Here is a 144179-nt window from a genome sequence, read left to right as displayed (position 1 = left end):
TTCAACTCCTACCCTCAAAACGACGCTATAGAGCACTGCACACCAGAACAACTAGACACAAGAACAGTTTTTTCCCGAAGGCCATCACTCTGCTAAACAAATAATTCCCTCAACACTGTCAAACTATTTACGAAATCTGCACTACTATTAATCTTCTCATCGTTCCCATCACCCATCTCTTTCCACTTATGACTGTATGATTGTAACTTTGTTGCTGGTAATCCTTACGATTTATATTGATATTGATTGTTCCTGATTGCTTATTTGTACCCTATGCTTATCATTAAGTGTTGCATCATTAAGTGTTAAATTGTACCCTATGACCATCATTTGTGTTGTAAATGTTGTACCTTGATGAAGGCATCTTTTCTTTTATGTACACTGAGAGCATATGCACCAAGACAAATTCCTTGTGTGTCCAATCACACTAGGCCAATAAAAATTCTATTCTTTTCTATTCTATTCTATTCAGAGGCTCCTAAATTTTCAGTATGTGACTTTTCTGTCTATTTTGAGTAACTAGCAGTGCTTCTAGGCAGTTCTCCAAGCATGTAAAAATAAAGACAAATCACTCTCACAAAGGCTATTAAAAAGATAGTTGTTTTTCTACTATTATTCTATTAAAATCACTATTAAGAAATAATCTGTTGAAACCAAGGTAAGATCTGAAAGACTTCATCATAACTTTCCAAAAACTGATGATATCTGTGAAAAAGAACCAACTGTCATTACTACTAGAAGTTTAGATGATAACTGGTCCATAGAAAAGAATTGCTTATATAAGAGTGATCTGTATGGGAGACTTGTCAAAAGCAATTTTCTCCCATTGTCTTCCCAAAAGACTTTATCTAAAATATGGAAAATAACACTTTGATATGACTTGAAATGTTTTTGAAGAAATTGCTTTGGACTACAGTGCAATACCATTTATTATGACACTTAGACCAGAACCAATAAAAACACTCAGTATATATACACTTAAAACTTCTAGTATAAAGTAATAAATAACAACTAAAATCTATAATAAAATCCAGTGTCATTTATACATGGTCTGACTATATGATAGTTGCAATCCCTAAACTGTGTGGGCAGATGAAACGTGAGTTGAGTTGTTGGGACAGCCAAATAGATTTGAAAAAGTGCCAACTGACAAGCACAATGGTGGCTGTATTATGTCTTGGGGTTGTGTGGCAGCCAATATCATAGGAACTATTAAGCAGGTAAAAGGAATAATGAATCCAACTAAATATTTAAAGATCATAGAAATTACATACAGAACCTCAAAATCACAAACTAAATTCATGTCAGAACAGATTTTGTGGTCAACACCTAACCAATGTTTGGAGTTTGAATTAAGTAGGGTCAGACTTGCTAAATATGGATCAGAGACAACTAAGAACTACTAGGTTTGTAGAAAAGGTGTTTAGGTAGATTCACATTTTGAATGAAGACAATGGCAAACCATTTTAATTGTTTCCATGACTGTGTCTATGAAATCATTAGCACTCTAACTTGGCTTGCTGAGTGCCATTATTATTATTATTTTTCTCAGCTTCCCAATTTCTAGATACATGACCTAAATTCTTGCCTAGCACCTCTTTTTAGCATATGCATAGCTGATAAACCTCACCCAGACTTGTTTGGGTCAAAACGTTATCAGATGCACTGAATTAGCCTCTGTGTGATGTGTAGCTTTTCTTAGACGTTTACATTCTCTTGATTTTTCAGATCTAACTTTCTGTGCTGCTATCAAATGAGCCCACAGTAATACAGTATGTATAAAATTATTATTTTGTATTTGGCCGCAAATGATAAGTTGGGATGGTGTATGGAGATAATATGCACTGGTATATACACACACAGTAAAACAGATGATTAACTTCAAATATTCTGGAAATTTTCATTTAAATCACAAAGATTTTTTTTAAAAAAAACTGAAAACATTAACGAGTCATTTTTGATCTAAATGAATGGTGGCTGCAGTGGTTTGGAGCCCTCCTTTACAATTATTGAATTTGACAGGTAAAGATCTCTGTAGACTACCTTGACTTGTTCCACTATCTACTTTCTTTCGAGTATATATCAGCAATTGAATTAGACATAATTTTCCCAAACTTGTATGTTGATTGGAACAACAGTGTTCAAACAAGATAAAAAAAAAACCTTTTAAAAATGATGCTGACCTCATTTCCCATTTCTTAGTTCTCAGGCTAGAAATTATTCGGGCAGGAAATGGTGATTTATCATTTCTAACATAGTAACTACTAAGCCAAAAAATAAAAATAATAAAAATAACAGCAATAAAGTGTGGCAACTTTTGCTTGTCAAGATTAGGATTATCAGCAAATTATAAATCTGTTGGTTAGTGAACCAAGACATTGCTTAAGTATAGTCAGCATGGTTTGTCAAGAGTTTACTGATCAGCCAATAGCAATAATCTGAATAACAACCTCAGGGATTCATCGTCTACATGCATCCAGGAAAAGCAGGCACAAGAGACACCTGGTTAAAGGACCTCTAAGGTCCAAAAGCAGAGTCAGTCAGGCATGAAATATGAGTAATGCCAGAGACAGACATGGACTATAACAGATGTTCCCTTCTGATTGGGAATGCTCTGTGAATCTTCCAAGCATCAAGCTCCATATTGTCCCATTTGTCCCATTCAGAAATAACTGGGTGAGTTAGATCATGAAGTACAATTGCCAAATACTACTCAGTGTGACTTTAGATAGGCCACAAGCAAGATCATCCTTCCTATTCCCAGCCTTCTTTCTAGTTATCTCAGTGTCATTGGATGCTCAAAGGTATTTTAGAATCTTCTTTAGAGCAGTGCTTAAGAAACCACACTTTTCACACTTACATCCTTCCATGATTGAAGGGAGATAGGAGAGAATAAAATTTCATCAGCTACTTGTCAAAGGACAAACTGAAGGCACTTCATTTGTCTACCTTTATATTCAAGGCAGCTAGAATATAGAGCAGCAATTTGCCCCATGGACAAACGATTGGTTTCTTGAACTATCTCCAGTAGCAAGCTTTAGCTTTTCCATTCTTATTCTTATAACCTTTCCAAATTTGTAATTCAAAATATATGCCTTCTTTCTCTCACTTTTTTCCAGGGGGCAGCTTTACCATCTGTTTCTTACCATTGAAAAGGCCATCGATCCTTGCTGTCATTTTTAACTCATTCATCACAAAGCGACAGGTTTCAGTTGAAAGAAGTGGTGTATTATTGATAAGCTGCCACCAATGAAGACAGCTTTGTCAGAAGTAAGTTTGGCACTAACGGGCAACTTACTGAACTGTTTTGGCTTAGCCTGACCGCTAATGTAAATGCGCATTTGGAACTTAATTTGTTTCATTTGCATAACCCTTTTGATTATAACCTTGTTATATCACCAGAATATTTCATTATATTTTAGCTGTTGGTTTACTTATTGCATACTTTATTATAAGCTATAGACCAGACTAAAATAAAATTGATGTAGGCCAATACTTCTTTTAACGCAATGGAGTGGAATCTTACAAACGTGAATATGCTTCCATCATCCATTCTTTTATCTTTGTGTGAACTAGAGATGGTGTCATTCCCTCTTCCCTTTATTCTTGCAATTCTTTCATTGCCAAGCTAGTTTTGACATAAGGGAGTAGACTTGCTCTTGTTATTTAAAAAACAACAACAACTGTGGCAGCTTGTCCTGTCTGTCTTCAGCAGGATTGTTGTAATTTGTATGCCTGGCTTGCTTGGCTGTATTGTTGTGACTTAGACTGTTCCCTTCTTTTTGTGTTGTTCTCAGTTATCTACTTGTTGATTACAGGATATGTGATAAGGAAGGATTGTTTGTTTCCTTTTGGGCTCTTGCTTTCTGAATATTTTGTAGATCAGGTTTATCAGCTCTATCAGATGCTCTAGAGACCGACCTAAAATATCCCAACTGAATACAGTTACCATGTGGCCTAGTGACTGAAGAATTATTGAACAACATTTTAAATGTTCATGCAATATTTTAAAATGTTTGCTTTGTATTCTTGGTATAAAAAGGAAGTCTATATATGACTTTAACTTCTGTGGAAAGGAAGCATAGATCAGGGGTCTCCAACCTTGGCAACTTTAAGTCTGGAGGACTTCAACTCTCATAATTCCCCAGCCAGCAAAGCTGGGAGTTGAAGTCCTCCAGGCTTACAGTTGCTAGAGGTTGGAGACCCCTGGCATACACGTTGGCTAATTATTCTAGGAGCTAATGTAATTAGCCATTTTTCTTTATACTTACTTTCATTCAATTAAACACTATCTATTAGTAGAAGGTTTTCTTCAGGAATCCACATGCCTCACATAACTATCTTTATGCAATTGCTTAAAGGTTTTCAGAATAATTTTACAAAGTATACAATACATATATTCAACAATGTTTGTTTGTTTGTTTATTTTGTTAAACATGTACGAGATAACACATATAAGTATAAGCATGGATATGAACACAGGAAATGGATACAAATAAATGGGGACAGTAGGACAGGGACAGTAGGCATGCTGGTGCACTTATGCAAGCCCCTTACAGACCTCTTAAGAGTGGGTTGAGGTCCATGGTAGACAGTTTAAAGTTATGGGAGTTTGAGGACGTAACAACAGAATCAGATAGTACATTCCAGGCATTGACAACTCTGTTGCTGAAATCCTATTTTCTGCAATCAAGTTTGGAGCAGTTTATCTTGAGTTTGTATCTATTATTTGCTTGTGTATTGTTGTGGTTGAAGCTGAAATAGTCATTGACAGGTAGGACGTTGTAGCAGATAATTTTGTGTACTATGCTTAGGTCATACCATAGCCAGCGTCGTTCTAGGTTGTCCAAGCCCAAAATTTCAAGCCTGGTGGCATAAGTTATTCTATTGTGAGCAGAGGAGTGAAGTATTTTTCTCATAAAATACCTCTGGACTCGCTCAATTGTATTAATGTCCAATTAATTAATGTATTAATTAATGTGAATAATTCTAAAGCACATTTAGCATGATTGGTAAAAAGTAACAGTAAGTTTGAGATTTATATTTTAATTTGGATTTATTTATACTGTATTTGCCTTAACTCAATAAACGAGGTGCTTATTTCATGTGGAATGTCTTTTCAAAAATACATTTCTAACAGTTACAACAAGAGAAAAAAACTTCTTTTTTTGTTCTCTAAGAGAACTTAGCTAATAAACAAAATGGGCCTATTTTTATAAATTTAGTCAATTTTAAGGTCATTTCCTTCATAATTTCTATTGCCTACAGCCTTTTCAAACTAATCATAGAGAAATGTGCAAAAACTATTCACCATATTTCTCATTGGAAGGAAAAAAAATTCCATTCTCTGCAGAGGTGTCTGAAACAGATAATGTAATTTCTTTTTTTTAAAAAAGATTTCTTTTCCTTATATGCATAGCAGAGACATCTATAGACTTAGCATTGTGGATCTTTTTTTCCCCAGTTTTCCATAACTGCACATTCAATTCACTGTAGGATGGTTGGCAGGAGCATAGTGCAAATTGTGATGATGCCAAAATAAGAATATGCATATAATTGCATCATCCCACAAATGTCTCCCTCATGAATTTGTATGTCAATTCCCACACAGTTTGCGTCATCTGGATGATGACGTTATATGTAGGTCACCATTTGTCCTCCTGCATAGTCCCACAAAAGTAATAGTTGGTAATATGACAGTACTCATATCCTTAACACTACACTTTATGCTCTTTACAGGGATTGCCTTGTAAGACTCCCAGATATTTCAGTTAGTATAAAATACCTTGCTCTACATGCTAACTGGGAGTTATCACTATAAAAGTATTTCAAATTGAAATTAAAAGGGTGGTTTACTCCCTTAATTGTTTTGATGACTAGATTCCGTCTGTACAGGTAATTTGGCGTTGAATGAGGATTGATTTGTTATATAAGATCTCTTTGCTTTCTTGGCTATCTAGTGTGTTCTCAGAACCTCCAGCAACAACAATTAAAAGCATTAATCGCCTCCCTATCCTGCTTTCATAGAGTGTTAAAGAGTAAACTATTGGATGCAGGATTTTGAACTTTGTACAGTAGATATGGACACATCTTGGTATCTGGATATCTTTTCCAACGCTTTCACTGCATCCTAACCAAGTTCTAATATGCAGCATATTTCCTAATGACAAATTACTGTTTTGTTTTGTTTTTAAATGTATTTATTTATCAAAAGTTTAAAGCCAACCAGTAGCCAAAGCTACTCTAAGTGGCATAAAACAAAACACAAAACACATCAGAGAATGAAACATACAGTGTAACATCAAGTAAAATACAAAATAAAAACACCGTATAAGCTAGGCAGCAGAGCAGTTAGTCAACATCTAAAATGGTATGAATTAAAATACACTTAAAAGCCAATTTAAAAGTATGGGAAAATAGAAAAATTTTAATCTGGCATCAAAATGATGCTAATATGTTTGCCAGTCAAGTCTCATTAGGGAAAGGATTTTGTATATGGGGCGTTATCAAGGAAAAAACAACAACACCTCTTTCTCTTTTTGTAGCCAGGCTGCTTCACCAAAAGAAGGTGAAGGTCATCATTAAATAACCTTAAGGTCCAGGTAAATTCATATGAAAGAAGTACCTGTATATATAGTTCCTTTCTGTTAAGTGCCGATCCTAAATGGCGAAAGTTGTTCACTACTGAGTACCTGTCATTAAGGTATTAATGTCAATACAATTGTGATTAAGGCTTGTTGCTGTGCCTGCTGTCATTACTTTTATATTTAATTTTAGTCTCATTTTTCACTGTATTTCATTGTGTTCCTCGATTTTCATTACTACAGCCTGTAAAGGAGCGTCGTCAGCATAATACATTTATTGATGTTTCTTTCTCTAATTTTAAAACCATATTCATCTTCTTTCACTCCATCTACCCTTACTATAGTATATATTCAGAATATAACTTGCATAAATAAAAGAAACTATAGAGCCTTGACACTCTTTCATCTTTGGTCTCCTTTGAATCTATTATCTTTGGTCTCCTTTGAATCTATTTTCTGTCCACTGATTTATTTTAGCATACCAATTTGAGGCTAACATTTATTTCTGAGTTCAGAGATTTTTTTTTGGAAAAATTTCTCTCCCTGCCTTTGTATTTGGGTCTGTCTGTTTCCATCTTCCATATTTTTACAAATGTTGTTGTCATACAGCTTCTTTGTCTTTTCTAAGTGCTCTCTGAAATGGTTAAGTTTCTTCCTGATATTTTTGTCTTTCTTGGCTTTGTTTTCTACAGGCCATGACTTATGCAGAGAAGAAGAATATGAAGTCTTCCAGATGTTACTGAATTACTTTTTGCAGCTTTCTCAACTGGCATAGCTAATCCTGAAGGATTACAAGAGTCAACATCATCTGGAGAGTAATGAGTTTGATACCTTGGCATAATGGAATAGTGCTTGATTTATTAGGGGATTTGTGGGAATTTATTGTTGTAAGATCCCCCTGATAAATGCAGACATTCATATAGCTATCACCTTATTCCACTTCTTTTTAGTAGGCAAGGATTGTTACTGATGTCCTTGAAAAAGAGAAGGCATTTTAAGAACCACTTTCATTGGAAAGATACTGAAAGCAATTTCATAGTTCAGATGATTCAGAAACTCTTCTGATTCTTCTTCTCCTAAGGGCGAATTACATGAGAGCTAAAATTAAAGAGATAAAAATGCATGCATAAAACTTGACCCCCAATGATACCATCCTTTCAAAGTTCAACCTTCCCACATTCAAGAAGGAGGTCAGATACCAATTCTACTTGCATTCATTTGAGCAGAACCCTCCAAATAATCAAGAAATCTGATAAGATCAGAGGAAGCACAAATAATCTATCTGAGTTTCCCGCAGTTGAAATTAAAATAAAAGTATTTAAATAAAGTGTTTAAAAGATGAACTGAAAAACTATAAGGGCTAGAGTTAAATTTCAGAAATGGTTCAGTGCTCTCAATGTTAAATTCGGAATCCTAAATGCAGTATCAGTAAAACATTAAGGAGGAACTGAATCTCTAAATGCTAACCTTATGCAGCTCATCCATTTGTAAATGTCAGGTAAGAAAACTGCATATTTATTAAACTGATAACAATCCTTACTGGAAGTCCTTTAGTGATATTCGTTTCTTTTTCTGCAAAAGGACAATGTATCTAATGTACACCATTATTCAATTGCTTGTTTACTGAAAATTACATTGCCATGTGTCTTGATTTACTCTTTGATACCATAATCACAAGCAAAGCTAGGTATTTGTCTAATTAAGTCAGTATTTGACTGCTGTTGTGGCAGTCAGATTAAATACAAAAGGAAATTATTTTCAAGTATATATGACATTTATTTGAAGATACTTTTTGCATTTTAGGATAAAAGCTAGGATACAAATGAGAATCTCCTTTGGTAGATTTATCAACTTGTTCATCCTTAAGGGCATTCAGACAAGCATTTTACTGCCTCCTGTTCCTTGTACTGTGGTTTATTTTTTATGACAAATGTATGTGCTAAAAGTGGGGTATGTGCATGCTGTGTGCCTGCAGGAAGAAACAAGGCTAGGAATTTAAAAAACAACAATAATGTTATACCTAGAAGTTAAGGGAAGCATAGACACATCCCTAATCAGACCACCAAAAAAAGTTGAACATTTTGTATGCAATTTGGAATATTTATACCAAATTTTAAACTGGGAATCTGAAAATGCTAAGCAGAATCAGATCTAGTTAGTACCTGAATTGAAGACTATCAGGAAATCCTAGGACAAAATCGGTTAGATTAGGAAGTCAAAAGAACATCTGGAAGAAGGTAGTGGCAAAGTACTTCTATGTAATTATCAAACTACATGGATGGATTTATTAAGTAACTAGGAGTTGAGTTTTATTTATTTTATTTATTTATTTTGTCACACAGTATATATAAGCATAAGCATGAAATAATTATACAATATATAAGCTTATATATGAGTATGAGTATGTAATAACTATATTAATTGGATATAACGAAAGGAAACAATAGGGCAGGAATGGCAGGCACGTTGGTGCTCTTATGCACGCCCCTTACAGACCTCTTAGGAATGGGGTGAGGTCAATAGTAGACAGTTTTTGGTTAAAGCTTTGGGGATTTTGGGAAGAGACCACAGAGTCAGGTAGTGTATTCCAAGCATTAACAACTCTGTTACTGAAGTCTGCAATCAATATTGGAGCGGTTAACACTAAGCTTAAATCTATTGTGTGCTCGTGTATTGTTGCAATTGAAGCTGAAGTAGTCTTTGACAGGAAGGACATTGTAATAGATGATTCTATGAGTTAAACTCAGGTCATGTCGAAGGTGGCGTAGTTCTAAATTTTTTAAACCAGGATTTCAAGTCTGGTGGCATAAGGAATTTTGTTGTATTCAGAGGAGTGGAGTACTCTTCTTGTAAAATATTTCTGAACACGTTCAATTGTATTGATGTCAGAAATGTGGTATGGGTTCCAAACAGTCGAGCTGTATTCAAGAATTGGTCTAGCAATTGTTTTATATGCTCTGGTTAGTACAGTAGTGTTTTTGGAAAAGAAGTTACGCTCTGGAATGAGCTTCCTCCTGGACTTTGTCAACTTCCGGACCTCCGGACCTTTTGCCGCGAGCTGAAGACATATTTATTCTTCCGAGCAGGACTGGCATAAAACGGGTTTTTAAATTGGATTTTAAATGGGTTTTTATATTATGTATTTTATAATTTAAATTATTGGCCATATAGAATAAGTTTTTAAATTGGTTTTATTGTATTGTATTGTATCATGTTTTATCTGGCTGTTAACCGCCCTGAGTCCTTCGGGAGAAGGGCGGTATAAAAATTAAAATATGATGATGATGGTGATGATGATGATGGTGATTAGGTTTACAACTCTTAAGGCCTTTTTTGCGATGTAGTTACAGTGGGCTTTGGCACTTAGATAATTTGATATGAAAACTTCAAGATCTTTAACAGGGTGGGGGTCATCAGTAAGGTAATGTCCATCAAGCTTGTACTTAGTGTTTAGGTTCTTTTTTCCAATATGTAAGACTGAGCATTTGCTGTTTGAGATTTGGAGTTGCCAAGTTTTAGACCATTCAGATAAAAAGTCAAGGTCTTTTTGGAGGATAGCTGTATTGTTGGTAGTGTTAAATAGTTTGACATCGTCAGCAAAGAGAATGCAATTACTTGTAATATGGTCACAGAGATCATTAATGTATAATATGAAGAGTGTTGGTCCAAGAACGCAGCCTTGGGGAACGCCACTTTTAACAGGAGCAGGATTTGATAGAGCATTGCCAATTTTGATCACTTGTTGTCTATTTAATAGAAAAGTTGTTATCCAATTGTGGAGGGGTCCTGAGATGCCATAGGATTTTAGTTTTAGGAGAAGTTTATCATGTACTACTGAGTCGAAAGCTTTACAGAAGTCTATGTAGATTGCATCTATTGCTTTGCCATCAAGATTTGTAGTCCATATGTTTTTGCAGTGAAGAAGTTGTAAATTACATGATAATTTTTTTCTGAAACCAAATTGTTTATTAGAGCGTAGGTTGTTTGTTTCTAGGTGGAAGGTAATGGAATGGTTGATGATAGATTCCATTACTTTGCAGGTGACGCAGCATAGAGAGATTGGTCTGTAATTTTCAACTAGGCTGGGGTCTCCTTTTTTGAAGATAGGGATGATTGTGGCTAGAGACAAAGTTTGGGAAGGGAACTGGTCATGAAAGCTTTTTCAAAAATTATGCTTATGGGTTCTTCTATATTAGTGGAAATCTTTTTTAAGAAGTATGCACATAGTCCATCAGGTCCAATAGATAGGGATGGTTTCAGTTTGCGAAGAGCTTTTTCAACATTATCTTCTGTGAAATCTATGTGTTATGTCGTTGTACTCATTGTTGGTACGATTGGGGAATGTCGGGTATAAGTCATTACTGTTAACAAAGACTGTGGCAAAGAATGTGTTGAAGAGGTTTGCTTTAACTGTTTCATCATTATATTCTTTGCCATTAGAATCTTTCAGTGGTGGAATGGATATCGAGTCTTTAATTTTGTTGTTCACAAAATTATAAAAAGCACGATTGGAATTGTGCGCAAGAGGTCTTCTTCTTGCTTGGTGTTGTAATTGGTGCATTCAGTTTATATTTGATTGCATATATTTCTGTAGCGGTTTTTGAAATTTGCTACATAGCCCTTTTTGTTTCTTCTCCAGAAGGATTTTTTTTTTGGATTTTTTATTGCTTTTTTATTGATATGGGTAATTTGTTTTTTCTGGTTTTGGTGGTGGTTTGTGGTATGTAAAGATTAATGACTCTATTGACTTCAAGTAGGAAAACCTTATAGTGGTCTTCTGCAGTGATGCAGGTTGAGAACAGATTTTGTCAGTCAAGAAATGAGAGGTCGTAGTTTATAAGGTCACAGTTGGCTTTTTTGAAATTGTAGTTTGGAATACCATTATTATGACGATTTATGTAAGGGCTGTGGTCACTGTTTGGCTCACTGGAAATATGGTCTCCAGTGAGTTCGGCTCACTGGAGACCATATTTTATTACCTTTTAAAATCTTAAGCAAATGAAGCCAAGGATCTAAGGGACTGCTTCTCTTATTCTGATCCTGTCTTTTCAAGGGTTTCCCACCCTTATGTAACTGCTACACTGTTCCCAAGCTTGGGGAAAAACACTGTGATGGCTATTGGCTCAACCTTTACATTTAGAAAATCTGAAAAGATCTCTCTCGTTCTCTTTAAATTAATGTTTAAATAAATTTCATATCACATTTCAGTGCTATTTTAATCCATGTTTCTAACTTCATATATTCATTTTTTGTTTTGTTTTTTTTAAATTTTAGCTGCCTTGAATCCTCACTGAGGGGTGGGGAGGCTGGGTACAAATCAACTCAAGAAAAAGGAATGAAAAATAAATGTATATACTGTCCAACTGTTCAATGTTTGATAAGGACGTTATTCCAGTTAGGATAAAGCTTATTGAGTGACAACATCTATTACATTGTTTACATTGGATCGCTCAAAATCGGAATCCATCTATAAATCTGCTGTTCAAAACTAAAGTAATGTTAACATTCATAGTACTTATTCTGTGTTTACTTCTTTCTATATGTAATTGTCAAAATACTCTTGAAAGTTATTTTTTGTTTATAATTCCAGATTTTGCTTTATTGTTTTGAAAACTCTGTTCTGTTATATATTTGTATTTCTTGTTAAAACACAATTTGTATGAAAAAATGTTGCCAAGGAAATTATTTTTTTAAAAAAAACCCAAGAATCTATACTTAAATACATAATGTCAGTTTTTATAAAATGGACCTCCCTGAAAAGTTTGTCAAATATTCTGGCTCTTTGTCAGTTAAAATCATAACTGAATTTTACATTTTTCAGTTTACGTCTGTTAAAAGTGCAATGTGTTTCCTGTCAACTTCTGAGATCGCTTTTTCCCTTATCTTTGGTTGCAATCATAGAAATGTTAGAAATTTTGTTTTAAGCCATTCCATTAAAAAATGACTTTTTTTTTGCTGTCTTTGAGAAGCACAAATAATTCATGTCTTTGCTTTCATGTTCCATGAAGAGAACTGGAAAAATCTCTTTGATAAGGAAAAATTGAAATAGTCTCTAATTCCATGAAAGATCTGGAAATGACATTTCATCTAATTTGGGAACATAGAATTATTTTAAAGTTTTATAGAGGTTATCATGGTGTTAAATGGGAAAGCAAATACCAATGGCTGGAAAAAAAGGAGAAAAAAAAATAACTGATTTTGACTGATATCTTAATGCTGTGATTTACCTCTTTTCAAAACAAGCAAAAAAAAACCCTTCAGTGTAAGTCATGTGAACCAGCTAAGTATGGTGCTCTGCTGGCTATTTAGGAGCTCCCTCATCCTACAATTTTAAGTAGCTGTAAACAATGAAGTGTCTCAAGCATTTGATGTTCTGGCTATTTTTAAAAATACAAATGGAAGTGATATATTATGGGAGAAAATAAAGAAGACATGGATCTTCTTGCATAATGCAGTTTTTTTTTTTTTTTTTTTTTTTTTTTTTTTTTTTTGGGAGACGACTTCCGGTATCCAGTGGCAACGGACGTCTGGAAGGCTTCTCCTGCCTCCAGCGCCCGAATCCGGCCGCCGCCGAGGCCCTCAGGGGCCAGGTGTTCCGAAAAGGACACCTGCCGCACGGACGGCTCGCCAGGGGTCTCCCAGCCGACATACAGGACTGTGGGGACCGATGCTGGCGCGTCCTAGGCTCGGCGGGGTTCGGAGGCCTCAGGCCGCGGCCATTATTTTGGTCGTCGCCTGGGCGCTGTGCCCGTGACACCGGGCATTGGATTTATAACTGCAGCAGCCTGGTGGTGAACAGGGCACGGAGAAGAATTGAGGAGGAGAAGGAAGGGAATATCGGTAAACGTGAGTGGAGTGCTCCGGTGCGGGGGTTTTCTCCCCTGCGGTTGGAAGGAGCACGAGTTATTCTGGAGAGAGGAGAACTTAAAATAAGAAGATTACCGGTTTTGTGGAGCTCTGGAGAGAAGAGGTGATGGAGAAATTTAGGAGGGAAGGTTTGAGGCCCCCCCTCCTTCTGGGGAACAGTGGTGGCGTCCAGCTTCCGCCTTCACTATGAGAATTTTGATGACATCACTTCCCTTGACTTCCTGGTTGACTAACTGTACTCTGGACTCGTTGCTCCTGTGAGTGCCCGCTGGTGGATCCGGAGGAAATTACAAGGATACTGTGCGTGCCTGAGGATTTGGTCAGAGACCAACTGCTGGAGAGATGGAGAGAATTTTGGAAAAGTTATCTAATATGGACAAGAAATTGGATGAAATAAGAGCAGAAATTGTGACTATCCAAAAGGATTTAAAGGATACTCAACAAGTTTCAGCAGAAAACAAGCAGAAAGTGGAAGGTTTGGAGGGTGAGATGCGGGCAGTGCAGAAAAGAGAGGAGACGACAGGCAATGCTGTGCTTGGACTACAGATGGATAAAATGTCTTATTTCCTTAGGTTTCAAAATTTGGAAGAAGTGGACCAAGAAGACTTGAGAGATGTTGTGACTAAATTGTTGGGAGAATTTCTTGGGAGAGGTGTTGATTTCATGAATTGGGATGTGGATCGAGTTTATAGAGTTAATTCGCAATATGCACGCACGCATGCAGTTCCCAGAGAGGTTCATGTCAAATTTGTGAGAAGAGAGACGAGAGATGAAATTCTTAGAAAACATAGGAGTGGGGCACTGATTTACAGGGGCAGGGAGATAGCCATTCTGAGGCAGATTCCCAGACAGGTACGTGAAAAAAGAAAGAAATATTATTTTTTGTCAAGCAAATTGTACCAGAAGGAGTGGGCTTCAGATGGCTGATGCCAGAGGGATTGATGATTTTCCGGGAGGGCATTACGAAAAAATCAGTACAATTGCGGAGGCTACGGCCTATGTGGAGGAACACAAAGCCTTCCTGGAATCAGATGACCCAGGAATTGAAGAAGGGAGGTTATAGATCATGGGGCTGAGCGGCTGCCGCTGTTGCGGCCCTGGAGTTGGGTCAGGCTGAACCCAGAGTTCTGAGATCCAAAACTAGGAAGTGATAAAGATATTTGGGATTGTGTTGGTTTTCCTTATTCTCTTTTGTACGATATTCTGTTTATTCTTGACTCTTCTTTATTACGTATTTAAAATTTGCAAACTTAGCTACTTCGTGTCACCTGCTTGCCTTATGGCTGTTGTATGTGTTAAAAAATTTGAGTAAAATTCTTATTTTAGATAAGAAAAATGAAAATTTACCATACCTGATATGTATTTGTATAAACCTTTTTTGACTAATAAAAACTTTTTGAATAAAAAAAAAAAAAAAAAAAATGACTTTTTTTTTGCTGTCTTTGAGAAGCACAAATAATTCATGTCTTTGCTTTCATGTTCCATGAAGAGAACTGGAAAAATCTCTTTGATAAGGAAAAATTGAAATAGTCTCTAATTCCATGAAAGATCTGGAAATGACATTTCATCTAATTTGGGAACATAGAATTATTTTAAAGTTTTATAGAGGTTATCATGGTGTTAAATGGGAAAGCAAATACCAATGGCTGGAAAAAAAGGAGAAAAAAAAATAACTGATTTTGACTGATATCTTAATGCTGTGATTTACCTCTTTTCAAAACAAGCAAAAAAAAACCCTTCAGTGTAAGTCATGTGAACCAGCTAAGTATGGTGCTCTGCTGGCTATTTAGGAGCTCCCTCATCCTACAATTTTAAGTAGCTGTAAACAATGAAGTGTCTCAAGCATTTGATGTTCTGGCTATTTTTAAAAATACAAATGGAAGTGATATATTATGGGAGAAAATAAAGAAGACATGGATCTTCTTGCATAATGCAGTTGATAAATATGGATTATCTAAGATCTGATTCAAAGAGATTAATAGATGCATCACAACAGATCTTGACATCAAGAATCCTTGGAGATAATATAACCATTGGGTTATCAAATGAATATGCCCAAATCAGGTTTTTAATAATAAGAAAAAGTTCTTAAAGATTTCTTCAAAGCTACAATTACAGATTTTTCTACCAGGCAACATCCACAGTTGTATTCTTCTCCTTGCAGATTTTTCAGAAAATGTTATAAATATTATAAGACAATTTCAGTGTCTAACTTCAACGTTAGCGTGTAAGTTACAATTTATCTAACTCAATCCACAAACAGTGAAAGGTCACATAGAAACAAGTTATTAACAAACAGATAGGGTAAAAAGCAAAAAAGGATTTGGAAGGCAAGACTTTACCCATGCAAAAGTTTCTCTTGCTTTTTAAAAAAGGCTTCACTAAACATGAATCCTACCATGAAAAGCTTCAGCCTGCTGATTTAGTTTAAGCTTCCTGCTGAGCACCCAGGCTCAGAAATGAAATGTGCATGAACATTACTAGTTTGTACCGTGATTCATTTGCAATGCATTATTTTAGAACAGTTCTTAAAAAGTATAAACAAACTGGAGCTATACATCAGAATAAAGAATATGGGCAGAATGGGATAATTCCAAAATAGGAAGTTTTTTCCCCTTAAGACTCAAATTGTCCAAAGGTTGATTTAGGCCTTTTATGCATGATTTAGCAGAGAGATGTTCACCTGATGCCTACATAAAGCAAAAACTTAAACAAAACCTTATCACATTTCATTGGAATAATTTGCACGCAAAATGTATTCCAAAGATTAGTAGCACTGAACTTAAACCTTCTTATTGAATTGACTATCAGTGAATAAATATACATTTAAAGGAAAGAGAGAGGATGGGATTGCAGTGGGAAAAAATCATTTATAATCTACTAGCATTTTCTTCAGATGCTAATTAAATTTATCTGAAACACCTGAGATATAATTAAGAAGGGGAAAAAAACTAACACTGCAGCCTTGCATATAGTATTTGGGAAGTAAGTTACACAACCAATGCACATTGCTTAAGAATGGGAACGTGTAAACCAACGAAAAGTTATAGAAAGTTATTAGCTCGCGTGGAAAAAAAAATACCCGAGGCAGTTTATGTAGATTAATGGTTTACATTGGACTAAAAGTGCCCTACATTTCATTTTATAACTAATTAATTGATAAATATGTTGGATGTATGCTGATAGTTTTCTCATTAAATACAGTTATACTTACGGTTAGGTGACTTTTTAATTTAATTTTATAGCCACCCATCTCAACCCAGTGACTCTCAGTGGTGGAAAATTCTAAAACAATTTACAACAATGCAAAAATAGATAGTTACCCCTTGACTTATAGCCAGTCACTTAGGAACTGTTCAAAGTTACAGTCACATTATCACATTTTCTGTGTTCTGTGGCTGCAATTTACAATGTTTTATGTTTTTTTTTCCCTGGAAATTGTAGTTTACTTTCAATTTCCAGCAAAAATGCCCATTGTAATGCTGGGCAACATCATTGTTAAGAAGCAGCAATTGGAGAAAATCCCCATCTTGAATCTTGTGGATTCTCAAGAAGTATTTGATAGCCATTTTGGACACAAAAGGTCTTGTTTAACCAGCAACTTTCCTACATTCCTATAATCTTAGTTTGATAATTCTAATCCTTATTTAGCTGGAACATTTTAATGAACAGCCACCAACTAACTTTTATCATTTGTGCTTATCAACCTGGAATACTGGGGTTTCAATTAATACGGTGTCAAAAAGTAGTCTCCTAGGAACATTTTTCCCCCAGGGCAAAAAATTGTGCTATTTTGTGCTATTTTATTCATGAAATGTTTTTAAAATTATTTAGTTTCTTATAGCAACTTTTTTAAACCTTTCTTTTCACCTTTCTCTGCCCCTCTGAAATTTCCATGGCCATCACATTTCTCAGTCTGAAAAAGTTCAGAAGGAAAGTTCCTTTAAGGTTTTTTTTTCCCTTAGAAAGTGTGGAAAGCCAAAAAGACTCCACTAACTAAATAAATAATTATATGCTATTCAACCATGCTCTCAGCTATTTTATAATTAAAGTGGAAAAAACCTTTAGAACACACACAAGTATTTTATCAAAGCTTGTTTCTCCTTCAAAAAATTGCCAAAATGTATTTCCATCAAACTGAATGAAAATTGTAGGGTATCTCTGTGTGCAGAATTTTTTTTCCAGGAAAACATAAACATATACTTATTAAGCTAAATACAACTTACATTTTTCCTTACTTTTATGCTGCTTCGTGAACTCTGTACAAAAAAAAGGGAAACCATGAAAATTTCATTCCCTTATCATTAAGTGTTCAGGCTGTTCCCATCATTAAGTGTTCATCATTTGAAAAATTATGGATTTTCCCTTACTCTTAATACTTCATGAGGATGTTTGATAGAAGTAATTAAAATGACAACTGAAAGTAAAAATGTCCTAGATTTCCCTATTTAAGTGAAAAGATTTGATTTAACCTCATATATAATAAATATATGAAAGTAATTACTTACTTACTTACGGGACCGCCTGCTGTTACCACATGCCTCCCACCGACCCATACGCTCTCACAGAGAGGGACTTCTCAGGGTGCCGTCCGCCAAGCAATGTCGGCTGGCGGCCCCCAGGGGAAGGTCCTTCTCTGTGGGGGCTCCCACCCTCTGGAACGAACTTCCCCCGGGTTTACGCCAAATACCTGACCTTCGGACATTCCGTCGCGAACTGAAGACACATCTTTTTATTCGCGCGGGGCTGGCTTAAATTGATTTTAACAAATTTTTAAATTCTTAGAAATTAATTTTAAATGGGGTTTTTTAGCTTATATATATTATAAATTATATATTTTACTTCTCAGGCCAATTTTAAAATAAGTTTTTTAACTGCATTTTAAATTTGTATATTGTACCGTCTGTTTTATTCTTGCCTGTACACCGCCCTGAGTCCTTCGGGAGAAGGGCGGTATAGAAATCAAATAAATAAATAAATAAATAAATAAATTTGTCTGTCTGTCTATCATCTCTCTCTCTCTCTCTCTCTCTCTCTCTGTGTGTGTGTGTGTGTGTGTGTATGTTAAAAATGTGGATGCAATTTGTATAGGAGGTAGGTAATATTTGTAATACCCCTTTAATCTCATATGAAAATAAACAGTAATCAAGAGAGTCACTTCAGTGCAGTAATTAAAGTACTAAGCTAGAAACTGGAAGAGTTCTAGTGCCACCTTAGGCATAATGGTAATATAAGAGACCTGGACCAGTCATTCTCCCTCAGCTCTAAGAGGAAGGCAATGGCAAATCATTTCTGAAGAACATTGACAAAAAAAAACTGCAGGGACTTGTACAGGCAGTCGCCAAAAGTCAAAACTGATGGCAAAAAGAAAAAAAAAGTATAGCTTGTTTTCCTCATTATAATCGGTTCTAAGTAAATTTCAGTGGTACGATAAATTAGTTAATTTCAGTTTCCCTTAGCTTTTCTTCCTTTTTTTCCCCTATGTCTGCACTGATCTGAAAATTTTGGGGGAAAATGAAATATTTTATCAAATTTTGTATGAATTTTTTTATTGTGAATAGGAAATCTGATTAAAATATTTTTTAAAAAATTTTCGAACAATGTTTTGTATATATTCTTCATTTCATTCTTCTATCAATTTTTATGTCCACCATTTCTTGAAAAGACTATATCAGAACATTTGTAAAATGTACATTTTTAAGATTTGTGGAATTTGGGTTTGTTATTAGTTCAAATTAAAAAATTAAAAAAAGTTAATATTTAGGATATATAGGCAAAGAAACAGTGTGGATAGAGAGAGAAAACCCCCAATATTTCTATGGAAAAGGCTGTTTTAACTTCCATGAATTAACTGTAAAAAAAAAAAAATCCCCTTAAATACTTACTTGCATTCCCTCATAGTGTCCTTGTGATATTATTTGATTGGTTTCATTTTATTTTGTGCATCATTAAAATATAGAAGAATTTTAATTGCCACATGGAGCCAGACTGGGCAGCTACATGAGCTCTTGCCAACATTTCTAATTAGTTTTTACGTGAGTAAACTATATATTATTTTCAAGGGCAAGTGCATAAATTTAAATTATGTTGTTGTGTGGCCTATGAATGTAAGTGTTTTGAGGGAGTTGTACATGAGAGGCTATTTTTGTTGATATACTCCACTGTTCCCTGAAAGCATTTATGCCAGAATGCCAGTTTTTAAACTTATGGCAAAAGTAAGACCAATTGGCCCCCATCTTCACCCATATTTTCAATAAATCACTAGAGATGTGCTATGTTCCTTCTTGCTTCAAACGCTCTACCATCATCCCAGTGCCGAAGAAGCCCACCATCAAGGAACTGAATGACTACAGACCAGTTGCTCTAACATCTGTAGTCATGAAAACCTTTGAAAGGCTAGTGCTTTCCTACCTGAAAACCATCACGAATCCGCTCTTAGACCCCTTGCAATTTGCATACCGAGCAAATAGATCAACAGATGATGCTGTTAATATGGCTCTGCACTACATCCTACAACATCTTGAGTCTCCAAAGACCTATGCAAGGGTCCTTTTTGTAGACTTTAGTTCAGCATTCAATACCATCATTCCAGACATTCTTCTAACTAAGCTAAACCAGCTACAGGTACCGGAACAGACTTGTAAGTGGATCACAAGCTTCCTAACAAACAGGAAGCAGCAGGTGAAGCTAAGCAAGATCACATCAAATACCTGTACAATTAGCACAGGGGCGCCCCAAGGCTGTGTGCTCTCCCCACTTCTCTTCTCTCTGTATACCAATGACTGCATCTCCAATGATCCATTTGTTAAGCTACTGAAGTTCGCAGATGACACAACAGTGATTGGTCTCATTCGAGACAATGACGAATCCGCATATAGGCGAGAGGTCGAACGACTAGCCTTGTGGTGCAACCAAAACAATCTGGAACTGAACACACTCAAAACCGTAGAAATGGTGGTAGACTTTAGGAAAAACCCTTCCATACTTCCACCTCTCACAATACTTGACAACACAGTATCAACAGTAGAAACCTTCAAATTTCTGGGTTCTATCATATCGCAAGATCTCAAATGGACAGCTAACATCAAAACATCATTAAAAAAGGACAACAAAGAATGTTCTTTCTGCGCCAACTCAGTAAGCTCAAACTGCCCAAGGAGCTGCTGATCCAATTCTACAGAGGAATTATTGAGTCTGTCATTTGCACCTCTATAACTGTCTGGTTCGGTTCTGCAACCCAACAAGAAAACACAGACTTCAGAGGATAATTAGAACTGCAGAAAAAATAATTGCTACCAACCTGCCTTCCATTGAGGACCTGTATACTGCACGAATCAAGAAGAGGGCCGTGAAAATATTTGCAGATCCCTCGCATCCTGGACATAAACTGTTTCAACTCCTACCCTCAAAACGACGCTATAGAGCACTGCACACCAGAACAACTAGACACAAGAACAGTTTTTTCCCGAAGGCCATCACTCTGCTAAACAAATAATTCCCTCAACACTGTCAGACTATTTACTGAATCTGCACTACTATTAATCGTTTCATAGTTCCCATCACCAATCTCTTTCCACTTATGACTGTATGACTATAACTTGTTGCTGGCAATCCTTATGATTTATATTGATATATTGATCATCAATTGTGTTGTAAATGTTGTACCTTGATGAACGTATCTTTTCTTTTATGTACACTGAGAGCATATGCACCAAGACAAATTCCTTGTGTGTCCAATCACACTTGGCCAATAAAATTCTATTCTATTCTATTCTATTCTATTCTATTCTATATGTGTGTGTGTGTGTGTGTGTGTGTGTGTGTGTCTGTGTGTGTGTGTCTGTGTGTAGGTTTTCTCCCGTGTAAAATTGGAAGTGTCTTGGCAACGTTTCGACAAAGTCTCATTCATCATCTTCAGGCTTCAGCTTCGTGCTTCGTGCTTCTGGGAGCAATGTGTGATCGCAGCTGTTTCTAGACCCACACTCACTGTTTCCAGACGCACACTCACGAGGTCCACACAGGATGTCACCACCGCACATCCACCCAGAAAGCAGACCCAAACCCACACTGATCATGAAGCACGACCAAGGACCAGAAGCCAGACTGCAGCTGCAACATTAGCCATGTCAAACCCCTCCAATCCATACATGCAGCAGACTGACACCGACTATGAAGATGTAGCACGACCACAAAGCCAAACAACAGCTATGCAGCTCACCAGCTCAAATCCCTCTGCAATACAGACTAAACTGAGCACAACCAAGCCCCCACCCAAACAGGACACCCCCCCCAGCCAATCAGAGCACAAAAAAACCCCCATCCAATCAGAGCACAGCCAAGCTCCCACCCAATCAGTTCAAACCCCCACTAGCAGTTAAAAGGAAGAAACAGCTGCGATCACACATTGGTCCCAGAAGCACGAAGCTGAAGCCTGAAGATGACAAATGAGACTTCGTCGAAACGTCGCCAAGACACTTCCAATTTTAGATGGGAGAAAACCCAAACAACCAAAGACCTATATATATATATATATATATATATATATATATATATATATATATATATATATATATATATATATATATATATATATATATATATATATATATAAATAAATGAAGGCTAGACTGTATCTCTCTAAAGCAGCTGAGAATGAAAGCAGCTGTCTTTCCTCTCCGATTTTCTCCCTGACAATGGGATGTTCCAGATGTGTTGGCGTTATTGCGTTCCCTCACACAGCTGTTGTCAGAAATGGTGGCATTTTGACAAATACCAACTTCATAGCGGTACAGGACACAACAAGCTGTTCAGTAGCTGTCTCTGTGAGACAGGAAGAGAGAGAGAGAAATATGCAACATGGCAGTGTCATCTTTATGATCTTAAGTGTAACACAGTGTCAGTAAATATGAAATAAATTAATTGAAAAGGAACCACTGTTGCTAAAGGCAGAAAATACATGCTGGATTCTGTGCACCCAGTTAGCACACAGCTAAAAGCAGGAGAGATTTCTGTATAAAGACAGCCAACTGCATTTGTCGCTGGGACAACTCACTGAGGACCCTCATTGACGAAGCCTGTTGAACAATTGACTTCATGTCAGGTAAATGCTGCAGAATGCTGGAAGCCAATGGTGAGCCAGACTCTACCATCAGCAATGTCAAATACTAACAGTTTTTGGTGGTGAAGCTTTGCATGAGATAATTATTTATTTATTTATTAGCAGGGATGCTTTAGGCATAAAAATGGAAAGGTGTATTAATTCACACGAGGGAAGAATAGTTGGAGAAACTGATGGAATTAGCGGAGATAGCCAAATTAACTGCTTTAATTAAAGAGAAGACTGCATCTAATTTTCTTTCGATCTGGAAAGAAGCTTCTGGAGTTTGTTCTAGAGACAGAAAAAAAATGAAACTTTGATTTTGGGATTTACTGATTAGATGAGGGAGGTTGTTGTTGTTGTTATAGAAATGATCAGTATACGTTGAGTATTTAAAGTTAAAAGCTGTGGCTCTAATGTTATTATGTTGATTCTACTGCACCAAAAAAGAGTTGGAAGTTAAATGGTTTTTTTCTCTTTTTATTTTTCTCTTTATTACTTCTCTTTCCCCTTTTCCCCTTTCCCCTTTTGCTCCTATTTTCAATTTAATTTGTATATTATATTCTAATGAGTTCAATAAAATTATAGTGTAGAGAGAATTATTTATTTATTCAATTTATATTTATGAATCTGGGACGTCATACCATTTATAAACCATTTATATATTTATAAACTGTACTTTCCCCCAAATAAATGAGCCATACAAATAATACAAACATTAAACAATTACAGATGTATAGTACAATCCACAGATTGCACAGCCATTTAAGAACAATGCAGCCATTTTATGAACTCCACACCACTCCCTGATCCGCAGGCTAGGTGATAGAAAACTAGCATTTTAGAGAGAAGAATAAAGCTGGGCTTCCCCTGCATACAGGTTGTATTGCATTAAAAAAAAATCCTCTTTTTTCATTCTTTCTCATTCAACTGCTCCAATAGAGCAATTAGTCTAAACCTGTTCATGGCTGCAGTTCACTCATTTCCTCACTATTAGGATTTCCCATACATTTTCATAAGGTCTATCAGAAGACTCTGTCCAAGCCTGTATTACAATATATGAAGTTATAGATGATCTATTGCAGGGGTGTCAAGCTGGCGGTCTGTGGGCTGGATCCGTCATGTGTAGGCCATGCCTACTCCAACTCCACAAATGGGGAAAACATAATGGAACATCACATGATGGCAAAGTGATGCCGTGAGTTTGACACCCATGATCTATTGTATAAAACAACAACCACAAAAACCAAACAGTATTCAGATATTAGTATTTCTGTGTTTCCCCAAAAATAAGACCCTGTGTTATATTTTTTTGAACCCTGAAATAAGTGCTTGGCCTTACTGCCATGTGCTCAAAAGCCTAATTGGGCTTATTATCAGGGGATGTCTTATTTTGGGGGAAACAGGATATGCCACTGTGTTTGGCCTGGCTGAGGTTTCCCCACTTTATTTTTACGAGAATTTTTTTGTCTCCTAATTATCATTGACATCATCATCATCATCATTGTCATCACCATCACCATCATTATCATCAAATAATGCTTTTCACTTCTATAAAACACTTCAAAATTGGCATTAAGTTATGCCTAACTATGAAACCAAGAGCAGTATTATGGGAGCAATAAATTGTAGCTCTGGTTGGGTGGCTGAAGAGCGAGCAAATAACATTGCACAACAGAGGTCCTTCTATTTGGGCCAGCTATGTCCTGTGATAATTTCCTGTGACCAAAGTTCAATCAAGTCAAATTGAACATTGTATTTGATTCATGTTTTAAAAATCAGAACATACACAAAACCTTTTATATTTCTTTTCATTCACAGAACAAATGATTTTCACTTGAAAAAAAGATGAAAATAGGGAGAATGCAAAATAGAAATTTTAATTCAGAAAGAGGAAAGTTTGGCATGTATTACTGCATTTTCAGCCATATTTGTAATGTTAAATTATGCTTGTAACTAACAATGAGAAAGCTTGTAAAAATGGGCTTTTATGTATCTTTCCTAGGGCAATATTTTGATATGGTGTGGGAGGACTTTTTTTTTTTTACATAAAATTCATGAAAATTTGGGGGATTGGGCTACTTGATGGCATTTAAAAGGTGACCAAAGGATTTTGAATCTTTGTTTATGTGTAAAGGGCACAGCATTTTTTCTTTAAGAAATTTCTTCAGTCTCAGTGTTTTCTCTGATCCTCAGGTGATCATATACATTCAGGCTGAATGGACTAAAGCATGTGAGATGTAAATTAAAATGTTATTTACATGTAAAAAGTGCAGCGTCTTGGACCTTGGCAGATTTTTAATTGAGAAAGAAGAAATTGAATTGGACTTCACATGGTGTTTTTGTGAAGGCAATAAACCAGAAACGTACTCCCCTCAGAGTTGGCAGTCAAATTCTTTCACATTCTTGCTTGCCAATTATTTCTCTCTAAAGTTCCACTTCCTTAGCAGCCATGTGCCAAACAGATTGGTGTCATACAGAAGAGTTGCACAGGTTTAATTTGGTTGACAAATTTGGTTGACAAAAATGGATAACAATTTTATTGATGAATGTATTTCAGTAATTGCTGATTACAATATATTTGTGGGACTGCCTACTCCCATGAACAACTGCCACTTCATAGGCTCCCCTAGGAAGCGTATACTACATGTTTTCTCTTTTAAATCTTGTAATGTTAGGAAATCTAGGAAATATATCTTTCCAGTGGTTGCCTCTGTGCTTTGTAACACTCTCCCCCCTACCCTTGCCTTGATATACAACAGGTTTCAACTTGGTTAATCTTTAAGAAAGCCATTAAAACCTATGTTCCCTCCCTCCAGCATTTGGGGCCTGCTGAATGGAGTTCCTTTTTTTATTTGTATCATTGTGTTTGGTTGTCATGATATATTTTGCACTTGTTTTTGTTGTTGTCCGTTGCATACCATATTTTGGAGGGAACTTTTGGAGGGAAAAAACACGTTGCTGATTGGCTGGTGCCTCAGCCTGACTGGTATATAAGGAGGACTGTTCCCCTATTTCAGTTGCTGGGTTCACACAATAAAGTAAAGAGCTGTTGTCACCAATGACTTGTCTCCTGCCGCCTCATTTCGCAAACTCAGAGTCACATCATTTGAGTCAGATGGTCTTAGAAATCTAGCTAATAAATAAATAACCTTTCATAAACAAATGTGTGTGGATGTGGGGAAATTTAAAAATAAAATGTTAAAACATGAATGTGGGAAGCAATTTACTGACAGACCCCTTCTGGTGTCTGTCCTGTCAGTGGCTAATCAGGGGGTTATGCTAATGGATTCTGTAAAATTCCACCAGGAATTCATAGTAGAGGAATGAAATGAAAGCCTCTTACACATTGTACCAAAATTCACACAGGAAAACCTATTCTCTGTATATGGGTTTCTGTGCCAGACATTGAACAATGCACACTTTTTATCAAATGCAGACTTGAGGATAATAAATAGGTTTTGAATGATACCGCATTATGTAGGTCATTTTAAAATTTAAAATATGTCTACAACTGGTAACCAGATTTTGATCTAATGGCATAGTTAAATGAATAGATCTTTGAGCTTAGTTCCTTTGTGTTGACCCACATGTAATCACTTATTTTAATATAAAGGAACTTGTGTGTCCTAGAGATTTTCAGTAGAAGAGAGATGTTAAAGAATTCCATGACGTGCTTTGAAATGGCATTAATGTTTGTATTAAATTCCAGTAAGATTGTATTAAATTCGTAACGTGCTCACAAATGTGCTTCTGAAATGAGAGATATCTTATTGGAATATATTAATTATATTTTAGAAGACTTTACACAGGAGAATTTACATCTAAAAATGTTTGTTATACATTTTTTTAAAAAACAAAACAAAATGCTCACTAAATAGCATGTAAATTAAAGGAAGCAATTAGAGGCTCTTCTAATAAATTCTATATTAGAAGAGCCTCTAAATATAAACAATTTTGCTTCCTTAAAAATGGACTAGAATTCTACCCTTATAATATGAATAGTAAAATGAATTAAATTCTTACTGATGCATATTACAACATAAGAGTTGAGGTGATCAGAATGGCTCTTTTCTGGTGCTACTTTAAGTGACAAATCAGATAAAATGATCAGTGCCATCCCTTCTATTGAAATCTTTAAACTGAAATGCTGAATTGTGTTGTATTGAAGCAATGGTTCAAAGTGGTTTCATTCCATGATGAAATCAATCATTCATTGTCACTCATGCCATAATTTGGAGGATTAAAGTTCCCTACATTTTCCTAAGTAAATCTTAAGGAGGATCATATTATTGTTATTATTATTTATTATATTTGTATACCGCCCATTTCCCGAAGGACTCAGGGCGGTTCACAGCCAATAAAACAACAGAAAACATATAATACATATAAAACAGCAAAAAGAATAGACAATTAAATTCAGTTGATGCCTTAAAACTTTTAAATACAAATTTAAAACCCATTTAAACCCCTGATTTAAAAACCCCAATTTAAAACTACGTTCAAGCTAGTCCTGCTCTTCGAAACAGCAACGTCTTCAGCTCGCGGCAGAAGGACCTTAGATCGGGGAGTTGACGAAGCCCCAGAGGGAGCTTGTTCCAGAGGGTAGGGGCCCCCACAGAGAAGGCCCTCCCCCTGGAGGTCGCCCGCCGACATTGTTTAGCTGACGGTATCCAGAGGAGGCCCTCTCTGTGAGAGCGCACTGGTCGGTGAGAGGCTAATGGTGGCAGTAGGCAGTCCCGTAAATATCCCAGCCCTAGGCCATGGAGCGTTTTAAAGGTGATAACAAGTACCTTGAAGTGAACCCGGAAGACCACCGGGAGCCAGTGCAGATTACGCAGGAGGGGTGTTACACAGGAGCCACAAGGTGCTATATATTGAATATATTGGCTATTCTTTCCCTCTCCCTCTCCCTCCCTCCCTGCCCCCTCTCTCTCCATACATACACACATATATACCAAGGACAAGAGGGCTGGCCTTGTTTGCAGGACCTAACTGGACACTGAATGTCCCTTGTCAGGCATTGCCCATGAAGCTAGGGCTGGTATGGAGAATAACTATTGCCATCCCTGACCCCTTGATGTCTTTCATGGGCACTGCTCTATAGATAGCTGGTTATGAGACTCTGTAAAGTTAGGCTGTAGGGATCGCAAGATTGTCGCTTATACGACAGTTCTTCCGTTGCATCTTTTCTACCCAAGCACTTTCTTTTTCTCCTAAACTGATGATTACAAAATAAGACTGGTAAGAATAGAGTGATGTACATGAACATCAGGGATTCAGCATTCATTCTGCTCCAGGGGAATCTTATCAAATATTTAGCAGGCCATTCAGATCCATTATACCTACATTGTTCTTTGGAAACCTGGATCTACCTGAGAGAAAAATAGATGTTTTATATGTACATATCAAATAAACATATATTACAGTGTTGCTTCTTAGGTAAAGCTACCAGTTTAACGACAAGAAAAATAATATTAGAAAACATTGTTTGTGTCACGGAAACCATAGTCATGACAGACATACAGTCTTATGGTGAGCCTGCATGATGAGCTTCTATTTACACTACATAGAAGATTTTTTTTTCCCCCTGAGATATTGTAAGGCAATATCAAAGGCAAAAACCTACTTTTAATCCTCCTGGAAAACTGAAAAGGACTTGTGCTGCACAAGAGTTTATCTAGGATTTGTAAGATATTCAGAAAAAGAGCCTAGTCTTGTTCATGAATAATTTTAAAAAGCCAAGGAAAACTTTCAAAAATACCAGAACTCCTATCACAAAAGGCACCACTACAATGGTAGAACATAACTGCATGATTGAGTGTTGAACAGAATGAGTTCAAGCCTTTTACTTTTTTTTTTTTTACTTGCAACAACTGAAAAAATATACTGGCAATGAATTCAATCCATAATGTTTTAAATTTCATAAGTTGAAAAATGACCTTCAAGTTACATATAAACAGAGTCAAAGCACATTTCTTCATCATACGATAAATATTAGGGAGCTAATTTAGTGTAATGGTTAAGGTATCAATGGTTAAGGTATCAAACTGGGAGACTGTGAGTTTTAATCCTGTCTTGGGCACAAAGTCAGCTGAGTGATTTTGAGTCGGCACTCTCCCTCCACCCTAAGAAGTAGGCAATGGCAAACTTCTTCTGAAAAGCCTTGCCAAGAAAACTGCAGGAACCTGTCCAAGCAGTTGCCCAGGATTCAAGGGTGACTTTAAGGCACACACACAATAACAAATATTGAATCTATTTAATTCCACATATCTTTAGTATATGTATAAAAAATAATGGTAACATTAACACTGATGTTATTTATCCCTTAAAACAGATCATTGTAGGAAAAAAAATATTTAGGTGGTTGGGGTATATGTCTACCTCAGATGCCTCCTTTTGGTATCACTATCTAATTTTTATTTATCAAATTTACTGGCTGCCCATCTTACCACAAGATAACTCTGAGAGGCTTACATTAAATATTAAAAGATAAAACTATGTAAATACTACAAAATATAAAATACAATAGCTAAAAGATGGGGAGGGAGGGAGTAGGATGGGTGGGTGGGGAGTTGGGATTTGTTTATTTATTTTATTTTATTTTTATTTATTTATTTATTTTTGTCACACAGTATATATAAGCATAAGCATGAAAAAATTATACAATATATAAGCATATATATGAGTATGAGTATGTAATAACTATATTAATTGGATATAACGAAGGAAAACAATAGGACAGGAATGGTAGGCACGTTTGTGCTCTTATGCAAGCCCCTCTTAGGAATGGGGTGAGGTCAATGGTAGATAGTTTTTGGTTGAAGCTTTGGGGATTTTGGGAAGAGACCACAGAGTCAGGTAGTGTATTCCAAGCATTAACAACTCTGTTATTGAAGTCATATTTTCTGCAATCAAGATTGGAGCGGTTAACATTAAGCTTAAATCTATTGTGTGCTCATGTATTGTTGCAATAGAACTGAAGTAGTCTTTGACAGGAAGGACATTGTAATAGATGATTCTATGAGTTAAACTCAGGTCATGTCGAAGGTGGCGTAGTTCTAAATTTTCTAAACCCAGAATTTCAAGTCTGGTGGCATAAGGTATTTTGTTGTATTCAGAGGAGTGGAGTATTCTTCTTGTAAAATATTTCTGGACACATTCAATTGTATTGATGTCAGAAATGTGGTGAGGGTTCCAAACAGTCGAGCTGTATTCAAGAATTGGTCTAGCAAATATTTTATATGCTCTGGTTAGTAGTGTAGTGTTTTTGGAGAAGAAGCTACGCAAGATTAGGTTTACAACTTTTAAAGCCTTTTTTGTGATGTAGTTACAGTGGGCTTTGGCACTTAGATCATTTGATATGAAAACACCAAGGTCTTTAACAGTATCTTCATCTGTAAGGTAATGTCCATCAAGCTTGTACTTAGTGTTTAGGTTCTTTTTTCCAATATGTAAGACTGAGCATTTGCTGGTTGAGATTTTGAATTGCCAAGTTTTAGACCATTCAGATAAGAAGTCCAGGTCTTTTTGGAGGATAGCTGTATTTTTGGTGGTGTTAAATAGTTTGACATCGTTTTGATATTAATTTGATATTAATCTTTTTTTTTTACATTTATATTCCGCCCTTCTCCGAAGACTCAGGGCGGCTTACACTATGTTAGCAATAGTCTTCATTTTATTTTATATTTATATACAAAGTCAACTTATTGCCCCCAACAATCTGGGTCCTCATTTTATCTACCTTATAAAGGATGGAAGGCTGAGTCAACCTTGGGCCTGGTGGGACTAGAACCTGCAGTAATTGCAGGCTGCTGCTGTTAATAACAGACTGCATTAGCAGCCTGAGCCACAGAGGCCCCTGATAATCTATCAGTTATCTCCAATATGAAGCCGCTCCTTTGGTCCTCCAAGCCTACTGGGAGAGCCAGGTCTTTAGGTTCTTATGGAAGGTCAGGAGAGTTAGAGTGGCCCATACTCTGGGAAGCAAGATGTTTCAGAGGGCAGGACAATGGCAGAGAAGGGCTTTCTCCTGGATCCCACCAGCTGGAATTCCTTAAACTGATATGGTCCTCAACGTCTCCTCTACTGACACAGGTGACGCAGGCCAATCCCAGTGGGATGAGATGGTCCCTTAAGTAACCTGCCCTTTGTATGTGCAAAAATATCATTATTGATGTTTCTCCCACCTAGAAGGGTTCATACAGGATGGGGCCCACAGCTACTGATCTTCTACCAATAATTTAATTTTAAGAAATAATAATGAACGTTTTTAAAATTAAAATATTTATGAAAAAGCACTTAAGTGAAAGGAAAAAATGCCTCAGTGCAAGTTCCACCAAATCATACCCAGTAATGCTGACATTACATAATCAAACATTAATACAAAGTGTTGTATTAATTGTTGATTATATCTCTTGTTGATTATATCTCAAGAGCACTGCATGAGTAGTATTAAAAATACAACTCTGGCTGCACAATAAAGACTTAGGGCAGTGATGGCTAACCTTTTTCTCATCGTGTCCCAAAAGCGTGAGCGTATGCTGGTGAGCATGGGTGCATGACCCCCCCATCTCTCGCACATGCAACCCCCTGCTCCTGTTTTTGGCCTAGCAGCCCTCCCTGCAGCCTCCTGGGCCCAAAAATGGGCTGTGGGGAGGTGGGGGTGGGTGGGCTGCACCCCCCATGCCCTGTTTTGGGCCTAGCAGGCCTTCCCACAGCCTCTTGGACCCCAAAAAGGGCCTTGGGGTTGGGTGTAACTCTCACTTCACATTTTTGGTCTAGCAGGCCTGCCTGCAGTCTCATGGACTCAAAAACAGGCCATGGGGGGCTGGACCGCATCCCCACACCCCATTTTGGGCCTAGAAGGCCTCCCTGCAGCTTCCTGGGCCCAAAAACATGCTGTGAGGGAAAAGCTGCACCCAGAGCACTCTACCCCCATTCCAGCACATGAGGGCGACTCCCCTAGCTTGCATGCACACTTCCCGCATGCGCCTTGTTCCCCGCGCATTCCGAAAATCAGCTGGCCAGAGGGAGGCACGTGCGTGCATGCATGGTGGACCTGAACTGGGTGATGGCTTATGTGCCCACAGAAAGGGCTCTGCATGCCATCTGTGGCACTCGTGTCATAGGTTTGCCATCACGGACTTAGGGAAATGAGACAAAGTTCAAAAAGAGGCAATACTTGATGTTCAGCTGTTGGATACACTGAATTATTTTTTTGTAGTTCCTGGAGTAAATGCACTGCATGTTAAGCAGAAATAGCATAATAAGTAAATAAAAAGCAGGGTAATATAATACATAAATGTGGATCTGCAACCTTACCAAATTTGTGCTTCACAGCATCGGGAAAAGCATAGAGATATGCATTAATTTGCACAAATCCATAAATACTGAGATCAAAGCTCCACATGCATAAATGATAAAATTCTTGTCAATTTCAGAAGGCAAGATCATATTAATCATATCTTTAAAGCAACTCAACATCCCGCAGCCCGCCTAAACTGTTCAGTTACTAATACCTTCTCTTTAGTATACAATAAATATTTATGCCATCCATTTTACTTAAAAAAGAAAATCTTCCTGATTTTTATAAAACATAGAAGGCAAACAACGAAGAAAGACATTCAAGTTGCCTCCATTCAAGCAAAAATACTAGAACAAGGAATTCACTTGGAAAAACACTGCTTTTAAAAAGGTATTTCAAGATTAAAAGCAAAATTATAAAATATTCATAACTTGATCCAGGTCTGGCATTCCTACTTTTTTCATCTTCTTCATATAATCACTGCAAACTTCCAAAACAGGAAACATAATGTCTTGTTAAATCATTTGCATTTATTTTCAAGTGTGCTCTCAAAATGTTTATTCTACACTCCAAATACTTTCTGATTGCAAGTCTAGATAGGGGATGAAGTAATCTTTTGCTATTCATTGTTCCACAGAGAAAGTCAGAGTTGCTAGCTTTTTCCAAGCACTGTACATTTTTCTTTCATTGTGATGAGGTACAGTGACTCAGTTCTTAATCAGAGAGTGCAGTAGGTTGAAAATACATTAAACAGCTTTTTTTTTATCCACTTTAATTGGAATAGGAAGGTTGAATAGGAAGGTTGAGAGCTGATGGTTGAATACATTCCTTCTACAATTGCCTGACAAATTCATATCCTGTTCCTTCATTGATCAACTTCATACATCTGGCAATTTCCATGGATAAGTGTGATTAATAATAATAATAATAATAATAATAATAATAATAATAATAATAATAATAATAATAATAGCAATAATAATAATAATAATAATAATAATAATAATAATAATAATAATAATAATAATAATAATAATAATAATAATAATAATAATAATAAAAAACCCACTGAGGGCCATTTGCAATATTGTAGTATCATTTTTATGCATGATCTGAATGAGCTTTTCTTTATGATCTCACAACATTACTCCCACTTTCATATTAGAGTATATCTACATTATAGTTTTTTTTGTTTTTACAACAATTCTATACTCAGGACTATCTCAAACAATTGCTGTACTTGTAGCTTAGGGTATATGTTTGCTGCAAAATGTTTAGATTTCAGAAAGACTAACATGGTTGGTTGGCAGATTGGGAATGAGTAGATATTGATTACTTCTGGGTATAGCTTGGAAAAAGTCAGCTACTTTGTGCCTGTGTGGTGGTGTTTGCTGATCGTTGAATTATTATTTTTTAAAAAAACTTTTTAAAATTTGTTTCAATATACTGAAATTTTAAAAACTGAGAGAATAGAAAAACATTCTACTGTTGAATCAGTCTTATGATCATAAGAGTTATATTTTAAAGCAAAGGAAATAAAACTGGATGTCAGAAATTTTATGGAAATTGCCAAGAAAAAAGAGAAGCCAAAGCCAAGAAGGAACTTGAGTGTTTCAGAGAACTGTAAGAAGAGATGAGATGTAATGTTACAACATCTAATTCCAAGACATAGTTGTTGGCAAGTTTGACCCCACCTGAGAATGACCATTTCAAGGATACTACTCTGGGCAAAAATCAAGGATAGTGGTGCCTATTCAATATTTGATTGCTCTTTGCTTTTAATAATTTCTATCTGTGGCCCTTAGAATACCTTTAGTTCCCATGAAAGTGAAAGAAGACTGCATGCTCTCACCTTATTTAACACACACACACACACAAATATTTTAGGGAAAGGTATTAAAATTTGAGGCAGAAACATCAATAACCTGCACTATGCGGATGATGTTACCCTGATAGCTTAAAACAAACTGGGCATTTTAGACCCTCTGGCCCATATTCAGCCATTTGGCTGCGTTTGCCCAGGCCATCTGAGGTCAATCAGAAATTAGAAATCAAATGTAAGTAAGTTATACGTCGTGCACACAATACAACTTCATAGCTTTTATTTTGAAGGTGACTGCTTTATTTACATATGTGCATGCCGACACACCTTCACAAGCCCTGCTGGTTTGGTTCTCCACAACAGTCTCAGTTTCTCACGTGGCCCTTGGGAAAATTAATTGCCCACCCCTGGTTTAAAAGGATCTAGAATTTAAAGTCAAGGAGCACAGTGAAAAAAAATGGATTAGATTAAATAATAAAGAAGACCAAAATAATCACAAATATTACAACTAGCCTTAGAGTTGAAAGTGAAGATATGAAATAGTAAACATAATTTAGTTCACAAAACAAACATAGATATGTAACTTCAAAACTTATGAAAATACAAGGCAATGGGAACTAAGGGTATTATAATATTTATTTTGCAAATGGGCAACAGATAGAAATTATTGTAAGCAAAGTGTAACCAAAGATTGAATAGGTACCACTGTCCTTACTAGATACAGCTGAATGACCACTTTAAGAAAATAAAACGAACCATTAGGTCTATTTTTAACAGAATGGCAAACAGTGAAGATCTTTAGAGAATTTTGAAAATGATTTTTCCATTTCTTTCTTTTGTTTTAAGGGTCACTGAAGATTAGTTGGAGTAATCCAATGACCCCAAGAAACTTCTCAGAAGCCAAATGATTTGTCAATGAAGAATAATCTATGGGTGAAAAGATCTAACTTTACAGTCGCCTCTTAGTTCTCAAAGAATCTGCCAAATCTGATCTTGGAATTCCAATGTTATAGAAGGGGAGGGGGGAAGGCAGTACAAGCTGGAATTGACAACAACATGACAAGAGAGTGACAGAGCGTGACAAGGTAGGAGGCAGTTCTTTTCTTCTCCAGACATGTTCTCAAACCAGTACTATAAAGGAAATCATATGCTCATTATTCTGAATTCTGTCAATCAATCCTGGCAGTGAGAAGCTTATGAAAAATGAAAATCCCAAGATTAGGGTTTCTGTTAAAATGTTGCATTAATTACTTTTCTAACTTTGGTATATTCATCTCCAGGTAAGAGGTACTGTATGTGGATTCCTAAAACGCAGATTCATTTATTAATTGTGTTAGTATGGCAATATTCTAGACTAGCATTTTACCAGGGGTGAAATATAAAAATTTTCCCTACCGGTTCTGTGGGCGTGGCTTAATTGGTGGGCGTGGCTTGATGGTCAGATGACTGTGTGGGCGTGGCCAATAACAATAAATAATAAAAATAATAAACAAAGTATAAAAAACAATAAGAGGTACCAAAAACCAACTTTCACATTTTACACACATACAACACAACACAACACAACACAACTGACTCACACACAATGTAAAAGCAGCTGCACTTCACACTTCACACAGCCACAAAAAGCTCAAAAACCAACTTTCACACTTTACACACACACAACACAACTGACACACACACACACACACAAAATGCCACATACAGCTTTCTGAGATTTTGTGTGTTTGTGTAGTTAGAGTGAAACACTACAGAAACACACCAAATCTCAGGAAGCTGCACAAATATTTTATTTTTTTATTTTATTTTATTGTGGACTTCAAATCCCAGAGTTCCTCAGCCAGCAAACCAGCCAGCATTAGTTGATCACTGAGGAAATAGATTAGCTAAGCAATTGATTCTGTCTGGGCTGAAACTGAAACCGCTTTCGGGCTGTGGCCATGCGTTCATCAGTAATCAGGTCAGTGCCTTAGAATCTCTACTCTTACTTATAGAACACATGTTTTCTACAAGTAAGAGTACAAGTAAGGTTCTGCAGATGAGAAACTCAGGTGAGATTGCCAGAGGAGACTTTAATTTTTTTTTTTAAGTTTAAAGTCTCTGCTGATCTCAGCTGAGGGGCGGGATCCTCAAAGGCTTTTTTTTACTTTTAAAGGCATGTTTCAGCTGAAGAAAAACTGACTTTTAAAAGTAAAAAAAAACCCTCGGCTGATGATGCGGCTCAGGAGAGGCAGGGGGGCGGAGCCAGGGATTTTTGCTACCTGTCCTCCGGACCAGCAGCCGCCATCACTACCAGATCGCGCGAGCTGGTCCTAACTGTGAGCATTTCACCCCTGCTTTTTACCCTAAATTAAAAAAAAAATAGAAAACTGTATTATTTTCATCTGCAAGATGATGAAAACATAGAGGTATGGCACACCTCTTCCTTTAATTTTCATAGCTGTTAACATAAATTATACAATGATTTCTTTTAAAAAAAACAAAGTGTGTAGGTGAGATGAGCAGCTTTATAACTCAAATAAATAAATGAGCAAATAAACCCGTCTTTGTCCCGTAACATTAATTTCCCCAGTACAGACATTTCGTATGCATGTATCATTTTAAGTCAGCTGTGTCTAACTTTACTAAAATATTTTTTGTTTGGTTGCTTGGGTGTTTGGATGAAATGATGAATGGATCGGGGTGGGTTCTACTTACCTTTACTACCAATTCGCAATGAAAGTGCATGTGCACACTTGCTTTGCTCACGTGTGTGCACTTCTGCGCATGCACAGATTGTCCATTATGATGTCCAGGTGGGTGGACAGAGCCTCCCACCGCTTTTACTACTGGTTCGCAAGAACCAGACAGAACCGGAAGCAACCCACCACTGGAATGGATATTGGCTATTCCATTGCAATGACAAAGGAGAATGAAATGCTCCAAATTGTTTCAACAGAAATTTTCAGAAGAAATTTTACGTATTTACATCTGCCCATAGAAAATGATGCATGGACTCATATAGGTATAGATATATAGGTATCTAGGAAATGCAAAGTAAAGTTAGAAAACATCAAATTCTTGGAGGGATTTTCAATATTTTATTTCTCAGGAAATGATTGCCAAAGGAAACCCTTCAGTTTTTAATCTGAGTTAAACCTCGTAATAAGTGAGATTTATAATCTGTTTGCTCTAAATGCTAAAACTGACATATGAGACCATAAAGGAGTGAATATAAAAAAATGAATGAATTTGAGCCTTATTTTTCTTCTTTTTGAACCTAGAAGGACAATTTTCTTCTTCTTTTTTTAAAGGCACTTCTAAAAGACTTCACGTTTTAAATCTTTCTTAGAATTGTAATTAAATTGCTTATTAAAGGAGAAAGACAGATACAATAATCCTTCAAAATCTCTAAATAGTGAAATTTGACAGCAATCATCATGTGTATGTGTATGTATGTATTTATTTTTTATTTATTTTTATTTATTTATTTAGTTTGTCAAGCATGTATGAGAAAAAAAGTATAAGTATAAACATAACATATAAGTATAAACAGGTATAAGTATATATATGAGAAATGACTATGAATAAATGGGAGCAGTAGGACAGGGACAATAGGCACGCTGGTATGCCTGTAGACGCCCCCTTACAGTCCTCTTAGGAATGTGGTGAGGACCATGGTAGACAGTTTAAGGTTAAAGTTTTGGGGATTTGAAGATGTAACAACAGAGTTAGGTAGTGCATTCCAGGCATTGACCACTGTTGCTGAAGTCGTATTTTCTGCAATTGCGTTTGGAGTGGTTTATTTTGAATTTGTATCTATTGTTTGCCCATGTATTATTGCGGTTGAAACTAAAGTAGTCATTGACGGGTAGGACAGGTAGGACATTAGAGCAGACAATTTTGTGTACTAAGCTTAGGTCAGACCGTAGGCGGTGTAGCTCTAGGTTGTCCAGGTCCAAAATTTCAAGACTGGTGGCATAGGATATTCTATTGCGAGCAGAGGAGTCTAGTACTTGTGTGTGCATCTGTGTTTATTGTGTGATGTAATTATTGTGTGCAGTGATGAACACACATTATTGTGTGTACATCTGTGTTTGTGCTCTGTGTGTGTTCTCAGAAAGAAAGACAGAGAGAGCAAGAAAAAAAGAAAAAGAATGCAGTAAAATTAAGAGACTTATTGTAGAAACATCTGTTTCATAAGAATTAAATCATTGTAAGATTAAACGTTATATTCTGTTGGGAATCACACACTTTTTCTTCTGATAGTTAGTATATCATTTATTGACTGGGATGTTTGTGTTTTGTTTTAGTTAGTTAAAAATAATTTAGCTACAGGTGCAACTGCGGAACAGGTAATGTTCAAAGAGCAACGTTCATTTACCTACATGCGGAGAAAAAAAGGAAAGAAAGGGACATATAAAAAAAAGGATACCAGAAATAAATTCCCCAGAACGACAAACTAGATTTGCATAAAATGTGTGCTAATGAATATGTAAAGATGCAAATTTAGAAATAATTTAGAAATAATTACTGTGATTTAAATAGAAATATGATACATTTCATCACAGTAATTATGAGTGTCCATGGGGGTTGGGGTGGGGAATCACTGGCAGATGCAACCAGGAAATCAAACTATGGCCCCATTTTAATTTGTGCCCTTTGCATCAAATGCATGCAAAGTGGGATGCGTTTGGCTCACCATGTTGACATTCCTCCCATACAAACACACACAAACATGCTTGACAGTAGGAAAGTTAAGGAACAGGTGACTCCATGTCTACACAACAGTGTCGTGTAGTCTGAATTACAAAAACCCAAACTGTACAAAATGGTATAGAGAATCCTAGGAATCAGGGTACCTGAATTTGCGTACAAGATGTTGCTGATCTCTTTTTCCCTCTTTAATTTGTCAAACCTGAGCATTCAAGATGCAAAGATACACAGGGTAATAGGTTGATACTTCATTAGAGAATGTTTAGTTTTGGTTTTCAGATACGGATGGGCAATTCATTGGATGAACATGTACCATGAGCACTATGACTTAGTAGTGCATCCATCAAAGTAACAAAGTCTTCTTACTATTCCATAATCATTTACAGTTATTAATGATTTACCCAAACCTTAGCTTTAAGAAAGATATTTAGAATTTAATATGGTAATTTAGAGGAAGGAAGGAAGGAAGGAAGGAAGGAAGGAAGGAAGGAAGGAAGGAAGGAAGGAAGGAAGGAAGGAAGGAAGGAATCCCACAATTCTTTATAATGTTTTTCTCCTATGATTATTTCCCACTTATGTCATCTGCAGTTTCTTCAATAATTTATCATATTTGGCTTTCTTTCCCAGGATTAAGAGGAACAGAATACATAATAGTACCTAGACGACATTGGCTGTTTAATAAAATGTATAGAATGTTCCTTTTGCTCATTCTTCACAGTATTTCGCTCTATTGTTGGTCAGCTCTCTAATCAATAATAGTAATTAAAATCATCCATTACCAAGTCTGTGGCAATTTCATATAGTACCTTAATCTATGAACAGTTTTCCTGTTCAGCTATTTCAAATTGCTTTGTGATCCTAGAGATTTAATGAGAATCAGTGTTTTATGGGATCTCTCTACAGGTCATTAGTAGCTATTCATTCACACCCTGCCTTTTAGACCACATCATTCAGGAAACCCCAAGACAGACAATTATTATTTTTTTAGTATTGATGAAATGATACTTACTGACATGGTTTGGTTCCCCCAGTTCTATGCCTAAAAAAGAAAAGAAAAAAAGAAAAAGAAAGAAATGTGAAGATGACTTGTCTCCTGCCTGGAATAAAAGAAATATTATCAAAATATTAAAAGAAAAAACAGAAAATTCAGAAGCTCGTCTATCATTTTTCAAATATTACCCAAAAATGTCTTGTTAGGTTAAAAGAAGCTGAAGATAATAGAACAAAATTTAACATACATTGGAAAAAAGGATTCATATACACTGGATGAGGTCCAGAAAAGGGCAATAAAGATGATCAGGCAAATGAATTCTATAAAAAGAGATGGAAGGAATTGAGGAAGAATATTATTGTGGGGTGTTTTTTTTTCTCATTCAGTCATGTCCTATTCTCAGAGACAGCCTCAGGGAGTCCATGCAGTTTTCCTGGCAAGTTTTTTCAGAAGTGGATTCACTCTTTCTCATGGCTGAGAGAAAGTGACTGGCCCAAGATCATCCAGCTGGCTTTGTGCCCAAGGTGGGACTAGAATTCAAAGCCAACTGGTTTCCAGCCTGATGCCTTAACTAATACACCAAACTGGCTCTCCAAATGTAGGGAAATACCCCAAAATAAAATTTTTAAAGTGTTCTGGAAAGAAATGGGGTCCCTTTCATTTGAAATTGAGTGGCATCCAATAAAATGAATAAATGAAACCATGTAAACTCTTGGTGATACCTCAAACTGTATTCTTTTATTGAGCAGGTGGTTAAATACTATTTTCTCTCCATAGTTATGGGTGTGCAAGGCTTAAATGGGGTAATTTGCACTATTCTAAATTTCCAGGAGGTGGACTAGCCTGAGAGTACTAGGGGGTTAAAAGAAAAATCCAATAGAAATAAATTCCAGATATTTTTCAAGTTCAAAAAGTACAGAAATCCTGTGGTGAGAGTATGAAAACTCTTCACCCCCACCCTCCCAACACCCACAGTGCTTCTATGTGGAGAGGACAGAGGTTATCCAGAACAACATACATCAAAAAGAAAAAAAATAACAATTACAGACCAGCAAAGGGTTGAAATAAATCAACATTCAACCACTAATCAACTTTAAAAACAGAAAACAAAATGAAACAATAAGTTCAAAAAGTGAAAGTTAATACTCGGGCATTCTTAAGAAAACAAAATTGCTGATAGGAAGATGTATATGCCCAGTGACTTTGATCTCTTCCAGAGAGAATTGTAATCTTCAAGTCCCCCACCATACCTCCAACTGGGTCCACAATCACCCAAAACGCTGATGATACTCAGCTGTACTTTTCCACACCGGGCCACCCCAACGAAGCTATTGAAGTGCTGTCCCGGTGCTTGGAGGCCGTACGGGTCTGGATGGGGAGAAACAGGCTCAAGCTCAATCCCTCCAAGACAGAGTGGCTGTGGATGCCGGCATCCCGGTAGAGTCAGCTGCGTCCGCGGCTGACTGTTGGAGGCGAGTCATTGGCCCCGATGGAGAGGGTGCGCAACTTGGGTGTCCTCCTGGATGAACGGCTGTCTTTTGAAGATCATTTGATGGCCGTCTCCGGGAGAGCTTTTTACCAGGTTCGCCTGGTTCGCCAGTTGCGCCCCTTTCTAGACCGGGATGCCCTATGCATGGTCACTCACACTCTCGTGACGTCTCGTCTGGATTACTGCAATGCTCTCTACATGGGACTCCCCTTGAGGAGCACCCGGAGAGTCCAGGTAGTTCAGAATGCGGCTGCGCGGGTGATAGAGGGAGCCCCTCGGGGCTCCCACGTAACACCTCTCCTGTGCAGACTGCACTGGCTGCCTGTGGCCTTCCGGGTGCGCTTCAAGGTTTTGGTAATGATCTTCAAAGCGCTCCATGGCATAGGGCCGGGCTACTTACGGGACCGTCTGCTGCTACCGAATACTTCTCACCGACCCGTGCGCTCTCAAAGAGAGGGACTCCTCAGGGTGCCGTCGGCCAGACAGTGCCGTCTGGCGACACCCAGGGGAAGGGTCTTCTCTGTGGGGGCTCCCACCCTCTGGAACGAGCTTCCCCCAGGACTTCGTCAACTTCCAGACCTCCGAACCTTTCGCCGCGAGCTTAAAACTCATCTATTCATTTGCGCAGGACTGGACTAGATTTTAGATTTTAAATTTAAACTGGTTTTAATGGGTTTTATTATGTATATTGTTATTTTTAATTATTCGGCTATTTGGAATAAGTTTTTTAATTGATGTTTTATTTTGTATTTATATGTATTTTTTATCTGCCTGTAAACCGCCCTGAGTCCCTAGGGAGATAGGGCGGTATAAAAATACGAAAAATAAATAAATAAATAAATAAATAAATAAATAAATAAATAAATAAATAAATAAAAAAGTCTTCTTGAGTCATTTCTAAGTGCTCCCATTCAAATCAGGGCACAGAACTGCCAAAGAATCAGCTTAGACAATAAAATCAGAAGATTGTCAGTAAGAGAAAAAAGAAGCTCTTATCATGTAGCAGCCAGCTTGGGAGGAAGTCCAGAAATCCTTCTCCATTTTTATTTTCAAATTTATTTCTATTCTGCAATCATCATTTGTATCTTAAGAGACATCCAGTGATACATTTACAGATATGGTAATCCTAATTGTTGTTGTTATTAGTTGCAAAGTTGTGTCCGGCCCATCGCAATCCCATGGACAATGTTCCTCCAGGCCTTCCTGTCCTCTACCATCCTCTGGAGTCCATTTAAGCTCACGCCTACTGCTTCAGTGACTCCATCCAGCCACCTCGTTCTCTGTTGTCCCCTTCTTCCTTTGCCCTCAATCTTCCCCAGCATTAGGATTTTCTCCAGTGAGTCCTTCCTTCTCATTAGGTGGCCAAAGTATTTGAGTTTCATCTTCAGGATCTGGCCTTCTAAAGAACAATCAGGGTTGATCTCCTCTAGGACTGACCGGTTTGATCGCCTTACATTTTAATTTAACTGATCCATCATTAGCAGTACTCTTTCCATGTTGTAATTGATTCAAATTCTAATAAAAGGTGGTTTAACTTTTAAATTAAGTGTATCTTGATTTTTAGGGATAAATTTTAGGTAGGAGACAAAGAAAACAAAACAATTTGTTGGAAAAAAAAAACACTTTGTTAACCAGATTCCAATCATTATTAGTATGCTGAAATTATGCAACCCTTTGATAAATAAATAAGACGTGTTTAAGCTTTCTGTTGTTGTTGTTGTTTTTTCTTGTATAATATTTTGTTTAGACTTTTTCTACCTATATCTCCATTCCTTTTCTTCCATATAGGTTTTTCTTTCTTTATATTTGTAAGACTCAAATACATAGGTTTCTTATGAATAAATCTACCATTGCTAGTTTCCATTAAAGATTACATTTAAAAGCAATCTCCATTTTAATTTCTATTCAAAATACCTCTGTCAGAATTATATAAAAGAATCTGAAAGGCAGGATTTGCTGGTTTATTTCAATAATGAAAGTATTTTATTTTCACTAATCCCTGAAATACAACAAAGGACAATGTAAAATATGCAAATTCTTTGAATGCTCTTGATCTTATATTTTTTTATTAAGAATAGCAGTATGGTAGCCAACAGACTTATTTCAAGGGATCGGTAATCCTGTATTATAGGTTTAACTGATACTTTGTTTTAAGAATTGCTTAAAGCTTAATGAAGGCAATCTGTAACCACTATTGACATTCATTAAAAATAAAAAATTAAAAAAGTCTTTAGCATGTACTAAGCATACCAAACTAAATAAAGAAACAAATAAACTTAGTTTCATTGCAGCTTTGTTAATTGTAGAATTGTAGCTGAAAGTTAGTAAGTGTTATAGTAAATATTCTAAGTGGAGATATGTATGTGGCAGACACAGGCACTTTTCTCCCCTCGTTCCCTATATATTAATCCATGTTTGAAAGATTATTCCAAAATGGTTCTTGACTATGCACGTCAACCCTGGAACCATCTTTGGGCATCTTCAGGTTTGCCACAACGAGGCTGGCTTGAGCTGTGGGAAAGGGAGGGGGGAGTAGAGATAGCTGGGGGAATATGCCAAAATAATTTTTTTTTCTGGAATCAAGAACACTCTCACCAGCACTGGGAGGGGCATGGGTGGGAGTCATCCAGGATAGAGAGAGAGAGATCTGATTGGGGAATGTGATGGTTGTTTGTGATTGGATATTGAACTGGGTAGAGAAAACCCGGGAAACTTCAGATTCAGGTTTTTACCAGCTGTGCCAGTATGACATGCCTAATAAAACTATACTTTGAGGAAACCTGCCTTGGAGTTTTGATTTCATATGGGTTGTTACTTGGAACCCTGAAAGCAAAATCATATTAAATCTCACAATATTAGGGTTCACATCCACCATAGTGTAAACAGATATCAACTTGTACAATGAAATGTTTCTCCTCCACAACCCAGAACCAATCCAAAAGATCTCCAAGGACGTTTTTGGGAAAAGATATAATACTGCAGAGAGAAGGTGATTTTTTTTCCTATGAACTGTCCATCCAGCTGGTGAGTGGATAATGCTAGATTTCATCTATTATGTAACAGCATCCAAAATATATCATACAGCAAAAGATGCCAGATGCGATAATACTCGATATCTTGCTTACTCCCAGTTATATGTAGGTAAGCCATTTTTGGCCAACCACTGTTGGCGAGCAAATTATTTTTATTCAATACTCACATTTGAATACAGATGTTACTCTACTTATGAACTTACAAAGGTTACAAAGTTCTATCAATACAAACAAAGCTGTCCACAACTCCAATCTATAAGGTCCAGGAAATCAGGAAAATGGTTAGTTTCCAGCATGCTCTTTATGCTTTCCTGCCTTCTCCACTCTAATACTGTTTACAGGTCTGCTTGCATATTGTAAGGTAAGGACTGTGCATGTTTATGCTTGGTTGACTTGCAACCAAATAGACTTACGAACAGCCTCTTCATATGCAACTTGTTTGGAAGTAGATCTTCTGTAATGTCACTACGTTCAAGAGGAGCTGGCTTTTTTGTTGTTGGCCATTTCTAGGGCCTACCTAGTGGCAATGGGGGAGGCGAGGCGTTCCTACGCCTCCACCCTCATTGCGTCGGCAGATAACCGCCCGGCCGCCCTGTTTCGGGTAGCCCGCTCCCTCCTTCATCAGGAGGTACGGGATGACCCTTTGCAGGGACGAGCCGAGGAGTTTAGTGGTTATCTATACGATAAAATCGCTCAGCTCCGGGACGGTCTGGACCGAATTTGGGATGATCCAAGCGGGGGAGAGGAGACACGTCTTGTTGAGCTCGTTTGGGATGAGTTTGACCCTGTGGCTCCCGAGGACGTGGACAGGTTGTTGGGGAGGCTTCACGCCACGACATGTTTACTGGACCCGTGCCCTTCCTGGCTGGTACTGGCCACTCAGGAGGTGACACGAGGCTGGCTCCAGAGGATTATCAACGCTTCTTTGCGGGAAGGGGTCTTCCCCGCCGCCTTGAAGGAGGCGGTGGTGAGACCCCTCCTTAAGAAGCCCTCCCTGGACCCAGCTATGTTAGGTAATTATCGTCCTGTCTCCAACCTTCGCTTTGTTGCGAAGGTTGTAGAGAGTGCTGTGGCTACCCCAATACCTGAATGAAGACGTCTATCTAGACCCGTTCCAGTCCGGCTTCCGACCCGGATACAGCACGGAGACAGCTTTGGTCGCATTGGTGGATGATCTCTGGAGGGCCAGGGACAGGGGTTATTCCTCTGCTCTGGTCCTATTAGACCTCTCGGCGGCTTTTGATACCATCGACCATGGTATCTTGCTGCGCCGGTTGGAGGGATTGGGAGTGGGAGGCACCGTTTATCGGTGGTTCTCCCCCTATCTCTCCGACCGGTCGCAGACGGTGTTGACAGGGGGGCAGAGGTCGACCGCGAGGGGCCTCACTTGTGGGGTCCCGCAGGGGTCGATCCTCTCGCCCCTGCTGTTCAACATCTATATGAAGCCGTTGGGCGAGATCATCAGTGGTTTCGGGGTGAGATACCAGCAGTACGCTGATGACACCCAGCTGTACTTTTCCACCCCGGACCACCCCAATGAAGCTGTTGAAGTACTGTCCCTGTGTGTGGAGGCCGTACGGGTCTGGATGGGGAGAAACAGGCTCAAGCTTAATCCCTCCAAGACGGAGTGGCTGTGGATGCCGGCATCCCGATTCAGTCAGCTGCAGCCGCGGCTGGCTGTTGGAGGCGAGTTATTGGCCCCAAAGGATAGGGTGCGCAACTTAGGTGTCCTCCTGGATGAACGGCTGTCGTTTGAAGATCATTTGACGGCCGTCTCCAGGAGGGCCTTCCACCAGGTTCGCCTGGTTCGGCAGTTGCGCCCCTTCCTTGATCGGGATGCCTTGTGCACAGTCACTCATGCGCTCGTTACCTCCCGCTTGGATTATTGTAATGCTCTCTACATGGGGCTCCCCTTGAAGTGCACTCGGAGGCTTCAGTTAGTCCAGAATGCAGCTGCGCGGGTGATAGAGGGAGCTACGCATAGCTCCCACGTAACACCGCTCCTGCGCAGGCTGCACTGGCTGCCTGTGGCCTCTCGGGTGCACTTTAAGGTGTTGGTTACGACCTTTAAAGCGCTCCATGGCTTAGGGCCTGGGTACTTACGGGACCGCCTGCTGCTACCATATGCCTCCCACCGTCCGCGCTCCCACAGAGAGGGACTTCTCAGGGTGCCGTCCGCCAAACAATGTCGGCTGGCGGCCCCAGGAAGGGCCTTCTCTGTGGGGCCCCACACTCTGGAACGAGCTCCCCAAGTTTACGCCAAATATCTGACCTTCGACATTCCGTCGCGAACTAAAGACACATCTTTTATTCGCTGGGTTGGCTTGAACCAAATTTTAACTTTAAATTAAATTATTAATTTTAAATTTTAAAATTTTAAATGGGGTTTTAGTTATGGTAAATTTTTAACTTTTCAGGCTAATTTAAATAGGTTTTTTAAATGGTATTTTAAATTGTACATTGTTGTTGTTTTACTTTGCCTGTACACCGCCCTGAGTCCTTCGGGAGAAGGACGGTATAAAAATCAAATAAATAAATAAATAAATAAATAAATAAATCTCACAGTAGCTACTAGTTTGCTTTTGGCTCTTTCCCTATCTGCTAATTTCTGCCAAACAGGGGTAGGCTAACTTATCTTCAAGTCTGTAATGTATTAGAAGTTGATCTGGTGTCATCTTTTTGTATCAATGGCCTGACTGCCCCTGTTTCTTTCTTAGTGTCCTTTTACCGTATTATATACCACATGCCTTAAGGTTCCAGTTTCAAGCCATTATTCCTAAACATTTGGAAAGCAGAGTTAGAAATTACATTGCAATCAGTGTATACATTGTATAAATAAAGTAATAAAATCTATCATGTTCCACAACGTATTATGTTTCATTTTTATGTTGTAATTATTAATTTTCCAATATTCACATCTCACAGTAATTTTATATAAAATATTTATTCTATCAAATTTAGCTGCAGCTGTATTTTTTTAAAACTTGAAGTAGGTATGTGGATTTTCTATAAATGCTTCCCGAAGTTATTTTATACCTTTTAGCTTTTACTTTTACATTCTGACAATGTATCACTTTTAATTAACTTCTTATATTAATCCAACATATATTTTTAAATAACATAACATAACATAACATAACATAACATAACATAACATAACATAACATAACATAACATAACATAACATAACATAACATAACATAACATAACATAACATAACATAACATAACATAACATAACATAACAACAGAGTTGGAAGGGACCTTGGAGGCCTTCTAGTCCAACCCCCTGCCTAGGCAGGAACCCTACACCATCTCAGTCAGATGGTTATCCAACATTTTCTTAAAAATTTCCAGTGTTGGAGCATTCACAACTTCTGCAGGCAAGTCGTTCCACTTATTAATTGTTCTAACTGTCAGGAAATTTCTCCTTAGTTCTAAGTTGCTTCTTTCTTTGATCAGTTTCCACCCATTGCTTCTTGTTCTACCCTCAGGTAGAATGTTTATTGTTATTTCTTATCTTCATGAATAACTATTTTTGATCTTGAATCATTTCTATATCTTGAAATACTTACATCGGTCGTTTCTGTTTCGTCAAAATATGCTTGTTTGAATGGTCCAATTTACTTATTCTGTAACTGTTAAAGCCTGACTGAATTTTTTGTCTTTAGTTGTCTGGTAAATGGCACCAGAAAATTCAAGTATTTATATAAATCTTTTGTGAAAGTTACTGCAATGTCTGTGTTTAATGTGTATTTAGTCAGCAAACTGATGACTGCACTAAATGGATAGATACATTCTATGTGAGGTAATTTTTAAAAAATATTTCTGAGGAGACATAAGTAATTGCGAGGCTGCATCCACTATCTCATCCATCCAAAGATGGAGTTTCAGAGAAATCGCATCAAATCTGTTTGATGATCCAGATGGCAGAATATTTCTTTGGACTGTATAACAATTCCCACATGCCGATGTGAGAGGAATATTTTCCAAGATATTTAAAGCATCTTATCAACAGTTATTCCTTAGAACAGGGGTGTCAAGTTCACGTCGTCATGTCATGTGACGTATTGAGACTTTTCCCCTCTTTGCTAAACTGGGCATGGGTGTGGCCAGCGCATGATGCATCTGGCCCGAGGACCAGGAGTTTGACAGCCCTGCCTTAGAATGGATGGGTATCATACCCTTTATTTCCCTTATGATGGATTTTAGTGGAAACAATAATTACAATTCAGCATACAGGAAAGGTCTATACCAGGGGTGTCAAACTCAATTTCATTGAGGGCTGCATTAGGACCTTGGAGGGAGAGGCATGGCTGACTGGGTGGGTGAGGCCAACTGTGTAGGCGTAGCCAGCTTGATACAACTCCCCAAACTGCTGACATGTTTCCTCTTTGCACTGAATAGACCTGGCTGAAGCCATGCTGGCCTGATTTTTCCCCTTCACATTGGATAGACCAGGCTGAAGGAATATGGCCCAGCCACTTACATTTTCCAGAATGGCCCCATGGGTTGGATCTGACCACATCACAGGCGTAATCTGGGCCCTGGGCCTTGAGTTTGGCACCCCTGGTCCAGGGGTGAAATGCTCCCGGTTCGGACCGGATCACCTGATCTGGTAGTGATGGCAGCAGGTGGTTCAGAGAACTGGTAACAAAAATCCCTGGCCACCCCCCACCCATGCCCAGCTGAGCCACGTGATCATTGGAGGTTTTTTTTTTTTTTTTTTACTTTTAAAAGCATTCTTTCTGTAATGTATTACTGTAAGTTTTGGCGGGAGTTTTAGGCGGGAAGTATCTCGCTTCTGATTGGATGCAGCCTCTGGCTGAAGTGTATATAAGGAGAGGTTTTTCTCCAGAGTTTTGCTGGGTCACACTATATTAAAGAGCTGTTGTCACTAACCTGGTCTCCTGCCTCGTCAATACCCAAACTTAACATTGGCGACGAAGGTGGGATCTTGAGGCAGAGCACCAGAACAGAGCTGAACTCACTACGAGAATCAAACCCAGCAAGGTGATAGCGAATGCAGCGATGACCGGCTACACGCCACCCACTCCGTTTGACCCTGCCCAGGAGACATGGGGAATATATATGACCCGTTTCGAAAGTTTCCTGGAGGCAAACGAGCTACAGGGAGTCTCCGACAACCGCAAACGGGCTTACTTCATAAGCCACTGTGGGTCCGCAGTCATCGCCGTCGCAGAAGCCCTAGCGGAGCCAACACCGCTACACTCCGTATCGTGGCAGACCCTTCAGACCCTCCTGAAGAATCACACCCCACCAGCCCCGCCCAAATCCGTCCGACGGTCCGAGTTGGGGGAGCGCAGGCACCAAGAAGGCGAGTCTATCAGCGACTACATGGCAGCCCTGAGACAAGCCTCCAAGCATTGCGAGTACCGCGATCTGGACGAAGAGCTGCTGGAACAACTTATACGGGGGGTCAGAGACATCCGTTTGAGGAGACGGTTGCTAGCCAAGAGCAACCTGACATTGGCAAACGCCTGGACGAAGCCAGAGCCCATGAGATGTCCAACCATGCAGCAGACACCTTACAAAGCGACTCACGCCGATGGCGGGCGCAAAGCGAGCACAGTCCACCACGAAGAAACCTATCGTGAGTCAACCAGCGAAGAGGAGGAAGAAGTCCACTACACCGGAAAATCGACAAGGAAGACCCGGAGGAATGCGGAAGTTGCGGGGCGACATCAGCGCCAAAGATGTAAGTTCAGGGACGCCATTTGCGGCGGTGTGAAAGGAAGGGGCACCTGGCTCAAGTCTGCCGAGCACCCCAACCTTCCCGCCGAAAATTCAAATCGGCCAATCAGAGCGGCTCTGAGTCAGAGATGCAAACCCCACATTCCCGCCGAAATTTCAAACCAGCCAATCAGAGCGCGAGATCGGCGGGGGGACCAGCGATTAGCCAGGAAAGAAAGAGCGCAAGTTAAACCGAATGACTGTTACCATAGACCACGCAGCTACCCGCATCGAAGAAAAGATCTTCACAAACCCGACAATTGAAGGCGTACCGTGCCGACTGGAAGTAGACACAGGATCAGCTATCACAATCATGTCCTGGGACACTTTTGTGAAAGCCTTGCCGACATCGCAAAGCGCAAGCTACAGAAACAACGGCCCGGGTGCAGGATTACCAGGGCAACCGCATCCCTGTTCGAGGACAACGACCGTCGAGGTCAAGTACGGGACATACGAAAAGACCCTGCCCATCACGTTAGTCGAGGGAACCTTGCCAAGCTTGCTGGGGCTAGACTGGTTCCGGGCGTTGGGAATGGGGTGACTGGCGCCCACCGAGCGGATGCAACCTGCAAACGCCCTAATGGAGGAATTTGCAGACGATTCGAGGACCGCTTAGGCAAGTACAAGGGACCCCTATCTCCTTCAATTTAGACCCCAAATAGCTCCCATTAGGTTAAAGGCAAGGAGGGTTCCTTTGCACTCAAACCTAAAATCGACAAAGAGTTAGATAAATTAGTCAGCCAGGGGATACTAGTGCCAGTTGACCATGCCAAATGGGAGACGCCAATCGTCACCCCTATAAAACCAGACGGGTCCATAAGAATTTGCGCTGATTACAAGGCTACCTTGAACAAAGCATTGCAAAAGAGCGCCTACCCAGTTCCAGTAGTGCAACACTTATTGCACTCACTAGGGCACGGACAAGTTTTCGCCAAATTAGACTTGGCACAAGCGTACCAACAGCTACCCGTAGATGCTAGCACAGCTGAAGCCCAGACCATTGTAACGCACCGGGGTGCCTTTAAGTGCACCCGGTTACAGTTCGGGTGAGTGTGGCCCGGGGCTATTCCAAAATTTGATGGAGCGGCTCCTACAAGGGTTACCGGGAGTCGTACCCTATTTCGATGATGTGTTGGTATCAGGGGAAGATTTAAGAGAACTGGGGAAGCGATTAAGGAAAGTTTTGGCCATTTTTAGGTCGGCAGGATTAAAAGTCAAAGCAAGCAAGTGTCAGATAGGGGTCGAATCTGTTGAATTTTGGGCTATAGAATAGACAAAAAGGGATTCACCCACTGAGAGCAAAGTCAAGGCGATAAAGAGAGCCCCAGCACCCAAAAACAAGACAGAACTCCAGGCTTTCCTGGGTCTGGTAAACTTTTACGCCGTGTTTTTAAAAGACAAGGCAACCGTTGCTGAACCGCTGCATAAATTGCTTGGAAAAAACACTGCTTGGTCGTGGGGGAAGTCAGAGAATAGGGCATTTGAGGCAGTAAAAAGTTTGCTATCAAGCGATAGCCTGTTAATACAATACAACAACAGACTGCCGTTAGTATTGGTTTGTGATGCGTCCCCCTATGGAGTAGGAGCTGTACTTAGCCACAGACTCCCAAACGGCACTGAAGCCCCTATAGCGTTCTATTCACGAACGATGTCCCCGGCTGAGAGGAATTACAGCCAGCTAGATAGGGAGGCTCTCGCAATAGTGTCAGGGGTGAAAAAATTTCACGAATACGTTTTTGGGAGAGACTTTGAAATTATCACTGACCACAGACCGCTATTGGGATTACTGGCTGGCGACCGCCCAACGCCAGTGGCACTATCACCTAGACTGACCAGATGGACTATTTTTCTGGCCGCCTACTCTACAAACTGCAGCATCGACCTGGAAAAGAGCTGGGGCATGCGGACGCATTGAGCAGATGCCCATTGCCCGGGGAAATCGAGGACCCTACTCCGGGCACCCCCGTTCTACTAATTGACTCTTGGGACTCTGGCCCAGTCACATCGCAGGAAGTGGCTCGGGCCTCCTACCGAGACATTGTTTTAAGAACTGTAATCGGTTGGGTTCAAGGGATGGCCTCATACCGGGCGACGTTTTAGAGAGTTTGTAAAGAAAGAGGGAATTGTCTGTGCAAGGGGTGCCTGCTCTGGGGGATAGGGTGGTAGTTCCAGAGAAGCTGAGAAAAAAAGTCCTGGAACTCCTGCATGAGGGCCACCCAGGAATTGTAAGGATGAAGGGGCTAGCCAGGAGCTATGTTTGGTGGCCCCTAATGGACAGGGAAATCGGTGACAGGGTTGGCGATGCCAGGTATGTCAGGAATCAGACCACTACCACCTCGGCCCCAGTGTTGGAGTGGGAGAAACCCCAAGGCCCTTGGTCCCGCATACACATTGATTTTGCGGCCCCTTCCACGGCCAAACATTTCTAATTGTGGTGGATGCATTCTCCAAATGGCTGGAGATCATCTTAATGAAATCCACAACCGCGGGAGCTGTCATTGCGGCACTAAAACACCTTTTCGCCACGCACGGGCTACCGGACACCCTCGTGTCCGATAACGGCCCACAGTTCACCGCAGCATTATTTGAAGGGTACCTGGCTGAAGAGGGCATCCGACATGCCCTCTCAGCGCCGTTCCACCCTGCGTCGAACGGCCTTGCTGAACGTTTTGTTCGGAGTGCGAAAGAAGCGCTATCACGAAGCGGCCCCGGCGATTGGCAGGCACAGATCGACGCATTCCTAACCGTCCAACACAGGACCCCCTGTGTGGCCACCGGCCGCAGCCCAGCCGAGCTATTAATGGGGCGGAAGCTACGGTGCCCACTAGACCGGCTACACCCGAACTACGTGCAGGACGGGTTCAAAACAAAACCAGATAGAATCCGGGAATTAAACATAGGAGACTCAGTGTGGGCACATAATTACAGCGACGGCCCAAGCTGGAAGAGGGGATAGTCATAGACAAACGGGCCCCAAATCTTATCTAGTGGAAATAGACGATGGCAGAGTTTGGGCGCCACATAGATCAATTAAGAAACAGATTGAGCGATAAGGCAGAATTAGGCGAGACCAGCCCTGACTATGATTTAATTAACCCCACAGCTGACTGGAGCCGAGAACAAACAGAAAGCGTAGAACCAAACAGAGACTTATCTGAGTCAGGCGAAGTCCAGCGACACCCTCCGGTCCCTCTAGAGGACAGCAGGTCCGAGCCGGCAATAATCCAGGGCCGGATGGCGGGAGGAGGAGCTCAGAGGAACGAAAAGTCCCTCCGGCAAGCTCGACTCAACTCCAGAAAGTGAATTGCGCAGGTCCGGGAGAGTCAGGAGACGCCCCACGTACCTGCAGGACTACGTAGAGAAGTAATATGTAAATATTGGCAAAGTGCCTTCTGGGAGGGAAGGAGTGTAATGTATTACTGTAAGTTTTGGCGGGAGTTTTAGGCGGGAAGTATCTCGCTTCTGATTGGATGCAGCCTCTGGCTGAAGTGTATATAAGGAGAGGTTTTTCTCCAGAGTTTTGCTGGGTCACACTATATTAAAGAGCTGTTGTCACTAACCTGGTCTCCTGCCTCGTCAATACCCAAACTTAACACTTTCTTTGGCTGAAAAAAATCTTTTAAAAGTAAAAAAAAGAGAAGCCTTTGATGAGCACGGCTCAGCTGAGATCGTCAGAACCCTTTAAAAGTATTTTTTTTACAATCTCTTTGGCGGAAGAGGTTGTAGAAAAAATGCTTTTAAAAGTTAAAAAAAAAAAGTTGGCCATGCCCAGCCAGTCATATTACCCCCACCACCACCAAGCTACGCCCACAGAACCGGTAGTAACAAATTTTACATTTCACTGCTGCCTTGGTCTATACCAACTAATTCACTGTGTCTCCATTCCTGCCCATCTGAACATCTACAGAGGGGAAATATTTGCTTATAGATGTCCATTTCTTCACATTATATTGTATTGTATTGTATTGTATTATATTATATTACTATACATTACTATACTATGTTAATTATTTCCATATATAACATTGCACACACAAACACACACACACACGCACATGCACACCCCCATATAGAGACACCCACACACACACCTGCCTCCCCCACTTATATTTCAGAACAAAATAAAAAAAACGAGATTCTGATAAAGGAGGAAATTAGATTGCTCCCCATTCCAAGCCTTTAGAATAGAAATCTTAATTTTTAACAGCATTTTCCTTGAAACATTCATGTAACCGGATCCTCTTCTTCAATTTAATAGATCATTCTAGGCATCCATCACATCCAGATGTTCATTAAATCTGAATTTGCAACATTTGCAGCATTTATGTCATTTGTTTCAATTTACATCATTTATGTAAAGATGTAATTTATGGAAATGGTGACATTCCAATTAAACTTTAGTAAAAGGACAAACTCTCTATTCTGAATAAAAAAAGAGTCCACTGTATGATGCTTTCTCATATGGTAGATGACTCTGCTTTATTAATGGAACTGGCTTATGATTTAGTTGGCAATCCTCAGAAAGCAAGAAGTCTTGAGTGGACCAGCAGCAGGGGTAGTGTTCACTTACCTTCATTATCGGTTCGCAAATGTGACCTCTTCCGCACATGCGCAGGGCCTACCACACATGTGCAAAGCATCAAAAACGCCTGGGTGGGTGGGTAGGCAGAGCCTCCAGTAGCTGCCGCTACTAGTTCACTCGATCTGTATAGAACCGGCTGAACACCACCACTGACCAGCAGTGATATTATTCGTAATAATTAATATTGCTATTGGTACAATATTGGGCCTCTGTGGCTCAGACTGCTAATGCAGTCTGTTATTAACAGCAGCTGCCTGCAATTACTGAAGGTTCTAGTCCCACCAGGCCCAAGGTTGACTCAGCCTTCTATCCTTTATAAGGTAGGCAAAATGAGGACCCAGATTGCTGGGGGCAATAAGTTGACTTTGTATATAAATATACAAATAGAATGAAGACTATTGCTAACATAGTGTAAGTCGCCCTGAGTATTCGGAGAAGCGGGGGGATATAAATGCAAACAAAAAAAAATTGTCTGGAGAGAAAAAAAAAACAAATTAATTACACTAAAATGCTTAAAAGAAGTATCTGTGGGCAGTTTTCCATGTCTCTTTTGCTTTCGGTCTCATACACAGAAATAGACACAAACATGTATGTAGCAGCGATTTCTTCTAATTCTTGAAAAGAGCAGGAAACCTTAATAATGTGTTAAAGTAGGAGTAATAAAGTTACATAGTACACACATATCAATTAGTAGTCACTACTTGGTAGAGCAATATACCTTGGCTTTTGAATTGTTAGCATTAATAGCAGTGGTATACATTGTGTTTCTACACGAATTAGAAATTGGATTCTTTCTGAGACCCATTCAAATCGTTCTACTAAGCAATTACTATGTGTTAATTGTTCCTAATAATTTTCTATTTCTGTCAAACTTGATTTCAGCAGAAATAATTTATGTTCTTGTTAGAAACAGAAGAACTGGTTTCTAAATGACCTTTCTCCAAAAAGCATTCTAGAAACATATCTGAACCAACAGGAAAATTGGAATTTTTAAAGTGATGGATGTTTAAGAATTAGAGACCTTAAAGCGTATGAACAAAACTAGAATAGGAAACATTATTAAACAGAAATATAAATAACTTTGAGAAATGCATTAATAAAACATGAGTAAGTTGACAGAAAACACCAAGAAAACTTTTTTGGGAGACATGTGAGAATGCAACAAAAAAGTACCGCTGCTTAGACATTTGTAAACACCTGCTCTTTATGCATTGGCATGTTGAGAAGTATTAGGCAGAATCAACAATGAATAGATTATTGAGTGGTGGACCACAGTAGAATATTGATAATGATTAATGATTAACCTTCAAATGGTATCAAGAAGGCTCATGTCAGAGTTTTTTTTATCTTAGGAGCCATCAGTTTTAAAGGTTGGCAGTGACAGTAGAAGGAAGCATCCAGAATGAGGTTTCATATTTAAAAGTCAGAGTTCTGATTCTGACCTTGAATACGAGTTTTTGAATGGATGATGGATGCTATCTCTGGAATAAACTGACTGCCTTGTTATTATTGCTTAATTGACAACTTTCCCAAATGACTTTAAAATGGCATACATTATTCAAATGCACTACTTTAAAGAATTCACAGTACAATGGAATACCCCGAAAACCAACACATAACCAATAAACTAACCTAGAAGCAGGCTTGTATATCCTTCTCTATAAGTCATGATGCATCACTTTTCTTTACTGTTCAGGGAGAAAATTTCATAAGTCCATTTACATCTGGATCTCGGCTGTCACATCTGAATTATTTACAATGTCAACACAAAAAATAAGGTACTGTTAGGCAAACCCTGGCAGTTGAGAAGCTTAAGATTTAATTTGTTTCATATTTTAAGAAGAACTTAGCTGAACTGTGCCATCTGGGCTAATGTGAAATTATCCTTGTAAGTAAACTAAGTTTGGCTTTTTCCAATCTTGTAAAAAAGTTCTGAAAAATTTCTAGAAGTATTATATTATTGAAGAGTCTCTCCTGTGAGTGGCATTTTTCTTTTAACAATGTTTCATTTAGTTTGGTTTGCCTGTTTTCATTTGTTACCTAATCAAGTGGTTGAGGACTAATTGAGACTAATTTGTGGCTTCTACATTTGGGTTGCAAAACTCCAGGCACCCACAAAATATCAGCAAAGAGATGCATAAAATATTATTTCTGGTTGTCACAAATTACTTTCTCTCTCTCAACAGCTAAAACTGTTATGTATTGATATGTATTTATTTAGTGACCGTGATTCTTCCTAGCTAGATTTCAATTTTTATTCTGAATTGATGCAGTATTAATTGCATTATTGCTGTTGATTTTCAACTATAAAGCTTCTTTCTAAAAAGAATTATTCAATTCTTTTGCAAAAGCAGACTGATGGAATTTTATGCTATTTTGCCCATCCTAACTTTTTCAGTTAGTCTCTACTTGTTGAAACAATATCCAAGATACCTTTTTTTTTTTTATGATGATGATTTTTGCCAAGAGACTGCAGGAGAGATAGTTAATGGTAATCCAAATAAAGACGAAGAAAATGATATGTGATTCAGTTCCAGTGTTGGGAATGCTGGCCCTTGATTTTTTTTCAAAAAGTTATCTAAGGTGCGATTATTTAAAAAACAGACAAATAGACCAGTGGTGGGATTCACTGGTTGTAATAACCGGTTTACTGCACACATGTGTGCCAAAATCGCGCTTCTGCTCATGCTCAATATGATCAAAAATTACCTTCTAATGAATCCAGAGTGAATAAAACAGCTGAGGTGCAGCAATCCACTCTGCCGGGCCCATCAGCTGGGCTTAAAACAAAAGAAATATAGGTAGGATATAGCTCAGGGGTGGATGGGCGGGCCCATTGATCATCTGAGCAAACTGGTTTGCAAACCGGCTGAATCCCACCCCTGAAATAAACCTACAGTTTAATGAAGAAACAAAAGAATATGGAGTTGGGATAAAGTTGTACAAAACTGGATTGTCTTAGAAATGATGTCATCCATAGAACAAACATCATTCTTTAAATGTTTTCTCTTCTCCAGACTGAGATTTATTAGACAGTTAATGAATGTGTAAGTATGAGCGGTATGACACTCCACTATCCAGAGCACAATATTACTTCTAGTGGTTTGATCTCAAAGAGATAAAAATGACTGTGAGTGGGTGAAATAGGGAGAGATGTGAACCCAAGGGCTACTGCGGTAAAATGAAAATTTATTGTGTAATGTTTCCCTCATGCATTTCAATAAGTGTCTCTTTCAAGGGCGAAAGAATTTTGCTGTCTGTTTTCCTGAAACTGGTTGCTACTGCAGTTCATTTATAGGATTTCTAACAATTTTGGTCTGTCTATTCTGAAAAAAAGGGTGAAAAAAAAACATTTTCCTTGATATCAAGCTTAACCCCTGATGACCTGGTGGGCCTGTTCATGCTGTTACCTTGATAGCAAAATACAGAATACATTTAATATTCCTTCTTCCCCACCTTTCCAGTCTATTACAGCCTTGAGATTTCCTAATGATCTCCAGTCCCACCTATGTTAAATAAATCGGACTGTGATCCTTTGTTTTTTAAAGGCCAATGTTAGCAAATACATTTGGGTTATTAGCTGGTACAGAGAATGCTTAGTGCTTTGCTTGTTAGAGGAAAAAAAATGGTAAAAAGACAGAAATATTATTTGGTTTGTCTATTCAATGTATATGGCCAGCAGCTGCCAAGTGAGTCTGTTTATTTTATGAGTTTGTAGATATCATGTATCAAATAATTGCTCCATTCCATAATCTACATTTTAGTGTAGGATTACGAGAGATTGGGAAGAATAAGTGTTCCATTTTGTATAGAAGTGCACGCACACGCACTCTTGCGTGCACAAACATATACACATATAATAAACAATTTAGTCCAAATATATGCATTTTATAGAACTGTACCAAGTTTCAAGTATTTTTGGAGAATATTTTCAGTCTGGTTAGATTAGAGCACATTAGAATGAATGCAACTAGGAAGTTCTTTCTGTTAGCCACAGGATGGATTAAATTGCACATATTTACATTTACTGTTAACAGCTATAAATTATAGACGTTTCTTCATGTTCACTTCATCTTTTGCATCAGGTCATGAGACTGTAATGCTGTTTTACTGTTCATGAATGAATTCGGCAGCCACAATTATCCAGAAATTATTCTTATGCCAGTAATATTAGCACATGTTTCAACTATTAATTTTTTTCCTGATGACTTCATTCCTCCTGAGACATATAAATGCATTTTTACTAATTTGTTTTAAAAAACAAACAAACTAAAATATAAGCAATTAAAATGGAGGAAAAAGGAAAGATATATTATGATATTTTTGACAGTAATCTCAATTCTGCCTTCCCATGGCATCTGCTGACAAAACCTTGGAGTATTTTATTTTCCAGCAAGACCAGAAAGAGATTACACTGAAGAGGTTGATTCATCAAAAAGCCCATGGATATGCTGATAAAGCAATCTACTTTGTCCTAACAATTTTCCAATATGTTAAAGTCATTGCAATTATACGACAGGCCGATAAATCTGGTACTTTTGCACTATTCCAGATTTCTCCTGCAAAAAGCAATGTTGCTTTCTTTCTCACCTTGATGACTAAGGCATTCCATGCATTAGTTAAAAGGAGTGCTGCATTTTTTATTATTTCATGACTGCTGATTGCTCCAAGGATATAGCATCATTCATGCGACTTTTGCTGATTTAGCACATGTTACAATTCTATATAAAAACGTCAAGCAAAGAATAAATAACATTCCTCAAATCTTCTTACTCATGAAAGCATTATTTTTCATTCAATGAATGTTTAGCATCCTATCAATGTCACTTCTGTCCTTCATTTTTTTTTTTTTTTTTAGAAATTAGCTTAAAAGATTCAGGCATTTCTTACCAAAGTGGTTGAATAGGTAGAATTTGGCTACAGTATCAGGTATAGCAGAAATACTCAGCTTTCTAGACAATTACAATTCAGGAACTGTCTTGCACAGCAAAAGGCTCAAAGAAATGCCCAGAACCTTTGATGATTGAATGTTGCCTCCAGGTATGGTGGCATTCTGTCTTCTACTTACTAGATTCATGAGAACAGGAAGAGAAAGGAGCTTTAATCTTCTATTTGTGGGCTCCCTAGATGCATCTCGAGGATTACTGTGTGAGCTGAAACAGAGTCTCCAAAACTTACTTGATCTCAAAAAACTAAGCAAGATTGAACCTGGTATGTACATGGATGAGAAACACCAGAAAATCTGAGAGCTTTAGGCTAGGAAGCTGAGAAGGAAGGAAGGAAGGAAGGAAGGAAGGAAGGAAGGAAGGAAGAGGGAGGGAATAATGATGGATGGATGGATGGATGGATGGATGGATGGAAGGAAGGAAGGAAGGAAGGAAGGAAGGAAGGAAGGAAGGAAGGAAGGAAGGAAAGAGAAAGCCTGGAAGAAATCTATTACAAATAATTGACATATTGTTGCTAAGAAAACTGAAAATGTCTCTGAGTTACAAGAAATGAGTTCAATGAAAGGCAAGATGGACTTTCCCTAAGGGCAACTTAGATAAAAATACAAAGAAAAAGTGAATGAACAAACCAATTGAAATGAATCTACCTGAGCTACTTGGTCTATTTGTTTAGAAATTTTCTAATTGTTTATATCCTTGGAGCTGGACATAGATATTGCACTATTTCTCCAGATTCCTTGGTCAATTGGAACCAAATACCCAATACAAATATATGTTATAAACCATCTCCTGAAATATTTATCCTAGGCATCTTTGTTCTGAATTTGTGGATGAAACCAGAGCAAGGTATAAAACACCCATCACAATCTTTACAATTTTAACTCAAATCCCAATATTATATGTTCAGTCAAAATTAGGGGGAAAAAATGCCCCTTTTATGACCAAAAAGATAAAGCAACATGCTTTTTTAAAAATTGATTTGATAATACATAGTGACTTATTCATGTCTGTGTCTCATTTTCTGGATATATCAATTGTGCAACAACCTCTTCCTACCTTCCTTTTGTCTTCATTGCCGCTAAAATTGTTTTTGAGATGATCAGTCAACAAACTTCCGAATTACTTTAGTAACAATTATGTGTTGAATAGAACTAACTTTTGAAGGTTTTTTTTTTAATTTAGAGATATTATTTAGCTAATTTCTTTAGATTATTTATATAGTACAAAAACTTTTGTCATGACCTTTACCTGAGTGAAACAGTGTATCATAGGCAGCAATTTTTGAAGCAAAATATTTCAGAATAGGTCAATTTACAGCAATTTTTGAAGCAAAATATTTCAGAATAGGCCAATTTACAGAATTTATAGAATGTGTTCAATATCCAGGATCCATGACTTCCCAGAGAATGAAATTTGGGGAAGTAGTGACTATACCAATTCTAGTGGCTGCTATGCTACAATCGTGTGATTTTCATTTTGAATTTTCCATGACAGTTTCCCAGCCAGTCTTGCAATCGCTCCCTCCCTTCCACATTAACAGCAGCCACTTCCTGCTTGCTGGAAAGGGAGGAAAAGGAGAAGGGGAAAAGAGGGAGAAACCACTCAACACTCACTTCCCAGATCATGCCACTCCCCTATGTGTTCCCCTAATTTATGCTGCCTGTCCTGCATGCTTTTCCTGACCAATGGCACTGGTCATGTATTTCCCATGACCCATATAATGCTTCTTTTTCATCCACCTCCCTGACCTATTCCAGTTCCCCAGATGACTTCCTTGACTAATGTGGCACAATTTTAATCTTAATCTTGCATCTTAATCCTCTCGTATTCTCCCTGCAGGCATTTATGCATTCTTCTTGAACTGTGCTGGTCCCCTGCATGCTCTACTTGACCTGTGAGATCATACCCTTCCCAATTCATACTATCATCAGCATGCCATCTTCAAGGAGCGAGGGAGGAGGAAAAGAAGAAAGGAAATAACTGAATGAAAGGGAGGGAGGGAAGGAAGGAAGGAGCAGGAAGGGAAGTAAATAAGCAATGGATGGAGGGAAAGAAGGATGACCCAAAAGTGCACAGGTTGTCTAGTGTGAGTATAAAGTTTAACTACAGAGGTGCTTGAGAATACATCATACTTTTATTTTTTGGTTGTTTCACTGTACATCTTCCCAAACCTCCTGGCCTTATTCTTACTTTGATTGCTATCTCAATTCTTGAAGACTCCTTTGGCTTTTTCCTATTAAAAGTGGGAAAAGGTCATTTAATTCACCATTCCCATTTAAACTCACTATAGGAAGTTTCTAATACTGCAAACATTTTGAAAGACTGACCTAGATTAGATCTGAATTAAATTTCTTTTGCATATAATCATACTGTATGGATAATGGGTCAACATGACTTATTTTTTTCCACTTATCATTTTCTTAGTCTGACCCATGGCCCTGTTCCATGAAATGCAATACATGTTTCACAGATTAATTCATCATCAACTTCGACGGGTTGACTTCTTTCCCTTTTTCAAATAGACATCAGTTTGATGACTGATAGAGGCTTAAGAATGAGATTATGCTTGAGGTTATAACATTTTAATATTTAACTAGAATGTATGCATTATTATCCCCATAAAAAGTGCATACCAAACAGGGTAAAGGAGATTTCTAGTGTAGGATTTGCTGCTGAAACATAATATAATTCCAGATTGACTGCATCTGGAATTATATTCAGATAAAATATGCATACAAAAATGGTCTGTTTTCACCTTCCCAAAGTCTGAAAACTCCAAGCGGCTTTTGCAGGGCAATTTCATTAAAACTTGGAGATTAAAGTTGCAATTTTATGCATGCCCACCTGAGAGTAAGATCTACTGGGTGTGGACTGTACTGTTAAAATGTCTTTCAATCATATTGAAAATACTGCCAGTTGGCCTCTACGGAAAATACTGCAGTCAGTTGCTGCAGCATTCAGCAACATGTATACTTTATAACCTCTGTGCCCAATGAAACCAATATAATGTTAAAATAGCAAAATGACGTTGTATCATCATACATTTCAGCTAGTGAATGCTTTTCTACAGGTGATATGGGTTAAAGAGACAAGGCTGTCTTCCAAGGTTGCAATTGCAATTTGAGTTTTCCTCACAAACGAAATGAATGCTAGGGAGATTTTTGCCAAGACATTAAACCAGAAGAATGTCCCGTATTATATATTATACAACTAGTTTATGTGCTCTTTAGAAAAGTTAATTGTATTGTAGTTCTTGCTTAGCAATTTAGCGATTGAGATCAGCAATTTCATTGCTAAGTTGTTAAGTTGTTAAGCAAAACATCACAAGATCACAGTGGGCTTATGACTTCACTTTCACTGCATGATTAAGCAAATCATGAGTGTTGTTAACCATTGTTGTTAAGCAAGACATCACATAACTGTTGGCTTCTCCATTGATTCTGCTTGTCAGAACTGATTCAGTTGTGAAACACACAAGTGGTGATCACATGACCATGGAACACTGCAACAATCATAAATGCCCATCAGTTGTGTAGTCCTTGAAAGGTGATCATGTGACTGCAGAAATTCTGCAATGGTAATAAATGTGGGAACTGGCTGCAAAATTACTTTTTCAACACTTGTATCCTGGCCATATTCATACTGTTTTCTTGGCATCAATATGGAAGTTGTTGGCTATTGCAAGCCACTAATTACTAATTGAGTCTACCCCACTCTGCACAAACAAGGTCATCCAAGTCCTGTCACACACTTAGATAAAATATACTACCTTGTGTAATTCTAAAATTACAAGAGCCACATATTTTAAAGGATAATAGAACAGAACAGAACAGAACAGAACAGAACAGAACAGAACAGAACAGAACAGAATAGAATAGAATAGAATAGAATTTTTTATTGGCCAAGTGTGATTGGACACACAAGGAATTGGTGCATATGCTCTCAGTGTACATAAAAGAAAAGATACATTCAAGAATTATAAGGTACAATGCTTAATGATAGTCATAGGTTACCAATAAGCAATCAGAAAACAATATCAATATAAATCATAAGAATACAAGCAATAAAGTTACAGTTACACAGTCATAAGTGGAAGGAGATGGGTGGTGGGAGTGATGGGAAGATTAATAGTAGTGCAGACTTAGTAAATAGTTTAACAGTATTGAGGGAATTATTTGTTTAGCAGAGTGATGGCTTTCAGGAAAACTGTTCTTGTGTCTAGTTGTTCTGGTGTGCAGTGCTCTATAGTTTAGCTTTATATAATAATTTAGCTTTAGCATTACTAAAAGGCATACATTTGAGGATAGCACCAGTATTAGAAGACTAGCAAACAGTAAAGGTTTCCCTGTAAGTTGTGTCTGACTCTAGGGCATGGAGCTCATCTTCATTTCTTGGTCGAGAGAGCCGGAGTTGTCCAAAGATAATTTCAGTGGTCATGTGGTCAGCATGGCTATATGACAAAGGCACACAGAATGCTGCTACCTTCCCACCAAAGTGGTACCTATTAATCTATTTACATTTGCATGCTTTCAAACTAGTAGGTGGGCAGGAGCTGAGGTAAGTAACTGGAGCTCATGCCATTGTGCAGAACACGGGTCTCAAATCTGGGTTGTCAGCTCTCCAGCTGACAAGCTCAGCATCTTTCACCGCTGAACAATCACACCCCAGAAGATTAGTAATTCGTTCAAAAGTATGTATGTAAAGGCGAGCAGTGAAACGGCTTTGAAGAAAGATACAATACAAAGGAATTCTGACATTACTGTTGCCTTTTTGTCCATCTCTATGTGAACATAAAGACCCTGCTACTTACAATCGAAAATACCTACAGTATCTTTTGTGGAACATTGTGCAAAGAATAGATATACTTATGAAAAAATAATCTTTTATAGTCAGAGTATTTAGGGCTTTAACAAAATTACACTTTTATGGTACTCTATTCTGAAAGAAATCTCATTGACTTTGAAGAGGGAGTTCCAGCTAAGTGAATGCAACTGTTTTCTTCAACCTAGCATCATCCAGCTACCTGTAAATTGGCATCCAATTTCCTACATTCCCAAATAACATAAGAACCAGAATTGCACACTAAAATAGGTTTGCAGCCCATATACTAAAACTAATACATATAAAGTTTTTTTAAGCGTAGACACTGCATCTTTATCTGTTCAAATTGTGTATGTCTGCAAGTGACTACTGACCAACTAATCAAAATCAGTTAACCAACACAAGTATTAATTCTAAGCAAGCTGATAGGTTTTATTACTTATTTACTTAAATTACTTAATGGAAACATGCATTCAGAATCACTCTGTGACAAATTATTGCTTCATTTTTTATATAACATATGGTAAGTTGTACTAGATAGATTGTTTATCTTACTCAGATATTAATTCCATTCCTAATTAAAACCAGAATGTGTAACAGGAGCATTTTAAAACAAACTTCTCTCACATGCAGAGAAATTTACTGCCTTCCAGAGGGTATGCACAAGGCTTATAAACTCTTGAATTTCACTTAGGCTCTCAAAACAAGGCATAAACATTGTGCTGAAATATTAAATTGCTCATATAATGCATACATATTAACAAATTACTAGAAGAATGCACACAAAGTAAAGGACTGGAAGAAGCTGTGATGATTTGTGTTATAGTTAATTCTATGAAACTCTTATTTGAAAAATATTAGAAAGTTATTTTTTGTTGACTCATCACAAGATCATTCAATATTTCATAATCCTGGAATCAATGGGGAGCAAACGAGATTTTCTTCTCTTAGCAAAAAGAGCTGTAAATGGGGTAAGAAGAACCAATCAAATCACATTGCTTCTTTTGGAGAGTGGAAACCATTCAGCCTATTTTTCTATTGCTTATGGATTGTACCAAGTAGAGAAAAATCACATTAATCTGAGCCACAGAATACAAATTAATTAATATCAAGCATGATATTGACTGATTGTCTCCTCAGGCCTGGGCAGAACTTCTGAGAGCTCAAATGTTTGTGCATGGTTCCGGGTGGCGCCGCTGCGCTAAATGGCGGACAATCTCAGTCCGCCCGTTCTTTGTGATTCTGTGAGAGCTGTTTAGACAGCGTTAATCTGCTGTCAACAGCTCGTAAATCTCTGCTCTCGGGCAAGGAGGGGGAGATGAGCATTTGAACTGAAGTAGAGCCCCCAAGAAAAGCCCCAGAATGATTTCTGGTGGTTTGATGGGAACGCTCCTTCTATAGTTCAAAAAAAGCTCCAGAATCCAGAACGCCTCTGCAAAAGCAGAGCAAAACGCAGCGTCCATCTCCGTGACTGAAGAGGATTACTGATAAATTGTCAACACGGAAAGAATCGAAAGCAGGAGGGCTGGCATTCGTTTGTAAGATGATTTTAACTCCCTGACAGAGAAGTTATTTGAAGAGTGGAGATGAAGAAAGATTTATTATTTATTTATTATTTAAATTTTTATACCGCCCTTCTCCCGAAGGACTCAGGGCGGTTTACAGCCAGATAAAATAAACATTCCTATTACAAAATAAATACTATTAAAATACCACTAAAAAACTTATTCAATTTGGCCGCAATTAAAATTTAGCAAATAATAAAACCCATTAAAAACCCATTAAAAACCCATCGATAAAACCCAATTAAAAACCCATAAAAAGCTAACCCAGTCCAGCGCAAATAAATAAGTGAGTTTTGAGCTCGCGGCGAAAGGTTCGGAGGTCCGGAAGTTGACGAAGTCCTGGGGAGTTCGCCCAGAGGCGGAGCCCCACAGAGAAGGCCCTTCCCTGGTGTCGCCAGACGACACTGTCGCTACCGACGGCACCCGAGGAGTCCCTCTCTGTGAGAGCGCACGGGTCGGTGAGAGGTATTCGTAGCAGCAGGCGGTCCCGTAAGTAACCCGCCCTATGCCATGGAGCGCTTTAAAGACGCTCACCAATACCTTGAAGCGCACCGGAAGGCCACAGGTAGCCAGTGCAGCCTGCGCAGGATAGGTGTCACCGGGAGCCACGAGGGCTCCTCTATCACCCGCGCAGCTGCATTCTGGACCAACTGCAGCCTCCGGATGCCCTTCAAGGGGAGCCCCATGTAGAGAGCATTGCAGTAGTCCAGACGAGACGTCACAAGGGCGTGAGTGACTGTGCACAAGGCATCCCGGTCTAGAAAGGGGCGCAACTGGCGCACCAGGCGAACCTGGTGGAAAGCTCTCCTGGAGACGGCCGTCAAATGATCTTCAAAAGACAGCCGTGCATCCAGGAGAACGCCCAAATTGCGCACCCTCTCCATCGGGGCCAATGACTCGCTCCCGACAGTCAGCCGCGGACTCAGCTGACTGTACCGGGATGCCGGCATCCACAGCCACTCCGTCTTGGAGGATTGAGCTTGAGCCTGTTTCTCCCCATCCAAACCCGTCGGCTTCTAAACACCGGGACAGCACTTGATAGCTTCATTGGGGTGGCCCGTGGAAAAGTACAGCTGGGTGTCATCAGCGACAGCTGGTACCTCACACCGAAGCCACTGATGATCTCACCCAGCGGCTTCATATAGATGTTGAACAGAAGGCGAGAGAATGACCCCGCGGCACCCCACAAGTGAGGTGCCGCGGGGTCACCTCTGCCCCGTCAACACCGTCTGCGACCGGTCGAAGAGATAGGAGGAGAACCACCGATAAACGGTGCCTCCCACTCCCAATCCCTCCAACCGCGCAGCAGGATACCATGGTCGATGGTATCGAAGCCGCTGAGAGGTCTAATAGGACCAGGGCAGAGGAATAACCCCTATCCCTGGCCCTCCAGAGATCATCCACCAACGCGACCAAAGCCGTCTCAGTGCTGTAACCGGTCGGAAGCCGGACTGAACGGGTCCAGATAGACAGTTTCCTCCAGGTGCTGGGGAAACTGATATGCCACCATACTCTCTACAACCTTCGCCGGCGGGTTGGAGACCGACGATAGTTACCCAAAACAGCCGGGTCCAGGAAGGCTTCTTGAGGAGGGCCTCACCACCGCCTCTTTCAAGGCGGCCGGAAAGACTCCTCCAACAAGGAAGCACTCGTAAGCCCCTGAGCCAGCCTCGTGTCACCTCCTGAGTGGCCAGCACCAGCCAGGAGGGCACGGGTCCAGTAAACACGTGGTGGCATTCAATCTACCCAGCAACCTGTCCATGTCCTCGGGAGTCACAGGGTCAAACTCATCCCAAACAACATCACCAAGACCGCCCTCAGATACCCCGTCTGAATCGCCACAATTTTGGTCCAGACCGTCCCTAAGCTGAATGATTTTATCGTATAGATAACCGTTAAACTCCTCAGCACGTCCCCGCAACGGGTCATCCCGCTCCCCCTGGTGAAGGAGGGAGCGGGTCACCCGGAACAGGGCAGCTGGGCGGGTATCTGCCGACGCAAAGAGGGGGGAGGCGAGAACGCCTCGCTTCCTCAGTGCCACTAGGTAGGTCCTAGTATAGGATCTAACTAGTGTCCGATCAGCCTCTGAACGGCTGGACCTCCAGGAACTCTCTAGGCGTCTTCTCCGGCGTTTCATCCCCCTCAGCTCCTCGGAGAACCAAGGAGCCGGTTGGGATCTGCGCCGGGTCAGAGGCCGCAAAGGCACGACACGGTCTAAGGCCCCGGCCGCAGCCCGTTCCCAGGCTGCAGCTAGTTCCTCTGCCGTGCCGTGAGCCAGACCCTCAGGAAGTGGCCCAAGCTCCGTCCGAAACCTCTCTGGGTCCATCAGGCGCCTGGGACGGTACCCTCGTAATGGTTCCGTCTCCCTGCGGTGTTGGGTAGCGGTCAGAAAGTCCAGGCGAAGGAGAGAGTGATCTGACCATGACAAAGGTTCAATGACTATTTCCTTTAAGTCCAGATCTCTCGACCACTGACCAGAGACAAAAATCAGGTCCAGTGTGCCTCCCCCGATGTGAGTGGGGCCATCCACTACTTGAGTCAGGTCCAAGGCCGTCATGGAGGCCAAGAACTCCCGAGCTACCGTCGATGACGAGCCGGCAGATGGCAAGTTAAAGTCCCCCATGACTAACAGTCTGGGGGTCTCCACTGCCACCCGGCAAGCACCTCCAGGAGATCGGGAAGGGCAGCTGTCACGCAGCAAGGAGCCAGGTACGCGACCAGCAAGCCCATCTGACATCTATGACCCCACCTCACAAAGAGGGATTCACACCGCGATCTGAGGTACAGTGGTCTCCTCGGCTCTAGACTCTCTTTAATAGCAACCGCCACCCTCCACCCCTACCCTGGGCCTCGGCTGATGGAATGCACGGAAACCCGGTGGGCACATCTCGACCAGGGGCACACCCCCTTCAGTGCCCAACCAGGTCTCCGTAACGCCTATAATATCCGCGGCACCCCCCTGAATCAGATCATGTATTAGGGGGGCCTTATTGGCCACGGACCGTGCGTTGCATAACATCAGACGCAGGCCCAGGCTCTGGGGGTCTTGACCATCCGGGGAACAGGAAAAGTCAGGGGATCGGGCACGCGATCGCCTGTAAACATCGAACGCGTGACCCCTATGTTGATACGATCCCCTTCCGCCATATCTGCCTCCCACTTACCGTGCAAATAGACTCACCCTCACACAAAGGAACACACTCCCCCCCCATAACCTCCGAACCCATTTGATAGTCGCCACGAGCATGCGCTGGAACTGGTTTCCCTCCCGACGGGCTACCCCCCTCACCCACTCTAACCCTCCCACCCCCATCCAACACTACCCTCCCCCCCCCCAACCCAGACCCGTCAGTTCCTATCCTCCCCTTAAAATTCCCATTAAAATTCCCTTTAAAAACCCTATTAAAATAATTAATTAAAAATCCCCTGAGTCTCCTATTTTTGGCATGCCATCTCTCGGGGTTCCAAAACCCGTCCTCAAGATGGACCCTCGATAATGTGGAGGGCCAGACCTGCGAGAGAGGGGAATCTCGCAGGGCAAGAAGGTCAGCCGCTGTAAATGTCCGCATGATAAAAATCCGGCAAACGGACCCATCCTGGACCTGTCAAGATGGAAGTTGACGCACCGGGAGTTCCGAGTAGAAGACAGACGGGATATAGGTCTTGGGCGGTAGATGAACAAACCGCCATGATTAAGTCAGAGCTCCAACCCCTCTTCTCCAGTCCCGAGGGGTGGTCTATGGGCACAAAGGGGGGGGGGAGAGGATATAGTCCTACAATAGTCAAGCTAGGATTGTCCAGGACCATCCTCAATTCCCCCACTGATGGCGTTTTGTGTTTTGAAAGTGAAAGCTAAGGAAATGCTGATTACAATTGCTGGCGTGGAACCTCTAAGAAGAAACTAGCAAGATATTTTTTTTTCTAAATGGAATTCTTTTTTTAAAAAAAATCTATTCTTTTTTTTTATTATTATCTTTTTCTTACAGTGTTTAAGAAGAAAAATTTATTGGGTTTTTTTTTCTTTTTATTCCCCCCCCCTTTTTTTTTCTCTTCTTCTTGATATTACTTAGTTTAAAAATGGCTTTTAAGCAAAGAGATTTAACCACTTCTAGAATATTGGAAATATCTTCACTTCAGGTACGGAAATTGAGAGAGGATATTAAAGAAAGTCTAAGGAATTTTTTACAGGAGCTTATGGAGGCTCATCTTTCAGAAATAGATCAAAAATTTAATGAAATGGAGAAAGAAATACTGGATTTTAAAGATTTGGTGGAAGAGCAGAGTAAGGAGATGAAAAAATTAAAGGAATCAATTACTCCATTATTGTTATCTAGTACACAGACAGAAGAAAGATTGAATGAACTTAACAAAATTAATTTAGATTTGCAAAGGAAAATAGATGAAGTTCAAATTAATTTGAATTTAGAAAATAAAATAGATGATATTCAGGTTAAGGCTGATAAGGCAGAAGAAGAAAGGGTTATATTACAATATAAATTAATGGAATATGCTATAAGGGTAAGGGGCTTAAGAGAATCTAAAGAGGAAAATTTGAAAGAGATTTTTATTCAGGCCTTTGCCCAGATAGAGGGAACGGAACCAGAAGATTTTGAAGTTAATATTGAAAAAATTTATCGTGTTAATTCCTGGTGGGCAAGGCAGAAGTGTTTATCGAGAGATGTGGTTATTTATTTTACAAATAAGAGGATTAGGTATGGAATTTTGCGAGCATTTTATAAAAATAAATTTCAAATATTAGGACAAGATATAATAATGATGAAGGAAATTCCTCCTAAAATGTTAAGAAAGAGAAAAGAATTTGCCTTTCTGGTGGATGAGCTTAAGAAACATCAGATATATTTTAGATGGGAGGTTCCAGCTGGTTTAACACTGAATTATAAAGGAAGAAAGTATTTTCTCAACACAATTTGTAAAGCACGAGATTTTTATACTAATGTATTAAAGATTGGGAATTCTTTGTTAACAGATGTTAAGTTGAATGGTGAATAGATGGTCGTAAATGTGTAAGATAGAAGAAGGGGAGGGAGAATGTTTAACTTTATTACATATGATTATGGTTAATTTTTGTAAATGATTTATTGTGGATATAAATGTGTAATTTTAGGGGTACTATATGATATATTAAAGGTATAAAGGAATAGGAAGATGGAATATTGTTTAATTTTGGAGGATAGATAGTAAAATTTAGGAATTTGGATTAAATATTATATTTAAGAGATGGATGTAATGTTAATTAGAATGTAATTGTTATAATAGATATATTTTGGATAAGTTATAGGTGTAATTTTAACAATGTTATTTGATATTAGTAAGGTAAAGTGAAGATTTTAATTACTACAATTGATACTTTGGATATTTGTAATATTATTTGTTGTATATATAAATGTTAAAGATGTGAAAAGATGGACTATTGCTTACCCCGGAAGGTTGGACAGAAAAATTAAAGAAACTAAGCTGGAAATATGAACTATGTTTGAGAGACTGCTAAGGGAAGAAAGATATTTTAGAAGAACCCTTGGTGAATATTGGAAGATGGAACGTTGTTTTGATATTGATTGATGAAGGTTGGATATTAAAAACTATGTACTTTATTCAAGAATTCTAACTCAACTAACTAACTAACTCAATCGGAAACTTCTGAGAACTCTAGGAGTGGAATGGTCTGATATATAATGGAGTGGAAGAAAAGTATCTTCTTTGTCTTTGGAAGGGGAGTGGAGGTTTTAAGGAATGACTATGGATTATGATTTGTGCTAGATTTTAATTTTTGTTGTTAGTTTTATACCCTGTACTCGGTTCTCGGAAGTCCTGGGGGTGGGGAGGAAGGGAAGGGGGGGGGGGCAGAAAATGGATTGATAGTTAATGTACAAAGATGATTGAAGATGTATAATTAATGTAAGATCGGACCTGCCTGGCTACTACTTTAGAATGAAGGGAAAGAAGGAGTAGAAGAGAGAAGGAGGAAAGAGAAGAGGAGGAGGAGGAAAGGAAGGAAGAGGGGAAGAGGGAGAAGAAAGGAGTAGGGAGGAAAGAGGAGAGGATGTAGATAAGAGAGGGGGAGGATGGTTATGGAAAGTAGAAGAAGGTAGAGAAGGAGAGTAAAAGGAAAAGGAAGGGGGTGGTGACCGGGCAGACCCGATTAATTGTATATGATGGTACATTAAATATGTTATTGGATATGTTATTGGATAAGAATGTCAAAATAAAACTTTTTTGAAAAAAAAAATGTTTGTGCATGCATTTTTCCCTATTAGTGCTTATTAACATCACGGTATTGCATAGAATAGAAGATTTTGCATTGAAAAGACTAAGAAAACAGCAAACTAAACCACACTCAGAATAAGTGGTCACTCTTTAGGCTGTTGAATTGAATATCTGTGATACAAATTCAAAATATTCATGTTTCAAAGAATGAGCATCTAGTTAGGCTACACAAGTACAAATCAGTATCTCATCACCAGTGGTAGGTTTCAAAAATTTTTACTACTGGTTCTGTGGGTGTGGCTTGGTGGGCATAGTATGTCTTGGTGGGTGTGGGAGTGGCTTGGCGGGAGTGGCAGGGAAGGATACTATAAAATCTCCATTCCCTCCCCACTCCATTTCTTCCCAATCAGCTGGGACTCAGGAGGCAGAGAATAGATGGGGGCGGGGCCAGTCAGAATTTTTACTACTGGTTCTCTGAACTGCTCAAAATTTCCCTACCGGTTCTCTAGAATTTGTCAGAACCTGTTGAAACCCACCTCTGCTCATCCCATAAAAATAGAGTAGAGGGATAGCTTTGGGATTATCTACTTCATATGACATTGTATTGCAATTGGAATCATAGGTCTTGATTTTAAATTAACCAATGATGAAAGGAATCCCTGGTCAAGGGATCAATATATTTTTTTTCCAAAAAATTTGGTTACATGGGTAGGGCAGTTTTAGAGATCCCATGTGGCAAATTCCAGTTTATGATACCACTGAACATAAAAGAGGTCTATCAGTGAGGGGTTAATCTGATTAAATGTCTCCCATTTTTTGTACCAAGATAGGCCTTAAAAGATTGTTGACCTGTTTAACTGATCATGGTGAAAGTGAAAAACTGAGAATAAATTATGATAAAACAAAGGTAGTGGTCTTTGATAGAAGTAATAACAAATACAAATGGACAATTAAGGTCCAAAAAATAGAGTAAGTGCTCTATTTTAAAAATCTAGGTACATCATTTTGTAAACCTCTTATATGAATTCTAGCAACTATTCAACATAGAGTGGGCACTATCCTGACATTTTCCATTCCAAAGGAAGCTTGCTGATAACCTCTGCATTTTTAAAACATTCCAGGGTAAGGTGCTATAGGAGCTGAGATTTGGAATCTCAGTAGAATGAGAAGGTCACTGACCAATTGAAAGTAGTCAAATGCAACTCATAAAGGTTGGAGATTTTTGATTTGGTCTGAAGATTTTAGACTAGATAGAACAAGATCTTGATCTGATCTTATATTTAGCTCTCTTTTGATTCTTTTCTTGTTACTTTGCTTTATTGTAGTTTAAATTATATCACTATGACTTATGGTTAAACAATACATTTATTTACTCATTTATTTAGAATTTGATTAACTGCTTTTCAAAAGAGCAAAAAAGAAAGAATATGAAGATTTGGTGGACCTTCAGCTGAGGACTACATTATGTTCTGATTTGTTCTGTAACCCAGGGAACAATGTGATTACTCTGCATTTCTTTTATATTAGTTGCACAGGCAAAGTGATATAAACTGCATCATATTGCTAAATGCTTTAGGTAAGAAGAATGCAGTCAAAAGCAATTAATGATAGCAATAACACTTAGACTTATATACCGCTTCACAGTACTTTTATAGCCCTCTCTAAGCGGTTTATTGAGTCAGCACATTGCCCCCAACAATCTGGGTCCTCATTTTATCCACCTCAGAAGGATCAACCCTGAGCCTGGTGAGATTTGATCTGCCAAATTGCAGGCAGCCAGCAGTCAACTGAAGTAGCCTGCAATACTGCATTCTAGCCACTGCACCATCGCAGCTCAAAAGCAATTAATGATGCAGGTGAAATATCCATTACAGGTCCTTTTCTAGAGAGCATGATGTGACATAATTAATTTTATTATAATTTTATTCATGGAACAAACTTTAAGCAAATTCCATGGCTTTTTATTTTTTTTGCAATACCAGCATATTTCTAAAATCACCTAGATGTTGTTGATCATTAGAGAAGGAAGGATGTGGCTTTGAATGAAGTTGACAACTAAATAAGGGTAATGAGAATATGACTTGGATCAGTTTATTTAAGACATCAGTACAATATGCACCATTATAATAGACTTTCTCCAAAATTTTGTTTTGCTGTTACACTCAATAAGACACATTTTTTAAAAAAAAAGAAATACAGTTCTTATCAGTCAATAATCTTATAAGTAGTTATTAGCTAAGAGGTTGTATAAAAGATTATATATAAAACATTTCTGTAAAAATACACCAAATATATATTGCTATATCATGAATTTACTCAGCTGGATTTCACTGAGAAACTTGGAAATCACATTCAGCTGTGAATGAGAATAACTAGCTCCGTGCAAAGAGCAATTATCTCTCTTAAGTAAGTTTCTTGTATTTACCTTTATACGCTGTTAATCTCAAGTGACCAATGCAGAAATGAATGAATGAATGAAGCAAAAATTGATGACCAGAAATTGCTATGGGACAATTGGTTATAAGTATGTGGGGAAAAATAATAGTTCAAAATTATTCCATATCTTTTTGTTTTAAATTCTTTCAGGTTTGGGAAAGTCTGCCTAAAATTCTTGAAATTTTATGTAAGGAAAGTTTCATTTCTTTCCTGCAGCCCAAAAATCCCATTTTATGGGTGCATTGCTTACCTGAAGAAGTTTGGTGAAATGCAGATTGAAGAGGATGAAACATTTTTTCTCTCTTGTGAATGTCCATAAATTACTTGTGATCTTGAATCAAATTAAACCATGATGTTCTTACACGTAAGTAAATAAAATTAAAACTGCAGCAAATTAGCTAAATTATTTTCTTTTCAAAAAAAGCAAATAAGTTCATTTTTTAAAAAAGTCCTGTTTGTTTAAAAACATCTCTCCCCAAAATGAATAAAGAAATAAAGTATTGGAACTCAGCTCCTCAAACCTAACTTCTGATTTTACTCTTTTAAAATCTCACCTGCCAGTGGTGAAATGTAAAATTTGTTACTACTAGTTCTGTGAGTGTGGTATGGTGACAGTGTGTGTGTGTGACTGGGTGGGTATGGCCAACTTTTTTTTTTTAACTTTTAAAAGCATTTTGTCTACAACCTCTTCAGCTGAAGAGGCTGTAGAAAAAATGTTTTTAAAAGGTTCTGACAATGCCAGCTAAGTTGCCTGATTCTTAGAGGCTTTTCTTTTCTTTTAAAAGCATTTTCTTGCCTTTAAAAGAAAAAAAAAGTTTCTGACAATCAGGCAACTCAGCTGGGATTGTCAGAGGAGCCTTTTAAAAGCATTTTAAAATCCCAGCTGAGCCGCGTGATCATCAGAGGCTATTTTTTTTTCTTTTAAAAGCATTTTTTCGGCCGAAGGAAAAAAAAACCCCTCTGATGATCATGCAGCTCAGCTGGGCATGTGGGGGGGGGAGGGATTTTTACTACCAGTTCCCCAAACCACTAGCCGCCATCACTACCAGATCAGGTGATCCGGTCCGAACCGGGAGCATTTCACCCTGTCATCTGCTATGATAACAATCATAAAAGCATCCAATTTCCATAAATGTTCTTCAGAAAATTCAAGCAATAAATTGTGGCATTATTAAACACATGTGTTTTATTTAACAATATCATATACCATTGCTAATTATATCAAAAACATTTCATGCATTTTAATACCTTTTAATATTTATCTGAAATCACATTACATTCTTATACTTTTCATACTCTTTTCATAATGTCAAAATCAATGACTATGTCCTATGGCAATGTGAATTTGATTGCTGGCTTAAGCAAGGGAAGTTTTGACAGAAATAAAATTACATTCTCAATAACTAGTGAGCAATAGATACATATTATATGTCCTTTGATATTGTGTTCTGTTAGTGTGTGTGTGATTACCCTTGTAGCTGTTAAATTAAGTTTACACTGACTGATTCAATCCAAACACTTCAATTTGGAATCTGAGCATTTAAAAAGGCTTGAAAAACTAGACGGAATTGCCTGCCTTTGTCTTCGGATTACCAAATTTACCAATGGTCCCTGATTAAGATCAACAGTTTTCAATGATTTAATGTAATGAAGTGAATATAAGCAATCAGAGTTCATTTAAACTGTGGGGCATAAAAGACCCAGTTAGTAAGTGAGTAAGTAAGTAAATAATGTATTTTAAGCACTTTAAGAAAAATTGATTTTAAAGTTCAGTCAACCTCAAGCTTTGTTGTATAGTCGACTGAAGAAGTCTATGGAAAAAAAGAATAGATCCACTCTCTACTTCTGCTGATATATTGATGGTAGGATGTGAGAGCACAGTTAGTTAATCAAAAGGAGTCTGTTTCTATCCTTTCAGACTAATAAATTTTATTAAAAGGCATAAGCTTTCATGAACTACAACTCAGTTCATCAGATGCATGGACCGAGTAAATTGATGTCTGATTTAAATTGGGATGAGGTGTAAGACAGGGAAGGAAGAGAAAGACAGGGTGCAAATATATTTTGAGTTTTTTAAAAAAAAGATCCTCCAAAGATCCCCTTGTTCATAGTTCACTGAGGTGCTGAATAACTTCTCTTTATTATTATTATTAATTTATTTGTCAAGTATGTATTAGATAATATATATAAGTATAAGCATGAATTGAATACATAAAATTAATACAAATAAACGGGACATTAGGACAGGGACGGTAGGCATGCTGGTGCTTTTATGCACGCCCCATACAGATCTCTTAGGAATGGGTGAAGTCAATAGTAGACAGTCTTAGGTTAAAGTTTTGGGGGTTTGGGGATGAAACCACAGAGTCAGGTAGTGCATTCCAGGCATTAACAACTCTGTTACTGAAGTCATATTTTCTACAATCAAGATTGGAGCGGTTCACTTTAAGTTTAAATCTATTGTGTGCTCGTGTATTGTTGTGGTTGAAGCTGAAGTAGTCATTGACAGGTAGGACATTGTAGCAGATAATTTTATGAGCTATGCTTAGGTCATACTGAAGGCGGCATAGTTCTAAGTTTTCTAAGCCCAGAATTTCAAGTCTGGTGGCACAGGGTATTTTGTTGCAAGCAGAGGAGTGGAGGACTCTTCTTGTGAAATATTTCTGGACACGCTCAATTTTATTAATGTCTGATATGCAGTGAGGGTTTCAGATAGATAAGCTGTATTCGAGAATTGGTCTAGCAAATATTTTGTATATCCTGATTAGTAGTGTAATATTACCGGAGAAGAAGCTATGCAAGATTAGGTTTACAACTCTTAATACCTTTTTGGCGATGTTGTTACAGTGGGATTTGGCACTTTTAAAAAAAATTATTTCGTCACAACATTATATACAAGCACATACATTGAAAAGAAACAATAGGACAGGAACGGTAGGCATTTTTTGCACTTATGCACGCCCCTTATAGTCCTCTTAGGAATGGGTGAGGTCAATGGTAGACAGTTTTTGGTTAAAGCTTTGGGGAGTTTGAGAAGAAACCACAGATCATTAGATACGAGTACTCTATACGAGTATGGTCCTTGAATGAGCTAGTACAGGGGTTTGCAAACTTGGCTCTTTTAAGATTTGTGGACTTCAATTCCCAGAGTTCAACTCCCAGACTTCAACTCCTTGGGAGTTGAAGTCTACAAGTCTTAAAAGAGCCAAGTTTGAAGACCCCTGGCTAGTATTTTAGTAAATAATTTGGGATGTGCAAATTCTTTATCAACACTTTATCAAGATCCTAGGGGAATTTCCTCTCTGTATCACTGCTAAAGAAACCTCCATGCTTAGCCCTAGCTAAAGCTTTTATGATTATACAAAATGGAAATAAATTATTTGACTGCAATGTTAGACTAAGCATACTTCCAAATGGGATCTCTGCCTTGTTCATTGTAAAATGTAAGAATGAGCTATGTGGTTCAGTACTTCATTCCCTGAAAATTAAGATTCTGATTATGTTTGCGTTTTACTAAAATCTATAGAATTTATGAGAAGAAAATCTATAGAATTATTTCTCATGCATTGCTGACATGACTGTTATTCTTCAGATTCATATGTTTGTTTAATTCTTCTTTAAGCAAATATTTACATTTATGTATGCTGAAATGACTTTTATTAACTTTGTTTCTAAGGGACCTGACGTAGCATTTAGGTAGCATACCTACCTAATAGGCTACCTGATCTGTCCTGCACAAATCCAGATGGCCATTAGATGTCAGCAACCAGATATAGGAAATTCTAAATATCATAGCTTTTCTCAAGGCCCTAAGTTCATATCTACAGCTTAAGTTTATGAAGTTTATGAAGATGAAATTGGAGGAGAAATTGTTATTTACTGTATGTCACTGGAAGGATACCCTGGAAGAAAGGTAGCATACCTATCTAATAAATAGACCAAACAAGCAGCATTTTAGTCATTTTTCCAATTCTTCCTGGATAAACTAGCTTCTGACAATGTTAGCTAACTCCCCTAGTTTGATTATCTCTTTATCTGAGCCACTTATAAATATGGTTAATGACACTTGCCTAGAAGAGAACCCAAAATGTTCACATCTGTAAAAAAGTTGAGATGCTGTTGGTAGAGAACATTTTGGAGACAATTCGTCAACTAACTATGAATTCACCCGTCTCATTTGATAGTCTGTTTGCAGTAAGAAAATTGTGAAGTATCTCGTCGAAAGGATTGCTTAAAATCAAATTATTCTATATTTACATTATTCCTTTGATCTATTAAGTTAGCAATAGAAAAAGAAATTACCAGGGCATGACTCCTTGAAAAATCCACCCTGCTTTAGTGCCCTCATTATTCTTTTCTGCATGCTAACAAATTGCTTCATGATCTCTCTAAATCTTTTCAAGGTAGAAGCTGTACATTTTTACCAATTGTAAATGCCTCCTCTGTCTCTTTTGAAGGTGCAGACATTTGCTCCCCTTCTGGCACTTTCTCTTTTCTTTAAAAAAATCTCAAAAAATATAATGGAAAGGCAAGAGCAACTCAAAGAACATGTCAGAAGATTAAAGATGCATCTACTGTAGCCTGTTGTTCCTATGATGTCTGACAAAATGGATATGACAAGGCCATAGGCAGGTGTGGAATACAGATTTTGGAATATAATTCAAAATAGCATCCACATCTTTTTATCAAAATATTATGCATGCATCTATTTATGTATGTTGGAATATTTTTCTACAATGAAACAGTACATTATAAATATCAGTAATTTCAACTTTTAAATATTACTTTTTTTAAAAAAACTCTGATATAAATATGAAGTTAAATTAATTTAAAAAGTAAGCAGCTATGATATCTCAGACTTCTTGGAGATGTCTGGTCCAGAAATCTAGATATAAACCAAGATAACTGCAGTATATTGCCTCTATTCTGTATTAGGCAAAGAAAATCCTACCTGAGGTCATTCTTATTTCTTAAAAAAGAAAATTGCAAAATGATTGATTTAAATTAACAATTCTTGATTTTACCTATACTTTCCAACAGAACCTTACCATCTATTTCTATAGTAGGTTTTTTTCCCCATAAAGTTAAATATTAATGAGATTCAACATCAAAATCTAATCTATGTCCCAATCAGGTCCAAATAAATTTAACTGCTGACAACAAACCACAAAACAAAACAAAAACCCCTCTCTGTTATGTGCTGATTCAATTCCCAAAGCGCACATAAATGATAACTTTCTAACAAAGAGAGTAAAGGTTGGTATTCATTTAAATTCTCATTCTACATAAATGTAGATGATAAATACAGAATGAAATATACGTATATACCTTTGTTGTTCTGATGCTGTGTAGGTAGAAGATAACTCAAGTGAGGAGATTTTTAAAGAAAGCAACAGTTGCTATTTTTAAACGTTGCAGAATAGTAAGAGATAAATAAAGCAAAATGCCAAAACTAGAATCCTGATTTATTAATTTATTACAGCCTGCATTGTAGTATTTAAAAAGGTGTTTTTTAAAAAAAATCTACAGATGAAAGTCTTTAAGTAGGACTACGGGTGATATGGTATCAGTGTTCCAATATTTCAGGTGCTGCCACAAAGAAGAGGGAGTCAAGCTATTCTGCAAAGCATCTGAGGGCAGGACAAGAAGCAACAGATGGAAAATAATCAAGGAGAGAAGCAATTTAGAACTAAGGAAACATTTCCTGACAGTTAGAACAATTAATCAGTGGAACAACTTGCTCCAGAAGTTGTGAGTCCTCAAACACTGGAAGTTTTTAAGAAGAGATTGGATAACCATTTATCTGAAATGATATAGGGCAGTGATAGTTAACCTTTTTGGTGGCGAGGGCCCAAAGCGCATGCATGCGCACGCAAATGCACACATGCATGTTCAAACCCCCCAAATGCAATGTGAGCAGCCCCATGCATGCACCCCACCCTCACGCATGTGTGTGTGTCCCTGGTGCATGCACATGCATCCCCGAGCATGCACCCCCGCTCATGCGCCCCAGTCCCGCACATCCCATTTTGGCTTCCAGGTGATGCAGGAGACTTTTCAGGCCCAAAATAGGGTGCAGGGAGGCATGCCCCATTTTGTGTTTGGAAAAACTTCTGCACCCCCTGTGCATGCGCCCCACTGCCCCACACATGCGCACATGCATTCCCTGCATGTGTCCTGCCCAGGGGTGAAATCTAAAAAATTTCCCTACCGGTTCTGTGGGCATGGCTTAATTGGTGGGTGTGGCTTGGTGGTCAGATGACTGGGTGGGTGTGGCCAATAACAATAAATAATAAAAATAATAAACAAAGTATATAAAACAATAAGAGGTACCAAAAACCAACTTTCACACTTTACACACACACAACACAACACAACACAACTGACTCACACACAATGTAAAAGCAGCTGCACTTCACACTTCACACAGCCACAAAAAGCTCAAAAACCAACTTTCACACTTTACACACACACAACACAACTGACACACACATACATACACACACAATGCCACATACAGCCTTCTGAGATTTTGTGTGTTTGTGTAGTTAGAGTGAAACACTACAGAAACACACCAAATCTCAGAAAGCTGCACAAATATTTTATTTTATTTTATTTTATTTTATTTTATTTTATTTTATTTTATTTTATTTTATTTTATTTTATTTTATTTTATTTTATTTTATTTTATTTTGGACTTCAATTCCCAGAGTTCCTCAGCCAGCAAAGCCAGCCAGTATTAGTTGATCACTGAGGAAATAGATTAGCTAAGCAATTGATTCTATCTGGCTGAAAGTGAAACTGGGGCTTTCCGGATGGAAAAAAAGCCATGCATTCATCAGTAATCAGGTAAGTGCCTTAGAATCTCTATTCTTACTTGTAGAAAACATGTTTTCTACAAGTAAGAGTACAAGTAAGGTTCTGCTGATGAGGAACTCAGGTGAGATCACCAGAGGAGATTTAATTTTTTTTTTAAGTTTAAAGGCTCTGCCGATCTCAGCTGAGGGGCGGGATCCTCAAAGGCTTTTTTTTACTTTTAAAGGCATGTTTTGGCTGAAAAACCGGCTTTTAAAAGTAAAAAAAAAAAACCTCTGCTGATGGTGCAGCTCAGCAGAGGCGGGGGGGCGGGGCCAGGGATTTTTGCTACTGGTCCTCTGAACCAGCAGCCGCCATCGCTACCGGATTGCGCAAGCCGGTCCCAACTGGAAGCATTTCACTCCTGGTCCTGCCCGCTGTGCATGCGCGGCAGAGACCCGAAAACCAGCTAGCCAGCAGGAGGCTTGTGCGCATGCGCGTTAGAGCTGGGCTGGGGTGATGGCTGGCATGCCCACAGAGAGGATTCTGTGTGCCACTTGTGGCCCACATGCCATAGGTTCACCATCATAGTTATAGGGTTTTCTGCCTGAGCAGGGAGTTGGACTAGAAGACTTCTAAGATCTCTTCTCTTCTCTTCTCTTCTCTTCCCTTCCCTTCCCTTCCCTTCCCTTCCCTTCTCTTCTCTTCTCACATAATGAAGCCTTGAGTGGAATTTTTCTAGCTTAAGGCCTTCTATTCATTCAATTGCAACAATTCATCCTATCATTGCCATCAGCATTAGTTGCTAATTATAACCTTAGTAAACATGCTGGACTTTAATTAAAAATCAAAAGTTGCACCTTTTTCATTTCTGTAGTTTCTAGAAATAGCTTAATGCAATTTGCATAAAAAGTATACTCTAGAAATTCTAACCTTGTTATTGGAGTGAAACCTTTCTGTGGTTAGAAAGATCCTGAAGTAGTTTTCAATTTCTCAGTCCTTTTTCTCTGTTTTCCAAGATACTAGAAGCATTTTAGGTATATTTTAAACGAATTTTCCCTTCTAACATCTTGATGTGACTTTATATAACGAATTGATAAACGTTGCAAAAAAAGAATACTTTGCCTATAACTGTACTGTGGGTCTGCGTGTGTTTTTTAAAAAGAGTTTTGGTGCAGTCATTTTATAATGAGAAAAAGAATATTTCTCCCCCTCCTTCTCTCAGTGTTTTTTCAATGTATATATAATACGTACAATAGTACATCTTGGATACAAATAAGCTACAATCTGTAAATAAACCTCATGTTCTCCTCTGACCTTAATTTTAAATATTGTCCAAGATATTTAGAATTCAAAAAAAGTAAACTCCAGCAGAACAAAATTGACAAGCCTGGTAGAAATGATTAAATGAAACATGTTGGTGGAATTGCTAATAAACAACATTCAAATAGGAAGCATACTTTCTAGATTAAGTATAACAATACATCTACCTATAGCTAGAGGTGTAGGTATGTGTATGTGCAGGAGCGCGTGCTTGCTCACACACACAGAAAGAGAGAGGGGGAGGAGAGAAGAAATGAGGGAAAGAATCACAGCAAATGTAACTAATAAGATTTGATTTCAATTTTTTTCTTTTTTCCCCTTGATGAGCAACTTACCAAAATAGAAACAAACAAACAAACAAAGAACACCCCAACTTTGAAGAAAGACCATTTCTAACTTTGAGACCAATTTTCAGGGAGATTTAAGTGGCAGCTCTATCGATACTCCCAGAGAAATTTCTCGCTTGTTGATCTTTTATAAGATTTTGTTCAGCAGATGCACAGTATTATCCTGTTCATCTGGCTTGCTTACCTTTTCAAAGGATTCCTTATACTTTTGTTTTTGTTACTGAGTCTTTTCTTCCTACTTCCTGTATGCATCCAATATGGCTCCTGTCATACTGCCTCCTATAAATTACAAGTGTACTTTGAGAGTCTTGGATAATCAGTTTCTATGCGGCAAAATATAGATAGGTGTGAATGTTTATTTATTTATTTTTATTTTATTTATTTTATTTTATATTTATTTATTTTATTTATTATTTATTTTACAGAACTCTTAGGAATCGGGTGAGGTCAATAGTAGACAGTTTTTGGTTAAAGCTTTGGGGATTTTGAGAAGAGACCTCAGAGTCTGGTAGTGTATTCCAAGTATTAACAACTCTGTTACTGAAGTCATATTTTCTGCAATCAAGATTGGAGTGGTTAACATTAATCTTAAATCTATTGTGTGCTCGTGTATTTTTGCAATTGAAGCTGAAGTAGTCTTCAACAGGAAGAACATTGTAATAGATGATTCTATGAGTTAAACTCAGGTCATGTCAAAGGCGACGAAGTTCTAAGTTTTCTAAACCCAGAATTTCAAGTCTGGTGGCATAAGGTATTTTATTGTAATCACAGAAGTGGAGAACTCTTCTTGTAAAATATTTCTGGACACGTTCAATTGTATTAATGTCTGAAATGAGGTATGGATTCCAGACAGGCGAGCTCTATTCAAGAATTGGTCTAGCAAATGTTTTATATGCTCTGGTTATTAGTGTAGTCCTCTGCCCTGGTCCTATTAGACCTCTCAGCGGCTTTTGATACCATCGACCATGGTATCTTGCTGCGCCGGTTGGGGGGATTGGGAGTGGGAGGCACCGTGTACCGGTGGTTCTCCTCCTATCTCTCCGACCGGCCGCAGACGGTGTTGACAGGGGGGCAGAGGTCGACCGCGAGGTGCCTCACTTGTGGGGTACCGCAGGGGTCGATTCTCTCGCCCCTGCTGTTCAACATCTACATGAAGCCGTTGGGTGAGATCATCAGTGGCTTCGGGGTGAGATACCAGCAGTACGCTGATGACACTCAGCTGTACTTTTCCACCCCGGGCCACCCCAATGAAGTTGTTGAAGTGCTGTCCCGGTGTTTGGAAGCCGTACGGGTCTGGATGGGGAGAAACAGGCTCAAGCTTAATCCCTCCAAGACGGAGTGGCTGTGGATGCCGGCATCCCGATTCAGTCAGCTGCAGCCGCGGCTGACTGTTGGAGGCGAGTTACTGGCCCCAAAGGATAGGGTGCGCAACTTAGGCGTCCTCCTGGATGATCGGCTGTCGTTTGAAGATCATTTGACGGCCGTCTCCAGGAGGGCCTTCCACCAGGTTCGCCTGGTTCGGCAGTTGTGCCCCTTTCTTGATCGAGATGCCTTGTGCACAGTCACTCATGTGCTCGTTACCTCTCGCTTGGATTATTGTAATGCTCTCTACATGGGGCTCCCCTTGAGGTGCACTTGGAGGCTTCAGCTAGTCCAGAATGCAGCTGCGCGGGTGATAGAGGGAGCTATGCGTAGCTCCCACGTAACACCGCTCCTGCGCAGACTGCACTGGCTACCTGTGGCCTTTCGAGTGCACTTTAAAGTGTTGGTTATGACCTTTAAAGCGCTCCATGGCTTAGGGCCTGGGTACTTACGGGACCGCCTGCTGTTACCACATGTCTCCCACTGACCCGTACGCTCTCACAGAGAGGGACTTCTCAGGGTGCCGTCCGCCAAGCAATGTCGGCTGGCGGCCCCCAGGGAAGGTCCTTCTCTGTGGGGGCTCCCACACTCTGGAACGAGCTTCCCCCGGGTTTACGCCAAATACCTGACCTTCGGACTTTCCGTCGCAAACTGAAGACACATCTTTTCATTCACGCGGGGCTGGCTTGAAATGAATTTTATTAATTTTAAATTTTAAATTTTTATTAATTAATTTTAAATGGGGTTTTTTAGTCTAGTATATTTTAACCTTTCAGGCTAATTTTAAAATAAGTTTTTTAATCTGCTTTTTAAATTGTATATTGTATTATCTGTTTTATTTTTGCCTGTACACCGCCCTGAGTCCTTCGGGAGAAGGGCGGTATAAAAATCAAATAAATAATAATAATAATAATAATAATAATAATAATAATAATAATAATAATAATAATAATAATAATAATAGTAGTAGTAGTAGTAGTAGTAGTAGTAGTAGTAGTAGTAGTAGTAGTAGTAGTATTTCTGGAGAAAAAACTATGCAAAATTAGGTTTACAACTCTTAAAGCCTTTTTTGTGATGTAGTTGCAGTGGGCTTTGGCACTTAGATCATTTGATATGAAAACTCCAAGGTCTTTAACAGGGTGGGGGTCATCTGTAAGGTGATGTCCATTGAGCTTGTAGTTAGTGTTCAGTGTTTTTTTTCCAATGTGTAAGACTGAGCATTTGCTGGTTGAGATTTGGAGTTGCCAAGTTTTTGACCATTCTGACACAAAGTTTAGGTCTTTTTGAAGTGTAGCTGTAATGTTGGTGGTGTTAAATAGTTTGACATCATCAGCAAAGAGAACACAATTATTTATAATATGGTCACAGAGATCATTAATGTATAATATGAAGAGTGTTGGTCCAAGAACGCTGCCTTGGGGAATGCCGCTATTGACAGGAACAAGATTTGATAGAGCACTGCCAATTTTGACCACTTGTTGTCTGTTTGACAGGAAAGCTGTTATCCAATTGTGGAGGGGTCCTGAGACGCCGTAGGATTTTAGTTTTAGGAGAAGTTTATCATGTACCACTGAGTCAAATGCTTTACAGAAGTCTATGTAAATTGCATCTATTGCTTTGCCTTGATCAAGATTTGTAATCCATATGTTTTTGCAGTGAAGAAGCTGTACATTACATGATATATATTTTTTCTGAAACCAAAATGTTTATTAGAAAGTAGGTTGTTTGTTTCTAGATGGAGGGTAATGGATTAGTTGATGATAGATTCCATTACTTTGCAGGTGATGCAGCATAGAGAGATTGGTCTGTAATTTTCAACTAGGCTGGGGTCTCCTTTTTTGAAGACAGGGATGACCTTGGCTAGTGACCAAAGCTTGGGAAGGGAGCTGGTCGTAAAAGCTTTATCAAAGATTATGCTTAGGTGTTCTGCTATATTAGTGGAAAGCTTTTTTAAGAAGGATGCACATAGTCCATCAGGTCCAATATATAGAGATGGTTTCAGTTTGTGAAGGGCTTTTTCAGCATATCTTCTGTGAAATCTATTTGTGTTAGGTCGTTTTACGCATTGTTGGTACGACTGGGGAATGTCGGGTATGAGCCATTACTGTTAATAAAGACTGAGTCAAAGAATGTGTTAGGTTTGCTTTAACTGTTTCATCATTATATTTTTTGCCGTTAGATCCTTTTAGTGGTAGGATGAATCTTGAGTCTTTAAGTTTGTTGTTTACAAAATTATAAAAAGCACAATTGGATTTTGTGCACAGAAGGTTGTCTTCTTGCTTGGTGTGGAAATTGGTGCATTCAATTTTTATTTGGTTGCATATATTTCTGTAGCGGTTTTTGAAATTGGCTACATAGCGAGTTTTGTTTCTTCTCCAGAGGGATTTTGTTTTGGGGATTGGAGCTTTTTTTTCTTGGCAACTGTGCAGCATCTTCCTTTCACAGTAAGATACATGCTGCATTAATTTAAAAATCAGACAATGTTTTTTTAGCATGTTTGTTTTAATTAAGAATCAATCCCATTCTGTTTAGAGTTGTAAACCAAATCTTTCTCTTATTCCTCTTGAAATCCTTCTCACATATTCAAGGGAAATGAATGGGATATAACTATATTGCTACTGTTCAGTGGTGGGTTTCAAAAACTTTTACTACCAGTTCTGTGGGTGTGGCTTGGTGGGTGTGGCTTGGTGGGCATGGCAGGGGAAAGGATACTGTAAAATCTCCATTCCCTCCCCAATCCAGGGAAAGGATACTGAAAAATCCCTATTTTTTCCCAGTCAGCTGGGACTTGGGAGGCAGAGAATAGATGGGGCGGGGCTAGTCAGAATTTTTACTACTGCTTCTCTGAACTACTCAAAATTTCTGCTACCGGTATTCTAGAACGGGTCAGAATCTGCTGAAAACCCACCTCTGCTACTGTTCCATGTCAGAATGTATTTTTCTATTAGGCTATTAGGACATTAGTGTAAGTACTAAAGTGATTAGAAATTTTGCTAATTTCCCTATTTGGAGCAGTGTTTTTTATACTTGGCCACATTGAACTGGGTGGACTTCATTTGCCAGAATTCCCCACCAGGCAACTAGGGAATTCTACATGATAACTTGTAGCATAGGCAATAGCGGGGGTGGGTAACCAGTGGTTGGTTTCTACCAGTTCGCCCCGGTTTGGGCAAACTGGTAGTGGTGGGAGGCTCTGTCCACCCACCCAGATGTTAACACGGACACTGTGCATGTGCAGATGGTCCACACATGAGCAAAGCACACGCGCATGCGTGTGCACTCCCAGTTCAGAAGGTAAGAGGAACCAACTACTGTGGGCAACTATACTGGCTCAAGAATTCTGAGAGTTGAAGTCCACAGATTGCAAAGAGGACAGAGTTGCCCATTCTAGAGGATAAAATGATGATGACCTAAACAGCTGACACAAAATTAGCACATTTCTAAAAGTTACTATTCAGTCACTCAATCACTGCTGACTCTTTACAATCCAATGTATATTGCTTTATCCGTACTCCCACTAACTCTGTAAGCTTATGCATTCAGTCATTAATAATATCTAACTACTTGGTCTTTGATCAGCCTCTTTTTCAATTTCCTTCCATTTTTTCATGCATTTGGGTGTTTTTCAATAATATCTCAAATGCATTCTTTTGGATAGGGAGTATAGAAGGCCAATAGAAGGAATTCTCTCCTGATTTCATCATTTGGGAAATAATTTAAATGTTGAATACCAAGGAAGTTGCTGGTCAGAAATGGAAGACAAGGTAATATCTATACGTTGCTTTGGCCAGGCACTGAAATTAACTTCTTCTTTGAAAGTAATTTTGCAAATAATTTTTCTTTCATCAGATTGAATGAAAAATGCAGAAGGTTTGCTCTACCCATCAATACATATGAGGACAGCATGTAAAATGTTATAATAGCAGGGCCAAAGCTTATACCAAGACATGAAATCAAAAAAAATTAACAAATAGAATTTTATTGGAAAAGAGCCATCAATGGTTGGAAATCGTCTCAGAAAAGGAGGGGCAGAGAACTGTGAGAATTTTGATGACAGCAGTAAAGGGAAATAGGGATAGAGATGAAAAAAAATAGGGGCAAGCAAGATTTTTTTCATTCTTGGGGAAAACTTCACTGCAGATGGCAGGCACATTTGTTTGTTTGTTTGTTTCCTTTCTAAAAGACACAGTTCCATTTCACTGAAGTATTCTATTTTTTGCATTGCATGAAGACATGCACTTGGGGATACTGACACTGAAGATTTTTATTAATTTGTTTGAAATAATCAGCCTTGCGTATTCAAAAACGCAATACTGTAAGTCTTATATGTCTGTACCAAATTTGTGGATAGAGTTGTATGGGAAAATTCATTTAAGGCATGTTAACTTTAGAAAGTTAATGCAAATGTAGAGCTAGAATAATTGTTTGGCTTAGTTGGAGAATATTATAAACCATGTGAAAGAAAGAAATTAAAAATAAATAAACTAATTGTAATTCAACTAAACAACTCTGTTTCCCTCTCCTTTCCTTCCTTCCATTTTGCCCCATTGTCAGGGTGATATTCTTTATTATATATTGTCAGTGATGTCCAGTTCATATGTAATGGACAGTTAATTTCAAGGTCTTATTTAATTTGCTGTTAAATCTTCATTTCGTTAACAAATCTAACTGCTGAAACAAGAAATTAATTTATTCCTCTCAAAGCATTTTGTGTCTCTTATTTATTCATTTATTCTATTCATTTGGTAGCTTTTTATGCACAAAAGTAAAGTAATAAAAAGTAGTAAAATTGTCATTTAGTAAGATTTTAATCTTGGGTTTAAAGAGGCTCATTTAATGACAAAACTTGTACCATATATAGCACACCTATCTCCAATAGAACTAAACCATCAACATCATTTTGTGAGGATTCATACTTTCATACATTCATTCATATACTACCAAATAGGTAGTATAATTGTCTTTCCTAAATTGAGAAATCATGTCTCAGCTTGTAAAACATTACATAGAATAGAAATACTTTCAGGTTCATTTTGGGCAATTTATAGCAAAAGTTTTCAGAGTCTCTAGACTTTGATCATCCCATTTAAGGGAAAAATTGGAAACCTGATGAATTGAAAGGAAAGCGAACACTTGAGTAACCAACTGGACAGTGAGTCATTCTGCCTCTCAGACAAACTAATGCCTTCTTTCCTGCCTAAGTATAGGAACACTATTTCTTACAGCTATTAGATTGATCAGAAAATAAATATTTATAAAGAGAAGAGTGCTTCTTTCAGGCCATGTGAGTTAAGATGAATTATTTCTTCTTCTGTACCTGACAAGTTGAATTAGCTTGATGACAGCCTAAATTATGGGACGTCTAACAAGTGGGCAATGATCAAAAGAACCCACATCAGAAAATATTAAACAGCTCAGACCTTCATGTTCATTGGGCAGCAAAGTTGGTTCATTACATTATCACTGAACATTATGTCTTTTGGACTAGAAACCAAATATTTTAAAAACAGCCATTCCTTGGAAGGAAAATAAATATAAGCAATATTAGATCTGTTTTAATTACCTTTATTCAGTTATATATATATTTTCAGTTTAAACACAGACAGAGTATGAGAAAAATCCATGAGTAAGTGAAGGTGCACACAATTTGGTACTTTGCTGAATAAGACATTGATAAAATTAAAATCAATTTCATATCTATTAATGGTATGAGGTATGATTGTTGCTTAACAATATCATGCTGATATAAATTGATATATACATTTTATTTTTAAAAATTTCAGCTAACAAAATGTTAAAATTATAGAATGGATGGGTTGGAAAGGATACCTTTGAGATCCAATCCCTGCCTAATCCAGTGCAACAAAATCCATGAGATATTTGATCTCTGTTTAAATTCCTCCCACAAAGAAGAGCCTACATTCCCCATAGGCAGCTTTATTACAGCTAAGATTCTTTTCCCTCTCATACCTCACCCAAATCTACTTTCTTATCACTTACATTCCTTATTTCATCTTCTACATCAGAGGTGAGCAATAATATTCAGTGTGAACTTCAACTCAGTGGTGAAATCTGAATCGGTTTACGACTGGTTCGCTGGTTGCGCATGCATGTGCAGGGTGCACCATGCACCAAATGTGAGGTGTGCGCCCATGCAGTGCACGCCAAAGGGAGGCATGGGTTAAGTTGAACAATAAAGGGGGGAAGTGATTAACTGTGGTGTGCAATCTTTTTTTATTTTTAAATGCTTTTAAAAGTAGAAAAAGAGTTCTGACGATCAGGCAGCTCAGCTGTGATTGTCAGAGCCTTTTTTACCTTTTAAAAGCATTTTTTAAAAGAAGTGGAAAGTGGGCAAGCGGGTGATTGGGTGGGCATGGGCGGGGCGGACCCTCCTTTATCTATAATTCAGGTTTAGTTTTCATGTGTCCACCTTTCTGTAGACTGTTGTGCTAAACCTATGGAAGGCCAATAGAACATTACTTCATCTGAATTAGATTTAAGTTCCAATAGCTAATCTTCTTTCACCAGCTGTGGAGACTGATCTGATCTCATGGTGAAGTAGTATTCATATATTACATCACTACGCTACTGGGTAGGGCAGAGTAAGCCAGCAATTCTGCCTCTACTTTATGGTCCACTGCCCAATCGACCCACTTGTTCTAAAGGATGAGAATGTCGTTTTTTTTGTTTTTTGAGACGACAATCAGAGGATGATTCAATTTCTTTTTTTTCATTCTTCAATTTGTTGAAAAACTTTAGAAACGTTGTTCAAAGGAAAAGATACTTCTGTGAAATTGATTTTGGGCAAGGTGTTATGCTATTGTCTTTATTAGTTATGAGATGGCCATACCTTCTATTCCATTAGGCAGTCAAATTTCCAGTGATTTGTAAGTTCCCTGGATTCCCACCAGAGCTCCTGCCATTGGGCTTTTTTGAAAGTGGTGCTACTGTCACTACTAAGAATGACTCCTGGCCTATTGGATAATTCTTTACCCAATGTCCACCCAATTTCTCTGTCCACAAATCTGAGGAAGAATTTTGAAAAGGCACTTTTCCCATATTTAGGTGAAGTACCAGCTACTTCATGGTACCCAGATAATGGCTTTGGCTTAAAGTTTTCTGAGTTTTGTGATTTTAAAAGAAAGAGGAGGAGGAGGAGAGGAGGAGGAGGAAGAGGAGAAGGAAGGAGAAGAGGAAGAGGAAGAGAAAGAGAAAGAAGGAAAAGGAGAAGGAGGAGGAGGAGGAGGAGGAGGAGGAGGAGGAGGAGGAGGAGGAGGAGGAGGAGGACTTGAAGGAAGGTATTCTTTGAAACTATGACCCCAAAATACTATCTGTAAGTAGACAGACCATCTGGGAGTTTGCATGGACGTATCCCATGTTTTAATTTTCTTTAGACTATTAGCTGAAATGCAAATTAAACTGTTATTTAGCAGACAAAGGCAAATTACCCTTATGTGGTCCTCTGAAGATTTTTAAGTAGTCAATTTTCTAACATTCTTTAATGCATGAACTTTCTGAGCAAGGATTAACTAAAGGCCTTTGTTCTACATTAATCATAATAGCAAGAAGAAAATATCAAAGGATTATACAGTGTTAATTTGTTAGGCCTTGCAAATAAAATTTGTTTTGAAAATATTTAAAGTTAATTTTAATGAATGCTATTTCTATGCCGTAAGATTTTTATTCAATTGTACTTACCAGGACAATTCTAGGTACATCTGCTTAGAATAAACCCCTTAAAGGTCTGATCAACATTTTAGCCCTATGCTAGAAATATTCTTCCTCTCTGAAATACTTCTTGAGCTTCAACAAATATTATTTTTAAGTTTTTAAACAAAAACTTAGCTAAGTGTATAATCTCTTAGTTAATTTCCTTAAGCCATTTTTAGTACTTCTGCATTGATTTATATTAAAATTCACAGAAAATTAAACATTTCATTTTTTAAAAAAATTGGAACTTAATCCTCTGTGTAAAAACCAAAAATAAACTTGGATTAAAATGCCCTAGTCATGCCTCATTTTTCTTTTATTTCATCCATCACAGGAAATAAAGAATTAAATACAGTTTGGATGGACGTTTATGCCAAGTTAATAAAGAAATGTAGGTAACTTTGGCAAATGCATTATTTGTTGATTGCTAACAGAATATGACTAAATTAAGACAAATATTATGTATTACAATGTGTAACCTAATTACAGTGCCCCTGTATATGCAGAATTCATACTGCTCGGTAACTTTATTTAGCTTTGATGAATCAAGGCACACTCCACTTCAGAATATACTACCAGCTTAATAAGTAAAAAGCAAAGGTATATCTTCAGCATTTTATACACAGATATATTTATTAATGTAAGAAGCAGTACATCTCACAACTCTCAAATGTTCCTCTGCCAACCAAGCACATTTTAAAGCTGAGCTATGATGAAATCGCCAATATTTCTCTTAATAATTTCACCCTTCCACTATGCATGAAATGAATAATAAATGCACTGAATACTTTACACCTTTCCGTTAGGCTCTTTCATATCTAGTTCAGAGATATTTCATTCTATTTTCAGTCCTTAGGAATTAACCTGCTCTCATAGCTGGAATTAAAACTCTTACGACTTCTTAAAGGCTGATAAAGCAAGGGCAAGTCCAATAATTTGTTACCACTGACACAACTTCTTCCATCACTGCAAAAGTGAAAGGAAAAATTCTCCCTCCATACTGAGGTATGTCCACCCTTCAGTAAATACTTTTTAAAAGCTGCAATTTGGAAGGGAAAGAAAAGTAGAAAGTTATGTTGTTTAAGTCAACTTTCGCATGACATTAGATTAGCCTCAGTGGCTGAATTTAGCTAAATACTTGGAAGTAAAGGATTATACTTTTATAGCAATATAATCATTAACGAGAAGGAATCTTCTTTTCATCAGACACTCAGTGACACTCTGGGATGCGGTGGCTCAGTGGCTAAGACACTGAGCTTATCTATCGAAAGGTGGGCAGTTCAACGGTTTGAATCCCTAGTGCCACGTAACGTGATGAGCTCCAATTACTTGTCCCAGCTTCTGCCAACCTAGCAGTTCAAAAGCACTTGAAAAATGCAAGTAGAAAAATAGGGACCACCTTTGGTGGGAAGGTAACAGTATTCCATGCGCCTTTGGTGTTTAGTCATGCCGGCCACATGACCACGGAGACATCTTCAGATAGTGCTGGCTCTTCGGCTTAGAAATGGAGATGAGCACCGACTCCTAGAGTCAGGAACGACTAGCGAAGGGAACCTTTACCTTTACCTTTAATCATTAATGAGAAGGAATCTTCTTTTCATCAGACACTCAGTAGGCTCTTATCCATTACAGTTTAGGTGAATTCCAATTAGCATGACTCATAGCACTTAGACTTATCTACCACTTCATAGTGTTTTACAGCCCCCTCTAAGTGGTTTACAGAGTCAGCATGTTTCTCCCAACAATCTGGGTCCTCATTTTACTGACCTCAGAAGGATGGAAGGCTGAGTCAACCTTGAGCCAGTGAGGATTGAACCCTCTGGCAGTCAGCAGAATGAGCTTGCTTGAATTACCACATAATTAGTCCGCAATACTACATTCTAACCACTGCACCACCATGAGTCATGGGCCAGATTGTATCATGAAGATATCCCATCTCTCCCTATTCCCCATCTTTGAAGTCCACCTATTCCAAAACAACTTGCAGAAGTACCTTTTAAACAGTTTGAGAGTTTCAGATTCGGAATGTTCAGTTGAACATCTGGAGCCACATAATAGAATTTGTTTCTCATTAAGAATTTTCTTCTCTACCACTGCCTTTTTCTCCCTATTGTGATTCGTCCATTGAACCAAATGGCCACACAAATAAGAAACCTCATATACTGAAGCAATTCTTGGACTTTTACTTTATCATTTAATTTTACTACCTTGACCAAAATCCATGTGATCATTTTAAATGCTGGACCATCCATGACAGGGGTCTCCAACTGTGGCAACTTTAAGCCTGGCGGACTTCAACTCCCAGAATTCCCCAGCCAGCAAAGCTGGCTGGGGCATTCTGAGAATTAAAGTCCTCCAGGCTTAAAGTTACCAAGGTTGGAGACCCCTGATCTATGAGATCCCTTCCTATGTGCTTCAGCAACTGAACCAAATTCCTTTGAAAGTCCTGAGGGAATTTAGAAAGGCTAGTGAACAGGCTAAAATTGCAAGACGGGCAGCGTACAGGTTTAATGAATGAATGAACAAATAGAAACTTTACAATTGGGAGTCCCCTGCAAGTGTACATGATTATTCACTGAGACACATATTAAAGTCTGAGGTGATTTCTGTTAGAGATGATGATTTGTGATTTGTGGAATCTGCACTTTGAGGAGGAGGGTTTATTAACATGCATTTATTCTCTATTCTCTGTGATTCTCAATCACAGTTATACATTCTGTTCTTTGTCATTAAAGATATGGACAAACCTCAGAACAAAGCATGGATAAGAACATGGCCATCTGGATGTGAAGTGGATTTGGAATAGTTTACTGGCACAAAGCTTGTTCTACACCTGGCTGAGAGCATAATGTCTAGATATGGGCCATATATTTTGTTAATTTTCTTGTGCAATATTATAGTATAAGTTTCTATCACATAAATCCACCAGTTTTTCATTGCTGATCATTTCAGTCCTTGCTCACTTGCCTGTGTACTGATTTATGTCCGAATCCTCCAACGTCTGGTTGTCATTTTATCTTTGCCTTATCCACTTGACAATGGTTTGTTATTTCAAAGGAATAAATCAAAGATAGTTCATTTCTGCATGCTCAGAAACATGTTGGGGAAGACATGTAAGGTTTTACTTTGCTTGACTCAATTTACTTTGGTAATGTATGTTTTTGCAGATATTAAGAAAAAAATTTCATGATTTTAATGATTTTGCATCATTATCCTGGGACATGTATATTTGTTGCCTTCATTCGTAATAAATCTTTTCTCCAGTATTATTTTGGTATTTATTTTTCATCCTTAGTAATACAGAAACAACATCAAAAGCAAAATAGTTTATGAATGCGAGAAGAAAAGAAAATGAAATGTGGCAACACTGTACTATAGCACTTCAGTGCGTAAGCAAGATATATTTTTAAGAACATTAGTTTTATGCAGTGAGAGTAGATAAAAAATGGCCTTGATATGAGAGAGAAACAGAACAGCTGTTGCCTTATCACCATTTCATACCTCACACCTTTCTGGTAAAAAAGTGGAGAGAAGGGAGGGAGAATATGCAAAGGAATGAATTATACATCCAAAAATAAAGAAAATAATATTCATTATATTCGATGTCATAAAGCAATGTCTTAATCTTTAGAACATGCTTTAGGAGATCTGTGGGTTGCTACTATACTATTACCAGAAGACATTGATATAAAAACTATATTATACTGAAAGTTGCTGAAGGTGTATCTTTTACTATTAGATTGTCATTGACATAAAAAATTCTGAATTCAGAACCGGTATTTATCATTATCATTTTCTAAGTTTAACCTAGGGCAGTGATGGTGAACCTTTTCAGCACCAAGTGCCCAAACCGGAACACGTGTTCGTGAGTGTGCGCATGCATGCGTCGGATCCCTGGAAACTCAAAGACAAGCTGACTGGTGCGCATGCGCGTGCTGGAAAACAGAAGAGCAGCTGGCAACGGTGCACATGCGCACAGAGAGGGCTCCATGTGCCACTTCTGGCACATGTGCCATAGGTTTGTGCCATCATGGACCTAGGGGATGTCCTTCTTTATTGAGACTGGTCTTTGAACTGACTGAGCTAGGTCAAAATAATTAATATCTCACATTCCAACTGCTATTACTATTACTATTGCTACCCTTATTAGCATGCAAAATTATTTTCCACAAAACCACCTCTACAGAACAGACGCTGACCTTGTTTATAAATAATTATCATCATCCCTTCTCTATAACTGATTTATAATTCTCTGGATAATTAACATACTTCATTTCTCTCCCTTTTTATGAAAACAGGTCCTTTTGTCTTCTTCTGGATCTTTTGAATAGTGAACCATCTCTATATACTATGAAAGAATTTTTCTGAAAATGACAGTACTGCAAAATTAACATCTGATCTTTCAATAATTCCATTTCAAGCAATGAAAATGTTGACGTATACTCGTTTATGGCATATAATCTATCCTACAATTAAAGCACCGAGGTGAGAATACTTAAAAATATAATCATCTGTTGGGAATGACATAGGAATGGATTCCTACTCTGGACAAAGAGCTGGATACACAATTCCTCAAATCCTTTCTAACCTTAAAACCTATTTAAAAAAAAATATTTAACAAAGTAAAGTACAAGGCAGAGAATATTATCTATATTATGTTAAATGGAGAGGGAAGTGGTGGCTTAGTGGCTAAGATGCTGATCTTGTCGATCAAAAGGTCGGCAGTTCAACGGGGTGAGCTCCCGTTACTTGTCCCAGCTTCTGCCAACCTAGCAGGTCAAAAGCACATAAAAAATGCAAGTAGAAAAATAGGGACCACCTTTGATGGGAAGGTAACAGCATTCCGTGCACCTTTGGCAATTAGTCATGCCGGCCACCTGACCATGGAGACGTCTTCGGACAGCGCTGGCTCTTCAGCTTTGAAACAGAGATGAGCACCACCCCCTAGAGTTGGGAACGACCAGCACATATGTTCGAGGGGAACCTTTACCTTTATCTTTACCTATGTTAAATATATGCAATGGAATATTATATCTTTTTGATGTGCATATTTGCACATCATATTTCAAAGCCATAGGAGTCTGATGCAAGTTCTGATTGGATCAGAGGTTCTGGGGAGATTGCAGTTTGTTTGTTTTTTTCTTATATCAGTATATTCACTCATGGCTATAATATATGGTTAACTTCATACTTGGAGCTTCACTATCATTCATCAAACTTCCTCAAGTGATGCTCACTTGCAGTTTATAATGGAAACAGAGTCTCCTGAGTGAATTACAACTTTGTGTTTTCTATTGGGAGATATATATTATTTCACAGAACACAAGGAAAAATCTTATACTGTGATCCTGACTTATCCTCCCATTTTTTCTTTAGACGGGACTTCACAGAAAACTAAAAGTCAGGGAGAAGTTCTGCCTTCCTTGGCATGCAGTATTTTTTTTAAAAGCTACTGTACGTGCATTAATACATTTGGAAGACTGGAAATGATTTTCCTGGAACTGGCTTATTTATCTTCTGTGCAATGATACAACCATCCTTGGGAATAACAGGAAGCAAAATTTGGGGGGCAAAATTGCCAGCAGCCAATTAATAAATATGCATTGATTGGACTCAGGATCTCAGTTGAATTCCTTTACTAAATCCCTTCACTAAATTCTCAACACATCCTGTTAATTTTTTAAAGTCCTTTAAATCTGTGACCACATAACCTAGAATTTTAACGGATTTCTTTGCCTGACTTGAATAATTCAATTCATTCATCTTCAATTCATTTTCGGATGAATCTATTGGTTCACATTTGTTGATTTGTATCTGGGGCAGTCATTCTTCTAACCCCAATGCATCTCACAGGGTAGTAGTAGTAGTAATAGTAGTAGTAGTTGTAGTAGTAGTAGTAGTAGTAGTAGTAGTTGGAAAATAGGAGGATGAAGGAGTATTATGTACATTTGCCCCTTGAGTTACTTATAAAGCAATACAAGCAGGATACAAAAATCTATTAAATTATACATGTGTATAACACTTTGAATGGACCAGCATTCTTATTCGGCCTTCAACTGACCTACTAGTTGGTGACTGTAAAGAGGAGAATTACAGTGAACATCATGAAATACTTGGTAGCTGAATGGATAATTGTTACTGTTAGGAATCCAATTCCACCATTTCCAATCCACCCCCATGACTCATCATATTCTTCAACTTTCATCACATCCTTTATTGTTTCCAGCAGCTAACAGTAGTTTAATGAAGCATACCATCTGATCAGCAATCACTCTTCCTTAAACATAAATATATTATTTCAGAATTTATTGAAAAACTCTAGGGATTATGAGTGACTGGCCTCCTCCCTTTCCAGATCCAGTTCTTTCTGATTATCCAGGTAATTGGAACTGGCAATATAACAATTCAACCAGGAACCCAATTAAGTCAAAGGTTTCAGGTTTGCCGAGCCAAGTTACTAGGTTCAGCCAAACCTAGTTACTTTTTCACTTTAGACTTGAAGAAATAGAAGAAAGATCAAAATGAGAGGTTGAATTGCAGACTACATCCCTGTGGCTCCCCATGCTTTCATTTTTATAAAGGATCTGGAGAAGGAAGTTAGCTCATCCACAATAAGTTTATTTATGCATATGAGGACAGGCATAAATTAGAAGGAATTGTCCATGCCTCATAGATATCATGTAGTGGAACCTCCATGCTTTAAGACAGCTTGTCTAAGAATGTAGGACATCATTGCTAGAAAAAAGGTTGATGATTCACTCTATTTTTTATATACTTGGAACATACATGTGGTATCTTAGCGCTTGGCAGATATTTATTTATTCCTACTGAAGAAATCAATCTTAGCTGAGTATTGAATTTCATGTTCGTAATTTTATGGCTCATAAATCTTGTTTTATTAAACTCAATTTTTTGACTATAAAATATAGATGAAATAAACCTTCTTACCACAAATTTGCCAGTATTGGTTTTCCTAACCCAGTCTATTTTATTAAAAACTGAAACTTGAAAACTTCATGGGTGATATTCCTTAAATAAGCATATCTCCAATCCAGTAGACACTGCTAGACATGTAAACAATGAAAATAAGTCCAGTTTAACTTGTAACACTAATGTCTGGATATATGTGTGTGTGTGTGTGTGTGTGTGTATCCAGACATTAGTGTTACATTAGTGTTACAAGTTAAACATGGATTTATATATGGATATATCCATATATGGTATATATCCATATATGGATTGCTCTTAGTAAGGAACCTCAAAAAAAATCAAAGTACCATTTAAGTATGAGAAGAAACAAGTTTTCAGGAATGATAATAAAGATACTTAGCAAACTTCAAGTCATCATTATTATACTACTATAAATAATATTTGCCTGCTGAAGGGTTTCCATGTCTGTTTCATGGTTTTCTCAGACTCCATACTCTTACTTAGAAGTTATCCAGTAGCTTGTTTGCAACATATTACAACAAAGCATTTATGAATTGTTGATTGGCTTTGTCACCATGAACGTGTTGTCCTTTCTACACTGCAAATTAAATCTGGCCTTTTCCTCTAATCTTTTCCATGGCCTAAGGGAAACCTTTCCTGTTCGCTCTTTGCATCACTCAAATTTGTTGCTATATATCAGTTGGCTGTTCACAAAAATGGTATTTCTAGTTCCAGTGCTTTTCTCACAGTTTTTCCTATAGGCAACTCTAGGTACTTAACTACATCTTAGCATTATTCACTCTTTGACAGACTGTTAAAGAGGTTTGGAGCTGGAAATTCAAAAGCATCTGAAGCATCACAGCAAGCCTATTATTTCCTTAACACATCTTGATAATCATGCTTCTTCTATTATCTATTTCTTTCTAAACATGAACCTAGTTAACAATGCTGAAGTTGGAGTCTTTTCATAACAGTGGCCTTTTTTATATTGAATCCTTGAACAGCTTTGCAACCCCAAAATGCTACCAATGACCTCCACCAGAAATGTTCAGGTACTCTGAGAATGTGAAATCAAGAAATGTTTCAGGAAATGACACAAAAAGGTTTTATTTTGGTCTAGTGTTCAGATAGTCCATACAATTCTTTTAAATATTACTTGTTTAAAATATTAAATATTTGCTTGTTTAAATATTTAAACGTAAACACTCCCCATCCAAAAGCAGCTGGAATTAATTTTCTGGTACTTTGTTTTAAAAAAACCCCAATTCTCCACTTCTCACATCTTTACATGAACCATAGTGTATGTTTATAGATAGAATTTCTGTGGAATAAATGTAAGAAAAATCTTCAAAGAAAATTATTTTCTGAATGTAAATGTTAATTGAAGCATCTTCATGATGAACTGCAAGTAGCTGGATACCTAATAATCAATTTGGTCAAGGTTAGTTAAATTTCTTTCATTGAAGACAAGCAAATTGATGTATTAACACTCTTATAAAAGTGGCAATCAAGGCATTGTCCTTCGAAGCTGTTTGCAAACTTCATCTTTCCCCTCAGATTGAATCTAATAAGAACTCCTCATTAGAGTTCTACTTGGAAGCTCAGAAATCAATGCACTTTTTTTTCAAGAAACATATTCCAAACTCGTTGTCATTGTCAACCATTCAGTCATGTCTGACTCTTGGCCACTCAATGGAGCAGCATTCTCCATGACTCTCTGTCTCACACCACCTCTTTCAGATCCGCCATTCAGTTCCCAGTGTCATCTTTTTTTAGTGTTCTGCTATTAGGTACTAGGGTACCCCTGTTTCCACTGATCACTCCCAGCATAACTGATTTTTTTTGAATGACTCAGCTGGCATGACATGACCAAAGTATGACTCTTTAATATCTCAGAAGTTTATTTTTATTTATTTTATTTATTTATTTTTGTCACAACAATATACACAAGCATCACACAAAATGATTATATAGTATATAAACATATATATGAGGAAATATAAGGAAGTATAAGCATATATATATAAGAAGAAAAAAACAAACAAACAATAGGACAGGAACGGTAGGCACGTTTGTGCTCTTATGCACACCCCTTATAGTCCTTTTAGGAATGGGGTGAGGTCAATAGTAGATAGCTTTTGGTTAAAGATTATGAGAAGAGACCACAGAGTCAGGTAATGTGTTCCAAGCACTGATAACTCTGTGATAAATAAGTTGTTAAGCTCTTTTTAAATATAGCATGGAGTGTGAATTGGATCTATAAACACTCAAGCTATTTTCACAAGCAACTCTCAGATTGGTTCTTGCATTTCCCATATTTTATAAACGGAATGAAAAACAACATGATTTTAAAAATGTAGGCTCAATTTTACCTTCTCTTACCTGACATTCCATATCATAGCAATGACTTTCACACATGACAGATTGAACTACCAAACAATAGATCTTTGGCATCATGGTTTCTTTCTCCATTTTATTTATTTATTTATTTATTTATTTATTTATTTATTTATTTATTTATTTATTTATTTATTTATTTATTTATTTATTTATTTATTTATTTATTTATTTATTTATTATTTTAATTTCTATACCGCCCTTCTCCCAAAGGACTCAGGGCGGTTTACAGCCAAAATAAGAACAGCAGATACAAAAATTAAGAACAAATTTAAAAAACAAAAATTCAAAATTGGCTAGGAACTATAAAACCAATAAAAACCCCATTTAAAAACCATTAGGCCAGTCCTGCGCGATGGAACAGAAATGTTTTCAGCTCGCGTCGAAAGGTCCGGAGATCAGGGAGTTGGCGGATCCCTGGTGGTAGCTCGTTCCAGAGGGTTGGAGCCCCCACAGAGAAGGCCCTCCCCCTGGGGATCGCCAGCCGACATTGTCTGGCCGACGGCACCCTGAGGAGACCCTCCCTATGAGAGTGCACTGGTCGATGGGAGGCCACCGGTAGCAGCAAGCGGTCCCGTAAATAACCCGGTCCTATGCCATGGAGCACTTTAAATGTGGTAACCAACACCTTGAATTGCACCTTGAAGACCACCAGAAGCCAGTGCAGCCTGCGCAGGAGAGGTGTTATATGGGAGCCATGAATCTCTCCCTCTATCACCCGCGCGGCCGCATTCTACCAGTTGGAGCCTTTAGGTGCTCTTCAAGGGGAGCCCCATGTAGAAAGCATTGCAGTAGTCCAGGCGGGAAGTGACTGTGCATAGGGAATCCCAGTCTAAGAAGGGACGCAACTGGCGTATCAGGCAAACCTGATACGGCAAACCTGATACGGCAAACCTGACGGCCGTCATATGCTCTTCTAACGACAGCCATGCATCCAGAAGGATGCCCAGATTGCGGACCCTCTCCGTGGGGGCCAATAACTCGCCCTCCACAATCGACGATGGAATCAGCTGATTATACAGGGATGCCGGCATCCACAACCACTCAGTGTTGGAAGGGTTGAATCGGAGCCTGTTTTTCCCCATCCAGACCCGCACGGCCTCCAGACACCGGGACATCACTTCAACGGCTTCGTTAGGGTGGTTAGGGGTGGAAATGTACAGCTGAGTATCATCAGTGTACAGGTGACACCACACCTCAAAACCACGGATGATCTCGCCCAGTGGCTTCATATAGATGTTAAAGAGAGGCGAGAGAACTGACCCCTGTGGCACCCCACATAAGAGGCGCCTTGCGGCCAATCTCTGCCCCCCTGCCAACACTGTCTGTGACCAGTCAGAAAGGAAGGACTTAGTCAGAAAGGAAGGTCTTACTCTTATCTATCCATGAATTGGAAGAGTGCACAGAAAGGAATCCAATGTCATTAGTAATTCTCAACTTTTTAAAAAAATCTGCATATATAACCATAGCAGGCAATAAGCAGTATGTTGGGAAAAGATACATATTTCTGAAATGTTCATACAAAAATAGGGTAATCAAGGATATTTACAAAGCCTAGATTGGGTATTATTATTATTATTATTTGTAATAAAGAAAAATTGAGGGAATTTGTGTTACAAAGGATTGCTTGGAGAATTTGAGTGAAACATTAAGGAAAAGTATAAGCAAACATTATTTTAGGTTACTTAGCAAGTTACAAATAAAACTGCAGATTTTGACATGTTTTATTTTAAAGATAATCTGGAAGGCTGCCTTTTAAAAAGCAGATAGCAGATTAACTAGATTTTTTTTTCTAATTCTATGTTTGCATCCAACTACCTTAGCTTCGCTATTCAACTGCTTCACTATGTCTTTGTTTGCCTTGCTTTATTTTTTTGCAGGCTTCTTCCTCATTCCTAAGTCTCTTCTACTTTCTTCATATTTTTCTTTGCTGTCCATCATTTTTGTCTGCTCCCTATTTGCTCTTCCAATATGTTAAATCCATAGAAATTGGTAGCTTAGCAACTGCAATAATTCCCCTCCTCTCCAGCTCAGGAGTTGCCACAACAACTGTAAATCTACTACAGCTGAACAACTATGGAATTGCGGATTAGCTTTAGTAAGGAAGAGGGTGGGTACCTGTCTCTGGCCCACAGTCCATGACATTTGTCTCTTTCAGTTTGCCTGGAGCAATACCCATTTTGAAGTCCTTTTTGGCAAATGTAAGGCTGCAAACCTATATCCATGTTCTCATAAACAAAATTAAATGTTCTTTGGGTTACCCTTGATGTGTGGTGCCTTCATGGACATGTTTAAAAGAAAATCCTGTTGAATTCAATAGGATTTATTTTTAAGAAGTATGATTCTGGACTATGCAGCAGAAAAGTTAAATTTCCACAACTGTAGATGAATAAGAAGCACATTTTAAAGTACAAAAATACGTTTAGATGAATCCTTTACTTAATTTTTCCATTTCAGCTACAAACCAAATCTGTCAAAGCCAATCAGTGCAATGCTAGCAGGCAGCATGAAGTTATGCCAGCTCGTAACAATCCCATATCAACTAGCTAAAAGTGGACGGCCGATTAATTTTCACAAATTGCCTTCTTGTGACAGGAGCTTAAACTTTTTCTTATAATTGCTCTTGAATTAAGCAGGAAGGAAATATATTCTTTTTATTAAATAAATATGCTGTACTTCCCCCTGCAAGATACAATAATTGAGGAGGATTAGATCAAATACTGTACTTCTCAGAACCAGAGCTCTTCTTGATAAGGCAGAAATTGAGAAATAGACTCTATGTATAGCCTACATTTTAAGACTGTACAATTTAAAGCACATCTTTTTCTCTAATTAATTTAAATATTAACTCACATTTTAACTTCTCTAACAAGGGACATTTGTATCTTTAGCTGATTTTTAATGAAAGAAAAAGTGCAAGAAAATATATATCAGAAGTATGATCATATTGTATTACTAGAATTCTTCTGAAAGCAGTTTAGATATGCATTTTAGAGTAGAGTAGAGTAGAATAGAGTAGAGCAGAATAGAGCAGAACAGAACAGAACAGAACAGAACAGAACAGAACAGAACAGAAAATAACAGAACAGAATACTTCATTTGGCCAAGCATGGTTAGATACACAAAGAATATGTCTCCGGTACAGGAGCACTGAGTTTTCTTTTGGCAGATTGTCTTCTTTTCCTCCATAAAGATCCAGTTGAGACATTTCTTTAGAGATAATTCCAAGTAAAATTAGTTAAATGCGGAACCTATCAAGTAATATCTGCCATTTGTTTCCTTGATTTATTTTCTTCTGGTACAGGCATCAGTAAGTTAGAAAGAAATATAGTATGTTGTGGGTTTGTAATGTATTTTCTGTACCTGTGAACTTTATTATGATGTCATGACAGAACCAAGGGCAATTCAGAAGGAATGGAACTTGTTAGGATCTATGATTGGATGAAATAGGATGGGCGAAGGTCCCTTGGGAAATGAGTCTTGACAATATTTTACTTTAAAAAAATTCACCAAATGAAAAACAAAAATGGTAAGGATAGAAATATAGAATTTATGGTTACTCCCTTTAGCAATATGAGCAGCTATTTGTCTTGTTAATTCCCTGGTCAAGAGCTTTCCCAGTTCCATGAATCTCCTAGCTTATAGGCATAATAAATTGTGGGTTATAGTTTCTTTCTTTTTGTTTGTTTATTTACCGGTTCATTTTTCAAATTGAATTCTCAAAGTAAGATAAACTATGGTTCCTTATTCGAAAAGAGTCGGAGTCACTTCCATGGTATATCTATTGTAAAGTAACTAAAATGGAAAATCCTTACCAACATGGAATTAAAAGGCCTATATAAGAATGTCATATGTTATTGATTTACTGCATTTATGTCTCACCATTCATCCAGGATCTCCAAGCAATATAAATATATTCTTTCCTTGCACATCATGCTGCTGGTCTCAAAGTGCTACTGATCATGCCATATCTGCCTGCCATAAGACACCCACCTCATACCCAACTTACACTTGAGGTATATTTACTGGGGGAAAAAACCCTTTCAGAAATCTGTCTTCCTGGGTTTCAAGAAGCAGCTGCATTGCACAAGCTGGGAAAGGAAAAACAGCACTTCCCGCCAAAAAACTGTTTGTGACCAGGGCTATGTTCTTTTTTTGTTTTTTAAAAAGTTTTTTATTAGTAATTCAAATAAAAACAATGAACATGGTTTAACATCTCTGGTTTTAAACATTGTTGTCAAATTTAAGTTAATACAAAATCTACTTCTTTATCTTTGTACAAATTTACATTACTTCTTACATGTCAAGTATATAGGTTAATTCCTCTAAACAGCTACATCCATAGTCAATATAAACATGTCTCACATACAAGTTTAACATACATTGACATACCCATTTGTAGACATTCACTACACCTTCATCTTAGCATTCCTCTTTCTGTCCAACCATTCATAAAATTTAGTCCAGATTTTGTAGTGCGTTGATTCACTTTATCCTTGAGCTCCAAGGGCTATGTTCTTGAAGTGGTGCAGTGAAAATGCCTGAATATGATTTTATGCCTTGTAGACAAGCTTGGTATCTGCTAGTTAAGCAGATGAGCACTTGTCCAATCAAAGTCCTACCTGAAGTGAGAAGCTTGCTGTGTTAATTAGTGAATCCATCAACATCCATTTGGATGAGTGGTGATAAGCCATATGAATGAATGAGTGAATGAATGAATGAATGAATGAATGAATGAATGAATCAATTGATCGATCAATTGATTGATTGATCAATCAATCAATGAAAATAAATTTAGTCTTCATGTTCACTTGTCAGGTAGACTAAGCTAAGACAAAGTGGCTGGCCCATCCAGTGAATTTCATGACATAGTTGGGATTTGATTCTGGGTCTTCCCATTCTTAATCCAACCAATTTTGTATATAGAAAAAAAATGCAAATAATGGTTATACAATATATCTCAACATATAATCCATATAATAAATATTGATAGATATTACCAACATATCCGCTCTTCTTTTTTAAAAAAACTTACTAACCCAACTCAATGTTGGAAAGAAATTATGTAAAGGGCTACACAATTCATATAATCACACTGAAAACAGAATAGAATAGGAGCAGATTGGTATGATTTGGAAAAGAATCAACACTCTTTTGAGTAGTGATAGAAGAGAATATTTGTAGCTCAGAGTTGAACTATGAAGTTCTTGGTTGTCTCTGAGCTTGGTTGTTTTCTTGCACATGTTTCACTACCAAACTACGTATGTAACGCTCACCTAATTTAGTAATGAAACAATTGCAAGGAAACTCAGAAAACACCAAGACTTCACATTTTGCTAAGTGCTGTAAAGTCCCCTCCCACTTGATTATGTGACACAAACAGCTTGGTTATGTGATCCAAAAGCACCTGCAGTTTTTCTTGTGCTTCCCAGAGCACATATACCCATTGGTATAGGGACAATATAAGACGGGAGCAGACACACAGACAGAGAGATGACACATATACAATCCCACTCATAACATGTTGTTGTTTTCCAAAGAAGAATATATGCATATGTCCAATGGCCACTACTGGTAAAGGAGTTTGAAAGGATTCCAGAAATGGTGTTCTACATGCGTTCTCTTTTTTAGGTGGTTCTGGCTTGGACACACCATTTCATATTGCTGTTGTCTCCAGCTTCATTGGCCATATTGAATTGGAATTCTAAGGCATGTTTAGATGGTAAATACTTGGCAAATTAGAGAATGCCTTCAAACAAGAGTCATGTGGCCTCTACATATATTCAATCAGCCAATGCATCTCTGGTGGAGGATCAACCTAAACAGAGTAAACCACAGTTCACTCACTTGTGCTTTCAGGATGATCCATGAATCACTTTGTTGCCTTAATGCAATAGCAATAGGAACGTTCTGCAGAGCAACTCCTGCAGAGAGAAAGAAGATATATTATTTAACACCAAGAGAAACTTTAAAAAAGAAAGAAAGATTAAATCAATAAATATCTTAGAAACTATAGAAACACCACTTTTAAGTAACCAGTTCAGGACCATTAATAAGACATATACAACCTATCACAAATCAGGAAATGCATACTGAGTTGCAATATTTTGGGGCTCAGCTGGAACTTCCTCAACTATTTCACATTGAATATAAAAGTGTGCAAGAGTTTTAAAGCTAATTTTTCCACTTAAAATTACCTTATGAAGAAGTAGGTTTCAAATACATAAGCATGAAATATAATCTTCAACAGTATCGGACCATAGTGCCACATCACTTATGTTATTACTGATTTATCAAACAACATAATCTTATAAATGCAGAATTAAGGACTGGAAAAAGATATGATTCAGCTTTATGCAAAGAAAAACTAATTCTATGACTTACTTCTGAGAACCCTATTTTCAGATTTGCTTCATTGTGCTTAAGAAAGAGAAAGCATTTTGATTCATACCTAGCTGATGTCTGTTAGGCCATATATCTTACACTGAGAGTTAAGTCAACTGGAATTCAAATAATCAATTGGGATTGCTAATTTCAGATTTGCAAATCAGATTGTGAAATTTTTTTATAAATGAAAATGCTAATTCAATATTTTTTAAAAGAACTTTCCTGTACATTCACAAAATGCTTTTGAAACTTCAGATCAATTTAGAGATAGTTGATTTGATTTATTGATTCAATACCTACCCGTGATCTAATTTTGAAATTATCAGCTTATTCAGTGAATTTACTTCTAAATTTCATCATCATCATGAAATCATGAAGCTCAATTATGTAATAAGTGCACACATATATACTCAATAATAATAAAAGCTGCCTGCTTTGAAAATTGAAGTGCATAATTTAAAATATACACATCTTTTCAAAAGGGGGGCATGTTGGTAAAGCCATTTAGTATTAAATGCCAGGGCAATTACCAGTATGTGATGAAATATAGTAGTCATATGAATATAGAAAATAGAGTAGGTGAACACATGATTCAGCACTGCAGATGCCCTCAAGGTTCCTTCTGGGCTATTATATTCTTCTTTGGTGTACTTATTTGAGGGGTGGGGGGGATACTAAATTCAATATGGAAAGGTAGTATGAGGCAAGGTCACAGGAAAGAGCAAATTGAATGTGCACAGAATTTTAACAAGCAATCATTTAAATTCATAATGCTTTTTTTAAAAAAACTAAAGATGTACATTTTTCCACACCTGTGACAAACAGCATTGTCCTGAATTTCAGTTTTATTTTGAGATGACCTAAATTTCCTACCATGTGATAAGAGGTTGAAGTACTTGTAAAACCAATTACCTTTAAAGTTGACCTACTTCTTAACAACAGGTTCACTTGCTAATTAGCTTTCATAAAGATTGCCTAATAATTATGCAAAGAAAATAATTTTTCAGCTTTTGTTACTAACATATTTTTGAACTTTCAACACTGGCACAGTTTGTGTTGGATCTAAAGAAATCTGGGGACATGTACAAAGGCTCATTAAAAATTTTTTTAAAACAATTGTGCTTGTAAATATACTTCACTGAATTATTGAAGGAATAAATATAACCAGCATATATTTAAGTAGTAGAAATAAGTTCTCTAATAGTTTACATCAGATCAGAGGTGGGTTTCAGCAGGTTCTGACCAGTTCTGGAGAACCAGAAGCAGAAATATTGAGTAGTTCGGAGAACTGGTAGTAAAAATTCTGACTGGCCCCACCCCCATCTATTCTCTGCCTCCCAATTTCCAGCTGATTGGGAAGAAATGGGCATTTTGCAGTAACCTTCCCCTGGAGTGGAGTGGGAATGGATATTTTAAAGTATCCTTTCCCTGCCACGCCCACCAAGCCACGTCCACCAAGCCATGCCACATCAACCAAGCCACACCCACAGAACCGGTAGTAAAAAAATTTGAAACCCACCACTGCGTCAAATGTCTATATTTAGCTGGCAAACTATCAGTAAACATCTCAATCCTTTTTTTATTTGTATCATGTTGATATTCTGATTTTATCTTTTTTCCTATAACCAAAGGAACAAAGAATTGCCTGGGTTTTCAAAATCAATTTACTCCTAGTATTTTCTTTCTGGCAGCAGCAAGTCTGGAATATCTCCACATCTGCCCATCTTCATGTACAATGCACAACATATAAGGAGAATAACAATGTCACTGCACTCTATAATAGCCGATTTTTATTTGTTTCTTTCCCCCACTAGATTTTCTCAGCACCTGTTTTTGTGCTAGTTGATAGATGTACAAATGGTTTCTTGCTTTTCTGCTCAGAGAAAATTGCAGTATTGCCTAAGAAGGGATGGATAGAGAAATAGAGAGGGAAAGGGAGAACCGAAACAGTAGAATTAAGAGGCTAATGAATTGATGGAAGATCATTCTGTGTAAATTGGACTTCAAAAGTTGCTGGCTCCTGATAGCATTGTTTTAGATATAGTAAAGGATGAGCTGTCTCCAAGCAAGCTGGGATTCTATGCAAAACCTGTACTATCCTACCCATATTTATTCTTAGAGATGTATTTTCTTATTTCATTTCATTCTTATTTCATCACTTTTTTGTTTATGAACATGGTATGGATAAATCTATACATTTTCAGGTATTAGTTTCCTAATGCACATATTTTTGTATTCCTTGTCTAATGTATGCTCATTTTGCAAGTCATTTTTCTGCAAATTTCTTGCATATTTTTCTCCAGCATATACTTTATGTAGATTTTCTCAGTAGCTTTCACTGCCGAATTCTGAATAACGTCTGTATCAAGGTATATGGGTTTATTGAATCTGATACAAAAATTGGGATATTAATTTAAAAATTCTGATTGAGTAAATTTAATAGACTATTTCCAAAATAAGTGTAAATATGATTGTAACCTTAGTTTAGACATAAAATTTACAGGAATGAAGTGTATTTCTTGCAAGTAATTTAATTTGGATAAAGGAAACTTATACTTTCGTTTGTTTAATATCTATGGAGATTCTCAATTATCTAGATCATTGTTGTCCCAAAGGTACGTTTTCAATAGGCAACTGGACTTTCTTGTTTTTCTTTGAAGACTTTCACTTTCCATCCAAGAAGTTTCTTCAGCTCTGACTGGATGGTGGAGAATGAAAGAATTGATACTCCTTGCAGACAACTGGTCATTTGCATTCTTTTAGAGAGTCGTTGAGGCCACTTGGAGTTTCTCTGTGTCCTCAGGGTCACCTGAGAAGTGCAAATGGGTGTAGAGAAGTGGTGGGTTGCTACCGGTTCACCCTGGTTTAGGCAAATCGGTAGCAGCGGGAGGCTCCGCCCACCCACCCGGATATCATCAAATACAATCTGCACATGCACAGCTTCTGTGCATGTGCAGAAGTGGCATGCACATGAGCGAACTGAGCACACGTACGAGCGAACCGGTAGCAAAGTTAAGTGAAACCCACCCCCAGTGTGGAGCCTTCTTGGAACCGTTGAAAGGACTGTATTGTAGACTGGAGATAGATGATATGGTTTGTTTAGTAAACTGAAGATACAAGTTTGTTAAGGGTTGATAGAGCCTGGTTCACAGACACACACACACACACACACACGCACACACACACATCACATTGATATACATTACCTACTGGGTGCAATAGCTATCATATTTAAAGACATCACACATAAAATAGAACTTTTGTATATAATATGGGAACCTGGTATCAAGTGTTAAATGAGCATCCAGTCAAGACATGTGAATTGGTCAAACCATCATTTATTTTTATATTTATTTTCTGAATCGTCTACACTGTTCCAGCTTCTCTAAGGAGCTAGGTAGGTATCATACCATAGATCAAAACTTTTACCAAAATCTTGGCATGGTCTCCTTTGGCATTTTTGTCTTGCATTTATTTATTCACTTTTCATATTTCTTTCTCTCCACAGAGTTAAAATATTTTGACAGCATTCTATGGTTCTCTCCTAGCTATTTATCAGTTAATTCTGCAATCCTCTTATGGATGGATGGTGCCACTTTGCATTCTTGAACACCAAAGACAGCTATTGTATTAGCTTGTGTAATGAAATCAGATCATACTTCAAGTTCAGAGAAATTACAGATGTACATGAGAAACGGCATAGTGCTCTAAAGTATCTAGTATTACTATGATCCATTAGATGAGTTCTTGTGCAACAGCTAGGCAATTACTTTATTATTTTGAAAACCACCTTTTACTGCTCCCCCCCACTTGCTTACCATTCTAACGTAGAATGCTTTTCTTTTTCCCCTTTCTAGTCTCGGCACTTTAAAAAAAAAATCCAGAAAAAGAAGGCTTAGTGGAAACAAAAGTAATGTTGTTGTATTGTAATGATCTGAAATATATAACAGAGGATTGTTTGGAGTATAAAGCTTGTTCAAGAAGCTTTATTTTACTCCACCACAGCTGCTGTTCTTTTTTCATAATACTTTTTTCCCAGCTGACAGGTGCAGCTGAAAGAAGAAAAACATCATTTAATGTTACTGTATTGTAGTGGGAAGCAAATTCAGTCTGGGTGAAGCTGACACTTCCTGCTTTTTTCTTTCACACATAATCATACCTGCATACACAGAATGAACTATATAAAAGGGAGCATGTTTTGAAAATTACCTGAAGACATTTGAATGTGGGCAAGAAAAGTATCCTCCCCCCATGCCACCAAGTCCTAAGAATACACTAAAATTCACCCTCATGTTTTATATTTTCATCATTCATATGACAGACTGCACAGTCATGATAGCCAGGTGTGCCTTCAGAGATTGTAGGAACATTTGGAAATTCCTAAACTCCTGCTGTCTGTGGACTATGGCATTCCCACTCTATTATCCATTGAAGTCAATGAACTATCCACAAATGACAGAATCTCTTTCATGTATTATTAACTAAGAAAACACATTTTAGTTTTGACAGTAATTAATATGACATCAATTCAGGTATGGACAAATTATCCTGATTTCTCTCTGGGAATTCAACACATACACATCTTTCCCGCTTAATTCCTTTGTCAAACTGGGATTTTTTTTTAAATGTACAAAATATTCCATTGATTTTGAGATCCAATTTCACTACTATATTCAGTTCCTAATCAGCATCTTGCAATGTAAAGGATGATGGTAGTCTTTCTTCAGGGTGAAGAATACTTTATAAAATGGGAGCTGCAGTAGACAAGAATCTTGTCACTTAGGATCTACTAAGTGAAGCTCCCTAGCTGACAAGATCCACAGCATTCCCTCTCTCCTTGATCTTATGGGATGAGCAGATGTGGTCAGGGAAAGGGCCCCCTCAAATAATCTTTTCATACCATGTGCAGTTGTAAAGGTAAAAACAACACCTTGTACTGGGCCCAGAAAGAGACTGGTAACCAATGCAGCTCGTGGATTGTAATGTTTGATCTTCTAGAAACATACATAAATGCATACGCAATAAGGGTGGAAAAGTACTAACTCTTCACTTTAATGAAGACTTTAGTAGTGGCTATAACTAGACTTTAATAGACTTTAACAGACTTTAATAGTGGCTATAACTCATCTCAGGTTTGTCCCTTGTAGAATGCCAGCTATACTCAAAACATCTCTTCTCTTATTTCATCTGCCTTAGCTCCTCTGTGAACCACAAAAAGTGCCAGGATCCCTGAGGGGGGAAAAGACACATAAGAACCATCCAATCTAATACCATCCAATCAGCTACCCATTTATTCTAACCAGCAACCAAGGCTTCAGATGGACCATGGGGCAAACCAGCAGGAACACCCCTCCCTCCAGCTCATCTGAAACTCATCAGGATCCATCAGGGAAGGACTGATCTAATGTGTCCAGTCTCCCTATAGTGGATGGTGGTACTAGGAAATCCAATAGTAATCAGGGCATGATAGGATTACTGAGATAGATCCATGGCTGTCATGGTGACCATGAACTCCTAAACTATTTCAGATCCTAGTTGCAGAATAGACAGATTGAAGTTAACTAAAATTCTACAGCATTTCAGGACCTCTTCACAATTGGATAAATGCCTTCCTGTCAAACAGACAACAAGTGGTCAAAATTGGTAACGCTTTATCAAATCCTGTTCCTGTCAAAAGTGGCGTTCCCCAAGGTAGTGTTCTTGGACCAACGTTCTTCATACTATACATAAATGATCTCTGTGACCTTATCTCAAGTTATTGTGTTCTCTTTGCTGATGATGTCAAACTATTCAATACCACTAACAATACTTCTACCCTCCAAGAAGACCTTGACTTTGTATCCGATTGGTCTAAAACCTGGCAACTCCAAATCTCAACCAGCAAATGCTCAGTCTTACATATTGGAAAAAAGAACCCAAACAACAAGTACAAGCTTGATGGACATTACCTTACTGATGACCCCCACCCTGTCAAAGACCTTGGAGTTTTCATATCAAATGACCTAAATGCCAAAGCCCACTGCAACTACATAGCAATAAAGGCTCTAAGAGTTGTAAACTTAATCTTATTCAGCTTCTTTTCCAAAAACTCTACACTACTAACCAGAGCATACAAAACATTTGCCAGACCTATTCTTGAATACAGCTCATCTGTCTGGAACCCATACCACATCTCTGACATTAATACAATTGAACGCATCCAGAAATATTTTACTAGAAGAGTTCTTCGCTCCTCCAAAAACAACAAAATACCTTATGCCACCAGACTTGAAATCCTGGGATTAGAAAATTTAGAACTCCACCAACTTCGACATGACCTGTGTTTAACACACAGAATCATCTATTGCAATATCCTTCCTGTAAAAGACTACTTCAGCTTCAATCACAATAATACAAGAGCAAACAATAGATTCAAACTTAATGTCAACCGCTTCAAACAAAATAGGGCCTCTGGTGGCGCAACAGGCTAATGCAGCCTATTATTAACAGCAACTGCTTGCAATATTGCAGGTTCAAGTCCCACCAGGCCCAAGGTTGACTCAGCCTTCCATCCTTTATAAGGTAGGTAAAATGAGGACCCAGATTGTTGGGGGGCAATAAGTTGACTTTGTATATAGTATACAAATGGATGAAGACTATTGCTTGACATAGTGTAAGCCGCCCTGAGTCTTCGGAGAAGGGCAGGACATAAATGCAAAAAAAACCAAAACTTGATTGCAGAAAATATGACTTCTGTAACAGAGTCGTTAACGCTTGGAACTCACTACCTGACTCTATAGTATCTATTCATAATCCCAAAATCTTCAACCGAAAACTGTCCACTATTGACCTCACCCCATTCCTTAGAGGACAATAAGGGGCATGCATAAGAGCACAAATGTGCCTACCGTTCCTGTACTATTGTTCCCTTTCGTTATAACAAATTAACATGGTTGTTGCATACTTTTGCTTATATATATATTTTTCTTTTATAATGTGTTGATTTTTCTTATGTTGATGTTTGTGTATACTGTTGTGACAAAATGAAATTAAAAAAAAAAGTTCTTAAGACCATAATTCCGGGAACTTCACTGCCAACCTAGAGATGGAGTCAAGCACCTTAGGCAAGGAGATTGTTATGCATTAGCAACCATTTCAGCAGATCCCTAGAGCCCACTTCTGGTAACCTGTGGTAATCTGAAGGTCATAAATGATTCCTAGATGACAATTGCCACACCTCTACCTCTGCCCAGAAATCTTGGTTGATGCCACACCTGCAACCCATCTGGGCATATTTTAGAAAGAGCCAACCCCCTCTCCCCTCAGGCCCAGCCAGCTCTCCGTAATATATGCCTAGTCTGCCCTTTCATCAATAATTAAATTGCACCTTATTACAGAATGACCTGGCATTTAGTGGCAGCAACTGAATGTTAGGGCCTCTGTTGAGAAAAAGGTGTTGGAACATGAAACCAGGGTAGGACATCTTTCCCTAATGTACACACTCTGTGTTATTTGTAAGCCAAGAACCACTTCACAAAATTCAGAAATTGGATCTTCTGATAACTATATCCCCTAAAAATTCCTATGGATTAAACCATTTTCTTCCTCAGAGGCAGAAAATATAGAAATATTTCCTTTGTTTCATTATTAATTAATAGGGCTGAACAGCATTCAAGATTCAAAGACCAGAAAGTTATCTGGAATATGCAGAACTGTTCATATACCACTTCTTGGCAATGGCTGAAAACAAGTGTGTCTTTTCCTAGGATCACACTGGAGATATGGAACGCAGCTGCACAATCCTGAGTAAAGATGCAGCTCTTTTTTTTTAAAACGGTTCCAAAAAGGAATTTTGTGAACATGCTCCAAAGCGCATTTTGGCTTTCAGATCCAAAGGGCTGCACAACCCTATCAAATGATAACTATTTTCATAATATCTTTGCCAGAAAGAGCACTATAAGTCTGAAAGTCAGAAATTGGGTTTCTCTACAAGATGTGGGGGGGTGGGGGGATAGCAGAATATTTACTGGACTCAATCGATTCAATTGATGGGACCATTCCATTTAGAAAGCCTGATGCTTTTTCAGAGTTGAAAACCCAGAGTTTTCCCTAGTGGAATATGTTCCAGCTCCTATTGAATTGCCTCTTGCTAAATTTTCCTCCCACAGGGTCTGGGAGGGATCTCTAAGAGGTGACTTTCTTCCCTTTTGGGCATCCAATAAGGGAGAAAAAAAGATCTTTCATTCCTAATTGTGAACTTACATAATTATAAAGTAACATTTCAGCTTGCATACTGATACAATAGGAACCTTATAATAATTATAGCAAGCAAGCTCAGAGAGCACCAAGAAATGAGCTCTTTCAGCCCTGTGCTACAGATATTTTCTTTTGTTGGAACTTAATATTAAGCTGAAGGATGCAGTGGCTCAGTGGATAAGAGGCTGAGCTTGTTGATTGAAAGGTCGGCAGTCAGCAGTTCGAATCCCTAGTGCCACATAATGGGGTGAGGTCCCATTCCTTGTCCCAGCTTCTGCCAACCTAGCAATTCAAAAGCACGTAAAAAATGCAAGTAGAAAAATAGGGACCACCTTTGGTGGGAAGGTAACAGCGTTCCGTGTGCCTTTGGCGTGTAGTCATGCCAGCCACATGACCATAAAGATGTCTTCGGACAGCGCTGGCTCTTCAGCTTTGAAACAGAGATGAGCACCACTCCCTAGAGTCAGGAACAACTAGCACATAACTGCAAAGGGAACCTTTACCTTTAATATTAAGCTATTAAACAAACAGTACACACACACACACACACACACACACACACACACACACACACACACACACACACACACACACACACACACACACACACACATATATATATATATATATATATATATATATATATATATATATATATATATATATATATATATCTGAAGATGACGAATAAGACTTTGTCGAAACGTCGCCAAGACACTTCCAATTTTACACAGGAGAATACCCGAATAACCAAAGACCTACATATATATATATATATATATTTTCCTTCCTTCCAAAATAAGTTCATTCTAAGTTTGTCTGAATCTCTCCTTTAGTGGGTTGTTTGCTACTCTTCTTCAGTCTAGGTTTCTTTTCTTCTCCTAGTATCTTTCTCCTCTCTGATCAGATCTTTAAACTGCTCTTCACAGATGAAGTTTCAGCTTTTTTTTAAAAAAACTGTACTGATGTTGCTCAGGTATTCCTTGAACAAAACTTTTCTTTTCACCTTCATCTCAGGAATAAACTTCTTCCACATGTCCTTCCTTTCTCTTGCCCTCAGACAATGGTGAATACACTTTTCAAGAAAGTTGCAGTGGTCAGCATTATTCAAATTGATATGTTACAATATTATGAAATCCTTTTTAAGGATTAAGCTAGAAGGGTTGTTTTTTTTTTAGGAAGTTCAAAGAAGTAATGCACAGAGAGTAAAAATGGCTAAAATGGGTACAATTTTCATGTGCATCCAGCATTTATTAAATATATTTTAGCATTAACTTGAGATTTTAAGAAATCCTCATGAAAATATGCCTTGAAAATGGTTTATCAGCTAGAAATTGGCTACAAATAGATGCTGAGCATGAACCTACAACCCTTCTTACAAAATTATTTCCAAACATTAATCCTGCCACTGCATCCTTCTTAAAGAAAAAAATAAATAGATGTCATGAAGTATTTACATTCTAGGAGCAGGTAATGCTGATTAATAGAAATAAGTGAAACTTTGATATAAGGACTGGGTTCACTTTGCAGTGTTTGGTGCCCTTTTAAATAGCTGCAATTGGTATAACTGTTAAGGTGTTGGATCAGGCATGGAAACTCAGGGCAATTCCAGAAGGTGGCTTCTCTCCCTTCTCTTTCCCTGGTTGTATTGAGGCCAAATATTTTCCATTCATATGAACAAATAACAACCAGAAACTACTGAATCACCCAGTTGGGAAGGATCTTGGAATGATCCAATCCAATCCTCTGCTCATACAAAAACTGTTAACTGCAATTAACATTTTATAGAATTTTACTATCACTTGTGCTAGAAGAGGTAACCAGCAAGCTTGTAAATCTCACCCAGTCTTTGAATCGGTGAAAGACTGCTGGTTTCCTGGACCCTGGTTGGACTAGGGCATGAGTCTACAAACTTGGCTCTTTTAAGACTTGTGGACTTCAGCTCCCAGAGTTCCTCAGCCAGCAAAGCTGGCTGAGGAACTCTGAGAGTTGAAAACCCAGAGTTTTCCCTAGTGGAATATGTTCCAGCTCCTATTGAATTGCCTCTTGCTAAATTTTCCTCCCACAGGGTCTGGGAGGGATCTCTAAGAGGTGACTTTCCTCCCTTCTGGGCATCCAATAAGGGAGAAAAAAAGATCTTTCATTCCTAATTGTGAACTTACATAATTATAAAGTAACATTTCAGCTTGCATACTGATACAACAGGAACCTTATAATAATTATAGCAAGCAAGCTCAGAGAGCACCAAGAAATGAGTTCTTTCAGCCCTGAGCTACAGATATTTTCTTTTGTTGGAACTTAATATTAAGCTGAAGGATGCAGTGGCTCAGTGGATAAGAGGCTGAGCTTGTTGATTGAAAGGTCGGCAGTCAGCGGTTCGAATCCCTAGTGCCACATAATGGGGTGAGGTCCCATTCCTTGTCCCAGCTTCTGCCAACCTAGCAATTCAAAAGCACATAAAAAATGCAAGTAGAAAAATAGGGACCACCTTTGGTGGGAAGGTAAAAGCGTTCCGTGTGCCTTTGGCGTGTAGTCATGCCAGCCACATGACCATAAAGATGTCTTCGGACAGCGCTGGCTCTTCAGCTTTGAAACAGAGATGAGCACCACTCCCTAGAGTCAGGAACAACTAGCACATAACTGCAAAGGGAACCTTTACCTTTAATATTAAGCTATTAAACAAACAGTACACACACACACACACACACACACACACACACACACACACACACACACACACACACACACACACACACACACACACACACACACACACATATATATATATATATATATATATATATATATATATATATATATATATGAAGATGACGAATAAGACTTTGTCGAAACGTCGCCAAGACACTTCCAATTTTACACAGGAGAATACCCGAATAACCAAAGACCTACATATATATATATATATATTTTCCTTCCTTCCAAAATAAGTTCACTCTAATTTTGTCTGAATCTCTCCTTTAGTGGGTTGTTTGCTACTCTTCTTCAGTCTAGGTTTCTTTTCTTCTCCTAGTATCTTTCTCCTCTCTGATCAGATCTTTAAACTGCTCTTCACAGATGAAGTTTCAGCTTTTTTTAAAAAAACTGTACTGATGTTGCTCAGGTATTCCTTGAACAAAACTTTTCTTTTCACCTTCATCTCAGGAATAAACTTCTTCCACATGTCCTTCCTTTCTCTTGCCCTCAGACAATGGTGAATACACTTTTCAAAAAAGTTGCAGTGGTCAGCATTATTCAAATTGATATGTTACAATATTATGAAATCCTTTTTAAGGATTAAGCTAGAAGGGTTGTTTTTTTTTAGGAAGTTCAAAGAAGTAATGCACAGAGAGTAAAAATGGCTAAAATGGGTACAATTTTCATGTGCATCCAGCATTTATTAAATATATTTTAGCATTAACTTGAGATTTTAAGAAATCCTCATGAAAATGTGCCTTGAAAATGGTTTATCAGCTAGAAATTGGCTAATAGATGCTGAGCATGAACCTACAACCCTTCTTACAAAATTATTTCCAAACATTAATCCTGCCACTGCATCCTTCTTAAAGAGAAAAATAAATAGATGTCATGAAGTATTTACATTCTAGGAGCAGGTAATGCTGATTAATAGAAATAAGTGAAACTTTGATATAAGGACTGGGTTCACTTTGCAGTGTTTGGTGCCCTTTTAAATAGCTGCAATTGGTATAACTATTAAGGTGTTGGATCAGGCATGGAAACTCAGGGCAATTCCAGAAGGTGGCTTCTCTCCCTTCTCTTTCCCTGGTTGTATTTCCATTCATATGAACAAATAACAACCAGAAACTACTGAATCACCCAGTTGGGAAGGATCTTGGAATGATCCAATCCAATCCTCTGCTCATACAAAAACTGTTAACTGCAATTAACATTTTATAGAATTTTACTATCACTTGTGCTAGAAGAGGTAACCAGCAAGCTTGTAAATCTCACACAGTCTTTGAATCGGTGAAAGACTGCTGGTTTCCTGGACCCTGGTTGGACTAGGGCATGAGTCTACAAACTTGGCTCTTTTAAGACTTGTGGACTTCAGCTCCCAGAGTTCCTCAGCCAGCAAAGCTGGCTGAGGAACTCTGAGAGTTGAAGTCCACAAGTCTTAAAAGAGCCAAGTTTGCAGACCCCTGGACTAGGGTAATCTGGCTACAGTGAACCATGACTTAAACCCATGATAGCAAACTTATGGCACGCATGCCACAGCTGGCATGCAAAGCCCTCTCTGTGGGCACACAAGCCATTGCCTAGCTCAGCTCGCATGCCTCCCACCATCCAGATGTTTTTTGGGATGTGTGGGGGATGGGGCATATGCAGGAGATGTATGTGCATGCACAAGGGGGGTTGTGTGCAAATGCACGGGGCGTGGGTGTTAAGTTCGGGAAGTAACGAGGCTGGAGACCAGGGTAGTGACAACAGCTCTTTAATATAGGGTGAACCCAGCAACAGGCTGGGGCAAAAACCTCTCCTTTTATACAGTTCTGCTGGAGGCTTTGTTCAATCAGCAACGGGCTGATTTTCCCCTCAAATATTTAAAGGCACAACTGTTAATACATAACACTCCTCCCCTCCCAGAAAACACTTGGTCTTATTTACATATTTATTCACATGTTATTTTTCGACGTAGTCACGCAAATAACCTGGGCGTCTCCTAGTTCTTTCTGACCTGCGCGGTTCAGTTCTGGGTGGTGTTTTGAGCTGGTCGGAGGGGCTGTTTTCTCCTCCCAGCTCTTTCTCTAGGCCATCGGGCTCTGGATTATTGGCCGACTCTTTTCTTGGCCATCCGCCTTGGATTAATTTTGGAATTTTCCTTGCTGTTTCCCTCGGGACCTGATGGCGTCGCTGGAACTCTGGGACCTCAGCTAAGTCTTGCGCCTCCCGGGTCATTGTGGGCTGTGGATTCAAAGTGGTATTGATCATTACCTGTCTCTGTTGGTTTGGTTTGGTCAGTTAGTCGTTTCCTTAACTGATCTATGTGGCGTCGCCACATTCGGTTGTCTGGTAGCTCTACCACGTACGATTTTGGCCCTGTTACTTTTGTTACTTGTCCGCGACCCAACTCGGGCCGTCCCCATAGTTTCGGGCCCACACCGGTCGCCTATGCTCATTTCCTTGTTTTTCTAGCTCCCCTTGTAACCCTCGGGTGTGTAATGGGGGTTCAAAGCAGTCAAGTGGGCACGGAGTTTCGTCCCATTAGCAATTCAGCTGGGCTTTTCCGTGGCTGTGCTTGGGGTTCTGTGCTGACGGCTAGGAAAAGTCTATTTTGTTTGCCAGTCACCTGGCTTGAGCCTGGACAAGGCCTCCTTAGCGCTCCGGACGGAACGCTCTGCAAGGCCATTCGGCGCAGGGTGGAAAGGTGCAGAGAGGGCATGTCGGATGCCTTCCTCTGCCAGGTACTCCTCAAACTGGGCTGCCGTGAATTGGGGCCCATTGTCGGACACCAGAGTGTCCGGCAACCCGTGAGTTGCGAATAGGTGGCGAGGGTTGCGATTACTGCTTCGGCTGTGGTGGACTTCATAAGTATGATCTCTAACCATTTGGAAAATGCGTCCACCACCACTAGGAACGTTTGGCCGTGAAAGGGGCCAGCAAAGTCAATGTGGATTCTTGACCAAGGCCCTTGGGGCTTTTCCCATTCTCTGACTGGGGCTGTTGGGGGTAGCGGTCTGGACTCTTGGCAAGCTTGGCATTTCCCTACCCTCTCAGCAATCTCTGCGTCCATGAGTGGCCACCATACATAGCTTCTAGCTAACCCCTTCATCCTTACGATGCCTGGGTGACCCTCGTGGAGGAGGTCCAATACCTTGCCCCTTAACTTAACAGGAATTATTACACGATCACCCCATACAGGCACCCCCCTTGAGCCGAGAGCTCATCACGTTTCTTAACAAATTCTTTGAACCGTTCGCCCGGGCGGCCACCCTCTCTGTACCCAACCGAGTACAGTCCTTAACACAATGTCCCGGTATGATGCCCGAGCCACTTCCTTTGATGTGACTGGGCCAGAGTCCAACGAGTCAATAAGGAGGATGGGTGTCCCCGGAGTGGGGTCTTGATCGCCCCTGGCAGTGGGCATCGGCTCAATGCGCCTGCATGCCCCACTTCTTTCCGCGGTCGATGCTGCAGCTTGTATGAGTAAGCGGCTAAAAATATAGTCCATCGAGTCAAACGTGGCGAAAGTGCCACAGGCGTTGGCCGGTCGCCAGCCAGTAATCCCAGTAACGGTCTGTGGTCAGTCACGATTTCAAAATTCCGCCCAAAGACATACTCATGGAATTTTTGACCCCTGATACAATGGCTAATGCTTCTTTGTCTAATTGGCTGTAGTTCCTCTCTGGGAGGACATCGTTCTAGAGTAGAACGCTATAGGGGCTTCTGTGCCGCTTTGAAGTCTATGGCTGAGTACAGCCCCACCCCATAAGGGGACGATCGCAAACCAGCACTAGGGGTAGTGAGTCGTGATATTGGATGAGCAGGCTATCACTTGAGAGCAGGTTCTTTACTGCTTCAAAAGCCCTATTTTCTGACTTTCCCAAGACCAAACAGTATTTTTCCTAAGAGCCTATGCAGCGGTTCCAAGAACGGTTGCTTTGTTCTTCAAAAGACCGCGTAAAATTAACCAATCCCAGGAATGCCTGCAGCTCTGCTTTGTTTTTGGGCGCTGGAGCCTTCCTAATTGCCTTAACCTTGCTCTCAGTAGGGTGAATTCCTTTCTTGTCTATCCGTAGCCCAAGAAATCGACCGATTCGACCCCTATCTGACATTTATTTGTCTTGACTTTTAATCCGCTGTCCGGAAAATACTCAAGACCTTTCTTAACCGCCTCCCCAATTCCTCCATGTTTTCCCTGAAATTAGGACATCATCAAGTAGGAACTACCCTGGGAGCCCTTGCAGTAGTCGCTCCATCAGGTTTTGAACAGCCCTGGTGCCACACTAACCCCAAATTGCAATCGGTGCACTTGAATGCCCCTGTGCACAATCGCTTGGGCTTCTGTGCGGGCGTCTACTGGCAGTTGTTGGTAGGCTTGGGCCAAGTCTAACTTTGCAAAGACTTGCCTTGCCCCAAGGAGTGCAATAAATGTTGCACCACGGGAACCGGTACGCGCTTTTCTGTAAGGCTTTGTTAAGCGTCGCCTTGTAGTCAGCGCAAATTCTAATTGACCCGTCCGATTTGATGGGGTGACGATTGCCTCCCACTTTGCGTGATCGACTGGCACCAAAACCCCTGATTTATGAGCTTGTCCAGCTCCTTATCAATTTTGGTTTCAGGGCAAAGGACTCTCCTCGCCTTAAGCCTAATGGGGCTACCTGGGGTCTAAGTTGAAGGAAATAGGGGTCCCTTGTACTTGCCCAGGCAGTCCTTGAAGACATCTTCGAACTCGTTAAAGAGAATGTCTTTCAAATTGCAGTCACTTCTGTAGATGCCAGTCACTCCCATGCCCAGGGCACGAAACCAGTCTAGTCCCAACAGACTGGGCAGAGTTCCTTCGACGATCGTGATGGGCAGGGTCTTTTGTGAGGCCGTACTCGACTCGGACGGAGGTGGTCCTCGAACAGGGATGCGATTCCCTGGTAGTCGTGGCACTCGTAGCCGCTGTGCTTGCAGATGGCGCCGCGACGGACGGCAGCGACTTCGCCAGGGTGTCCCAGGACATGATGGTGATCGCTGATCCCGTGTCCACTTCAAGCCTGCACCGTACTCCTCGATCTTGGGCTTTGTGAAAATCTTCTTTCCACTTTGGTTGAGGCGCGCCTATAATGACAGTCGTTTGGTTAGACTTCGCGCCTTTCTTGTTTGAACCAATCGCGGGCCGCCTTTCCGGTTCCGCTTTTGATTGGCCGATTTGAATTTTCGGCGGAAGGTTGGGCCGCTCTGCAAACCTGAGCTAAGTGTCCTTTCTTCCCACACCGCATGTTGCGTCTTTAAACCTGCAGCGTTGGCGCTGATGCTGCCCTCCGCAGCTTCCGCATTCGCCACGGTCCTCAGTGTCGCGCTTCGGTCCATTCATATGAACAAATAACAACCAGAAACTACTGAATCACCCAGTTGGGAAGGATCTTGGAATGATCCAATCCAATCCTCTGCTCATACAAAAACTGTTAACTGCAATTAACATTTTATAGAATTTTACTATCACTTGTGCTAGAAGAGGTAACCAGCAAGCTTGTAAATCTCACCCAGTCTTTGAATCGGTGAAAGACTGCTGGTTTCCTGGACCCTGGTTGGACTAGGGCATGAGTCTACAAACTTGGCTCTTTTAAGACTTGTGGACTTCAACTACCCAAAGTCTTGGCCACTTTCCTATACAAGGCAGTAGCCTAGACCTCAGCAGGACTGTACTGCATGTCCATATTGCATATCTTTGGTCACCTGTAGAAGAAACTAGCATAAAAGAATTTCAACATCACCAACGCATGATCTGATCATGACAAAGGAGATAAAGATAGTTCATCTCTCAGATCATATTTTATTTATTTATTTATTTATTTAATCATATTTATATACCGCCCTATCTCCCGAAGGACTCGGGGCGGTTAACAGGCACTTAAAAAACATATAAATACATAAATACAACATAAAAACAATTAAAAAACTTATTCTAAAAGCCCGATAGTTAAAATTATGATTAAAAATATAAAACTAAAACCCAATTTAAAACCCATAAATTTAAAATCTAACTCAGTCCCGCGCAAATAAATAAGTGTGTTTTAAGCTCGTGGTGGAAGGTCCGAAGGTCCGGAAGCTGACGAAGTCCTGGGGGCAGTTCGTTCCAGAGGGTGGGAGCCCCCACAGAGAAGGCCCTTCCCCTGGGCGCCGCCAGACGACATTGCCTCGCTGACGGCACCCTGAGGAGTCCCTCTATGAGAGCGCACGGGTCGGTGAGAGGTATTCGGTCGCAGTAGGCGGTCCCGTAAGTAACCCGGCCCTATGCCATGGAGCGCTTTAAAGGTGGTCACCAAAACCTTGAAGCGCACCCGGAAGGCCACAGGTAGCCAGTGCAGTCTGCGCAGGATAGGTGTCATCACGGGAGCCACGAGGGCTCCTCTATCACCCGCGCAGCCGCATTCTGACTAACTGCAGCCTCCGGATGCCCTTCAAGGGAGCCCCATGTAGAGAGCATTGCAGTAATCCAGGCGAGACGTCCCGAGTGCGTGAGTGACCGTGCATAGGGCATCCCGGTCCAGAAAGGGGCGCAACTGGCGCACCAGGCGAACCTGGTAGAACGCTCTCCTGGAGACGGCCGTCAGATGATCTTCTAGAGACAGCCGTTCATCCAGGAGGACGCCTAAGTTGCACCCTCTCCATCGGGGCCAGTGACTCGCCACGGTCCTCAGTGTCGCGTTTCTCGGTCCGGCAGACCCCTTCCTCATCCTCGCCCTCACCTTCGGATTCGGACTGAATCTCCTCCTGGTGTACTGGCGTTGGCTTTGCGCTCGCCTTGGATTGAAGAGGCTTTTGCAGAGTCTCTGCTGCTTTAGTAGACATTTCGTGTGCTCTGGCCTCGTCCAGAGCGGTGGCTAGTGTCAGGTTGCTCCTGGCTAGCAGTCGTCGCCGTAGGCGGATGTCCTTGACCCCTCGGATGAGTTGCTCGAGTAGCACTTCGTCTAAGTCTCGGTATCCGCAGTCCTTGGACGCTCTTCTTAAAGCGCCATGTAGTCACCGATGGACTCGCCTCCATCTGTCTACGTTCTCCAATTCAAACCGCTGCACGTATTTGGACGGGCGACGGTGCGATATGGTCCTCCAGCAAAGTCCGCAGAGTCGCCCACGATACCGATTGTATCGGCGTTGGCTCTGCCAGGGCTTCCGCAATCTCGATTACCTCCGGCCCGCAATGGCTTAGGAAGTAAGCCCGCTTGCGGTTATCAGGATCCTGTAATTCGTTGGCTTCTAGAAAGCTTTCAAACGGGTCATATATGTTCCCCATTTCTCCTTGCCGGGTTATGCAGTGCGGGTGGCGTGTTTGCCATTTCCGCTTCTGCCCTGAGTTTGCTGGGTTCGGGACTAGCGTGCTTCAGCTCGGTTCTGGTTCTCCTTAGCCTCGAGATCCCATCCTCGCCGCCAATGTTAAGTTCGGAAGTAACGAGGCTGGAGACCAGGGTAGTGACAACAGCTCTTTAATATAGGGTGAACCCAGCAACAGGCTGGGGCAAAACCTCTCCTTTTATACAGTTCTGCTGGAGGCTTCGTCCAATCAGCAACGTGCTGATTTCCGCTCAAATATTTAAAGGCACAACTGTTAATACATAACAGTGGGGATCACACATACATACATACATACATACATACATACATACATACATACATACATACATACATACATACATACATACATACATACATACATACATACATACATACATACATACATACATACATACATACATACATACATACATACATACATACATACATACATACATACATACATACATACATACATACATACATACATACATACATACATACATACATACATACATACATACATACATACATACATACATACATACATACATACATACATACATACATACATACATACATACATACATACATACATACATACATACATACATACATACATACATACATACATACATACATACATACATACATACATACATACATACATACATACATACATACATACATACATACATACATACATACATACATACATACATACATACATACATACATACATACATACATACATACATACATACATACATACATACATACATACATACATACATACATACATACATACATACATACATACATACATACATACATACATACATACATACATACATACATACATACATACATACATACATACATACATACATACATACATACATACATACATACATACATACATACATACATACATACATACATACATACATACATACATACATACATACATACATACATACATACATACATACATACATACATACATACATACATACATACATACATACATACATACATACATACATACATACATACATACATACATACATACATACATACATACACACACACACACATACATACATACATACATACATATATACACACACACACACACACACATACATACATACATACATACATACATACATACTTACATGCATACATACATACTGGTACATACATACATACCAATACATACATACATACATACATACATACATACATACATAGCTCTCTAGTGAAAGCTCTAATGCTAGAAATGGTGTAAGGAAAGAGAAGGATGACTGATAGCATGCTGAATGAATACAGATAAAGCTACAGAGGCAATAAGTGTGCTGTGAGAATATTTGAAAGATTTGGGACAGATAACTGTGAAGACATTCTATCTATCCACGTGGTTGTCAAGAACCAGCACCAACTTAATAGCATATAATCAATTTTAAAAATCCCAATAAAATATTTTTTTAAAAAAAAAGCATTTTAAATTGCTAGTGATTTAAATTAAACATAAAATAAACATTTTTTCACCCTGCCAACAAAAGTGCATGCAGTCAAGGCTATGGTTTTCCCAGTTGCAATGTATGGCGCTGATGCTGCCCTCCGCAGCTTCCGCGTCGCCACGGTCCTCAGTGTCGCGTTTCTCGGTCCGGCAGACCTCTTCCTCATCCTCGCCCTCACCTTCGGATTCGGACTGAATCTCCTCCTGGTGTACTGGCGTTGGCTTTGCGCTCGCCTTGGATTGAAGAGGCTTTTGCAGAGTCTCTGCTGCTTTAGTAGACATTTCGTGTGCTCTGGCCTCGTCCAGAGCGGTGGCTAGTGTCAGGTTGCTCCTGGCTAGCAGTCGTCGCCGTAGGCGGATGTCCTTGACCCCTCGGATGAGTTGCTCGAGTAGCACTTCGTCTAAGTCTCGGTATCCGCAGTCCTTGGACGCTCTTCTCAACGCGGCCATGTAGTCACCGATGGACTCGCCTCCATCTGTCTACGTTCTCCAATTCAAACCGCTGCACGTATTTGGACGGGCGTCGGTGCGAAATGGTGCTTCAGCAAAGTCTGCAGAGTCGGCCACGATACCGATTGTATCGGCGTTGGCTCTGCCAGGGCTTCCGCAATCTCGATTACCTCCGGCCCGCAATGGCTTAGGAAGTAAGCCCGCTTGCGGTTATCAGGGATCCCCTGTAATTCGTTGGCTTCTAGAAAGCTTTCGGAACGGGTCATATATGTTCCCCATTTCTCCTTGCCGGGTTATGCGGTGCGGGTGGCGTGTTTGCCATTTCCGCTTCTGCCCTGAGTTTGCTGGGTTCGGGACTAGCGTGCTTCAGCTCGGTTCTGGTTCTCCTTAGCCTCGAGATCCCATCCTCGTCGCCAATGTTAAGTTCGGGAAGTAACGAGGCTGGAGACCAGGGTAGTGACAACAGCTCTTTAATATAGGGTGAACCCAGCAACAGGCTGGGGCAAAAACCTCTCCTTTTATACAGTTCTGCTGGAGGCTTCGTCCAATCAGCAACGTGCTGATTTCCCGCTCAAATATTTAAAGGCACAACTGTTAATACATAACAGTGGGGATCACACATACATGCATGGGGGGTGGAGGGTAGTACAGAGGGGTGCGATGCCCCCCCATGGCTCATTTTTGGGCCTAGGAGGCTGCAGGGAGGCCTGCTAGGCCCAAAACAAGGGTTTGGGGGGCAGCGCGCTTCCCCACGACCCATTTTTGGGCGCAGGAGGCTGCAGGGAGGCTTGTTAGGCCCAAAATGGAGGGCAAAGGGTCACATGCGCATGTGTGCGAGAGCAGGGGGAGTGGGATTCGTGCACGCATGTGCAGGGGACACATCGCATTATGGGTGCTGGCACACATGTGTGGTCTCATATGCACACACACATGGTTTTGGCACAAGACGAGGAAAAGGTTAGCCATCATTGACTTAAACTATTATGAAGTCTACTACTTGGGCTGAAAACAATCAAGAGACTTCAATTGTGTAGAATCTCTTTCTAGGCAATGTATAAGATCACAATCATTGTATCTAGCTTCCATGACGTATACTAGTTGATCATTTGATTTTGAAACCTTCTTTTAATTTAGATTAGCATAGAACTCATGGAATAGTTCTTATGCATGTGTCAGTTCTAATGATCTTGATAAATATTTCCATTATACCACAACTCTCCCAACTTAGAACAAATTGCTTTGAAATTAATAAAATTTATTTACATGCCCGCAGGAGGAAGGTCTTGAATAAGCTTCATAGCATGCCACAAAGAAGAAAGGGCCAACTTATTTTCCAGAGCACCAGAGGGCAGGACAAGAAACAATGGATAGAAACTAATCAAGGAGAGAAGCAACTAGGAATTAAGGAGAAACTTTCTAACAGTGAGAACAATTAACTTGTTAGACTCCTGAATGCAACGTAACATCATAAGCATGTAGTATGATAGACTTTTGGGCCCGGTGAAACATGTTCATATTGGCGCAATATATTATAATATAATGTTATACACATATATGTAGAGGATTGTGTGTTCTTAATATGATTTATTGGGTTAGGGATTTTCTTTCTTTCACTGTGAATTATTGATATGTATTTATGTTGGGGGAGGGTGCACAAAGGGAGGCTCAGCCAATCTCATTATACACGTGTTGTGCTTTGACAATAAAGGTTGAATTGAACTGAACTGAATCGAATTGTAACCAATGGAACAGCTTGCCTTCAGATGCTTGAAGCATTTGTAGGTGCTTCATCACAGGAGGCTTTAAAGAAAAGATTGGACAGTCACTTGTCTGAAATGGTATAGAGTCTAATGCTTGAGCAGGGGGTTGTACTAGAAGACCTCCAAGATCCCTTCTAGCTCTATTCCAATTAATTAATTGAAACTCAAACAAACTGAGACATGTAGCTCTCTGGTTTGAGAGTACAAACATATAAGAAAGAAAGGTGCACCATTCATAGCATCTATAGATTTTTCTTTCTATGATTTGCTGACTCCAAGAAATCTCCATAAACTAAGTACATAGCACTAAAATCATCAAAATGCATGAATATGTGTTCAAATCCTGGTGAACATACAACATATCAGACATCTTGATGGGGGCTGCTTAATTCTGGCAAGTTCCAATGAGAATAAAACAGGTTCTATGGTGCCTTTTAGTTTACATTAAACTGTCTTTTTTTCTGTTTGTCTCTGATGGATACACAACCAGAAATACTCTAAATCAATACGAAATGCATACAATTTATTTTTCCTCATCAATTCCCCTCTCTCTCTCATACAACCCAATCTCACATTTTATCTGGCATTTGAACTCTAAAAGATATAAAGGCATATTAATATCCATGGGGCACAATTCTACTTTAATTGTGTGGTCTACCTTTTCATTGCCTGATAAACCCATGGTATTTTTTTAACATCACAAATTTAAATAATTATGATAATATAAAAAGTGTCATGCCCCAACAGCAAACATAAAGCTAGTTTTAAAAATCATACATTAACAGGATAATGCACATTTTGGATACCATGATATTCTAATCAGGCACATAAGTCACTTTGTGTTTTCTGAAACACTGTTACAGTATTTCTATACAATTAAGTATAGAAAGAGAAATATAAATAAACACAACTTCATGCAGGTTACAAATTACAATAAGAAACATTTTATAGCTATTTTACATGGCTTGATATTTAATAAGGGGAAATGATAAGCACTGGGCTTTTTTTAAAACTTCAGTTTAAGTGGAATTTTCCTAAAATAAGCTATATAGAAATGGTGAGCAGGAAATTCTCTTAAAAGTCAGGTGTGCTTCACTACAATCCATTACTAATGTAATTAAATAATAGATTGCTAAATAATTTCTAAGTAGAAAACATTGTTTTTGAATGGATTTTTGTTTGAAAGCATCTTTGTGAATTTGTTTGATACATTAATGTTTAAAAATATTAACTTGTATATTTTAGTTTTTACAACACTGGAATTTATTGCCTTTTTTGGGGGCATCTTTAAAAAGAGAATACTGAGAATACTAATCTCCCTTTTTTTCTGCCAAGAAGATAGTGTGTATTCACTAGCTATCAGTCATCAAAACTCATCAGATCAACAGTATCAGCTAGCACAGTATAAGAAAATATGAAAGAGATTGTTTTGTATATCTATAGAAAGCCCTTGCAGTAATGTATTTATTACATACTATGTGACACATTCCACAATGTAGAGTTATAATGTTATGATCCATACTAGATATGCTTGTTCATCACCAGCTCAGCAAACTGAGAAAGAAATTTAGCTCTCTCATCTCGTGGCCCAGCTATTTTTCTTGCTTTTCTGGTCTACAGGTGACAAAATAGTCAATATCTTTGCCAAGTGGGAAGCGCATAATGGATTATAAAACCCACCTAATTAAAATCAAATCAAATCAACTTTGAGGAAGAATTTTTCAAGTCACCATGACTTTGGTATTTGCCGACGAGGAAAAAGAGCTGTTAAAAGCACACTTCATTATTTCCAATGTTTGTTTTTAAAACTTAAATTTTGACTGGTTAAGTTTATGGAGAGCTCTTATGCAATTTGAAGTAGCTAAAACCTATATTTGCCTAAAATCTTTCTTCCATTTGCAGTTTAATTTTCTAGCTCTTCACTCTCTTTGAGCTGGTTTCCTCTCCATCTGTCTGGAATTTATCTTAAAGGAGTAAATAATCCCAAAAGGAAAATGGAAGGAGACCTCCCTTGACATTTCTCATATGAATTGTTGGGAATGATTATAGGGAAAAAGGCACTTTTTAACATATAAATTATGAATTACTAATTGGAAATCAAAATAAAATTGAAATTAAAAAATGCGTTGTTGTTAGTTACAAAGTTGTGTCTGACCAATTGAGACCCCAAGGACAAGATGCCTCCAGGCTTTCCTGTCCTCTACAAACCCCTGGAGTCCATTAAAACTCATGCCTACTACTTCAGTGACTCCATCCAGCCACCTCATTCTCTGTCGTCCCGTTCTTCTTTTGCCCTTAATCTTTCCCAGCATTAGGTTCTTCTCCAGTGAGTCCTTCCTTCTCATTAGGTGGCCAAAGTATTTCAGTTTCATCTTCAGGATGTGGCCTTCTAAAGAGCAGTCAGGGTTGATCACCTCTAAGATTGACTGGTTTGATTGACTTGCAGTCCAAGGGACTCTCAGGAGTCTTCTCCAGCACCAGAGTTCAAAGACCGCAATTCTTTAGCGCTGAGCCTTCCTTATGGTCCAACTTTCACAGCCATACATTGCAACTGGGAAAACCATAGCCTTGACTGCATGCACTTTTGTTGGCAGGGTGAAAAAATGTTTATTTTATGTTTAATTTAAATCACTAGCAATTTAAAATGCTTTTTAAAAAAAATATATCTTATTTTATTGGGATTTTTAAAATTGATTATATGCTATTAAGTTGGTGCTGGTTCTTGACAACCACGTGGATAGATAGAATGTCTTCACAGTTATCTGTCCCAAATCTTTCAAATATTCTCACAGCACACTTATTGCCTCTGTAGCTTTATCTGTATTCATTCAGCATGCTATCAGTCATCCTTCTCTTTCCTTACACCATTTCTAGCATTAGAGCTTTCACTAGAGAGCTAGGTATTTGCTTTATATATCTGAAGGAGGATTATTTGTGCCACAAATAAAAATTCTGGGTTAATTTGTTTGATGATTTCTTTGTTGTTTGTCTTGGTTGTCCATGGAATTTTTAGGAGTCCTCCAACATCAAAATTCAAAAGCGTCAATGCATGCTGATGGTCCTGAGAGACTTCAACTTGTCCCTGGGGTGGACCTAGAAGCTACTCAAGAATTCATGGCCACCATTGTGACTATGGGCTATGGGCCTATCCCAGGTCATTTGTGGCCTGACTTGAAACAGTGGTCACATACCAGACATGCCAGAAAAGTGGCAATATGATCTGAGAGATGAACTATCTTTATCTCCTTTGTCATGATCAGATCATGCGTTGGTGACGTTGAGATTCTTTTATGCTAGTTTCTTCTACAGGTGACCAAAGATATGCAATATGGACATGCAGTACAGTCCTGCTGAGGTCTAGGCTACTGCCTTGTATAGGAAGGTGGCCAAGACTTTGGGTAGGTTTGTACCCATATGCAAAATCGCTTGGCCCATCCCTCCTGTTACTCCCTATAATTATTGGGGGAGATGAGGGAACTGAAAATTAAAAAAAAATGTCTAGAACATTGTTAGGAGAAGGCAAGGAGGAATCCAATCAATCATAAATTAAAGCTTATTAAGCCCTATCTTGTGTTTATAAGAACAGTGAAATTTCAATATTTTTTCACTCTTATTGTGTCTGCAGAGAATCACCTGCCAACCCCATGTTTATTCAGACTGCTGGACAGAGGGGTTCCAAGCTTTATGTCTTCAGGATCATGCTGAAGAAATTTTGGTTCACCTGGCAAGTAAAATCACTTGGATCCATTCACAGCTGAAAACCAATAATGTTTCAGGTCCAGTGGAAATAACTGGACTTACCCAGTTTTCTGGGAATAGTTTGATCCTGTTTGACTTAAGCAAGGAGATAAGATCCCTAGAACTGTAAGTATGGCCACCTCTGAATTAGCCCTATGCCATTCTTGGTTGGTTAAGGCCATCCAGGTGGGTCCTTGAGGAAAGGCTTATTTCCAGCACAATTTAAAGAAGCACTGGAACATCTTCTTCTCAAAAAGCCTTAACTTGTCCCCTGGACACATTTCATCCAGACTTCCAACTTCTCTTTTTAGGAAAGATGGTTGAGTATGTGGCGACACTGCAAATCCAGAGGATCTTGGATGAAACTGATCATCTAGACTCATTCCTGTCAGATTTCAGGCCCAGCATTAGTCATGCATTTGAATGACCTATAGTGGGAGTGGAATGGGAGGGGGGTAGTGTATCCGTTCTGGCTCTTCTTGACTTCTCAATGGTTTTGATGTCATCAACCATGGTATCCTTTTGGCTCAGTTTTGGGAGGTGGAGGTGGAGGTGGTTTGTGCTGGTTCACTTCCTTCCTTCTAGGCTAGTCCCAACTATATGAAGTCACTGGGTATCATCAGTATGTGGATAATACCAAGTTGTATATTTCTATCCATAATGAACTGACTTTTCATCTTTGTTTGATTTTTTCTGAATTGGTAACTACCTGACTGTTGGCATCCTTTAGCATACCTATTTGAGGTTTGAACTTCTTTCTGAATTTAGATATCTTTTGAAAGTCTTTTCTTGTTTTTCTGTGACAACTATGCCTTTACAGATGTTGTTGTAATGCTGTTTCTTGTATCTTCTAACAACTCTTTGAAACTCTTTGTTAAGTTTGTTCCTGACATTTTTATCTTTCTTGGTTTTGGCTTCTGTTCCTTTCTTTGTAATTTTCGCTATCTTTCTGACATCTAGTTTGCATTCTTCTGTTTTTTCATCTTTGGCAATCTCTTTCATCCTTAACAACTTCTTTAATTTCATTCCATAGAATCCTGGTGTTTTTTTTAATCAATGATGTTCAGAAGTTCAAAGCAATTCCTGATGTTTTCCTTGAACATCTGTTCTATTGTTGCTGCTACTCTATTGTTCATGGAGTTTGTTACATTTTAGTATGGTTATTTCTTTGTTCCTTATAATGCTGAGGCCAAGAAATTACTCTATAACCCACTGAACTCTATATAATATTTTAAATACTGTCCTATCCTTTGAGGCTACAAAAAAAAGCTCACAAGACTTGTGATTTTTCATGACATTGGAGGGACTGTAGGGGTGTGATAAAGAAACAATTAACATACCAGTTAAGTGATGGATGTGATTTTTTAATTATAAAAGTAGTTTAGCACTGGAATTAATTAAGGGTGGAGGTGCGGTAGCAAACTCTGTTTGGCTGAATATGTTCAGGCCGTCTGGCCATCTGTCAGAAATGGTGTCTGGATTGGCAGCGTGTTGGATCTGATGGCTCAAATTTATCTTTCCAAATCTAGAATCCTTCATTGTGTATAAAACATTACTAGCCTTTCATTTAGATGTCTGTTGAATAGTTTTATTCCTTCTTTGGGTTTACAAGGTCTTGGACATTTTTTGATGAAAGGCATTTAAGAGAAATGTAAAATAGAATAAAATATAAAGTTTTAAGATCAGAAAATATATAAAATAGGATAAAATATAAGGATATTAATAGGAATTATATTTTTTTCTTGCAGAAATCTGATATGGTGGAACAAGCCCACGTATTAGATCCAAAATTAAGGGGTGTTTTTTTTAATTACTTTCTATATTTTACTTTCAGTAGGTCCTCCCTGCCTGTTTCTAATATTAAAATATCTCTTCAACAGAAAAGTCAATAAAGCGGTATCTATCCAACTTTGGTTTAGTTCAATGTAATAAGCAGGACTAGACCTGGACGAAAGACCACTGGAAAAGTCCATGTCTGCTCTTAAGCACCATTTGTTCATCACTACCATAACTTGGAACAGTTGTTGACTGAATTGTCATAGGTTGAGACTATCTGTAAAGCTGACATTCTTCCTTCTGCTGACAACAACAAGCTATTAAGAATCTAGGAAAAATGACTTCAATACATAATTTTCCACACCCCTTTTTATGTTTAATTACCATGCTCACTTATCATTTTGCACTACTCCTTTAAGGCGTAAGAAAAATATCATGAGTGTTCCACATAGCCACATTAGAGATTCATTTAACTATAATGTGAAGAATAAAAAAGCAGTCCAGGTAAATGCTTGGATGAAGGCAGCCTGGGATTTCCAGGTGCTGCAGATTAGTTGAGAAATAATAATTTTAAAAAAAATCATACCTGAAGGGCAAAGAATGATAGCAGAGTTGAAGAGAAGGACATTATTGCTCACCAAACAGAGCCAGCAATTTTATTGGTACAAAGACTATAGTAATTGTCTGAGAATTTAAGAAGAGGTTACTCTCCACTTCTACACAAACTCATCTAGAAAAGAATAGAATAGAATAGAATAGAATAGAATAGAATAGAATAGAATAGAATAGAATAGAATAGAATAGAATAGAATAGAATAGAATTTTTTACTGGCCAAGTGTGATTGGACACACAAGGAATTTGTCTTGGTGCATATGCTGTCAGTGTACATAAAAAAAAAGATACGTTCATCAAGAATTCTAAGGTACAACATTTAATGATAGTCATAGGGTACAAATAAGCAATCAGGAAACAATATCAATATAAATCGTAAGGATATAAGCAACAAGGTTACAGTCATACAGTCATAAGTGGAAGGAGATGGGTGATGGGAAGTGGAAGGAGATGGGTGATGGGAATGATGAGAAGATTAATAGTAGTGCAGATTTACTAATAGTTTGACATTGTTGAAGGAATTATTTGTTTAGCAGAGTGATGGTGTTCAGGAAAAAGCTGTTCTTGTGTCTAGTTGTTCTGGTGTGCATTGCTTTATAATGTCATTTTGAGGGTAAGAGTTGAAACACTTTATGTCATGATGTGAGGGGTCTGAAAATATTTTCACAGCCCTCTTTCTGACTCGTGCAGTATAGAGGTCCTCAATGGAAGGCAGGTTGGTAGTAATTGTTTTTTCTGCAGTTCTAATTATCCTCTGAAGTCTGTGTCTGTCTTGTTGGGTTGCAGAACCAAACCAGGCAGTTATAGAGGTGCAGATGACAGACTCAATAATTCCTCTGTAGAACTGTATCAGCAACTCCTTGGGCAATTTGAGCTTCCTGAGTTGGCGCAGAAAGAACATTCTTTGTTGTGCTTTTTTGATGACGTTTTTTATGTCATCATCATATAAAGGGTAGAAGATAAATGTATTCACCTTATATTTATTTATTTATTTATTTATTTATTTATTTATTTATTTATTTATTTATTAAATTTTTATACTGCCCTTCTCCGAGGACTCGGCGGTGTACAGCATAAATAAAACATAAATATCGAAAGATTTTAAAATACAATATTCAATTAAAAATCTAATTCAATACGCTGCATGTTAAAATTGTTGAATAAAAAGTAATAAATAAATTAAAACCCTTTTAAAAACCCTCTAAAAACCCTCAATATTAACATTAATCATTAGGCCAGCACCGCTTGATGAATGAAAAAAGTTTTGAGCTCGCGCTTAAAGGTCCGAAGATCAGGGAGAAGACGAAGTCCCACAGGTAGATCATTCCATAGGGCCGGAGCCCCCACAGAGAGCGCTCTTCCTCTGGGAGCCACCAGCCGACATTGGTTGGCCGACGGCACCCTAAGGAGACCTTCCCTATGAGAGCGCACTGGTCGGTGGGAGGTAACTGACGGCAGCAGGCGGTCCCGTAGATATCCCGGTCCCATGCCATGGAGCGTTTTAAAGGTGATAACTAGAACCTTGAATTGCACCCGGAAGACCACCGGTAACCAGTGCAGCCTGTGCAGGAGAGGTGTTACATGGGAGCTACGAGAAGCTCCCTCAATCCCCCGCGCAGTCGCATTCTGCACCAGTTATACTGCTGAGCTATCAAACTATAGCTATTTCTTCCTTTCAAAACCCTTCAGAGTTTAGTAGACGTTCTGTTAGAATTACCTCTTTTTCCTGCTCTGCTCTGTTTGACAAACACAAGCACACACATGTGACCAGACTTATAAATAAAAAGAGAGAAATATTTGTGCCAGCAAATGAGTACAATTTTAGGATCTAAAGAGGTTGGTTCCGTTAAAAGAATATGTCAAATAGTTGGGTAAAGTAAGCAGTAAGGAGAATTAGTACACTAAATTGTGAAAGAATCACATAATGGTTATTCCACACCCCACATAATGGTTATTTCATGGTGCAGATATTTTCCCTACTGGGGTGGTTGTGAGCTGCTGTTAGTTTTTAAACAAATGGGTCTGTTTGAAGAAATACCTCAGGTGAACTTCCAGTAATGCTGCAGGAGCACCTGTCCTATAAGTAATAGCCTTAACATAAAGATTTTGTGATTCAAAGATGGAAGAATTTTATTAAACTGCCAATCTATATTTTTATTCTAGGTAGCTCATTCGAAATATGTTTAAAACTAAGTCACTTTGTCTATCAGTCTATCTACAAATTAATGGTGTAGGCATCTAATATTTCTTTAGCTTCAGGTTTTGCTGTTTGAATCAGAAATTGGCTGCATTGATTTGGAAACCATCTTGCCTTAAATAACTGCATGACATTGTCTTTGTAGATTATTTAACTTCTCAGTTCTTCTTGCCTGAGCCAGTAAAGTAAAACTCAGGTGTCTCTGTTACCAACCTAGAATTATATTTCAGTGCTTTGTTTATCTTCTCAAATTGTCTTTTTCTTTACATAGTGGCAGGTAGATATGGGTTTTCCACTTTTCTAAGATTAAACACCAAAGCTTCTCCAAAGAAGTGGCTATATTTCATTTCTGATGGGATTCTCAGACAGTTCATGATAGGTAGTGAAGGTGCTGTATTTTTCTTGTATTAGATTGCTGCCAAACAGATATGACCTTGCATTAAAATATATGAAACAGCAATTCCAAATAAAGATGTGCTTATAATGATACCGGTGGCTACAAGATACTCTGCATCAGTGGTGAAATCCAATTTTTTTTTTACTACTAGTTCTGTGGTGGGCTTGGTGTGGCTTAGTGGGCATAGCTTGGTGGCCGTGGCAGGGGAAGGATGCTGCAAAATCTCTATTCCCTTCCACTCCAGGGAAAGGATACTACAAAATCCCCATTCCCTCCCCACTCCTGGGGGAAGGATATTGCAAAATCTCCATTCCCATCCCACTCTGGGGCCAGCCAGATATGGTACTTGCTGGTTCTCCAAACTACTCAAAATTTCCACTACCGGTTCTCTGAACTGCTCAAAATTCCTGCTACCAGTTCTCCAGAACCTGTCAGAACCTGCTGGATTTCATTCCTGCTCTGCATGGAGCTGGGAATGGTTCAAAATATTTGTAGTACTGGGTTATTTCTTCGACATCAATTAAGGAGGGTTCCACTCAGGAGGGGGACTTAGGAGAGTTGCACTAGTTGTTCTGGTGACTCAGAACATAACCTTCTTGATGGCAGCACTATGAGGCAGCTCCCACACCATAGCATTTCAGCGAATATGGATCTGGAGCCATGCAACCTGCTGGGTTATAGCTACAAATTTATGATTTGCTCTCTTTTAGTTTCTTTTCTTAACTGCATATTTTATATTTTAATGGGAGGGCAAATCAACTGACTGGATTTCTTGCTTGAAACTATGAATCAGCTGCAGATATTCAAGACCTCATTACAACTGCTTTAGGCTCTCATGAAATCTTCTGGCCAAATGAATTCCATGTCCCCAATAAAGCAGTTGATGCACACGCCATAATTTCTCAAAGATCATGAAAAGGAGCCACTTCTGTACAACCTTATTACACCTCTTGAGAAACTTAGTTGGGGAGAAGGGAAGCTCAAAACATTATTATTATTAGTTTGTAAACTTAAGATGCAGTGCAGTGCAATGTAAAGGAGTAGCATACCATGGATGGAACAGAAAAGGCTGTATTTGAATGCAGTTAAGATGAAATTGTTATTTGGATATTGGGTACTCTAATGTTACAGTGTTGTCTCTAAACAGCCTCTGAAGGAACAGGTATCTGATTTAGGATCCTTTTGAATCTATGGCTTCTACTCAAGCAACAGTTAGAAGCCAAGGCCCTTGCCCAGCTTCAGCTGGTGAACCAATTGCCCAACTGCAACCGGTACAAGAGGACCTGACTACAGAAACTCTTGCTCTCATTGCCACCCAATTAAACTATTGCAGCACCCAATTCATGAGATTTTGTTCAAAGACTGTTTGGAAATTATGATTGGTCTGGAATACAACAGTCTAGGTATGTGTTCAGTGGCAGTTGCTTCTGGGAATATTTGGGAAGCTCTATATTGTTAGCCAATTGATTTATGGGTACATTTTAAAAATGGGTACGTGCGAGACCAACTACTCAACTAGAATTGGCCTTAGGTAGCTAGGGAGATATTCCCTGTTGTCCATACTTCTGAGAGGTGAAATAAGCTGCAACCAGAAAGCAATGCTTCTCAGTGACGGAACCAGTGCATTGGAATGGTGTCCTAGTAGAGATCTGGCTAGCCCCCACCCTGCCCCCCACTCCTTATTTGTTTTTAGGAAGTTTGCTTAAAATGGAACTACTTTGGAGAACATTTTGAGTTCAGGCATTTTGCCATTTGTTCTTCTTTTCTATTTTCTTTTTCTGACATATTCCTTTTTATATTGTATGCTTTGGTTTGGAGTTTTATGATTAAAAATATACTATGGTATAACCGTCATGCTGGGAATGTTTAATTTTTTCTGTGTTTTATATCATGTACGTCGTTGAAAGTTATTGGATTGGGGTAGGATGTAATCAAACAGTAGTAAAAGACATGAAAAGGGGGCAGGTGTTAAGTTGGGTGAGTGAAGAGAGTGGAAACAGGCTTCAGACAACAGCTCTTTATTGAACAACTATCTACAATCCAGCAGCTTGCCTCTCTGACAGCTTTCCCTTATATAGGGAGCTGTCAGGGGTTTCAACCAATCACATTTGAGTATTTTCCCACTCAAACACTGGACCTGATAGAAACCTTTCAGGCTGTCAGTATTTAACAGCAGGAATTAATCCTGTGGCTTTTTATTCCCTGTTCTTCTGCAGAGGTCCAAATGAGCCAACGATATAAGGCAATGTATTCCATTTTCTGCAAGGATAAATAGAGGTGGCTTTGTCCCATTGGGAATTAAACTCATTTCTTGGTTTCCTCTTCAGCAATTCTAATCACTGCTATTAATTCAAAATATATTTATTTAGAAAGATGACATTATGTGAAAACAAACAAGCATTATTGTTTTCAAGCTTGATGACCATATCTGGTACATTTGTAATGTGCTATCAGAAGTCTTGTTCAAATTCTCCAAAGGACTTTTACTTAAACTTTACTTTGACAAACATATTCATTAAAATTAAATCACCAATTTCTCCCCCCCCACATCCTTTCTTCCATTAGAAGCCAATAATAATGAAAATGAATATTCCTAAATTACTGTGCCTGTTCTTGTGGAACAGAGAGAGCATTATTAAAAGCATGTCATCATCTCCCATATTTAAAACTCTGCTTCTTGTTCATTATATTCCTGCAATACGTCTCACATTGGATAAGAAACCATGTCCTCAATAGACCTTAAGATAATGAGTTCTGAAACATCAGAAGGCTTAGAAGACTAATGTGTAAGATCTTTTTTATTTTAATCTTCCCGTTGGGTTTTAAAGGTGTTTATGTGCGATGAATGAATCCGGAATCCAAAAATTCAAGTTTATTAGGTCCATAATGGATGAATAGAGAAGAGAAATGAAGTACAGGTAGTCTTGACTTATGATCACAATTGAGCCCAACATTTCTGTTACTAAGCAAGGCAGTTGTTAAGTCAATTTTGCCCCATTTAATGACCTTTCTTGCCATGGCTGTTAAGTGAATCACTGCCGTTGTTAAGTTAGTAACATGGTTATAAAGTGAATTGGACTTCACCACTGACTTTTTCAGATGGCTGCAAAAGGTGATTACATGACCCAGGGCACTGCAACTGTCATAAATGTGAACCAGTTGACAAGTGTTCAAATTTTGATCACATGACTATGGGATGCTGTGACAGTCATAAGTGTGAAAAATGGTCATAAGTCACATTTTCAGTGCCATTTTAACTTTGAACAGTCACTAAATGAAAGGTTGCAAGTCAAGGACTACCTGTACCATTTTGGGTCAGTATTTAATAATAAATATGAATGTCTTTGGAACCACTTTTCCTTCCACAATCTCTTTTGAACATTGGAAATTTACTCATAGAATCACAATGCTTGTAAATGCTGCAGTACCCATAAACATCACCTATGTACTTTTTTAAAAAAGATGTGTACTCGTTTTATCATTTCTGTCATTATTCTACTTATAACGTACCTATGTCAATATTTTTAGTATTCCAATTAGCATTAACTGAGAATTTTACAATATAATTCTGGGCATATCAACTCAAAATAATCAGTAAGCTCAGTTAAACTTATAGAAGTGCCTAGCATTTTATATACTTTCAACAGCACGTTTCTCATTTGAAGCTATATATATATATATATATATATATATATATATATATATATATATATATATATATATATATATATATATATATATATATATATATTCCCGTGTAAAATTGGAAATGTCTTGGCAACATTTTGACGAAGTCTCATTCGTCATCTTCAGGCTTCAGCTTCGTGCTTCTGGGAGCAATGTGTGATCGCAGCTGTTTCTTCCTTTTAACTGCTAGTGGGGGTTTCAGCTTCGTGCTTCTGGGAGCAATGTGTGATTGCAGCTGTATACATACATACATACATACATACATACATACATATGTAGGTCTTGGCATTTTCGGTTCTTTTCCCGTGTAAGGTTGAGAGTATCTTGTGATGTTTTGACGAGGTCTCACTCATCATCTTCAGGCTGGTGTCTTCGGCTTCGTGCTTCTCGAGGACACCAGCCCGAAGATGATGAGTGAGACCCCGTTGAAACGTCGCCAAGATACTCTGAACCTTACACAGGAAAAGACCCCAAAATGCCAAGACCTATATACCTATACCCGTGAAAACCTACAAACACACACACACACACACACACACACACATATATGTTACATTGCCTCATATAACACATTATTACCTTTGTCTGTCTGTGTGCTGTTAATACCTCTTAATATGTTAGATTAGACTGGTATCTTTTAAAGAATGGATTAATATCAGGTCTCTCATCTGTGATTCTCTAAAACTAGCTAAAAATGACAAGAGATTTTCTTTTCTGTTAAAGTGTAACTAACTATGTGATTGCAACTCACATCAAAGAATTATTTTTTCACTTTTTAAAAAAAAAAACCTTGAACATTTTATTATTCTGAACTTCTAGTTTTCAATAGAGATGGTTTTCTCTCTGTGCTCTTACTCAAAAAAAGCATGAAGTAGAAATAAGAAAGAATCTATTCTTCAGTACTTTTTTGTCTTTTGTTCTTATAATTAACTTTCACATTCCTTCACTTATATTTGATTCCTTTTTCAGATAGCGTGCATTAGATGTCTAAATGGGAGATGCCCCAAAGCGCCCCTTATGGCACTTCAAAAGGTACTTCAGAAATGAGATGGAACATTTAAAAAATAATAATAATAATTATCTGGAAAAAGGTGATCATTTTTATTATTTTATTATGATTTTTCCAGTACTTCCTTTATCTTGGTTTTTAAAAAAAACAAAATAAACAGTACGCAAACAAGATAATAAGTTTGGATGTATCCAAGTAATCACAATTGAGATGGTACCATATTTTGTCTGAAATTAGAAATATAACAGAATTGGATCAATTTCTAAGGATCCCATAAGCCTTCTGACCAAATTTTTTTTTTCCAATTTAGCAATGGCTGTACCTACTCAAAATTGCAATTGCAATCATTGTGGCCTGGCATTTCAGCAAACTAGCACCTAACGTAGCATGTGTAGTACAGTTGTTACATGTGGAACCTACAGTAACTGGGACTCATAATTGCTTGTGCTACTGCATTCTGTACCACCTGTAGCCTCTGAATACTCTTCAAGGGTAGCTCCATGTAGCGTGCATTGCAGTAGTCTATCCAGAAAAGGAACAGGACATGAGTGACTGAAAAGAGTGCTTTTCAATCCAGTAAGGGGCACAATTGGCACACAACCCACAGTTGAGCAAAAGTCCTCCTAGCCATAGCTACCTTGAGCAGGAGGTGCAGGGGGGCCGTAGATTATGCTCTGGGTTCATCTGAGGCAGTGCAACCCCAACCAAGACCAAAAATAGTAAAACCCCAGATGTAGAGAAGCCTCCTACCCTCAGCCTCTCTATCTTATCAAAGATCAGTTGTCCCTCATCCAGCTCCTATAACCCCCAAGCATCATGAGAGGACATCTCTGTTGCTTACTTTACCTTACTAGGTTCTTAAAGACTTTTAACTTCCCTTTGATTTTAGTGCTATCCTATCCATACAGTTGCATCTCTTTTTGCTGAATAAAAACAAGTCGGTACACTTCATACAAGAAATAGGAGTATTTTACCAACTATGTTGGATGGCCAGACATTTATTTAACTTTAATGTCTTTGCTTTGATTCGTCAAACTAACTGAACTCTGAAGGAAATCCACTTTAACAATCCTATTCATCGATAATTTAATCATTTGTTTGAAAACCTCAAGGCAGTAATAATTGGAACTGGTTAAAAATTAATTTGGTCATCATTTTCAGAGATCATGTGTCATCTCAGCCACCTGAAGTTTGATATCAACCAAGTCTAAATTTGAAACAGAATATCTAATGCTGTTCTTGCTTCAAAGGAGGTACCAAAGATGAAAAGTAATCAATACTTTGTATAGTGATTACAGTACTGTATTTAGGGCAAGCCACAAAGACACACACATAC

This window comes from Ahaetulla prasina, chromosome 2 (assembly GCF_028640845.1).
Source record: "Ahaetulla prasina isolate Xishuangbanna chromosome 2, ASM2864084v1, whole genome shotgun sequence".
Classification (NCBI taxonomy): domain Eukaryota; kingdom Metazoa; phylum Chordata; class Lepidosauria; order Squamata; family Colubridae; genus Ahaetulla; species Ahaetulla prasina.
Note: the sequence above shows the minus strand (reverse complement) of the source record.